This window comes from Haematobia irritans, chromosome 2 (genome assembly GCF_050003625.1).
Source record: "Haematobia irritans isolate KBUSLIRL chromosome 2, ASM5000362v1, whole genome shotgun sequence".
In the NCBI taxonomy this organism is placed as follows: domain Eukaryota; kingdom Metazoa; phylum Arthropoda; class Insecta; order Diptera; family Muscidae; genus Haematobia; species Haematobia irritans.
Genome location: NC_134398.1, coordinates 81,791,012 through 81,914,990, shown reverse-complemented (window position 1 = coordinate 81,914,990; position 123,979 = coordinate 81,791,012). Strand labels below are relative to the sequence as shown.

Below are 123,979 nucleotides of genomic sequence, written 5' to 3'. Positions count from 1 at the left end.
TATTGTAATTCTATTGTACTTATTGTTAATTATATTTTATTATACATAGTTGTTAGTTATATTTCAAATTATAATAATTATTTAATTTTTTGGTCTTGATGGAAAATCTGTCCAGTCAGGTAATTGTTTGAAAATTGGTCATATTAATGTTCAGAGCTTAAGTCCGAGTTACAGAATATCGAAATTTGATGAGATTAAGTTGTTATTAAGTGAATCCTTTTTTGATGTAGTGGCGATTTCGGAGACTTGGCTAAAGCCACACATTTCGGACGGCTCTATTGGTATTCACAATTATTTTGTCATACGGAATGACCGGTTGAGCATGAGAGGTGGAGGTGTGGCATTTTATATTCGGAATGGAATTGTAGCTAAGGATATATTTAGGCACTCTGATCCTTCAAGTTATGAGGCATTATTTATAGAGATCGGCGGGAATAACAGTAAAGTGGTGTTAGGAGTGATATATGCTCCGCATGGTAATCTGGATGGGCTGGATGTTCTACTTGGTGATCTTAGGTGTATGCACGAGAACATGGTAGTGTTGGGTGAAGATGTGCCCTGGAAGTTAATTTGAATGAAGAAATTTAAAAAGCGAAAAAAACTTTTTTTCAACCAATTTCACTTTTTTTCATCCATATGTTTTATTACACAATTATTTTCCTATTATACAATTTTTACAATTTGAAAAAACTTTTTCGCTCCGACCAGGGGTTGAACCTGGGTTTGCTGGCACCATAGCACACTCAGCCACAAACGGCATTGAACATAAAGCGTCGAAAGGTCAATTCAAATGTTTGTGATATGATCGTAATACGACACCAAGGAATAAAATTCTAATTGCTTCTCGATATGTTTTTTATTAGTATGAACGTAAAAATAAGAAACGCAGGTTCAAATCTCACCAGCGGAATTTTTTTATCAAATATTTTTCTAAAAAAATATTTTTTTTTTATGTCATGCATCGTTTTTATTTTATATTTTCGGCATATATTTTCGTATAAATATATTTTTTCCATTAAAAATCAACAAAAGAATTAAAAATTCTCGTAATTTGCAAAATCTTCTCAAAAGAACTTCCATGGAAGCGAAAAAGTCAAATGGCACAGGTTCAAATCCCAGCGGGGATGAAATAAATTTTTTTTTATTATTATATTTTTACTTTTTTATTTATTTTCTACTTTTTTATTTTTTTTATTAGTTTTCTATTTTTTTGTAAAATTTAATTGTCAAAAATTTGCACTTAAACTAGCTTGATTGCGTTGTTTCTAATACTTGTCCACAAGGACTGTATCGGAAGTAGAAAAAAATCATTGGGGGATCCCACGATGCGCTTTAGAAGAAATGTTTGTGGACTTGTACAAAAGGACTGCATCGGAAGTTGAAAAAACTCAATGGTGGATTCTCGGATAGGCTTTAAAAGAAATGTTTGTGGAACAACTTGCATTTTTTTTTGCTGGGATAATATGTTGCCTACGCATTATGAGCAAGTTCATAATACTACTCCATTGATTGATTTCGCGCTAGTTAGTAATAATGATTTCATAAAATGTTCTGGTCAGTGTAGTGTGCCCTATATTTCTCATCACGCGTTCATTTTCCTTAATTTTGATATATCTGTACGAGGCCGCAATGGGATGATCGAATATAAAGACTACAGATCTATTGATTCCGATGCAGTTAACAGTGTGTTATTGTCTTATGTGGCCCAGTGGGCATCCGTCAATCGCCTTCACTTTAACCCGGATAAGACCAGAGCTCTCAATTTCGGATCCATTCCTTATCAACTTGATACTCGCTTTACTGGTGTTCTTGTACAATTTGTTGAGAGTATAAGGTGCTTAGGAGTCTACCTTGACTGTGATTTAAAGTTTGAGGAACACATATCAAAGATTTCTTCCAAAATTTGCGGCACCTTACGCGGTTTATAGAACCTTGATTGTTACTTACCTACACCCATCAAAGTACGAATTTCGCATGCTTTATTAATGTCTCACATTTTGTATTGCTTGGAGGTATACTGTGGCACAGGTCTAGGCATTCTGAGGAAGCTGCATGTTGTTTTTAATAGGATTATTAGATATGTTTACGGCCTCAGGATGAGGGATCATGTTTCGCCATTTGCTCAGGAATTCCTACAATGTTCCTTTGAGGACTTTGTTAAGCTCAGGAATCTACTATGTTTCAATCGTATTATCGTCACCCAGTCACCACTCGATATTGCTCAATCATTTGGTTTTTCCAGGTTAACCCGAAATCAATTAATTATTTTGCCGAGAATATCATCGTTAATATATGAGCGGTCATTTATTCTAAGGATTTGTAGGTTATGGAACTCTCTTCCGGTTTCCTTAAAGTCATTTGATTTCTCGAACCCTCTTTTTAAGAGAAAACTAATGGACCACTTCAATCAATAAAGTCACATACCATATAGTACCATATTTTTTTAATAGACTAACAAAAAATTTTTTTATGATTATTGAATAATTATTGTTACATGTATATTTTTTGTAATATGAAATTTATGAATGAACTAAATATCATTACACTTTTAATATAATAATCGTATATGGCCAATATTGACTCGATTATAATGGATTAAATAAAAAAAATTTAAACTTTTTGCCATGTTTCTTCCATTATATTAGCATTTTATTTATTATACATATTTATTTATATCCATATTTGTACTTAATAAATACATACATACATATGTTCTCGCATTGTTATAATTATACCACCATTTTCATGGAGCTCCGTTAGCTAAAGAACTTTAAAATCGTACAATGACATATGTTACCTGTCATGTTGCCTATATAGAACATACGCCAGTTAACAACTTAACTGCCGAAAATTTTTTCAGTTTAAATTTTTCTTTCTGTTAACTGAAAGTTAAATCCTAACGAAGCTACATGAAAATGGCCGCAAATTGTAATTTATTCATTTTTAGGGCTCAATGAAAAAAAAAAAAAATAAATAGAATAAAATAAAATAAATATTGTAAATAATTTGTTATTTAGTATAAAGGTGGGTATTAATTTCGAAACAGTATAATATTATACCTCTGATGCAAATTTTATTAAAACTTTATGGGGAATATCACAAAGGAAATTTTCAAAAGGTTTATTTTCTTTATAATTAGAGAAAAATAATAGTGGAAAATGGCGGCTAACTCGAAAAGGCTAACTTACAGATTATCTACACAATTATTGAAATTCAAGATTCGCGAATTTTAATAGAAGACGGAATGTTCCTAAATCAAGAAAATTAATTATTATTTGCAATTGTTAAAGGATATTTCGTAGTTTGAAAGAAAAAAATGGAGCTCAAAAAAGCACGAAAGCCTTTGCGGCGAAATTAAAAATTGTTAAGAAATTATGAACTGTTTTGCGAGAAACACGGATTTATTAAATATTTACGTTTTATTTGTGTTAATTTTTTTCTGTTTTTACACCCTCACAAAAAATCGCCTCTGTAACATATACTCCCAAACATATTTTGCTTCAAGCATATACATTTTTGGGTATTGCCCAAACATTTATATGTTTGATCTCTTCCAATATATAATATGTTTGAAAGCATATTGGTCTAAACAATATATGTTTGGGTAGGCTAAGTTCCAAACATTTTGTATTTTTGCATCCAAATTCAATAATGTTGTCTTCCAAAAAACAATATGTTATTATGTGAACATATAATATGTTTGGAAGCATTTTGCACCCAAAAATATTATATGCTTAAAAAAATCTCCCAAACAATATTGTGCTCAAAACTTTATTTATTTATTTATATATTTACAATCATAATGAATTATGAAAATAAACAGGTAATATAGGTGCTAACAACATAGGTTTTCGACCTGAATGCTCAAAATTTTGTTTCTGCCTAATTGTATATTCCCCCACATCTCTCTCACTTCCACGAGATTTTTTAGTTCTTAGCACCTTTTTCTGCAATACAAACATTGTAGAAGAAATTATTCAATTTTATGATTTTTTTTATTTTAAATTTACCTTTTGCCGGACGGGGATTCGAACAGCGGACCACACAGTTTGTAAGGATCAAAGAAGTAGCTGATCAATTGCCCAAGGAAAAATAAAATGTTAATTTTGTAATAACAAGCAACAACCACCAACTTAATTCAATATCGCTCCCTGTTAAATAGCGCTCCAAGCTACTAAACACATATATGTTTATAGGCTATTTCTAAATTAATATATGTTTGCAACCAAGCATATTATATTTACAAACATTTTATGTCCCAAACATAATATGTTCTAACATATTAACATATATGTCCCAAACATGTTATGCTAGTTTATGAACATTATATGCTTGCACTCAAAAATATTGTGTTTAAAAATTTGTGTTCCAAACATATAATGTTTATAGCCAAACATATGAAAAACAGTCTTTTTTATCCGTGTAGTTAAACAAACATACACAAAAAATTATTAGAGTTGAAACTTTGTCAAAACACAACATTTCCATTAAGTAAAATATATTTAAATTGGCTTTAGTATCCCAGAGGGTTCACTGATTTTGAGAGTGTTTGGCGAAAATAGTATTTTTAATGGTTACTTTTCATTAATATGTGGCTTAGCACCTTCTATACATCAACATCGGTATAAACAACAATCGATCGTTTTTGAACAATTTCTTGTCCACATCTGGATATTTTTGCAATTGAATACCATGTGTGTCATCATTCTCCAAAGCAACAAATATGCGACCAGATCAGATAATTCGGATTGTTGAAGACCACCATTATGCCCAATGAGTGCCACACAAAAGACAAATGAGTATTACAAGTTTGCATTCCATTTTCAAATGAATACTTCCATTGGAACATTCGAAATTATTTTAGCTTTGAGAGCGGCAGTCACTGCATTACCAGTGGAAGCTGGATTCATTTTTGTAATCTGTTTTTCAACTTCCTTGAGTTGTTCAACGAGTCTGTCAACATCTTTTTGTTTTTATCCGTGTTTATCCATTTCAATTGATGGTCCTTCACTAATGTCTCTCTATCTCTCTCCCATGCTTGTTGTATTAGCTCTAAATTCATTTGCACTAACTACACTAAATGAGCGATTTCCCATACCTCCACCCATGGAACCAAGGCCGTATTCAGGGGGGGGATGGGGGGATCAAACCCCCCCCGAAATGAATGAATATTTTTATATAAATAAATATATATTTTTAGCTGCATAGAAAAATCTTATCGAAGATGTTGAAGAAAAGCTGGAGGTTTTATTTTGAAAAACGCTTACCTATAAAACTTGCACAAATCATAGAATACTAGTTGAAAAGCCCGTCAAACGACGGTCGAAAAAAACAAATTGTTTTTGTTCTCGCACCACAAATTTCATTTTTGGAAAATGTCTTTCTGCTTTTTATTTGTGTTTGTTGTTCTTTTTGTGAACATGACTCGCTTTGTTTGGCCATAGCAACAACAACGATACAGCCAAACACACATGTGTAAATGAAATGGCGCAAAACCTGCGAAAAGAACCTGCATAATTCGGCGATGGAAGCACTTGGAGAGTGCAATAAAGAGATATTTCCAAAAGCGCATATTCTTTTAAAAATTTTGGTCACTTTGCCAGTTACTCAGGGATGGAAAATACAATTTTTAAGAAAGTACAAAAAAGGTATTTTTTGAGCGGAAAGGTACTTTTTACTAAATTTCAACAAAAATGCAAAAATTTCCTATAGAAATAAAATTTTGCAAAAAAAATCTGTAGAAAAAAAATGTTGCAAAATTTTTTCTATAGAAATAAAATTTTGCAAAAATTTCCTAAAGAAATAAAATTTGTACAAAATTTTCAATTGAAATAAATTTTTGACAAAATTTTCTATACAAATAAAATTTTGCAAAAATTCTATATAGAAATAAAATTTTGACAACATTTTCTACCGAAATAAAAAATCGATAATATAAAATCACATTCTTTTTTCGACTAAAACATTCTTGAAGTTCAATAAAATCCGGTTTTTGACTATGTCTTTTACAAAATCGAGATTTTCTTCCCACATGAACATGTTTGTTTTGCCATATTTGTAAAAGACTATTAGCAAATAAGGTTGATAAAGACTTTCTCAAAATATTAAAATATTTTGTCAAAGCTATTGTACCATAAATCTGATATCGACTCAAAAATGTCTACACAAAGGGTACTACGCGGGGGTACTACGGTACTGACCGGGGTGAAAAAGTATTGAAAAAAGTACTATAGTACTGCATTTTCCATCCCTGCAGTTACTACGTACTCATCCGAACTTTCATTTTCAACAATGAAGAGATTAAAGACGTATCTTAGAAATTCGACTAGCGAGAGTAGACTCAATGGATTGGCATTAATGTCGGTTCATCGCCGAATAAATGTGCCGACTGAAGAAATAATTGATTTATTTGCTGCCCAAAAAGCCCGTCGGCTCAATTTAATATTATAAAAATATTGTATACATACCTATGCATACATAAAATTTTCTACACATGAGATTATATGAATATTTTTTTTTTTTTAAGTTGAACCCCCCCCGAATTAAAATCCTGGCTACGGCCTTGCATGGAACAACCTCGTTTGACCGTCTCCATATGTCATCGTTGTACCTATTTGGCTTTGTTTTGTCACACCACTAATTTCTTCTCGTGAGCTCACATCAACAAAGATTTTAATTTGAGCTAAAATTACACTCCTATAACTCAAGGCCACAATTTATTCTCTTCCATCATTAATTTCATTGCAGAAATGCTTGTTTTAATTATGAAAATAAATTTGCTTTTTCTAATGTTTGGTGAACATGCCCTTACACGTGAAGATTTGTGCCTCCTAACCAGAAAAATCAAAGTTGTTTTGATTTTATGGCAACACGTCCCCGCAACACGCGAACAAGGCCTTATATTAGCGGATTTGTCGCCGCAACGTGTTGTGTCACAGAGTTTATCCGATCGTATAAGGTGCCCTTAAGATTCTTTGCAAACACCGACATCAGGGTTGATAAAGACACTTTTGTGCTTTTTTTGATACATTTCGACTGCCAGCACCGGGCACGACCGCGAGCCATTTGGTACTTTTTCATCACAATTACTCTATATAGAGTAATTCTGCCCTAAATATGAACGTTTCTCAGATATCAACTCAACTCTAAAAGTTATAAATTGATAAAATGAACATATTCCAAAATGAGGATATTTCAGTTGTTATAACAGGATTTAAACATTTTTGAGAGAAATGTTGTCCATTATATTATTATAAGATAGTGTATACATTTGAAACGCCCAGAAGAAGAAATTGCTTAAAGCTGGACAATGAACCGATTAGTAGAATTCTACGTATAATGGTATTTTTTTGTAGAATTCTTGATTTTGGGATTTTGCAAAGATGTACTTCTTAAATTTTTCATACGTTTACTTTTATAATAATCTTTAAATTTGATATTATATAATTTTAGCACCTTTTGGTTTCGAAAAGTACACTATAATACATTTTTAGTACTTTTTCGTCAACTTCATTTATCATCCCTGACCGACATTCCGTCCGGAATAACAGGTAGTCTGTAAAGCGCATTACATGTTGCAGCATCTATCAGCCGTTTGTTTATTCTCGATGGAGGCAGCGTGTCTGGAAAAATATCTGAAAAAAAACAATCACTTTATTCCATTTGGAAAGTTGAAAATTGTTCAATACCTTTCACAATTTTATGCGTAATAACTATGTTTTTTGCACTTTATTTTCGTTTTTATTTAAAAAAATTATAATAAGCTAGTTGCGCTTGGCGTTCCACAAAATATAAAATGGTTCTTCTTATAATAGTGTTACGAATGTGATATATCTAGATTTAAGTTTATTTATATTAGTTTACGTTAATTTAAATTTCAAATTGTAACTATAAAATTACGTCATAACTTGTTAGAGTCATTTCTTTATTTTCTAGTACTTTCTTAAACATCTTTTGTGTTTTCCAATCGTTCATTGTAAAAGTAACGCCTTTTGTTTTACTTGTTGTTATAATTGTAGTAATATGACCATAATCACTGAACGACATCTACCTAATCTAGTAGAATGCACTAGATTATTAGCATAAGCCTAAAAGTATGTGTGCCATAACGCCGATAGAACATTCCAGATGGCTGTAGGCAATGAAGATAACCAGTTGAATATGTGTTAGATAAATTGTATCAAGATAGTTCTAGATGGTTGTAGGCCAGTCAAGTCAGTCGTAAGCTAAAGTTTATACAGTACACATCGTAGAGCAAATAAGTGAAACCAATCAGTTAAACAAATAAATTGTAGATTGTCGTTATTTGAAAAGAACTGTGTTTTAATTATCGGGTAATTAAATACGCCTCAATATAAAAACGTAATAATTGGTGTCGGAAGTGAAATAACGAAAAAAAAAATCTACAATGAAGTTTAATCAGCTCCGAGTGGAAGACTTGAAGAAGGAATTGAGCAAAATGGGGCAGCCGACTACAGGAAACAAGGCTCAATTACAAAAGCGACTACTGGAAGAGTTCGAGCGGCGCAATATTGATATCGAAACACATGAGTTCGATTATAAGGAAGATCTTGACGAATCAGTAGTAGCCAGCGCCTTGGAAACTCCATCTGTAGCTTCTAATGTTGGTGATTACACATCGATGGTCAATATTTTGAGCAAAATGATGGAAGCTAATTCTAGAAAATTGGAAGAAAAATTCGACGAAAATTCAAAAAAGATGGACGAAAATTCTAGAATTCTAAATGAGAATATTCAACAAATTGCTGAAGGCATGGAAAAACGTGTGGACCATATCGAAAGCCAAATTGGGGAGCTGGATAAGAAGATTATTTCTGTGGATGAGAAAATTATGGTTCATGATGAGAAGTTTCTACACATTGAAAGAAAAATGTCAGAGCTGGAAATTAAAGGTGGACCAGTGCGCGTTATCGAAGGCTCGAAAACCAAACCTCCTGTTTTCGATGGCTCAACTTCATTTGATGTCTTCAAATTCCAATTCGAAATGGTTGCTTGTAGAAATTTGTGGAACGATAATGACAAAGCAATTGAACTTCTATTGGCATTAAAGGGCAATGCCGCTGATGTGATACAAAGCATTCCCGTTGGCTCTAGAAATAATTATTATGAAGTAATAGCTGTACTTCAACGTAAGTACGGCGGAGAACATAAGCAAGACATCTTCAGAATGGAATTAAGAGGAAGAGTCCAGAAGTCAAATGAGACTCTACAAGACTTTGCAACAGAGGTTGAGCGGTTGGTGCTTTTGACATATCCAGGAGAAAGTAATCCACTTGTGGACCGCATCAAGATCGAGACCTTTGTGAATGGAATTAGAGACCCTGATATAAAATGCGCAACATATGCCGCACAAAAAGCTACATTCACAGAAACAGTAACATTTGCACTTGTACAAGAGACTGCGAGATTGCTGGCACGGCCTCAAATTCACAAAGTACGCAGAGTAGAGACCGAGTGTGAAGAATCGAAATCAGTCATTGAATTAGTAAAAGATGCTCTAAGGCAGATAATACAAGAAATGAAGCAGCAGGAGAATAAATCTAGAATAAAATGCTATAACTGTGATAAGGCTGGACATCTTTCCCGGGAATGTAAAGTGTGGCGTAAAACGTCGGGGTCAATCTCGCCATCTCCATTAAACAATAATCATAAGAAGGCGACCACAAAGCCAAGCGACTCAACTTCAAACTTTGCGTATAATAGACAAGGTGGCAAACAAGTTATTGATCAAGCCTTGACACGATGGCATTGCAATGAAGAAAGCATACGCTACTCGAAGGCTGAACCAAAGGAGACAGTTGTAAATGTCAGGCAGTTACACATCGAATCTGGCACAGACTGGTCAACAGAGCAACGTAAAGATCCAATTCTGAGAAAAATTATTTCGGCAAAAGAAGAAAATAAGAAACCCAGCAAGAATGACATCGCAGCCGAAAGCCCACTAATGAAATCATACTGGGCTCAATGGGACAGTCTATGCCTGATCAACGGAAGCCTACAACGTAAGTGGGAAAGTGAAGATGGCAAGAATAGCCGCAACTTGATAATCGTGCCAGATTCCAAGGTAAAGGATGTTTTGACGGAATTCCACAATGGACCTAGTGGAGGTCACTTAGGAATAACCAAAACAGCCGAGAAAGTGAAACAACGATTCTACTGGGTTGGATGCCAGAAATCAATTGCTGAATGGGTGGCACATTGTGAGAAGTGCATAAAGGCGAAAGGGCCAAGACGAAAAAGTAGAGGTCTTATGCAAGAGTATAGGCCAGGAGCGCCTTTTGAAAGAATAGCAATGGACGTTGCAGGGCCTTTCCCAGTAAGTGATTCTGGAAATCGATATGTCCTTGTGGTCATGGACTACTTCAGCAAGTGGCCAGAAGTTTATGCCATTCCTAACCAAGAGGCGAAGACTTTAGAAGATTTTAGATGTAGTCGACAAGAACTGGATATGTCGCTACGGTGTGCCGACCGAGATACACTCAGACCAAGGAAGAAATTTTGAATCGGCCATATTCAAAGAGATGTGTGACTCCCTTGGTATCAAGAAAACAAGGACTACGCCATTGCATCCGCAGTCTGATGGCATGGTAGAAAGGTTTAATCGCACTCTGGAAGAACATCTTCGAAAGGTGGTGGATAACGGCCAACGAGACTGGGACGATCATATACCAAAGTTTTTGCTGTCGTATAGATCAGCCATACATGATTCTACGTCACGAACACCGGCCAAGGTCCTATTCGGAACGGAATTGAAGTTGCCCGGAGATTTGATATTTGGCGCTACACCCAATGAGCTCGCCATGGAAGAAACCAGTAACGACATACCAAACACATTTGGAAAAGTTCACGAATCAGCGCGAAACAAAATAAAAATGATTAGCAACAAAATGAAGGCGAGATATGATCGTGCAGCAAACACTGAGGGCTTTAGTGAAGGACAACTGGTTCTGCTATTCAACCCGCAACGAAAGAAAGGATTATGTCCTAAACTACAAACACAGTGGGAAGGCCCATATAAAGTCATCAAGAAGATCAATGATGTTGTATACCGCATTCAAAAAGACGACAGCCCAAGGTCAAAGATGAAAGTCGTTCACCTGGAACGTTTGGCTCCATACGAAACGGGTTCTGTGCCTATTCGGGACGAACAGGCTTAAGCGGGAGGCAGTGTTACGAATGTGATATTTCTAGATTTAAGTTTATTTATATTAGTTTACGTTAATTTAAATTTCAAATTGTAACGATAAAATTACGTCACAACTTGTTAGAGTCATTTCTTTATTTTCTAGTACTTTCTTAAACATCTTTTGTGTTTTCCAATCGTTCATTGTAAAAGTAACGCCTTTTGTTTTACTTACTGTTATAATTGTAGTAATATGACCATAATCACTGAACGACATCTACCTAATCTAGTAGAATGCACTAGATTATTAGCATAAGCCTAAAAGTATGTGTGCCATAACGCCGATAGAACATTCCAGATGGCTGTAGGCAATGAAGATAACCAGTTGAATATGTGGTGTTAGATAAATTGTATCAAGATAGTTCTAGATGGTTGTAGGCCAGACTATCCAGAATTTTCGAAATCGTCAAATCACGGTATATAAGCCCCTGGCGGAGGGAGCAGTCAAGTCAGTCGTAAGCTAAAGTTTATACAGTACACATCGTAGAGCAAATAAGTGAAACCAATCAGTTAAACAAATAAATTGTAGATTGTCGTTATTTGAAAAGAACTGTGTTTTAGTTATCGGGTAATTAAATACGCCTCAATATAAAAACGTAACAATAGTGATGGCAAAATACTTTCATGCACATTTTATACTTTTTGATATGCTTCCCTCATTACAGTTGGAGATTGTTGCAGTGACATTTACGAGTCTGTGGTAGCGCTGAGGATGAAATGGCACTTTGAAATGCTGGCAGGGGTACTGCAAACATCGCAAAACTCCCATGGTTAGACCCATTTCCTTAGGGGGTATTGAAATCCCCTTTGCTGAGTGTGCAAAATACCTGGGCGTTATTTTGGACAGGAAAATGAACTTTAAGCTTAATATTGAAGAAAGTAGCATTGTACTCGTGCAAAAACCCTGTCTGAGAATCCCTACTACGTATACGATATCCAAAACTCCTCGGAAAAGCGCCGTCATTATTGAGAAGTTGTACCACGCCAAGCTACTGCGAAAAAGTATCGCATGAGTGCAATTATTAGGTGCCCTTCTGGATACATTTAGAAGGACGCCAATAAGAGCCCCTTCAAACAATCAGACAAAGTGCATTTTACTATAGTTGTAAAAGAATAATTGTGGTCAAGTAAAACACGATTGTTTAGATGTTTATTAATTTTATTAAACATTTATAAATTCTCATAAATATAACATTTATACGACTATCACATCACATTTAACATATTTTTAAGCATTAATAAAAGATTGACGTTAGGTTACAAGTTGCAAGTTACATGTTGTAGCGTCTATCAGCCAGTGTTTTTATTCCCAATGGAGGCAGCGTGTCTGGAAAAATATTTTAAAAACTATCACTTTATTCCATTTGGAAAGTCAAAAATTGTTCATCAATATACCTTTCACAATTTTAAGTGAAATAACTATGTTTTCAGCACTTCATTATCGTTTTTATTTAAATAAATTATAAGAAGTTAGTTGTGCTTGGTGTTTAACAAAATATAAAATGGCTCTTGTAACAATAGTGCTGGCAAAATACTTTCATGCTAATAGTGATGGCAAAATACTATCACAATTGGCGATTGTTGCAGTGTCACTTACGAGTCTGTGGTAGCGATGAGGATGAAATGGAACTTTGAAATGCTGGCAGGGTTCGTTTAAAATTGTGAAAGGTATAGGATAACACTTGAGAAATTATTGCTAATGTGTTGAATTTTACTGTTGAGGGTAATGCCGGTTTTTTGTTGAGAACGCAATTTTCTCAACAATTTCTCAACTTGAATATTACCCTAATCCTTTGAATAAATGTTTGAAAAATTGTTGAAATTTTGCATTTTACAAACGTTTGTATTTATTGGGGAGTTTTGGATATCTTAAATCCCAATAAACACAGGATGAGCGTTTTTCAAATGCAACAACTTTTCAGTTTGAGGGTAAATATAACTTTCAACATAAATTCAACTTGACTTGAAACAGCACATCTTCAATACATCTTCAAATTGTTTGCGAATTACTTCCAATTTGCCAAAATGTTGATGAAATCTTTGAAAAGGTGTTGAAGATAATATCCTGCCAGCATTTCAAAGCATTTCAAAGTTCCATTTCATCCTCATCGCTACCACAGACTCGTAAGTGACACTGCAACAATCGCCAACTGTGATGGGGTAAACGTATCAAAAAGTACAAAATGAGCATGAAAGTATTTTGCCTCAGTATTGTCACATGAGCCATTTTATATTTTGCGAAACACCAAGCGCAACTAGCTTCTTATAATTTATTTAAATAAAATCGATAATGAAGTGCTGAAAACATACCCTGCCAACATTTTTGGAATTTGACGACACTTCTGAGAATCTCCACCACGTCGAAAACAATCGTATACGATATCAAAAACTCGTCGGAAAAGCGCCGTCACTATTGAGAAGTTGTACCACGCAAAAGTTACTACAAAAAGGTTTCGCATGAGTGCAATTATTAGGTGCCTTTATAGATCAATTTAGAACGACGCCAATAAGGGACCCTCCAAACAATCAGAAAAAGTGCATTTTAAGATAGTTGTAAAAGAATCATTGTGGTCGAGTAAAACACGTTTGTTTAGATATTTATTAATTTGATTAAACATTTACAAATTCTTAAAAATATAACATTTATACCACTATCACATTACATTTAACATAATTTTTGGCATTAATGATGATGTTGAGTTACAAGTAGCGAGTTACATGTTGCTGCGTCTATCAACCAGTGTTTTTATTCCATGGAGGCAGCGTGTCTGTAAAATATCTGAAAAACAATCACTTTATTCCGTTTGGAAAATCACCAAATTGTTCACCAATATACCTTTCACAATTTTAAGCGTATAATCTATGTTTTCAGAACTTTATTTTCGTTTTTATTTAATTAAAATATAACAAGCTGGTTGCGCTTGGCGTTTAACAAAAAAATGGCTTTTTTTAACAGTAGGGATGGCAAATTACTTGCATGTACTTTTTGATGTACCTTTTCATGATGGTTGAAGTGACATTTACGAGTCTGTGGTAACGATGAGGTTGACATGGAACTTTGAAATGCTGGCAGGGTAGTTATTTTGCTTAAAATTGTAAAAGGTATATTGGTGAACAATTTTTGACTTTCCAAATGGAATAAAGTGATTGTTTTTCAGATATTTTACAGACACGCTGCCTCCATCGAGAATAAAAACACTGGCTGATAGACGCTGCAACATGTAACTCAACATCATTCTATTATTAATGCAAACAGTTATGTTAAATGTGTTGTGATAATGCACCCAGGCGATACTTTTTTGTAGTAACTTGGCATGGTACAACTTCTCAATAGCGACGGCGCTTTTCCGACGAGTTTTTGATGTCGTATACGATTATTTTCGACGTGTTGGGAATTCTTACTAGTGCCGTCAAATTCAAAAAATGTTGGCAGGGTATGAGAAAACTTTGACAAAACACTACCCTAAAATGCAACGAAAACACCATGTGGTTTTCAATACTTATTTGTGCCACGAAGTTCGTGGTCAATTGGAAGAAATAAAAAAATTTGAAAATTTTAGACAAATAACTGAATTTACTCCAAATAGTTTATAATAATAGGTAAGTGAAAATATAAAATGAAATAAAACTTTAAGGAAGTCACTAAATGTATATATCTTTGCAGAAAACTAAAATTACGGATTCTACGTTCTTGAAAACATTAAAAAGCTGACCGATGAGAAAATGTTGGGCAATTGACTGGAACTGCTTCAAATAGTTTATAATAATTGGTAAGTCTATATGAAAAATTAAATCAACACTTTAGAGAAGTAACTGAATTTAAATCTCTTTGCAGAAAACTAAAATCTTTGGATGCTACATTCTTGCAAACATTAAGAAGCCGACCAATGAAAAATGTGGCTTATCGACAAGAAAAACTTGCCACTAACATTTCAAAGTGCAACCAATTAAAATTGTTAAAAACAAAAAATTGTTAAAATCAACAACTGTTCTTTATCTTTGTTCTTATTTGTTGATATGTTTAATAAGATTATTTTTTTTGGTATTGTAGTGTATTATTATATATTAGGGCTGTTTTCTTTTAGCACTGGATACCCTAAGCCGTGAAGGACTAAAAGAAAACGGAGTACTCGTTTATCCAGGACATCTCCAAAAATATGCAACACTGTCATCAGCAGTTTAAAAACAATCACAGAAAAGAGGTGAAATCTTGCATTTTTAATGTATGAAGTGCTCAAATAGTAATAAATATTTACTGCTGCGATTATTTATGACACTGTACCACTTTGAATTTCATGTTTTTCGATAATTTAGTCACAATAAATTGCTATTGTGAATCGAAGAAGCGTCACTTAATCAAAATATAATCTGTCAACATCGGCGCAACTTATGCGCTTTACAGACTATCAGTTATTCCGGACGGAATGTCGGTGTTTGTAAGGAATCTTGCAGTGTGTCGGATCGATGCGATTTGTCGGCGATGACTAAATAATCGGTAAATGTGTTATCGATCCCATAAACATGCAGCAGTATCGATTATGCCTTCGGACTTAACTTATATTGTGCACATCATATGGGATATGTTCGACACGAGCACTGTCGTCCGGAATAACTGATAGTCTGTAAAGCGCATAACACTGATGGGATGTTCTGGATAGAACACCAGTGCAACGATGTTCTGGATAGCCCATACAAAAGTTGCATCCAGTGCTAAAAGAAAACAGCCCTATTTTTAATTTTGACGAAAATTAAAAAATTATACAAAATTCATAGAATTTTGGCTTTGACTTTGAAGTGGGGATATCATTCATACAAATTTTGGTTAAAAAGTATTTGCAGCGATGTTAATTTTTAATTTGACTCGCATCGAACATTGTTGGAGATATTATTGAGTAGCGATGCATTTCAATTTGAGGATAACACTTGAGAAATTATTGCTAATGTTTTCAATTTTACTGTTGAGGGTAATGCGCTTTACAGACTATCAGTTATTCCGGACGGAATGTCGGTGTTTGTAAAGAATCTTACAGTGTGTCGGGTCGATACGACTTGTCGGCGATGACTAAATAATCGGTAAATGTGTTATCGATCCCATAAACATGCAGCAGTATCGATTATGCCTTCGGACTTAACTTATAATGCGCACAATATATGGGATATGTTCGACACGAGCACTGTCGTCCGGAATAACTGATAGTCTGTAAAGCGCATTATGCGCTTTACAGAGATTCTTTACAAACACCGACATTCCGTCCGGAATAACTGATAGTCTGTAAAGCGCATAATGTCTGTTTTTTGTTGAGAACGCGTTCTTCTCAACAATTTCTCAACATGTATATTACACTAATCATTTCAAAAAATGTTTGAAAAATTGTTGAAATGTAGCATTTTTCAAACGTTTGTGTTTATTGGGATGGCTGTTTTCCACGTTGTGAGGATTCTCTGAAGTACCGCCAAATTCAAAAATGTTGGCAGAGATGAAATTCGTTGCGCAAAGAAGTATTGAATTGGATAGTGCTTTGTCAACGTGTTCTCCAATTATTTTCAAGACAGTTTCAAAGGCTTTATCCACATTTTGGCGAGTTGGAAGTAATTCGGAAGCAATTTAAAAATACTTATACCTACTGATTTGGATGTCTCAACATGAAAATATCAAAGTTCGTTTGATTTTATTCCAACGCGTTCGTGAAATTCGCGAATATATCATTATACTAGCGGATTTGTCGCAGGATCGTGTCGTGTCGCAGGTTTATCCGACCGTGTAAGGTCCCCTTTAGACATATTGTACGAATAAAAGTATATTGCGAACGTTACTATAAACTCGTCTGGAATAATAGAGCTTTCCAATGTGAATACACCTAAAGAAATCGATACAATAAAAATCGTTTTTTGTAATCCCTAGATTCATTTGTGAAAAGACGAGCTACAACAGCAGAGACATGGATTTTCGTAAAAAAAATAATTTATTTACGAGCAGTGGTTAATGTGATAATAAAGAGTCTTCAAAGTCCTAATTACAAATAGAAGAACAAGACCTGCATTTCGGAGAAATCAGACTAAACGTGGTAATAAAATTCTGCGTTGGGACTAGTGTCGTTAGGTGCTACAATACTTATCGTGTTTCTGATGTTAATTTTTTGCCTTTTACTTCACCCCTGTTTCCGATAACTATCGTTTTGTCCTTATATACGCAAATTCGTCTATGTAACAATCGATTATCGACTGCTTTCGATTTTTGTGTCCAGAGAAAAATTCATATTTCAATATTCGACGACGTCCGTGGTTTTTTTTTTGGTTTTCCACGAGCCGTATTTTTTGGGTTTTTAGGCTTTCCAGCCGTGGTCTCCGTTTTTTGGTTTTGCGGTTTGTGGCGGCCCGTGGTTAATTCGGTTTTGACAGCTCGCACCGTTCTAAAACAGAGCGTACAGTTAGAAGGCTTGTCAAAACTTATGTTCGTGGTTCATGTACAAATTTTGTCGTCTGTTTTAATAAGGAAAACGTGAATTGATTAAATTGCCACACACGAAAGTACGCAAAAGCCATGTGAATAATATCTACAGTGTCTTGCATATGTTTACAAAGAATAAAGAAGAAATTGGATGCTCCTTTTACACAAGGAACGCATGTTAAACCACACCGAAGTTTTGTCCGGTTTCATTCACGTATGTCGTACCACCAAAGAGACAAGAAAATGTCTTGTTTGCCCGAAAAATAGCTTTCAGCAATGTTTGCTTCCGATTTTTATCGCACCATCAAGGGCAGATATCCAAATTTGTTTTTTTGTTAAATTGTAAAAAGGATTGGAATCTGACGAACAGGTAATTTTGTTGTTGCTGCCTATGTTTTGGGGTAAGAATTTCTCATAGTTTTTTTTTGTTCTATAGTAGAGAGTTGGTTGATTGGTTGTTGGATTGAATGTGTGCATGCACTTGCACATATAAAACCCGAATATGAATGTACGTAAAGAACTCGGTTGAAATATGAACTGAAACTGAGAGGCAGAGGACGAATAGTCTGTAAAATCCGAAACCAAGAACATCTGCTGCAGGGATAGAAATACATAAAATAATTTTTTAGCAATTGTTTAAACCAGAAAGATTTTTTGATTATCTAAAGTGCAACGAGTTGAAAGATGTGCACACAGCTTTTAAAAATGAGCCGACTCTGAACACTGAGTGGTATGGTGTATTCCTTATTGTGGACAAGTGTAAGGATGTCTTACAAGAGCAACCAATGCTTATTGAATTTTCTTGAATATTCAAGCGGATGTTCAATTTTGATATATTAAATATTAAAATTTTTGTCTTTATTGAAAATATTGTCCGCCCTACAGCTAGCTACAATACCGGCTTGCTCTGGTACAAGTTGAGGTAAGCACCATAAGAAATGGACCAACGTCGCTTATATAGTTATATACCAGCAGAGTTGATGTAAAACCTGTCTTAGTTTTAGACCCCAATTTACTTATGAGAAATGTTGGATTAGGCACTTTACTTTTGTTCTTCTGCAGTCGAGGCTACATGCTGGGCCCATCATTGAAATGTCCAAGATACTTTTATTCTTATGAACTGTGAACTGTTGTATGAAGACCATTACTTTTTTTAATTTTTGTTTAGTAACTTAATTTTTGAGTTCAGAGATTTTCTTTAGCTTAGCTGACAAAAGTTCCGAAACATTCTTGCATGGCATTGATGTGGATGGCATTGCTTATATGACAATCTCTTAATTTGCACATTGGTCAATGGTTGGGACAATAATAAACATGATTAAAAATTATGCGACCAGAGTCTTGAATTCGTTTGCAAGGATCAAAGACTATGCATTTCCTCGTTCTCAGAGGACAATTGAGGATAACTTGCTGGGTGTTGGTACTCTGACAGTACTGCACACAGAGACACAATAGACCTCTTTGGACCTAGCCCTTATACAATAATCGCTAATCGTTATTCATCAATAATATCCCACAAACATTCCACACGTAGAAGAAAAAGTACGACAACAATTAATAAAAAGTATTAATGTTCCTACATTGAACAGGTAAAATCAGATCAATCCTTGAATTTCTACGATAGCAAAATTTTATTGTACTTGATGACAGGTCTCATATAAAGAGTCCAAACTAGCGGCAAGTCTTAATGAACCAATAGAGCAATGGTTGGCATGCCCTTGCATACTAACTGCTATGGGCATGTGTAACAGTCGCAAATAAAAATAATTGTGCTGCTTATTTAGTAAGGATATGATGGGGATATAATTTGTGAAATGAATTAACTTTTTACTACATATTTAAAGGTATTTAAAAGAAAAACTTAGACCTTTACGCCCCATTTGGTAGAATAATCGGCGAAAAACACAAGAAAGTTTAGATAAAAATTTCGTTGGGGCCGAAATTTTGTTCATCTCAGATCGCTGTTCGAAGTAAGACAAGCAATTTAAATCGAAGCTAATCTAATTCTTTTTCTTAATGAATAACAGCGATATGGTGTATATGGGGCCAATATCAAAATGTGCTTCTATGTATATAATATTTAGATTTAAATTCCCAAAAAACTTTGGATTTTTATTTCTCGAGAGGCACTTGCTATGAGTATATGTTTATTTCTATTACTATATGATTCAATAAATAAATATATAATTTGAAGAAATTATATACTTGAAAAGGCTATACAAAATGTGAATGGAAAAAATTAAAAATACTAATTTTTCAAATTCAATGGACAGACGAAACGTCTTTCAAAAAATAGAAAAACCAAAATTTATTCGAATTTCAGTTACTGCTTCTCTTTCGAATGGGTGTCGTACGAATTTTTGGGCTTTTGAGTTCCATTGCACTTCTGTATTGAAAACTTTTTTGAGGCCAGTTTTGAATAATTCCTTAAACGATACAGTATATACAGTAAATATTCTAAACTACATGTTTTCCAAATATGTGAGGCTAATTGTTGATTTTATTCGTTATTGATTACCTTTGCAGGTGGTTAGTGTTTTTTTCTGAGTCGTTTTTATTATATGAAATGTACTTTATAACCGAAACGCTAATTTCCTTGAAATCAGAAAATAATAATTGGAAAATAATATAAACAAGTATATAAACACCGAAATCTCGATCTGACCGGTTCTCATGTGCCCTCCTCCATGGATAGCATACAAGTATTTCTCACCTAAGGTAATAACTCACATTCAGGTTTTGTGGGTCATAGATCGAAACGTTTGGTCAATATGTGATTTGTATGGAGCCTTTGCTAGGCGGTTTTAGACTCTGGATAGACTCAACACGATAAAAATATATACTTTATGGGAATTATGGGTTATGAACGGAAAGCAAACAGTGTATATCACATCTTAAGAATATTTCGAAAATGAATTCCTGATTAGTGAATAAATAAGTAGACCACTTTGTATCAGAAATTCTAAAGAGGAACATATGGCCGTACAGACTTAAGAATAGAATTTTCAAACGAATCTTAGGGCTGTGTATGACCTTTGTCTAAACAATTTACACAATTGTAATTGTCGTGCAACTTTTTCAAGCTGTATTATATATAGGATTATTAATGGAAGTAGCCTTTTATAACATATTGAATTGTCATTGATTTTCAATGGTCCAATTTTAATACATAGCTCGCTCTATCGTTTAATAAATATTAACTTTAGTTTTACTTAGGATGATTGTGTGTTTACTCCTACATGTGTGGTTGCATTCGTTTCCACGGTTATCTAATTAGATCTATAACCCACCGTTGCGGTCGGAATGTGCGAGACAGTCAGCACGTGGACTGTAAAAAACGGAATAAGAGATTTTTTATTGTTCAATACCATAAATTGGTTATTACTCTTATAACAAAATTGCATTACCGAATTTAATAGATCAAGCTATCATAAATCTATGACGAATTAGGATTAACAATTTTCGAATTATATATTTTCAGATTTCGGTAGAAAAGCCATAAGACGGGTCACAAAAACGTCGAAGACCCTCTCTTCTGTAGCGTTCAAGAACGCCCAATTAGCGAGGCCGGTTCTAATACCGGCATCGATCACTATAATTTTAAGCAGAAGATGGCCAATACTCTTTCCGTCATGACAAACGTATTGAGAAATGTGGTCAGCAAACAGCGTATTCGCTACAAGGAGAAAGGTTTCAATTTGGACTTGGCCTGTAAGTTATTTCATTCCCATACTTCTACTTTTTAGTACTCATAATTACTTTATTTTGGTATTTTTGTACAGATGTTTGTGATAATATTATAGCGATGGGATATCCTGCTGAGAAGTACGAAAGCATGTATCGAAATCGCCTGGAAGATGTATATAAATTTCTAGAGGAAAATCATCGGGATCATTATAAAATATATAATCTTTGTCTGGAGCGCAGCTATGATATAAACAAATTTCATGGTGTAAGTATATGAATTATAATAAATTAAAACCAATGATGAAAATGTAAAGTTGAAAAACTTGCAAAAGGCCTTTGATATATTTTATAAAAACGAAGGATTCCGATATGAAGTTATCGTTATAAAGCGTGTATTATAATTTAATTCTGGAATATTAATGACAAACAAAACCTAGTACATAAGTATATTGAATACAAGAAGCCCTAATTTTGTTTAAAACAAGTAAGGAAAGTCTAAAGTCGGGCGGGGCCTAAAATCTAAATGTGAACCGATTTCAATAAAATTTGGCACGCATAGCTACAATTCTAATTCTACTCCCTGTGCAAAATTGCAACTAAATCGGAGTAAAAGATTGGCCACGGTGGTCATATGAGTGTAAATCGGGCGAACGATATATATGGGAGCTATATCTAAATCTCAACCGATTTCAATAAAATTTGGCACACTTGACTACACTTCTAATTGTACTCCTAGTGCAAAATTTCAACCAAAGTGGGGTAAAACTCTGGCTTCTGGGACCATATTAGTCCATATCGGGCGAAAATATATATGGGAGCTATAGCTATATCTAAATCTGAACCGATTTCAATAAAATTTGGCACACTTGACTACACTACTAATTGTACTCCTAGTGCAAAATTTCAACCAAATTGCGGTAAAATTTGGCACACTTAACTATGGTACTAATTGTTCTTCTTGTGCAAAATTTTAAGCAAATTAGGGTAAAACTCGGGCATCTGGGGCCATATAAGTCCATATCGGGCGAAAGATATATATGGGAGCTATAGCTAAATCTGAACCGATTTCTACCAAAATCAATAGGGTTCTATTCTGTGGTGCACAGGGTATAAAAATCCGACTTTCGCAAATTAAGGCATAATATTAAAAATGGGTTTAAGAATGTTTGAGGGCTGGAATGGAATTATTTTTGGTTCTTTAAAATCATCTAAATGCACAAAATTTGATTTTTTTACACATTTATGGGCATAAAAAGGTGGACGATAACAATCATATTTGGTGGTTGGTCCCATACATATTTTTGCTGAATGTAAAATGTTTATCCAATTTGCCTGAAATTCGATATTGGTTGTGTATTCCGACTACCGTTCCATATAATCCGTTCTGCCACTGTAAGTTCGAAGACACAATGTGATATGTATCAAATTTAGAACAATTATCCCAACTTTTACATCCCCGTATTGTTTAACCACAGAAATAAAAGATTCACTCAGATTTACTACACCCAAAGAAATTTGTTAGTAGGGACAACAGAAAACTCTGCTAAAACAGCAGAAAGTCTGCTGAAAAAGGGACAGCAGTCAGTGTTTGCTGAAATAGCAAACATTTCCTGCTATTTTTGAAGCTCGATTACACTAAAACGTGTTTTATTTTGGCTAAAACAAATAAAAATGTCAACTTAGGAGCTATGCTGACATAATTAAAACAATATTTTATGAATATCTATAGTATTTGACCAAAAATCTGATTATTTATCGAATTGAGGCATAACAGCAAACAAAATGTTTGCTGATCGTATTTAGGACCTTGTAAGTATATTACAGTGCAAAAATATACCAAAAACTACTTTTGGTTCTTAAATATGCTTTGGGGAAAAATTTATAATCTAAAAATTTTATAATTTGTTGTTCATTTGGCCCTGAAGTACAAAAATATAACAGCAGACATCGACTGTTGTTTTTAGCAGACTTTTTTCTATGAGTGTATGTTCGACTTCCCCAATGATATTGTGTAAATTAGAGGTGTGCGCGTGAGTGAAATTTCACGAAGTCAAATATTTATTCACGCACGATACGTGTCGTAGCCACTCACGCACATTCACGAAATGAAAAGCAGTAATCACGCACGCTCACGCACGAACTACTTTTACAGACTCACGCTCACGCACGATTCACGGGACTCACGACATTTTCAAAGTGGGAATGAGCAAGGGAAACAAAATTCATAAATAAAATACAGTTCGACAGCTAACATACCAGTAAGAATTAAATCTTGATTTTTTTCCTGAGCGTGATTTTGCAGAAATTTTATTCACGTACATTCACGAACCGACTATTACTCACGACTAAAACAAGTCCCATTCACGCACATTCACGAGAGTTGCTTCATATTTTATTCACGACTCACGTGATTCACGCCAAAATCACGCGTAAATATAACCATAGCGGTAGGTGAACACTCGTTAACGTGTATTTCTTATGGGAAGCCCAAAATTCGCGACGGCTAGCGATGTGTCGCCAAAATTAAAATCTACTCTAATTCATTGGCGGAAAATGGTATAGTGTTGCCATCGCTTATCAGATTTTGAACTCACCACTAGGCATTGTTGTTGCCTGGCCACGTGAACATTCCCTCATCTTCTCAACACCTGTTTTTCTTCAACTCCAATATTAAATATTCAAAAATCATGCTTTATTTACATCGAAAACACTCGGAAACAACAAATAGGAAATTTTTGCCGACAAGCTTATTGTATTTCTCGTGGCGGGAAAAATGTTTCGCCTACCGTATATCGTTATGGTTATATTTACACACACACTCCATAAAAAAGTAAAATAATTTCGGTGAAAATGATTATAAACAAATTCGTAGTAAATACATTTCCAGATCATGAACGCTGGTTGGTGTTTGGTCAACGCATGGTGCCATTTTATCGTTGTCAGATTGACACGGGTTTTTTCTCCGCTCGACACCATATGTGTATTGAATCAATTTAATGAGCGATTCATTTCAAAATGATTTAGTAGCAGACACACTATTGAGAATAGCTACAATTTTTATAGTAGGGTTAGTGCAGCAAATGTGGTATAGTATCTTTTTTCTCTATCTAATAATATGCGAATAACTAAACCAAACTGAATAGATTGTGGCTGTCAGAGAATGAAGCAATCAAAGATCAGTTTGATTTTTGCATCTCTTTCTTTGTGCCAGTTGAAAGAATTCACATTTACCCGTGTTCGAATGTTTTTTTTTGTGTTTCTTAGTCATTTCATTTTGTGTGAAGGTATATTTTCAATTTATTATTTTTCAGATGTAAATAACTTACGAGTAGTAAATAAGCATAAAATGTATGCAATTGCGATACATATATTGCATTTATTTATTTAAAAAAAAATCTAAATTATGGTGTACCACATTACCTGCACAATTTATGAATTCGTGCTTAATGTGTTTTTTTAATAAATTCGCAAATATATCCGAAATTATGGGTTTCTTATTTTTCGCTCATAGTTGCGTGGATGGCTATCACTACTAAAATAAATGTGGTAAAATCTTAGCCTCGTCGGATAAAAACAGAAAATTTGGCTATCGAAAAATAAATGGGTATACCACATTTGCTGCAATCACCCTATAATTGCTTCATTGCATAGGCAATTCATTCTTCAGAAATTATAATATACAGTAGGTAACGGATATAAGCACACCTCATATAAGAAAATTACGCATATAAGAAAGTCATTAAAAACAATATATGATTTTTTCTCGTGAATAGTAATTGCCTATAAAAAACGTACATAAGAAACAAAATTTGTGTATTTTACGTCTTGAAATGGGGAGATTTGGGACATAGGGTGGGTGAACGTAATATTATTCGCATCTACGCGCTCTTAAAAAATAAATATCAAACGTAAATAAGACTTAAAATATAAAAAAATAAATTGAGTGAGAAAAAAAAGTGCTGAGGCTAGAGCTACGGAGTTGTTTCAAACTCTGGGCAAAATTATACAAATAGAGAGCACTTTTGATTTAACCCTTAAAAGCGCAATGTATCTTTTAAGATGCAACCAGAAAGAGTCTTACGTCTTACAATGTTGACCGAATTCTACGAAATCAATTTTGTTGTATTTAAAACATCCTAAAACAGTTTTAAAAAATAAGCTTTTTCGGAAAATCTATAGTACTTTTGGGTAAGCTGAATTGAAAATCAAATTTTGGCCGAAAATTAAAAAAAAACCTACAAATTTGGAAGATAACAATATGATGTCTACCCAAACAATATAATATGTTTGGCAACATTTTCTCCCAAACAAGATTGTGCTATAAATTTTATTTGAATATAAGAGTTTATGCATTTCCCATCGTCTCCTACAGTTCTTTGAGAAGTGTGTTTAGAATAAATGGAAAATATTTTTACACTGTATGACATTTTATCTGATTTTTCGTCAACACTTTCGGTCGTCTTTACTTCATTCGCTCTCTCTTTCTCAGAAACATTTGTACGCCAATCAACAACAACAACAATTAATTGATATCGGCAATCTATTTATGAACATAAATAAGGAAACAATTTAAACTTCAGAAGATTAGACGGAAAATGCCTCTTTAACTCTTTTTTTTTACGGTCCCATCGCCCACTTTCCCGCCCCTTCCGACCGTGAGGGCCTCGTCTTCATTGCGAAATGCTGTCTTAACATCCATTCGACAGATTTTGTAGCATTTATTAATTGCCATTGCTAGTACCGTTCGTATCCTCGACAGTTTTGTAACTGGTGAGGCTAGTTCAGCAGGAAAATTTACTTTGGACAGATTTATTTAATCAATAATAATTATTTTATGTTAGCTTGTCGGGTGGCCTGCTCTCATGATGTCTAAGGACTTGGTTATGGATCCAAAAACGGCTCGTAAGCGTACCGTTGCGTGGAAGCTGTTTATTTTTGATATACGACATCCCATACAACCGATTACCCAACGTTAGCAAACGTAAACGTACACACAACAAAAAAAAATTCTGATTCAATCACGAAATTAATTGATCCAATTAATTTTTTAATTGAAATGTCTTCAATCACAGAAATGATAGTGTCAATTAAAAATTAATTGACAGTCAATTAAAAAATTAATTGATCCAATTAAAAAATTAATTGATACTATTAATTTGTGTGATTGATTTTTATTTCAATTAAAACATTTGTTGATTCAATTAAATTTTTAATTGAATATTTTTTAAAACTCAATTAAGACTTTAATTGGAAAAATTTTCGTGAAATGTTTTTCTGTGTATAATAAGATTCAGAAAAAACAACAATTTACGTCTGAAAGATGAAGAAAAAGGAGCTTGGCGCGAAAAAAATATGTTAATAGAAAAATATGTGTTGTTTTTGGTTATAATGGACGATGAGAAATTGACATTTAAAAATAATATTTAAATATAAAAACTCCAGTCCTTTTCCCAGCTCTGTTTGATAGTTTGATTACAAGTTTAGCGATCTATGGCAAATTTTAGGCTTTAAGGCCTGGTTATGCGTCTACAAATGTAACGTAGCCGTAACATAACGACAACGTATGAGTTTTTGGTGATTAGCCTAATTGAATAAACGTACCAACAAACTATCAAGAACAGACAGAAAAAAGTTGATTTTTTTACACTTAAGATGAATTTCACGAATAATATTAATTTCTCATTTTTTTCTAATCATACTTTTCTTCTTTCAATCGATGACGTTTGTTTTTTGGTCAGCTGATACGAAAACGAGACGTAAATTTTTGTTTTTTTCTGAACCTTACGAAACGTTTACGTTTTGCTAACGTTGGGTAATCGTTTGTATGGGTCGTTTATGGATGCATAACCATACCTTAAAAAGTTCTAAATCAAAATATGAGACCGCTTCTTCGTGTTCCCTTTCATATTCCTTTTGATGCTAATCATGAAGATTCATCGCATTTACCTTTCTCCGCTTGGTCATCTTCAATGTTAAAACTTCCAGCATCTATTTTGGACTTTGCTGGAAAGCTCATTTCGTTGAATTTCACGTTCCTTGATACAAACACCATAAATACACAGCAGTCGGCACTGCCTCTCTCCATATATTCTTTTGTATGGCTGATGGAACAAGTATTGTTCTTGCTTTTACGAGCAAACTCCTGGAGCCTATGGTTGCCTCAATTTGGATTTCTTTTAAGTTGTAATACTTTTTCTGGTCAGCAGATTAGTACTCCGTACTTTGGTCATATCTTAAATATGCATGCCTGCATAAAAATCTTGCTTCTGCATGACATTAAAGTACAGTATAAACTATCTCTATTCACTAGTCCGGACAGTTCAATTTTTCAGAGACTTTTTAAAATTGTTCCTCTACAATCGGACAGTAATTTTTGTTTGTTGATATCGCAGCAGTTGTTCTTTATTTTATAATTTGTTTAGAAACTAAAAAAATGAGGGACGTTCTTCAATTTGCGCTTCACAGCTGGTTCGATATTATCAAAAGCAAAGAATGATACCTTCACGGAAAAATTGGGTGACTTGATAAGTTTTCTGCAGGAATTTGAAGTGGCATAAAATGCTTAAATATATGCGGTGAGACATTATCGACTTATCTTTCAACTGTCGAGAATTTTAAGCAAAACTTTCGAGCAAATATGTCTTAGTGGAGATCAAATATATAACGCAGAGGAATATGCTCTATTTTGGAGACTGCTCCCAGCAATGAAATGGATTCATCGACCCTGAAACAAAACTATCATATAAAAAGAAATTAAAACGTTTCTAGACATTTATTCTGTCTCCTTAAATTTCGAATAATGAAATAATAAATATTTTCGCAACGGAAAACTTCATTAGGACCCGTGGAGCCCCACGAAATATCGGGCTTCCACTATACTTAACCTAACCTAGGACTCCCAAAAGAAAAAGGAGATGGGGAGGGACTACATTTGGCAGCAGTCGGATAGAGAAATTTCAAGTTTTTACTAGATTTATTCTCAGTAAAATCTTGTAAAAAGTAGCATATATTGCCTGCTGGTTTTTATAACAAAAAACGATTCTATTGCAATCAGTAACTAAAGTCGGGTTGGCCCGACTATACCATACCCTATACCGCCCCTAAAGTGGAGGAAAGTGGAGGGAAACAGTGGAAAGTGGAGGGAAACAAAAGTCGTTTTCATACCTAAAGCGGGAAAAGCCTCTCACTCGAGGGCGAAGGATTTCCGACCAATCAGCTTATCCTCATTCCTACTTAAGACTCTGGAGAGGATGATAGATATTTATCTTAGAACTAGCATCGATTCAAGTTTGTTCTCGAAACGACAGCATGCATACTCGAAGGGCAGGTCTACTGAGACCGCACTACATGAACTAGTCAGCTTTATTGAAAGCTCACTATCTGTCAAAGAATACACAATCGTGGCGTTTCTAGACATCGAAGGGGCGTTCAATAATGTCCATCCGAGCTCGATATTAAATGGACTGACAACTCTGAATGTTGATCCATGTATACTCAGGCTGTTAGACGAACTGCTAATGAAGAGACGTATTTCAGCCACACTAGGACAAGCAAACATACAAAGGTATGTGAACAGAGGCACTCCCCAAGGAGGAGTTATATCACCTCTTCTTTGGAATGTTGCTATAAATAGCCTTCTGGTTACTCTAGAAAAAGAAAGGATAAAAGTGGTGGCATACGCAGATGATGTGGCTCTGGCAGTCAGGGGAAAATTCCCATCCACAATCAGAGATATTATTCAGAGGGCCCTCCGGATGACTGAGAAATGGGCGAAAGACAATGGTCTTGGGGTAAATCCTGCAAAGACGGAACTAGTCATGTACTGCAAAGATCGCAAAACTCCCACGGTTAGGCCTATTTCCTTAGGGGGTATTGAAATTCCCTTTGGTGATTGTGCAAAATACCTTGGCGTTATTTTGGACAGGAAGCTGAACTTTAAGCTTAATATTGAAGAAAGGGTGAGAAAGGCAACTGTAGCTTTGTACTCGTGCAAAAAGGCAATAGGAAAAAAGAGGGGACTAAAACCAAAAATTGTGCATTGGCTATACACGACAGTGGTTAGACCTATAATGCTATATGGTGTTGTAGTCCGGTGGCCTGCACTTCAGAAACCGACTTGTTTAGATAAAGTTCAGCGTATGGCGTGTTTGTGTATTTCAGGCGCATTCAGCAAGACAGGAACAAATTCCCTTAATGTCATGCTGCATCTATTGCCTTTAGACATTTTGGCCAAACAGTCAGCAGCAACAACGGCTGTGCGGTTGTGCGAACTATCGCTGTGGTCGGAAAAAGGTTACGGTCACAGTACTGTCCTCAAAATAATGCCAGATGTGCCTAACGTAGTGGATTACACTTTGGCGAGTCCACTTTTCGACAAAAAGTTTGAGACTCTAATCCCCAACAGTGAGGCGTGGTGCACACAGACCCCGGGGAATAAAGAATATATAGATTTCTACACTGATGGCTCCAAATTGGATGGACAAGTGGGGTTCGGAGTATATTCTAATGATCTGGAACTTCGAATAGCGAAAAGATTACCTAATCACTGTAGTGTTTTTCAGGCTGAAATATTAGCAATAAGAGAGGTGGCGAATTGGCTGAGAAGTAATGTTCCAAAAAATGTGGGCATTAATATATACTCAGACAGTCAACCTGCAATAAAATCCTTGGACTCTGTGTTCCTCAACTCGAAAACGGCCATCGACTGCCGCAAATCTCTCAATGAGATGGCTGAGCAGTACAATATTCACCTAATATGGGTGCCTGGCCATAGGAACATACCGGGGAACTGCGAAGCGGATGAGTTGGCAAGGCTAGGGACTACCTTACATATTCCAGGGGAACTGGAATTTGTTGGTATGCCCCTAGCTACCTGCAAGCTCATGCTGCGTGAGAAGGCTGTTATGATGGCAAATGTTCGATGGGAGAATTGCAAGGGTTGTAACGACACCAAGCAAATATGGCCCCATTTCAACTTAAACCGCACACTAGATATGCTAATGTTCTCGAGACGTCAGATATCACTCCTGATATTTGCTATAACGGGTCGCTGCCTGATAGGAGATTTTGCAAAAACTATTGGCGCGAAGTATAATGACTATTGTATCAGCTGTCATGATGCGGAGGAAAAAGAATCAATTAAACACCTCTTGTGTGAGTGTCCTGCATTTTGTGTAAAGCGCAAGCAACTTTTAGGAGCATATAGCTTCAGATTACTGGCGGATCTGGAAAACGTTAACTTAAGCAGTCTGCTAATATTTTTGAAACAATCTGGTTGGTTCAACAAAGAAAAATAATCAAGAAGGTTCAGCGGTTAAAACTAGAAGTGCCCATATGTAATAGGTACTTTTAGTTAATGTGGTATCACAATGGACTGAATAGTCTAAGTGAGCCTGAATCTTAATCGGGCTGCCACTTTAACCTAACCTAACCTATACCGCCCCTACAGAATTAGTAAACCTTAGCATTTGAGATGTATTACTAAATATGTTTGGGAGATAAATCTAAATTCCGTACAATATGGTTGATGCTTGTATTCAAATTCAAATATTCAATTGTCAACAACCCCACGATTCATATAAAGGGTGATTTGTTAAGAGCTTGATAACTTTTTTTAAAAAAAAAACGCATAAAATTTGCAAAATCTCATCGGTTCTTTATTTGAAACGTTAGATTGGTCCATGACATTTACTTTTTGAAGATAATTTCATTTAAATGTTGACCGCGGCTGCGTCTTAGGTGGTCCATTCGGAAAGTCCAATTTTGGGCAACTTTTTCGAGCATTTCGGCCGGAATAGCCCGAATTTCTTCGGAAATGTTGTCTTCCAAAGCTGGAATAGTTGCTGGCTTATTTCTGTAGACTTTAGACTTGACGTAGCCCCACAAAAAATAGTCTAAAGGCGTCAAATCGCATGATCTTGGTGGCCAACTTACCGGTCCATTTCTTGAGATGAATTGTTCTCCGAAGTTTTCCCTCAAAATGGCCATAGAATCGCGAGCTGTGTGGCATGTAGCGCCATCTTGTTGAAACCACATGTCAACCAAGTTCAGTTCTTCCATTTTTGGCAACAAAAAGTTTGTTAACATCGAACGATAGCGATCGCCATTCACCGTAACGTTGCGTCCAACAGCATCTTTGAAAAAATACGGTCCAATGATTCCACCAGCGTACAAACCACACCAAACAGTGCATTTTTCGGGATGCATGGGCAGTTCTTGAACGGCTTCTGGTTGCTCTTCACTCCAAATGCGGCAATTTTGCTTATTTACGTAGCCATTCAACCAGAAATGAGCCTCATCGCTGAACAAAATTTGTCGATAAAAAAGCGGATTTTCTGCCAACTTTTCTAGGGCCCATTCACTGAAAATTCGACGTTGTGGCTCGTTAGTAAGTCTATTCATGATGAAATGTCAAAGCATACTGAGCATCTTTCTCTTTGACACCATGTCTGAAATCCCACGTGATCTGTCAAATACTAATGCATGAAAATCCTAACCTCAAAAGAATCACCCTTTAGATGGGAGCTATATCTAAATCTGCACCAATTGGAATAACAATTTGCATGTTTCGTTGCTATTAGAGAATATGACATTGTGCCAACTTTTAATAAAAAGGTGTTATACATAAATTTTCGATGAAATTTTACGTACTTTAAGGGTGCTTAAAAAATTATTTGGGTTAAAATTGAAGACGATCTGTTAGTTTATGTAAGGTATATTGGCAGTCCGCTATTTCAGATTCACTTACCATTGTGATACCACAATACTTGTGGTTACGATCGATTAGTAAACAAGCGTCCTATTTGTCGAAATCGGGCGATACCTATTATATGGGCCTATATCTACATTTGATCCGATTATAATAGCGTTCGACCCTATGCCAAAACACGTCTTGGACGAAATTTCATCAAAACCTGTTAATAATTGCGACCGGAATCCTGCGAACAACAAATTCATGGGTAGACGAACTGACGGACACCAAGAGCTAGATCGACTCAGAAGGTGCTGCTGAATCGATCGGTTGAAAATAAAACTTTTGTTTTGTAAACAAACGTTTTTAATTTTAAATATTATTTACATTGCCGATTTGTTGACTATTTTCAACAACGATTTTTCGGAAAAAGTGACGATTTTTCTTGAAATTTTATTGGCCGACACACATTCTGTGTGAAATCTCTCCAAAATACTTGAAGTTGCTTGTCTATGGTAGAGGTGTGCACATGGCACAAAATTGTCGTGATTCACGAAAATTTTCGTGATTTTTTTCACGGTGTGAGTGTGTGCGTGATTAGCCAACTGAATTTCGTGCGTGAGCGTGAGTCATGAAAATAATATCTTCGTGAGTGTTCGTGAGTAACGCATTTCGGAAAAATATATTCACGAAAATAATCCCGTTTACAAACATAAAACGCTTACGAGTTGAATTCATTTACAATTTTAGTGCTTTGTTACCTAGTTTAGTAACGCTCTCGATTTTCGTCATCCTCATGTTTTCAGCCAGGGAGCTAATCACGGCATTCGATATCGAATTCATAATCGTATCGAAAAAATTGTCGATACGATTAAAAGTTTGGATTACGCCATTCGATCGAAATTTGATGCAATTTCTCTAGCATTGCCAACAGCAAAAAACGAAGCAGAACAAAATGAAATGACAAAATTAAGTTAGCGGCACAAAATAGAATGTAGAAAAACACAAGTTTTTGAAGATTTCAAAGTAAAAAGTAAATTTTATTGCATTTTATATTATGGACACATATCTCTATTTACATTCCTCCGAATTCCTTCCTAATTGGAGGATGAGATGAATATAAAATAATTCGTCGACAGATAAGGAATAAAAGTGCACATTGTTATTGGTGTAAGTATATGGGTTTGAAATGGTGTGCACTGTTAGAAAGTCACCTTTTTGCAGGCTCAATGGACGATTTCGGCTGACGAAGGAGGCATTCAAATGGAAAATAATTTTTGGTGGCATGTCAAGGTCAATTCTATCGCTTTACAATTGTCTGCCGTCTTAGAACTTTTTGCCAGTGGAAGCCTTCATCATTCACTATTCTTACAAGGTGGTCCAGAAGCGTTATGTTTGTCACGGAATGGTACGGTAATTGGTTGATCACAACCACTCAGATAAATTACTCATAAAATTATTCATTTTTCTTGAATCACGATATTTTTCGTAAGTCACTACATTTCTAATAGTGACTGAGTGTGCGTGAATAAGATTTTTCCGTCATGAGTGCGCGTAAGCAATTCAGACTGCTTTCTCTAGACCAGCGATGGGCAAAGAGACTACGCGGCGTTTTGCTCTTGCTCACCCAAATATTCTCTCGCTCAGTTAAGTCTCAAAACAGGTTTTTTACACACGACGAAATGAATTTGTATTTTGAAAACACATTTCAGTCTCGCTTGAGCAACCGATCGAGCTGGGTGTGTTGTCGCATGTTGTTCAGCGATTACATGAAATTCGAAATAAATGAGTACTTGCAATATAATTTTTTGTTTCCAGAATTCATAACTTTCAATTAAATAATAACCAGATGTAATAAAAAAATATTTTTTTTTAATAATTATTGAATTTTTTCTATTGTGCGTATTTGAAAACCTAAAAATATAATTTATTTTACTATTTCGAATCAAAGGGAAATACACAATAAACAAAAAAACACTTAATAGTTCCGGATGGAACTAGTTCATTGGAACTAACCACTTTAAGGAACTATAGGAACTAGTTCCAACTCTTTCGATCTTTTAATTCTACAGTTCCTTTTTTTTGAGACGTAATTCTATGCTCTCATAACCTATAACCTATTGGGAATTTCAGTGAAATGATTGCCAGATATGTTTGTATTTTCTTTCTTTATAAAAACGTATTGTACCAAACTCTGAGAAGAAAATGATCGGCACTGACATGGGGAACGAGATTTAAAAAGGAACTAGCAAAAGGAACTAGTTCCTATTGCGGAACGGAACTAAAACGAGCGATTACTTAAAGGAACTATAATTCCCAACTCTAAATGATATCCACACGATCGCCACCAACAAAAGTTAAGTCAGAATCTAAATTCCAATTAACCGTCTTGTCCACATTACCCATCACCAATGCCACTGCTGAAGATTTATCGCATTTACCTTTTCCACCACTATTTTGAATGTTCTTTTCTCTTTTGTTCTGGGAATTGTCGAAGCCCTTGTCCCCCTTTTTTCTGCACTTGATCCAACATGAAAGGCTTCTTCTGCTGTTACTTTCGCATACTGAAGATTTTTATATGGGACATTTCTTCGTTAAGCAGTCTTGATTTTGCATAAATTTACAATGACAATTATTAATGGCTCAAAATCATCGGGGAATGATTTAACAAATAATAGATTATTTCATTGTTGCCCAACTTTCCTCCAGCCGCCACCAGCTCACGCACACACTCATCAAACTTTGTAAACTGACGCTTCATGTAGCCATTTCATAACGAAGTCTATACAATCTCAACATATATTGCTTTGCCATGTTTGTGCCAGGCATTCCACATTTGCTTTGCTACAGTTTTATTCTTGCTGTATTCCAAGTGATTATCGTCCACCAAGTCAGTGATGGAATTCTTCGTAGTTTTACGGCATCAGCGTTTGAAGCAGTTTGTTCTGGTTTCTCAAATGATAAAAATAAATCCAAACTTGAGCCTCCTAAAAGTTTTCCACTCTGTACCTGTAAGTCAAAACTTCGGTCATCCACTGGTTTTTAGCGAATACTAACTCCATCACTGACATATTTTGTATTTATTTGACCTTTAATTGCATTCTGTATTTTATTCACAATAATCGCATTGTTAACGTTGTCTACGAAAAAAAGATTGTAGTTTAAACTGCCTTGTCAGCAAAAAACAACTATTTGATAGTTTTAGAATTTCTGTAATTCAAATATACATACAAAAATGGGTAGACTACGTCATACCCAAAACCATCCCTACTGAATTAGTAAACATAATCATTTGTGGGGTATTATTAAAAAAAAAGCTTGAGAAAAGCCATATTTCCGTAATTAAGACAATTAGGGGTACTTGGTTACGGGAACTTTATCTAAATATGGAGAGAATCAATTGGTAAAATGACTTTGAACCACCAATATTAAACGCAACCGATCACTGTCAGTTCTTGTTAGTACGAGTGTTGTTTTCCCGAAAACAACGTTGTAATACAACCCAGAGATGATAAATAGCTTTCTTGAAACTGTACTGAATTAGTTTCGAAAAGGTACTTTTTTTAAGACAATATGTGCTTTTTTGAGTTTGGTGAAGGCATTTTGCTTTTAGCTTATGAAAGAGATCCCCCATGATAAAATGGTTGTCATACAGATTGTCGTGATTTTATCGTAGTATTTTCTGTAATAATGTTGTAATTGATAAATTGCTCAAGACAGACAATGTACTCTCGGGTATAGTGTTTGAAAAATGAATTACTGTTTAATTCTTTTTTCCCAAAACCTTTGTAATACCGAATTTCATGAAGCTTGGTACCACAGTCGTATCGATATCTTGAAATTGAGAATTGAAAGGAACTATGGACATTCAAGACAAGACTGATTCAGCAGCTGGTGCTCATGTCTAGCAATGCATGAAGTAGGATCTGTCTCATTCGTATTAAGACGTATTTATCACTGTTACATTTTCTGCATATACAATCATCCTCCACAGGCTCTAAGCATTCAAAAATACAATTATCTATTTGATTTGAGAGAAGAGTTCCAATTGGACTAGCATTCACATTTTAACTTATGAATTTAAAAAAGGTTGAAAAAGGTACCAAATGTGTCGCGGGGGTAACACGGATCTTTTATATAGTATCAAAAAAAAATTGCAAAAGTAAGCTTAGCACTCAAAACAAACAAAACAATAGCCTCTCTATTCACACAAACAAAAACCAAAATAGAAAAAACTGAGCAAAGCAATGTGGTGTATGAAATAACATGTACTGGAAACTCTACAGAGAAATGCAGTAAATGTTATATTCGCACAACAAAGCGCAGCTTAGCCACACTAATTGCAGATCACGAAATAGATATAATGAAAGAAGAGATAACAACTGAATTGGCTCAGAACTACATAAACATAATGCAGATCTACAAACCGTAAACATTTTGGGCAAAGAGCGAAGAGAGAATAAGAGATATACTTTAGATAGCTTAGGTTAGGTTAGGTATAGTGACAGCCCGATATGTCAGGCTCATTTAGACTATTCAGTCCATTGTGATACCACAGTGGTGAGCGCAATGACAAGGGACCTCCTTTTTATAGCCGAGTCCGAACGGCTTTCCACATAGCAGTGAAACCACTTAGAGAAGCTTTGAAACCCTCAGAAATGTCACCAGCATTACTGAGTTGGGATAATCCACCGCTGAAAAACTTTTTGGTGTTTGGTCGAAACTGGGTTTGAGCCCACGACCCTGTGTATGCAAGGCGGGCATGCTAACCATTGCACCACGGTGGCTTTACGTATACAACAAAAAACGCGACTCCTTGGCGGATGGGGTGTCTCGTATTAATGAAGACTTGGAAAGAGTTTGCATCTGGGCTGCCTGTAAATCATTGACTCTCAACCCGGATAAATCGAAATGTATGATAATTACAAACAAACGTCGCAACATTACAAATTATAACCCAGTATTACTAAGGGGACTAGCAATTGAAGTAGTCAACCGTTCCAAAAACCTGGGTATAATCTTCAACAATAACCTCTCTTGGAGTGATCATATATCATCTGCTGCTGGAAAAGTATTTGGAATGTTGCGTACACTATACCATTCTCAATCATTTACGCCTATACACATTCGGATTTTGCTTCGGATACTTGTTACCTATCCTTCTGTACGGCTGTGAGTTGTTCGGCAAATGTGATGCTAAAAGTAAACAGCGCTTGGAATCCGTATACAAAGCTATAATTCGCTACGTATTTGGCTTAAAAAGATACGACAGTTGTTCTTCTTTCATTAACTCCTTATATGGCTTCCCGTTATTGGACTTGTTAAAGGTACGAACCCTTCTTTTCCTTCACAAGATAATATACTTGAAACAACCTGAATACTTATATGACAAGATACGTTTCGGGCGGTCTAACAGAGGTGTACTGCTTATACCAGATCGACATCGACTTCAAGTGAGCGAGCGACAATTTATGCTACATTCTGTCTTTCTTTGGAACTCGTTACCAACAAACCTTCAATCCTTTGGCAACGCAAACAAATTTAAGAAATCACTTTTCAATCATTTTAAGAATTTGCAATAATTTTCTTAACTTTGTTCTATTTCAATACTTTTAACTTTTTTATATTCTATATTTTATTTTAGTAAAGTAATTTTTGTTCTTATTTTTATATGTTCATTAACCTACTTAAAATATTTCAATGCTAATACCAATTTTAATTGTATTTAGTTTAATTGCTTTCGTTTTCTTACATTTTTCTATAATATTTTAATATGTAATTATGATAAGAATTAACTTCATACCTTGCAATGATAGACACATACTTTAATTGAAAAAATTTTTAAAATTTTGTTGTATGTGTAACTCCCTAAATAAAATAAAATAAATAAAATAAAAATAATAAAAAAAAAAAACAAGTGCAATAAACAGAAAATAAGATAATGACAATGCCAACAACGCCAACTACAGCATTGTATTATTATAGTTTAGTCGGTCACCATCTGTGATAGCAACATAAGTTTTACTGTGATATTAGTTTAAGTTAATTATTTTTGCAATTATTAAATATGTGTTTTATGTCGTGCTGTATTTGTATCGTTTTAATGGACGTATTTTTTGCAAATGTAATTGACAATAAATTGAATGTAGGTGAAACTTTTACGGAAAACAATAGAATGTATGCTAAGAACTAATGTATTTCCATATTATGTTGATGCAAGTTTAGGTGGCAGCCTAACGTATCAGGCTCACGTAGACTATTCAGTCCTTTGTGATGCCACATTGTTGATCCAATAAAAAATCATCCTTAATGCATATTCACTCACATCTCTCTCACTTCCACGAGATTTTTTAGTTTTTAGCACCTTCTTCTGTAATACAATGTTGCAGAAATTATTAAACTTTTCAGGCGAACTTAGACTATTCAGTCCATTGTGATACCACATTAACTAAAATTACCTATTACATATGGCACTTCTAGTTTTAACCGCTGAACCTTCTCGATTATTTCCTTCTGTTGAATCAACCACATTGTTCCAAAAACAATATATGCCCCTAAAATTTGCTTACGCCTTACACAAAATGCAGGACACTCACACAAGAGGTGTTTAATTGATTCCTTTTCCTCCGCATCATGACAGCTCATACAGTAGTCATTATACTTCGCGCCAAAAGTTTTTGCAAAATCGCCTATCAAGCAGCGACCCGTTATAGCATATGTCAGGAGTGAAATCTGACGTCTTGAGAACACTAGCATATCTAGTGTGAGGTTTAAGTTTAAATGGGGCCGTATTTGCGTGGTGTCGTTACAACCCTTGCAATTCTCCTATTGAACATTTGCCATCATAATAGCCTACCAACAGATTCTGGTTCCCCTGGAATATGTAAGGTAGTTCCTAGCCTTGCTAACTCATCCGTTTCGCAGTTCCCCGGTATGTTACTATGGCCAGGCACCCATATTAGGTGAATATTGTACTGCTCAGTTGAGAGATTTGTGGCAGTCGATGGCCGTTTTCGAGTTAAGGAACACAGAATCCAAGGATTTTATTGCAGGTTGACTGTCTGAGTTTTTTAAGACAAAATGTGTTTTTTTTTTTTTGAGTTTGGTGAAGGCATTTTGCTTTTAGCTTATGAAAGAGATCCCCCATGATAAAATGCTTGTCATACAGATTGTCGTGATTTTATCGTGGTATTTTCTGTATATATTAACCCTTATATATTAACCCTTTGACTATATATTAGCCCTTTCACTACCGAAATAAACCTAATATTAAAACCTTTAATTTTTCTTCTGTTTTTACTTGTACTAACAGCATGTAGAACAAAAATCGTCATTTTGATAACCTACCTCAATTACTTCAAGAGCTATATGAGATTGTTCTGAAATCTTGATTCTTGAATTGTGACCAAATGGCCTTACGAAAATAACCGCTATTTGGCCTATAATATCTTTCAAACTGTGAGAAAAAATACAAAAAAGAACCCGTAAAAGTATCAGCTATAGTTTTTATACAAATGTCCATTTACAAGAAACATACAGTAGAAAAATAGTCTCAAATTTTCGTATTTTTCGTTTATTGTTAAAGAAGTTTATAAAATTGTATTTTAGTGCTCACCAATATGGAAAATATTTATAGCTTATTTAGATTAAAGCCTCTACTTTAAAATAACATCGAGAAATAAATCAATACTAAGTGGGAAAATAGAATTTGGCGCCTTTTTCGAATGTCCTTCTAAGTGGACATCGGTAGTGAAAGGGTTAATGCCAACATTTGTTGGAACATTACTTCTCAGCCAATTCGCCACCTCTCTTATTGCCAGTATTTCTGCCTAAAAGCACTACAGTGATTCGGTAATCGTTTCGCTATTCAAAGTTCCAGGTCTTTAGAATATACTCCGAAACCCACTTGCCCATAAAATTTGGAGCTATCAGTGTAGAAATCTATATAACATTTATTCCCTGGGGTCTGTGTACACCATGCCTCACTGTTGGGAATTAGAATTTCAAACTTTTTGTAGAAAAGTGGTTTCGCCAAAGTTTAATCCACTACGTTTGGCACATCTGGAATTATTTTGAGGACCAAACTGTGGCCGTACCTTTTTTTCCGACCACAGCGATAGCTCGCGCAACCGCACAGCCGTTGTTGCAGCTGACTGTTTGGCCAAAATGTCTAAAGGCAATAGATGCAGCATGACATTAAGGGAATCTGTTCCTGTCCTACTGAATGCGCCTGATATACACAAGCAAGCCATACGATGAACTTTATCTAAACTTGTCGGCTGCTGAAGTGCCGGCCACCAGACAACACCATATAGCATTATAGGTCTAACCACCGCCGTGTATAGCCAATGCACAACTTTCGGTTTTAGTCCCCTCTTTTTTTCCTATTGCCTTTTTACACGAGTATAAAGCTACCGTTGCTTTCCTCGCCCTTCCTTCAATATTAAGCTTAAAGTTTGGCTTCCTGTCCAAAAAACGCCAAGATATTTTGCACACTCGCCAAAGGGAATTTCAATACCCCCTAAGGATATTGGCTTAACCGTGGGAGTTTTGCGATCTTTGCAGTACATGACTTGTTGTGTCTTTGCAGGATTTACCCCAAGACCATTCCCTTTCGCCCATTTGTCAGTCATCCGGAGGGCTCTCTGTATAATATCTCTGATTGTGGATGGGAATTTTCCCCTGACTGCTAGCTCCACATCATCTGCGTATGCCACCACTTTGGTGACACGCAGATGATGTCCTTTCTTTTTCTAGGGAAACCAGAAGGTTGTTTATAGCAACATTCCAAAGAAGAGGTGATATAACTCCTCCTTGGGGAGTGCCTCTGTTCACATACCTTTGTATGTTTGCTTGTCCTAGTGTGGCCGAAATACGTCTCCCATTAGCAGTTCGTCTAACAGCGTAAGTATACCTGGATCAACATTCAGAGTTGGATCCAGGTATACTTACGGTATACTTAAGTCGGATGGACGTTATTGAATGCCGCATCGATGTCTAGAAACGCCACGATTGTGTATTCATTGGCAGATAAAGGGTGATACGGTCAAAATTTGGTCAAGGGAAAACGCGTGTAAATCGGTGAAATCGTTTATTTAAAAAATCAAATTAAGTTTCTTTTTCAAGTTCAATTAGTATAAAATTCAGGAAAAATATTCAGTTAGGCTTTCGCTTTTCCAAATCCGAATTGCCGGGCCTCACGCTTGACACCTGCCATCAGATTTTGTACAGCCACCTTGTCCACCTTCTTCGCCGCAGAAAGTCAGTTTGCCTTGAACTGCTGCTCGTCCTTAGCAGTTTTTTGGTCTTCTTTAGGTTCCGCTTGACAATAGCCCAGTATTTCTCAATTGGGCGGAGCTCTGGCGTGTTGGGAGGGTTCTTGTCCTTGGGAACCACCTGCCTTTTTACCGTAATGGCAAGATGCCAAATCCGGCCAAAACAGTACGGAACAACCGTGTTTCTAATCTAGAGCGCGAGATCCAGCGCTATAAAAGAGAGCCTCTAGATCAAGCAGCGTACCAGGCAGGTTTGAACAGGATTCATGAGGATACTGTAGCTGAAGCGGTGAGAAGCTACAAGGTTAATCCTGTTCTTGGAGTCCGACCACCGCCCATAGCACCGGAGGAAAGAGACCTCCCACGGCAGACTAGGGTAGTTTTGGCCCAATTAAGATCAGGCAAGTGCAGCCGCCTCAATTCCTACTTATCGGTGATTGATAGCAGCGTTGCTGACGTTTGTCCAATTTGCAACCAAGGGCCACACGACACGCGTCATCTTTTCTCTTGCCCAGCCAAACCAACCCGACTTACCACCAGATCACTCTGAACACACCCCACCTTAGTCGCAGAGTTCCTTGATCTGCCAACAAGCTGATGTACCAAGCGTATAACATGAAATGGATGAGATCACAATAAACTGTTACAACAACAACAACAACCGTGTTTCTTCGGGAAAGGCAGCAGACGTTTATTCAAACACTCTTTCACGTAAATTTCTTGGTTGAAATGCTGCTTTTCAAGCCACAGGTACAGATGGCTTGCCAAACCAGATATTTCTTTGCGAACTTTGGCAGTTTTATGTGCTTGAAAATATCTGCTACCTTTCCCCTTCCTTTTGCCGTATAAAACTCCTGTCCCGGAAGCTGCTTGTAGTCGGCTTTGACGTAGGTTTCGTCGTCCATTACCACGCAGTGAAACTTCGTCAGCATCGTCGTGTACAGCCTCCGGGATCGCGCTTTGGCCGTCGTATTTTGTTTATCATCGCGGTTTGGAGTCACTACCTTCTTGTAAGTCGATATTCCGGCTCGTTTTTTGGCTCGATGCACGGTTGTAGACGATACACCCAGCTTATTTGCGGCATCTCGGAGAGAGAGGTTAGGGTTTCGCTTGAAACTACCGGCAACTCTCTTTGTCGTCTCAGCGGCTTCCGGTTTTCGATTTCCCCCCGATCCAGACTTCCTGGCTGTCGACAAACGTTCCCCAAACAGCTTTGCTTGCGAGTAGCTCGGATTTTCGCGATGCGCGAGCAAAATTTTGATACGCTGCTCTTCTTGCTTGGACGGCATTTTGACAACTGAAGAGTGAATTCAAAAATCAAAATAGGAGCAACATTCTACACACACACACCTTCAAAATGAGGGGTGTTCAGATGCAAAATTGAAAGAAATACGTCAAGTTTATATTGACCAAATTTTGACCGTATCACCCTTTAGTGAGCTTTCAATAAAGCTGACTAGTTCATGCAAAGCGGTCTCAGTAGACCTGCGCCTCTCTAGTATGCATGCTGTCGTTTCGAGAACAAACTTGAATCGACGCTAGTTCTAAGATAAATATCTATCATCCTCTCCAGAATCTTAAGTAGGAATGAGGATAAGCTGATTGGTCGGAAAATCTTCCAAAACTATTTAACGCCCATTTTATTCTAGATTCCGATACAATTTCCTCAATAGGAAATGACCGCTGAGCCTCTGTTGCACCGCCAGAACAAGGTTCAACTGTCTGATTTCCGGGAAAATGTATGTCCAAAAGTACTTCCAACGTCTCCTTACTTGACGAGTTTTACTCCGATTTACAAAATATTGATATTTTGCACAGGGTGTAGACTTGGCATTCTTACTATGCATGCCAAATTTGTTTTAAATCGGTTCAGATTTAGATATAGCTCCCATGTATATCTTTACTCCGATTTATACACATATGACCACAGAGGCCAAATTTTAAGCCGATTTACATGAGAATGAATTGGGGGAATATCATATGGAAAACGACGGTAAACAATCTGAATTACAGAGGTTGCAATTTTTGGTTGGTAAAGACGGACTTAAATTGGATAAAAATCCTCAATGAATACGAAAACATGAAATTTTTCGTGAATCTCATTTTAACGGCTCTAAACCAATTACAAAAACCAACGGCGTAAGGGTGCGTGAGCGTGATTAACAAACCAAAAGTCGTGCGTGAATCACGAAAATAATTTCTTCGTGAGTGTGCGTGAGTAACGAATTTCGGAAAATACGCTTACGAAAAAATCCCGCCCACGGACATAAAACGCTTACGAGATGAATTCATTTACAATTTTAATGACACCTGGGATTTTAAGAGTTTAATAACGCTCTCGATTTTAATCATGCTCATGTTTTCAAACACGTCCCTAAGGTAAATTAGTCATAAAATTATTCGTGAGTCACGATATTTTTCGTGAGTCACGGTATTTTTCATGAGTCGCGACATTTCGTGCGTGAGTACAAATTTTCTTTTCGTTAGTGTGCGTGAGCGTGTGTCCTACCAAACAATATCGTGCGTGAGTAAGATTTTTTCGTCGTGAGTGTGTGTGAGTAAAATATTACTCACGTGCACACCTCTATTGTAGACAACCCATACCAGGGCTGTGGAGTCGAGCCAATTTTGCTCGACTCCGACTCCGACTCCGACTCCAGCATTTTTCATCAGAGTCGACTCCGGGTAATATAACTAAATCTCATTTTAATACCACTAATTTGTAGTTCTATTTTTGGGGTACCGTAAGTGGATCGATATAAAGTATCGTATTTATTTATGTGTGCAAAAAAAGGTCTTAATTTCACATTAGATGCCAATTGAACTCTATATTTCAAATTTAGAACAATGTTGAATAAATAAAATAATGATATAAATACCCATCATAATATGAGAAGATACCAACAGTATATGTATTTGTGGACCAAAATTATTGATACTATCTCAAATCCTTTAAATTTGTTGCAAGTTATATAAAGCTTTATATTTCCATATGCATGAATTTGAATCTGAATCGATTTAGACAAAATTGTATATACTTCTACAAAATCTATGTACTTAAAATTTAAATCTAACGTTAAAATTGTGTTACCTCCCATAACACAAATTTAACGAAAAATAAAAATGCAAGGAAAGTCTAAAGTCGGGCGGGCCGATTATAATATACTCTGCACAACCTTGTATTTAGATCTGTTTAGACAATTTCGCAAAAATGCATTTATGATTCATTCATTGAAAAAATTGAAAATTTGAGTCATTTCTACAAGTTTTCGACTTAGCAGCAATTTTTCCAAAATTGTATGCTCACTGAATACAATTTTCGAAAAAAATTTGTCTAGTAAATAAAATTTTGCAAAATTTTATATAGAAATAAAATTTTGGAAAATTTTCTACAGCAACAAAATTTTGACTAAATTTTCTATAGAAATAAAATTTTGGCAAAATTTTCTATAGAAATCAAATTTTGACCAAATATATAGAAATAAAATTTGAATAAAATTTTTATAAAAATAAAATTTGGAAAATTTTTTTATAGAAATAAAAGTTTGAAAAATTATCAATAGAAATACAATTAAAAAAAAAAATTGAGTAGCAAACAACAATTTGCAAAATTTTTTATATATATTTCTATATATAATAAAATTTTGCAAAATATTCTATAGAAACAAAATTTTGATTAAATTTTATATAGAAAAAAATATTTCTATAGTAATAAAATTTTGAATACATTTTTTATAGGAGTGAGTATCAGTAAGAAAAAAATTGAGAAAATTTGCTATAGACATAAAATTTGACAATTTTTTCTTATAGAAATAAATTTTTTTTAAAAAATTATCAATAAAAATACAATTTTAGAAAAATTTTTGTGTAGTAAATAAAATTCTGCAAAATATTCTACAGAAACAAAATTTTGACTAAATTTTCTATAGAAATAAAATTTTGACAAAATTTTCTATAGAAATAAAATTTTGACCAAATTTTCTAATAAAAAAATCTATTACCATAAAATTTTGGAAAATTTTTCTATAGAAATAACATTTTGACCTAAATTTTTATAGAAATAAAATTTTGAAAAAATTTTTGTGTAACAAACAAAATTTTGCGAAATTTTCTATAGAAATAAAATTTTGACTAAATTTTCTATAGAAAAGAAATATTTCTATAGTAATAAAATTTTGAATAAATTTTTTATAGAAATAAAATTTTGATAAAATTTGCTATAGAAATAAAATTTTGACCAAACTTTTTTATAGAAACAACATTTTGACAAAATTTTCTATAAAAAACAACTTTGAAAAAATTTTCTGTCAATATTCCACATCAATGGCCTTAAAATAAAAATAATATCGATTGTTCGAAATATTTCAAATAAAAAGATAGCCGTAATTGGAAGTTAATTTTCATTTACAATCATGCTGTACATTGATCGAATGAATAACGCAATGGAAACTAATATGCGCAAAAACTTGCTTAGTTACAAAAATGTGAAGTGTTTTAAAAAATTTGGTTTAGCCGGAGTCGGAGTCGAGCAAAATTTTTACGACTCCGACTCCGACTCCAGCAAAATCTTCAGACTCCGACTCCAAGACTCCGACTCCGACTCCGGCTCCACAGCCCTGACCAATACAATCGTAGGCTATTTCTTTTATGGCTCATGAAGGTGACAGAGGATATTCATAACTAAAAATCGCTTGCTATATGTGCTACCATGATGAGAAAAAAAGAAAGCGACCTACAAGGAAAATATGTGGGCAATGTAAAAAACCAGTCTGCGTGGAGCACAACTGGGAGCAAACCAAACGCTACAGTTGTCCAAAATATATACATTTGGAGTTTTTATTTCCTCTTCTTTTATTTGTATTATACAAAAATGTATTGAAAACTTTAATATTGTAAAAAATATTGTTAAATATGTACATAATTAGCCACTGAGTCCAAATTGCATAAAAATCGGATAAATATCCCTACGGAAAATGGATCATCCACAGGACCGGCACAGGACTAGTCCCTGGTATGTATGGACCAGTCCAAGTTCTGGTCAAAACGTGTGGAAGGGACCAGTCACTTTAACATGGGTTTGTCATTGACTGGGTAAATTTACATTTTAGGACATGTCTTGGATTCATTCCAAAGGACACGTCCTGGGACAATTTAGTAGGAGCACCCCATAGACATGAACCAGTCTCGGACAAACATTTGGGAATCTGTTTCCTTTTTGGCAGGAATCGCATCAGAAGTGAAAAACTTTCGAAATATGTTGAACAAAAGGTTATTCTAGTAATAGTATTTCACTAAATGTGTACATCCAATAAGATTCTAATTTCAAGCGAGTATGGAAATCAACAAATTATGACTATTGAAGAATTGCGACAAATTGGAGCACCGGTACCAGTACTGTGATATGTCCGTCAGTGGCAAGAGTTTAAAAAATGAAATATTTACATTTGAATATAGTGCCAAAGCTTGGGTTAAAACACATGTAGGCAAAACTTTGTTTCTTTAATGCATTTAATACATATCATACATACGAACAACTCATCATTTTTCCATACAAAGCTTTTCTCCAAAAATTCGCCAAAATTCCGTTTTTTGTTTGTTTTTACATTCCAGGAAAAAGAAACCCAGAATCCGCCCAAAAACGGTGCTTCTAGGTTCAAAATTTGACTACTTAAGCTTAACAAACTCTTGATATTTATTGGTTTGGAAAAAAGATTGTAGGCCTATACCTCGCGAACATTTAGAGATATCTGCACACGCACGTGTCCTTCGTTAGGGGTTCACAAGTTCTAGCAAAAAAAGCGTCGTCAAAAAAGTAGTGAAAATGTTCTTTTTGGATCCGGATGTGGTGCAAAATTGGCCTTCGATGAATTCATATTGAAGTTGTTATCTACACATTGGATTTTATTGTATTAAACACTTTGTGTGCTTTCACTTATTACAAAAATATTGTATTTCAACATAGTAGGGTTAGGTTAGGTTAGGTGGCAGCCCGATGTATCAGGCTCACTTAGACTATTCAGTCCATTGTGATACCACATTGGTGAACTTCTCTCTTATCAGGGCACTGGGTAAGAGATTGTAAGAAGTGGATAGCAGATGGACGACCACCGAGTACATACATAATTTCAAGTGTAGCGCTCAATGTTTTAAGTTGTGAAGCTAACTCTACCACACAAAGTAAAGAATGGTGGATAGATAATGGTGCTACAAATTCACGAGAATGGTTTTCAGATTTTGAAGAATTCAACACTCCATGTACTATAAAAGCTGCAGGTTCTGAACTACTAAAGGCGGTAGGGAAAGGAACAATTCCAATTGTTTCAAAAGTTAACAACAAGCTTATAAAGATGAATCTTTGTGATGTCTGGTATGTCCCCGAAATATCTAGATTTTTTTTCAGTGTTGGCGAGTCATGATAGAAATAAAAATAGCATCTTCAAATCAATACGAACTTCTGTTTCTTAGAAGTAAATGCCAGGTCGTTTTATGTGGTTACAGGGTGAAAGAAGGCTCATTATTTAAAGCAGATTTCGAAACATTTCTAACAGACAAAGTCAATATAGCATCAGAAAACTCCTCAACACTTCAACTTGATCACAAAAGATATATATGAGGTGGAAAAAGATATATATGGTGAAAAAAGAATTTGGCGTGAAAATTGAAGAGAATTATGTGAGCCATGCATATATGGAAAGGCGCATAAGCTACCAATAGGAAAATACCAACAAAACCAGGTAAATTAATATCTTCAGATGTGTGTGGACCTTTTCCACCATCCTTTCAAGGAAAAAGGTATTTAGTGATTTTGAAAGAAAATTTTACTAAGTTGCGACACGGATACTTTATAGAACATAAATCAGAAGTTAAGGATTCATTGAAGAAAATGATAATTCATGCGAAGAATGTAGGTCACACTGTAAAGGAGTTTTTGAGTGACAATAGTACAGAATTTTGCAATAAGGAAATCAAAAGCATTTTGGATCATTATGGAATTACACAAAGGAAGACAGAACCATATGTTATCCACCGGAACAGAATGGGAACACAGAGCAGGAAAATCGAACAATAATAGTAATGGCTAGAAAGAACATTTAAATATAGCAACCAAAAGAGATCTCAGAGTTATCATACACAAAACGTCTACGTGATAGAAGTATGATAAAAAGCAAGTTGTATGATGACTATGTTATGACTGACTACCCGTGTAAAAATTGGAGGATCCAATCCTATCTAATAATATCAAATTGGGTCTAATTGGATCTGTTCAGATATTGGTTCAGACATAATTAGATATGCACAGATATGCTATATATGGTGTTAGATCTGGTTAGATATAATTGCAGATCTCATCATATATAGTATAATATCTAATTATATCTGGCATATCTAATAATATATGCTTGGATAGGACCATATATAGCACTATATCTAATAAGATATGGTAGATATAACATCATATCGGACTATATATGGGGTTAAATACGGTCCAAAATATAAAAAAAAAATCATGAACAAGTTAAAAAGATTTTTGAAATACACGTCTAAACCTCAATGCCATTATGTCAAATGTCAACGCCGTCAGGGGCATCACTTCTAAACAAATTTAACGCCAGACTAGCTGATAAAATTAAGCAATTTAATATAATTGTTTTAAATGTGTTCCTTTGATAAAGTGTATATCGTTTCCTTTATTGCGGAGATTATGTAGGTAAGTAGATTGTATTTGTTATTTCCTTAGTAGTCATTTTCATATTGTTTTACATTTTCTAGATTTGGAAAAAAAGGAAACCTCAGTGGTGTACTGGTTAACATGCCCGCCTCGCATTCAAAAGGTCACGGGTTCAATCCCAGTTCCGACCAACACCAAAAATTATTTCGGCGGTGGATTATCTCCTCGCAGTAATGTTGGTGACATTTCTGCTTCAAAGATTCTCTAAGTTGTTTCAGCGCAACGTGAAATGCCAATAGGACTCGATTATAGCAAGGAGGTCCCATGTTATTGAGCTAATTATTGAATCGAGCAGCAGTCAGTGATAAGTGAGATGTTGATCACTGTGATGTCATGATGGTCTGAATAGTATGTATGAGCCTAAAATAACAGCCTATCGCTATACCTAACCTAATCCCGAATACACTTTAAATGTGAGTATTAAAAGCAACATAAAATTATATGGCAATTTTTATTGCAACTTAAAGAAGAATGATTCAAAACAATACTAATACATGCTTACATAGTTCAATATATTCCCATATTTGTTTATTCCTATATTTGTTTAATAATTGTTTTTATACTTAATTTCATTGCAGATTGCCTTAACGCTGTAATACTTTAGTCGCGTGTCTAAGTCCAAAGCAGAAGAAACAAACGAAAAAACCCTTGGACAACACTCTAACTCAACTGTCAATATTCTTAAATAGCTTTGATGGATCAATTTAAATTAAACATATTTATTATGCACATACTTTTTGTCTGTATTATTAAATAAAACAATTGATCTCATTTTATATACAAATTATGGGCTTTTATGTGTTGAAAGATCTCGAAAGATACAATTGTATCAAATAATATACAATTATATCAAATTAGATCTGATTAGATGTGTCTCATTTTTGAGATCTGATCAGATCCAATTTCATAGTATTTAGATCTGACCAGATATAACCATTTTTCGGATCTGCTCAGATCTGACCATATCTTGGCTCAGATCTAACCATATCAAATCAGATCCCCCAAGTTTTACACGGGTATTTCAAATTTAAATTGTGATATTGAGACACCTTCAACATTTAAAGAAGCGGTGCGAAGGAGTCGATTACGGAGAAACTTTTAGTCCCGGGACTGTGCGCGCTCTTTTAAGTACATTTGCCAAAGACGACGTCTCCACAGCATTTTTATACGGAAAGCTGGAAGAAAATATTTATATGAAACAACCTCCGGGATTTGAAAACGGTTCAAGACAGGTATATAAACTTGAGAGGAGCTTTTACATCAGGGAAAGAAATGGAAGAAAACTGTTTCTAGTTCTCTACGTGGATGATGGATTGATTGCAGCAAATGACACCAATGACTTAGAACAGTTTCTATATGATCTAAAGAAAGAATTTGAAATTGGCCAGAAGAAGCAAAGTTTTTTCCTTGGGATCGAAACAAGTACTTATAAAGATAAAATAACAATTTCTCAGAAATCATACGCCAAGAACATTTTGAAGAGGTTTGGTTTCAGTTCCAGTAGGAAAGTAGATACTCCCATACTTAAATCAAGCGATCAAGTAAATAATATAGAAAAGGACTCAGTGGGTTTTCCTTACACTTGTCCTTGACAAGCCGTTGGGACAATTATGTATTTAATATTAGGCACTCGTCCGGACTTAGCATATAGTATTGGAGTCTTGTTAAGAAAATGGGATAATCCATCTCAAGAAGACATTGTGAAAGTTAAAAGTGTTTTTCGTTATATATCTGGAACCTTATCGGGACAAGTCAACGTCAAACTACAGTTGCAACATCTACTACGGAGGCCGAAATTGTAGCAGCTTCAGAAGCAGCAAAACAAATAATTTGGATACACCGACTTTATAAAGAACTAGTCAACATCAGCAGTGTACCCATATTACAAGTAGACCATTCTGCCGCTGTACGTTTAGCACAAAATCCGTAACTACACCGATGAACTAAGTATATTGCAATTAAACACTTTTTTGTAAGAGAAAAGTTAATAGCCCAAGAAATGCAAGTTCAACAAATAAGTACATCTGAACAGATATAATGACAAAACCTTTGCAACCAATTCGATTCAAGTTACTATGTTCACATATTGGTCTTCAAATGCGATTATGTAAATAACAAGGGAAAGTATTGAGGTTGTTATCTACACATTAGATTTTATTGTATTAAACACTTTGTGTGTTTTCACTTGTTACAAAAATATTGTATTTCAACATAGTAACTTTTCAAGTAGATTTTCTGTATCGACATTTTTTTTAATTTTTTCATTCGAATAAAATATAGACTTGCTATCGTATACTTTATAGGACGGATGTCAACCATTTCAAGAGCCGTTGTACTGAAATTTTGTGATATACTGATAAATAAACAATTTTTATAATTTTTTTTTATTATATTTAATGCATTCTAACGCTTGTCTGAAACCTTTGACCTCTAATATTTACAAAAATTCGCAATTTTATTAGAATAGATTAAATTTTTTTCGACAAAATTTGAATAGTTTGTACCATTTTATTATTTCTTACTCTTTTTTAACCTATTTGAAAAAATACTTTTAAAATTACCCACTAAAAATATGTAAAAACCAAGTTATAAAAAACTGAATTAAAATAACTTCATTTGTAGTTAAAATAAAGAACATCTTTGGGATGACACTTTTGGAAGTGATTTTAAAGTTGTGCATTTAGAAGAACTTCCAATTTTTTTGCTGTGTACCTTTATTCATTCAAAAGTTGCAGAATTATTTCCACTGTCCAGCGTCGAAAATTGGTACATAATTTATAATGTCGACAGACCTGTATTGCAAGCAGAATTTAATATTCCCTATGAATACCTTGCTATTAATCCATATCTTAGCTCATGCGACCACATTGTCTGTCATTGTGTCACCTTTTGTTCGGGTATGTACATGTGACCATATGTGTATGAATTAGGATTTCCTTCTTCCCAATAATGAATTTATCAAAGTTTTTGGCTTTTGCTATTTCTAAACTCTAAATATTCTATACATTATTAAAAAAAAATTCAATACAAGCACATCCTTTTTCACAGAACATGATTTAAATCATTTATTCAGAATGGTATCCTGGATTGAAAGTTATCTGACAAATCGCACTCAATGTGTAGTATTTGATAACATTATTTCGGAATCGATACATGTGCCTTCTGGTGTTCCTCAAGGCAGTCATCTTGGACCTTTATTGTTGTGTTTATTTATAAATGACCTTCCATCAGCAATTCGATTTGGTAATACACTTATGTATGCTGACGATGTTAAAATTATGAAAATTATCCGGAATAGTGATGACCAAGCATTACTTCAATCTGATCTAAATAGCATGTACAACTGGTATTCTCTAAATATGATGGAACTGAACATAAAAAAATGCAAGCACATCTCTTTTTATAGATTGAACCACGTTGATACAAATTACTATATTAATAACGACATGCTTGAAACTGTTGAATCCTTTAAGGATCTCGGAATACCGTTGGATCGGAGACTGGATTTTAGATCTCGCATATCTATGACCGTCAATAAATCATATGGATCACTTGGATTTGTCAAACCCTGGAGTAAGGAGTTTGCTGACCCATTTGTAACAAGGAATTTGTACACTTCACTTGTGCGTCCAATCCTTGAATATGCAATCGTGTTGAATCTGTACAAAAGCGATTTCTACTGTTTTGTTTACGTCGGAACAACTGGATTCCTCAAACCATGCCATCTTACAAGGAAAGACTTTCACTTGTGAAATTGCCTACACTGAAAAGTAGACGTACTATGCTGAATATCTGTTTTATGTTTGATGTTATTAATGGTAGATTTAAATCTGAGTTCCTTCTTAACAGTATCTGATTCAATATACCGTCAAGAACTCGTAATTTTGAACTGCTTGGCATTCAGTACTTTCGCACAAACTTTGAAAATCACGATCCTGTTCGCCGATTATGTGAAGAGTTTAATAAATATTATAAATATTTTGATCTTTCAGAAGATAAATATAATATAAAAAGAAGTATAATACTATTATTAAATGCTTAGGCATAGATATCATTTGTAAATATTGTAGTATAGCATTGTTAGTCTGTAAGGATTACTCCATAGATGAATAATAAAAAAAATTGTAATACAGAAGCCAATTAATATATATTACAAAGAATTCTTATACCTGTGTATGTAAAATCTTAACAATGTATATATACATACATTGGAATTTTATATATATATTGTATTTTGTTTTTAGTTCTTGTTACTTAAACCGGAGATAATATATATTTTTCATTATTTTTCCAGCGTGTTTCGCTTTATCCATTTGAGGACCATAACCCACCAACAATAGAACTGATACAAAAATTTTGCGAAGATGTTGACTCGTGGCTGAAAGCTGATGTTCATAATGTGGCTGCTGTGCATTGCAAAGCTGGTAAAGGCCGGACCGGTAAGTTTCATATAAAACCCAACAATTTTTCTTAACCATGTTCTTCTAATTTTAATGAAATATGTTTGTAACCCGCAGGAACTATGATATGCTGTTACCTACTCTATAGTGGTCAACAACAGACTGCGGAAGATGCTTTGTCGTGTTACGACGAAAAACGGACGAAAGATCGAAAAGGTGTAACAATTCCATCGCAGCGGCGATATGTTCAGTATTTCGCCAAACTAACACGTTTGGGTTTACCTTACAACCGTCGAACGCTACAGGTTAATTTCTATCATTCCATATAAGATAACAAACTTTTCAATGGTTTCTTTGTTTTTGTCTAGTTTTGTGAAATTCGATTTTTGGAGGTGAATGCATTGCATGGCCTTGGAACTGTAAATTGCTCAATTTCTGTGTTAGAGGACAAAGTTAAGGTAAGAAAATATTAAGCAACTAAGATAGTCGTCAAGCATATGTTTAACTTTTTATTTATGATATTACAGCCCTTGCAAAACTTTACAATAGATTTTCGTAAAAATTGTGTTTTGGATGTTAAACTAAATGTTACAGGCGACATAAAAGTCGAATTAACCAAGAACACCAAAAAACTTTTTCACTTTTGGTTTAACACATTTTTTGTGTCCGATTCTGCGGGTAAGCATGGCGATTGCGTAAATATCCCTTTTATGTTTCCATAATCTTTACAATCTTTTATTCAAAGAAGTCGAAGGCGAAGGCAGCGAAGAAAAATTTATTTATACTCTTCACAAAAGGGAAATTGATGATGCACACAAAGACAAGGAACATAAATCTTTTTCCGAGGATTTTAAGGTATGTGTCTAAATGTAAACTCAGCATCGATGTTATGATAGCTATTTATTCATTTATACATAAGAATTTTAAAATCGTGAATAGTGGAGAAATCTTTATATTAACTGTGTAGAGAAATGTTATCAAAGATTCGAGTTATGTTTTGGTAAAATTTGTAAAAAAACATGGTCAAATCGAGAAGTCTGTAGATTTTAATTTTATCTTATTCATGCTAACCTGAGTATTAATGTGAATAAATGTAGAATAATAACCTACTTGAATATTTATTCCCTACGTTAAGGGGATGTTTTCTACACACAAAAGAATATTTTTGTCCTCAATCACGAAATTACTTCATCCCATTAATTTTTAATTAAAATGTCTTAAATCGCAGAAATGATAGTATTAATCACCAATGTCAATTAAAAAATTAAATGATACAACAAATTCTTGTGATTGATTTTTGTTTCAATTAAAAAATTAATGATGGTATGGCAACGGTGTTGGGCTCTACGATGGTGTAGATAGATTTCCTTCCCCATCTACTAGGAATTACAGTTTCCTCTTCATGGACATTTAATTGTGCATTGTAAGAATCTATTCTTGGACCTACTAGCCCTAATATGCTGGGTGAAACTGATCGCGGATCCTTACGTTCCCAAGCTGATTTTCACCTCACTTGTCAGATCAATTCTTGAGTATGGCTCTACGATATGGGATGTATATTGATAGGATTGTTTGCCCTGAGGCATATTTATTGCGATGATGGTTTTGTTCTGCCTCCTTATACATCAAGATTGATGTTGATTATGTGGCCGATGCTTAGGAGCCGTAGTGGGGAAGTTCCCTGCGCTGAAAGTATCCAGGATTGGGATTAACGTCCTCTGTATATCTTCTTTGAATCGTCCGTTCTTCTTCATTCAGTTGGACCTATCCGAAGAATGCGTGTTGATTTTATTTCACTCTAGGTTAGGTTAGGTTAGGTGGCAGTCCGATGTATCAGGCTCACTTAGACTATTCAGTCCATTGTGATACCACATTAGTGAACTTCTCTCTTATCACTGAGTGCTGCCCGATTCCATGTTAAGCTCAATGATAAGGGACCTCCTTTTTATAGCCGAGTCCGAATGGCGTTCCACATTGCAGTGAAACCACTTAGAGAAGCTTTGAAACCCTCAGAAATGTCAACAGCATTACTGAGGTGGGATAATCCACCGCTGAAAAACTTTTTGGTGTTCGGTCGAAGCAGGAATCGAACCCACGACCTTGTGTATGCAAGTCGGGCATGCTAACCATTGCACCACGGTGGCTCCCTTATTTCACTCTATCACCTTACGGATACTAAAATTAGAATAATAACATATTTAAATACCTGTATTAAAATTATAGCCCGCTTTTCTCTGTAGCTGGTTACAACCCTCTGCTTCCCACAATGTTCCGGAAATGGTGTGTACGATATCCGTACGTAATGGGGACGTGACCCCCACGTTCGGAAGGGGCAAGAAAGTGGGCGTTGGGTCCGCTCGAATAAAAAAAACAGAATTACCGATATCTTTTCATGGATTTTTATGTATGCATTGCAAGATGCCATCCTTACAATGTGCGTTACTTTTATTCACTATATCACATTATTGACACCAAATTTAATGTGGAATAAGAGCATATTGGAATATATAGATGTTTTTTGTTGGAAAATAGAAAGTATGAAAAAAAAAGTTATACACCCTATATTCAAAAAAATTACCTCTCGACCATTTGAAGGGAACATAAATTAGTGCCAACATTGCGGTACTGAGTAATACAGCATTTTGTCCTTATCTGACGTTTGTTTTTTTTACTTTTTTCCTCCAGTGTGATGTGGTTTGATAAATTATAGATTATTTTCTATTGCAGGTTGAACTTGTCTTTTACACCGATGGAATTGAGTTTGGCAGAGACAATATGAAAGTTTCAAGTGGTAACATGCTATCAAATCACCGTCCCACTCTACAGTGTGCAGCTACAAATCCGCGTTTACCGGCAACACAATCAAATAATTACTCATTACCACAGAATAATAGTAGCGGCAGTGAAATGAACTATATATGTGATCAAAAATCATCCTCCTCCACATCGGTTAGTAGCAGTTTGGGCGGCACTACGACCGACAATAGTAACGGCTATGAATCTAATTCGAAACGCAGTACAATTCAGCACAGGAGCGGGGTTCAAAATTTTAGTAATACGCATCATTCTCATTCTTATGTTGCTATGCATGACGATAATATCGCATTGTTTACCTCAACACCGCCACCACCGCTGCCATTAGCAGGGGCAGCAGCAACAACACCACCGGGCTTTGTAATGACGGAAAAGGATAATTTGCAAAGTAATCATAAGCACCATAACAAAAGTAAATCTCATTACCTGCAGCAAACGAATGTAGCGTTAGTGGCAGCAACGTCAACACCAAATCAGAGGCATGTTCAGAGACAAAGTGCTTGTAGCAGTGGTGGTCGTAGTGGGGGTGGAACCAACTCTGGAGGTGGTATATGCGGGACATTGGGCGGCAGTTCACATGGGCCTGGAATGGATACTACATCCCAGGCCACCATCAATTTAAACTCCACGAATAGTAATACCAGTTGTAACCACAGTACCAATAGCAGTAAAACAAATAGTGTTAGCAGTCAATCATCATCTGCCATTGGAGATAACGAAGAGGACTGGGAATCCGGTGAGTCCAGTGCTAAACAGATTGATCACATTACTTTCTTAGTTTCTACTTCCTCTATAACGACTTCTCCTGCTCCAATACAATTACTTCCACATAACAATACCAATTTAGCCCTCAAAGATTCTCTGAGGAGTAAGCAAAACACTAACATGGGCAACCAACCTCTATCCCCCTGTTCCTTCCCCTCCTCTTCCTCAGCCACATGCACTTCTAACTGTACCTCGATATTGTCGGAACTATCCCCTTCCCAGATAGCTTCTCAATGTCCTAATAACCATAAATGTAATAAGAACAGTAGTATATGTACAAATAGAGTCGCTGGTGGTGATGATGATGATTATGTCGAGAAAGTCTCGGAAAACAAAAATAAATTTAAGTTGCCCAACTCAAATATCGTGGCTATGGGAGATATCACACCTAGAATGGTAGAGTCAAACAAAGGGAACAACATAGATTCGAATAAGAAAGCCTTGGCACATACGTCAACAGCTGCCACGAACACACGACCAAAGCTAATGCATCTCTTAATGGCTCCCAAACAGAACACGACGCCACAACAGTCACACAAGCCAATGTTCAAACGCAAACCTTCAAATAAAATTGCAAAAAGTAGTACCGAAGCAGAATCAACTACAAAGCAATTCGAATCCGTTGCACTAGATACGGTAGCGGGAAGTTTCGGTGGTGGGGTAGCAACCACCTCTAAGCAAAAACTGAAAATAAAACTTAAAAAGAATAAACTCAAATTTTCGCAAAAGTTTCAGTGGTTTCAAAGCTATTTTCGCAGTGATCCTGTGGATTTCTGCGAAAACTTTGTTCAACAAACCACCTCGATGAGACGCAATAGTATATGTAGCATGGCCAGTCGAACTCATAAGCTATCGACAACAACTCCACCGTCTGCAACTCCACCACCCCCACCGATTCTGGCTGGGTGCATCAAAGACGGATCATCGTCGTGTGAACATCTTGATGATCGTGCAGGGGCTGTTAGTGTCTCAGAGTCCACTTCTAATGCTAGCATAGCAACCGGTGATTTATGTGAAGATTATTACTCCTATATATGCGATAATCAGTTGAGCTTTAATAACTCCCCATGTAAAAGTCCTCGTTCCATGGCAGACATTCTTAGCTGTAGTATTAGCGGTAGTGGTGGTATTGGAGGTAGTTATGGTAGTAGTTTTGCGAGGAGTGCAGGTAGTTTCCAGCATCAATATTTGAGGGAAAGGCGGGACACCTTACCGGGCGCCATGAGTTCTCTTGGTGCCCGCCGCAACAATGTGATCGTAGCCAAACCTGCAAGAATCAATGCCATTGGCTTCAATATCAATACCAACAACACTAACATTGATTCTCAAAATCAATTGTCCAGGCATAGTAGTTCCGCTGGGATCATCGAGGTAGACGTATCACCCCCCAGTGCCTACAATACTGCTAGCTGTTCGATCAGTAGCGATGATAATGGTGATGCCCCAAAGAAAAGGACACCATTTGAATTCCCACAAAAACAACTCCCTGATCCTGGCTACGATGAAACCAACATACCAACTCCAAAACCACAGGCAAAATATTCTCTGAATTTAGTTATAGTGCAAGAAGGTTCTCTGGAATCGTGTATCGTTAACACCAATTCAGCTGCCGATGACAATATTATTTCTATAACGAAATCACATAAACAAGCATGCGACGATTGCGAATCGGATATTTGTTGTGACCATGATAAGAATCAAACATCCTGCCACCTAGTGCGTCATTCTTCTGGCGAAGAAGAAGTGACCACAACAATGGACGATATGTTAGAAACAAAGACAGCAACATGTGCTTCCATATGCAGCAACAGCAGTAGTAGTGGTTTTTGCACCAGTGAATGTTGTACTACAAACAGTAGTAGCAGTAGTTGTAATTGTAATCCCTTTGCTGCAATAATGGAACGTCATACGGTTCTAGCCGTTAATAATATAAATCAACATCAGCGCCAACAAGAATCGAAACAGAATACTTTACATGAAGTTGTAGAGGAAAATAACGTCGAATCACCCACAATTCCAGCCATAAATCTTAGGGACGAAGATCCTTTAAGCATTACAATTCGATCAGAGCAAAATGGCACAAACCAATAGAATGAAGTGTAGCTTCTATCAAATGCATTACTTCAAAATTGTCCACTTTCGTGGAAAGAGGCGTCGCAGTGTTCTAAATTGTGGCATGCTCTTCACATGCTAATGGCTACAGTGAGTGTTATCGATCCTATTGACCTATTGTCAAATTGAATGAATCTTGACATCGGTAGAGCCTCTTCAGTTACAGAAGAGCGGGCATTCGTTATACCCCATATACGTACGTTCAAATATTGAAGCACACCCTCAAGTTTCCACAAGAATGATTCAGGTGTATATATCTTCAATAGAAGAATTCATATTGACCATTATGGCACCATTACCCACCCACATGTTTTACCCATATGTTACTGCAAATGATCTTGCATATTTGTTGTAAGTAGCAACTCTCGTTCATCGTAGTACATCAATGGAGAATGTATAGGCCTTCATTTTTGCATCAAAAGATGACTTCGAATTTAAATTATGTATTTACGTTGATCCTGTTATGTTCGCCATTTTTATGAACAGGAAAATTGTATGGGGTTTCCTCTTAATTGATATCTAATATTGAAATAAGAGAGGCAGTGCATAGCATAACACTACTTTCTCGAAATTTAAAAGCGAGATGTAAATACAAACAGAACTTTAATTTGCGAACACCGTTCAACACCGTATCCACGGTAATAGAATCAAGGAATACAGTGTTGATTACCTTTGGTTTGACTGTACCGTCTATTTTAGTATATGCTCTAGTTTTTTTTTGTTTTTCCTTATTTGTTTTTGTAAAAAATAGGTTTTACCCAATGTACAGCGGGAGTAAGTGTGTAAATCACATAAATTGTTGATCTTAGTTTTGAATCAACGTAAGATGTTTGACTTTAGAACACATTCGTGAAACTTCCCCCACTTTTAAATGTTCTTCCATCTCATCGGTGTTACAAATGAAGTAAAAACAAACATAATAACAACAATAGTAAACGTTAAAATAATATTTTAACACACATATATATTTTTAGAATACAACAACAAAACACACACACCATATACAATCAAATCCCATAAGAAACAAGCATATAACATACAAAAAAATATATATTATATAATTTCTCGTCTTGTTCTTTATTTATTTTAATATTTTCGTTTAGTTAACTTTTTTACATACTTATATGATAAATAAAATCTTAGATTACGTTCGAGCACACATCCCTACATACATCAATTTAACCCTTGCTACTCCCACCCCGACCCCTTTTTAGTTTAGGTTAATCTAAAAAAAATGCAACATAAAAAAATAAATTTTCTGTAATGTTCTCAATAGAAAGTAATTAAATTACTTATGTATACTACGACGATTGTAAGGATTTATCAAGTAAAATATTAATTACAAATTATTATTTTATACTTTAATATACATATATATATATATTTTTTTTTTTTCATTTATATACCATATATACTACAAATATTATTACTCTTCTTGTTTTTTATGATTTATTACTTAAAATGTTAACTTTATTTAAAAGAAAAGCAAGAGAAAAAAGAAAGAAAACAGAAACTATACACACAAACGCAAATCCATTGTTTTTTCTTTCTCTTTTTAACGTGTTGATAGTTCCATGTGGAAATATTTTCTTTATTGTTTTGAAGTTTGCAATGCATTCGACGCTATATTAAGGATTAGATTTAGATTTTCCAAAGCGGACATTTTCAGGAGTTTGTTTTTTGAAATAATATCGCTCGCCGACATCATTATGGAATAAACCAAATTAAAGCCAAGCCAATTTCGAAATATAAGTTTAGGTGAGAAAAAAAATACCAAATCTGTCAATATTTAAATTTGTAAAAGAAAATCTGGCATTGTTCTGCATCACATTGTAGGTAAGCCTGTTTAAAAATCAATAACCACTTATTAATTGGCATCGCTCTGGATTACATTTACATACGCATGTCATAGGAGGAAAGTACTTCTCCCCAGGCATACATTTGGCCATGAAATAAGTAGTGCTTTTAAAGCATATAATCACATAATATATAATCACTTATTCGTAGATATACCAAAGTTTGCAAAATAGCCACTTATTGTCTCAGGTAACCAAATCTCGAAAATATTGACTTCTCTAGCCGATTACTATGGACAAAAAAAAAAATGTGGCTAGTAATGCTGTAATATGAACATTACTTGAATAGCAATGAATATTGTAGAAATAAATAAAAATGCAACAAATCATCTAAATAAGATTACACGCAAATTAATTTCACACTTAAAATATAAATAAATGTTTCTGTTTAAGGGAGTTAGATTCGTGAACTGCGTTATAATATACTTAATAGCACATTCACATTATGTTCGAAATCTACTAAAAGTGGATTTTATATATCCCTTTTTATAAAGCAAATGACAGTTGAAATCTAGTGAAGTCGATTTTGAAAGTTTAATGTGAATGAGGCATAATAAATCATTTATTTAAAACATAATATGGTAATGTCATTAATTTAAAACACAATTATTATGAAATATTCGTGAAGAACATTCCTTAACGGAAAAATCGTCAGAATTACCGTTACATAACATATTCTTTTTTAAGTAAATGCTCAATTATGTGAATAATTATACCTAATTGTACCATCATTTATTCTATTTTATTAAGTCATTAACAATCAAATGCGTTACATTTTGAGAATATCGAAATTCGAAAATTACCTAAAAGTATTTATTATTGTGATTACAAGTTAATCATTATAACTCACCGCAATGTGTAATGACAGCTTTACTCCTGGTAATGTAAATTGTAATGAGATGTGGTTAACTAGTTTTTGCTTGGTACGTTCAATATTAAGCTCGTCTGCTTACGCATTCCCAACCGGTTGCACTTGTATGTAAAAAAAACGATAATCGGCTACTGTGAATACGGAGCGATGTCGACTTCAACATCGAAGGGAGATGGGTTCCTCGTCGTATGAATCTTGACGAGACCATAGCTTCATAATATAGAAAGTCCATTTTTCAGAAAATACATATTTTTTCCACTTCTCATTTTATATCAATTTCGGTTACACTTTTCGAATTCCCTTTCGAAGCTAGTTGCGTTTATTGCGCGCAAAAACGCAACGTCTACATTTATTAGAATCACTTTTTTCTTTTTATACCCTGCACCACTGAGTGGAACCGGGTATTGTATGTTAGTGTATACACAGAAAAAAGTGTAGTCATGAACACCCCTAGATGTGACACCTCACGACAACGATAAATGTGTATCAGAGCAGGCACGATAATCGAAAATGTTGTTCGGAAATAATTAGTTTCTATGTACAAACTAGAATAACACAATAAATAATTGATCACCTCATTTCAATAATGGATTGAGTTTTGCGGCGAAAATAAAATAAATTTGTAATTGAACCAATTAAAAAATTATTGAAATTGCCGAAGAAATCAATTAATTAATTTTTTAACCAAGAATATTTTTAATTACCAATTAATTTGGTGGTTGATACCAGCATTTTCATGACTGAAGTAATTTCAAATAAAAATTAATCAATTAATTTCGTGAATGAATTATAAAAAACTTTCTGTGTATTTTATAAACTGAAGAAGCAAAAAAAGTTTTGTATCACACTTGAAAAGAAAATAAACTATTCCTATTCAAAGAGTGGAATTAAGAATCAGCCTATGCGTGGCAAATTTGGTCCAAATCGGCTCAGATTTGTATATAAGTACTGTATATATCTCTATCATTTTTAACAAAAATTTGTTTTAGGGCGTTCTGTTTGTTGTTTAGAGAGTAAAATTAACATTCTATACACAAAAAAGTAAACTATGGGAGAAATGAACTATCTCGTGCGAAATTTGTATTCTAAATTTTGATATTCATCAAATTCACGCAAATTTTCTGATATTTTTGGATTTTTAAATGGTAGTTAAATCCGAAATGCATCCTTCTCAAATAGCAAAAATGAATTAAAAATAAAGAAAAAATCTTAGGCGCCAGATCATTCCCATTTTAACCAAGCTGTAGGTCTATCTTACTATTTTTGAGAAGTGTACGATAAACTTCTTCTGTTTTAGTTAGAATTGAACTTATTTATATGTCATTGAAACTTTTGTGTCTTTTAGTTCCTAAAATTTTTTAGATATACTTGGAAGAAAAAATCGTTGGGCTGGGTAAAATTTCTTACAAAAATTTTAAAAATAAACTAAAACAAAATAATTTTTTTGTGATAAATATAAGTTTTTTTACAACTGACTTTTTTCTGTGCACCAAATTTTGGTTAAGGTTTAAATATATTTTGGCCTATATTCCGTTAACATTTTTGTTTACAGAATGGTGCCTGAGTACCAATGACAACACGTGTTAAAACTGAATAGGATTTTATATGGGAAATGCGTGATCTTTTGAGTTACCTGTGACTTAGTTTTGATTAACCATTTGTTAGCTTAAAGTCAGCTCAATTTCCTACAGAGTAACAGCTTCGTAGCTCAGTGGATAGTATGGTACGGTATGGTCCGCGGTTCGAATCTCCGTCCAGGCGAAAGGTAAAATTCAAAAAATTGTTAAAATAGAATAATTTCTTCTACATTGTTTGTATTACAAAAAAGGTAGTAAGAACAAAAAACTCGTGGTAGTGAGAAAGACTTGAGGGAAGATTAGGCAATTAGCAAGGAAAGAATTTTTTTTTGAGTTAGTCTTTTGAAATTATTTTTACATCGTGTAAAAAATCAAAGTTTATCACAACAAGTAATTAAGTTTAAAGTCGGGCAGAGCCGACTATATTATACCCTTCACCACTATGTAGACAAACAATTGTGTACCATCTCATTTACTTCAAATTTGCTGGGAGCTATAAAAAGGTTTGCAGATACAAATACTCCAGATACAAATACTTTTAATTTTGTCTTAAAACTTTGTTTACTTTTGAAATTGATAAAGTGGTAAGAAGATTTCCTGCTACGTCTAAAAGACTCAAAATAAGTGAGCCTTTTAGAGGTAGCATAACATGAACAAGCTTTTTCTGACACTAACTACTCCGTAACGCTGAAAAACATGAAATTTGACGTTAAAGGCAGATTCACGATGCCATATACAATTTCAAAGCTCGCTAACGTGAACATTTTCGCTAACGTAAACTCTCTTGGTTTTAATTAGTACACGTTACCGCGAGTGCACTGTATGTCACTAAAGTCAATTTAACTAACAGGTTGGCTGATAAGTCCCCGGTCTAACAAAGAAAAACACATTTTGTCAAAATTCGTTTTTATTATTCAACATAATTCCCTTCAAGAGCGATACAACGATTATAACGATCTTCCAATTTTTTGATACCATGTTGGTGGTACTCCTTCGGTTTTGCCTCAAAATAGGCCTCAGTTTCGGCGATCGCATCTTCATTGCAGCCAAATTTTTTCCCTGCGAGCATCCTTTTGAGATCTGAGAACAAGAAAAAGTCGCTGGGGGCCAGATCTGGAGAATACGGTGGGTGGGGAAGCAATTGGAAGCCCAATTTATGAATTTTGCCATCGTTCTCAATGACTTGTGGCACGGTGCGTTGTCTTGGTGGAACAATACTTTTTTCTTCTTCATATGGGGCCGTTTTGCCGCGATTTCGACTTTCAAACACTCCAATAACACCATATAATAGTCACTGTTTATGGTTTTTCCCTTCTCAAGATAATCGATAAAAATTATTCCATGCGCATCCCAAAAAACAGAGGCCATTACTTTGCCAGCGGACTTTTGAGTCTTTCCACGCCTCGGAGACGGTTCACCGGTTGCTGTCCACTCGGCCGACTATCGATTGGACTCAGGAGTGTAGTGATGGAGCCATGTTTCATCCATTGTCACATATCGACGGAAAAACTCGGGTGTATTACGAGTTAACAGCTCAGAATCATCAACTCGTTGTCGAAATGGCATGTAAGGCCGTCGTCGTACTGTGTACCTTACAGAATCCATGTTGATGGTGGGCAGCTGGAAAATTCTCCACAAGGCTGGGGAGGAGTAGTGTCTCAAGTGTCTTGGCTACTGGCGAGAGAAGGGACATCGAGGACATCGAGAACACGTCCCTACCGGCAGGGGCGAAGCGTTGGGTTCTGAATTATATGTGTGGACGCCAGTCGTACGTGGAATTCAGGGACAAGAAGTCAAAACCCCGTAGAGTTAAACAGGGAGTTCCCCAGGGCGGGGTGATATCTCCGGCACTGTTTAACCTCTACCTGTCCTCGATTCCACCCCCTCCTAACGGCGTCGAGATTGTGTCTTATGCGGACGATTGCACAATCATGGCATCCGGGCCCATTGTTGATGACATTTGCGATCGATTAAATGTCTACCTCGCTGATCTTACCAGTTATTTCACTGCAAGAAATTTGAGGATATCTCCCACCAAATTTGTGATAAGCTCCGCGGTAGAAACAAGGTCCTCAAGTCGCTTGCCGGCAGCACTTGGGGTGCGGACAAAGAAACCTTGTTAACTACATATAAGGCAATTGGCCGGTCAGTGGTAAACTATGCAGCGCCAGTGTGGACACCTCAAACGAGCGATACGCAGTGGAATAACATACAGACCTGTCAGAACGCTCCCCGCAACAGGATGTCTCCGCAGTACACCCCTGGATCACCTTTATGCGGAGACCAAGATCATCCCAGTGCGTCGACACAACTACATGTTGTCAAAGCAGTACCTCTTGGGTTGCCATCGAAGTTGTCATCCGAATCACCATCTTGTGGATAGACAACCTCCACCCAGGAATGTAAGGGTTCACCTTCTAGAGCCAGAGATCCAGCGTTACAAAAGAGAGCCTCTAGATCAGGCAGCATACCAGACAGGTCTGAACAGGATTAATGAGGATACTGTAGCTGAAGCGGTGAGAAGCTACAAGGTTAATCCTGTTCTCGGAGTCCGACCGCCGCCCATTGCACCGGAGGAGAGAGACCTCCCACGGCAGATAAGGGTAGTTTTGGCCCAACTAAGATCAGGCAAGTGCAGCCGCCTCAATTCATACTTATCAGTGATTGATAGCAGCGTAGCTGACGTGTGTCCCATATGTAATCAAGGGCCACATGACACTCGTCACCTTTTTGCTTGCCCAGCTAAACCTACCCGTCTCACTACCAGATCACTCTGGACACATCCCATCCTTGTCGCAGAGTTTCTTGATCTGGCTACCAGCTGAACTACACAAGCATAGAACAAAATGGATGAAACTACATTAAAAACTGTTACAACAACACGTTGTTGTTTTTGTTCAAATGTGAGCTCGCGCGGCACCCATTTTGCACAGAGCTTCTGCATATCCAAATATTCATGCCTGTTCTGGGTCACACCGCATTGTGCACCACACTATACACTTTCTACACACCACACACAAAGTTAGTTGTTCTGAGTCACACGTGTGAACACTTTTTTCGGACTTTTAATCGAAAAATGTGACAGCTGATTTTTTCTGCAAGCCATATTATTTGCAGACAGAAATTATAAACAAAACATATTTTGCCGGTATAAACATAAAAAATTAAAAGAAGGTGCGTAATTCAAAACCATAAAATGCCTGCCGGATTTTTGTTAGCAGTGAATAATGTAAGGACAAGAACAATTTATCAAGAACAAATAAGAAGGCGACAATTGCGTGATGCTTCAAATCTGTTTTGATTTGTTTTTTTTTCTATCCCTCAATGTTACTCATGAACAAACGATCGCCGTGTCGTTCTCGTTTTTGTTTTTGACGGTGGAGAAGTTTTTATATTGGTTTTGGTCAAACAGCTTTTAACATCCATACATTAAAGGAAATTTAATTATAGTGGGCATAATTAACTATTCTGTTAAGGTTTTTTTCATTTGTATTGCTTAAATATTTACAATAATATTGCAAACAAATTTTCTATCGTGGCGGCCTCCATGTGCAGAAAGATGATGGCGGCGTTAGTTTTTTTTTTTTTTAATTTGCTCAGTGATTTGTGCACCAAGAACACTTTGCAGAATTGAAGATGCCATATTTTTCATGCAATAAATTCGGTAAAATTCACTTTTCTTAGCCCATTGATTTTGTAAAAGTTATAATTTAATTACCTTATATTTTCAAAAAAACCTTTGATTTGTTTAGGAAAGCGGATAGTATTCACAAAAATCAAAGATAATTTTGCTTAAAACTTTTTTGTGTTAACTTTTAAAAATTGTGGCAACATTATACTTTCGAACACACTGAAAATCAGCTGATTAAAACAACCCCAAAATGTATACACCAATCAGAGGAAATTTCGGTTCAAATTTTAGATGGATTTTTAAAATTGTGGTTTCTGACATATATAAGTGACTTTCCCAATAAAATTTGCAAATATTTATAAAAAACATATTAAAGTTTCAGAATCTGTTATTTATTTGTTATAAAAACTTCTAACTTTGCATACGATGGCTGTACACTAAGCCTACACAAAAGAAATGTTCGTGTCCATTTTTCAGGTCTATCACGGTGTATAGTGTTAGCCAGAACACCTTTTAAGTGTGACACCATACGTAACTTGTACATGTGTGTAGCAGAACAGACACGTTTGATGAATGATATGACCAACATGTTCCTTTGATATCTTTAAGGCCTCTGCTATCTCGATCAACTTCATTTTACGGTCATTCAAAATCATTTTGTGGATTTTTATTTATGTTTTCGTCGGTAAACACCTCTTTCGGGCGTCCACTGCGTTCACCGTCCTCCGTGCTCATTTCACCACGCTTGAATTTTGCATACCAATCAATTATTGTTGATTTCCCTGGGGCAGAGTCCGGAAACTCATTTCCATTTTCCATTTTTTTCACAATAACAAAAGTTGCTTCACAAAAGACGCTCTATCTCACAAACGAATTGACTTACAGACGTCAAATTTTGACACGAATCATTTGAAGGTTGGTACTATATAAAAATAATATGCATTTAATACTTGCGACGCCATCTATGTGTCAGGCCGGGGACTTATCAGCCAACCTGTTATATTTTAGTTCATGGAATTATTATGATTTTAGAAAGTTTTCTTGATTTTAAAAATTTTAAATTAACTAAAAAAGGTGAAAAATTATACACATACACACAATTTTTTTTTCTGAATCAATCTCGATTTTAATTTTTTAATTGAATCACGAAAATGATAGTATCAATTACAGTTTTAATTGGGCATAGAAAAAATTCTTGATTAAAAAATTAATTTTTTAATTGATTCAATTGAAAATTTAATTGATGTTGATCGCAAAACTCAATTAATTTTTTAATTAAAAAGAGGGACTATTTTCAGTTACTTCCTGAATTGGCTTAGAGTTTTTATTTGGATTAACAATTAATTTTTTGAAATACATTTTTAATTAAAAATTAAAATCCGAATTTGATTAAAAGGTTAATTGTATCAATTAATTTTTTAATAGAAAATTTTAAAATTTTCAATCATTGACTTAATTAACTTAATGTTTCTATCTTGATTAAAAAGTTAATTGTATCAATTTATTAATTGAAACAATTTTCAACTTCAATTAACTTTTTAATTGCAAATATTTTGGTGATATTTATATGATACTAAATTCGTATCTCCCACAAAATAGTTCAGAATTTCTTAAAATGTTTACATTTTACCAATAATGCGCCCATCTTGAACTTCGTACGACACTAAAGACGTTTTTGCAATTTTGATCTCAAATTTTTTCCAAACAAGTGAAAAAAAAAACAATAATATGTCTAGTAAATATTCTTAAATGTGTCCAGAAATATTTTATTTCTATAATATCTCTCTGATGGATTCACTGTTTTTTGAATGAATGTTTTCTCATAATTTGAAACTTTTTTCAGAAAAGTTTGTAGACTGAGGGTGGAGATAAAAAAGATATGCAAAAAATGGTTTGTCAAAATTCTGTAAATTTATTACATATCGATATTTCTAACGATTTTTTGGAAATTTTCCATTTTATGAGTAACGGAAAAGTGGTAACAAACTAGTTCCGATTGTTTTTAACATTATACATAGTTATTTTGATTTCACATATAAAATACCAGTGGTAAAAAATCATTACCAAAATGAATACATTCTGTCAAGTCAACCACTCCACATTTCCGATCATTTTTCCTTTTACGTTGGCGCGTCATAGTCTGTAAATCAAAGACAATAGACTTTAGGAAGATGGGAAATTGGCTACTGAGCACATCAAACCATTTACAGTGTTAGGTTAGGTGGTAAAGGATGACATAAATTTTTGTGTTGAAATTGATGTCCACTTAGACCAGTATGGGTCCATTGTGATTCCTCGATGTGATCTTTCCATCTTCTTCCTTCCGATACGGTCCGCTTTGTGCCAGAGCTTCCTCCTGCTCGTTCTCTTTGAAAGAAATATCAGAACAACAAACAAGAGGCCCTGATGAATGCAAGTATGTTCTTTAAGCTGCACTTCTGCAGATCAGTGAGAGCCTGAAAGAAAAAGGAGCCCAGTATCTTGTTTCTTCTAAAGGATAAAGCTGGAAACTGGCACAGGAAGTGGTACGAGTCCTCCGTAACTTCCGGGTCCAGGCACTATCTACAGATATCATCGACTTTAAGTCCTAATCTTACCATGTGTTTCCCAAGTGTGTTATGTCCTGTTATGATACCAATCAGTGGCCGCAATTCTTCTCTGTTCATCGACATCAAAATTTCGCAGTTCCTACGTTTCTTTTCGTCCCATATCAACTTGGTTTGCTCGCAACCATCCGAAGAAACCCAGCGTCTTCGCCATAGTTCGTCATATTTGACCTCTATCCTGTAATGATAAGAAGATAGTGGAGCAAAAACGTCCGCTAGGACATTATTCGTTCCACGAGCGCCAGCACATCCGCTTCCTCATTTCCTATTATCCCATAGGGGCCAGGTACCCAGCACAGAGTTATATTAGGCTGTTCAGTGAGAACCTTGAGTTCTCTACGACAGCGGCTGACTACCTTAGACCTTATATCAGCACTGCACAATGCCTTTATAGCTGCCTGACTGTCGATGAATAAGCTGATATCGCTTCTGAATAACGGCCTCATTAACAGCGACTCAGCAGCCTTTGTGATCGCAGAAATCTCAGCCTAAAAAATACTGTAATCACTATCCAGCGTGTAAGACTCCCTTATTTCTAGTTCACTACAATAGATTTACGGTGTTAGTTTCCTACTTTTCGTTTATCGAACCAAACGCGTATACGACAAGTATTGACATAGCATTAAAATGCAAATAAAAAGAAATTAAGTGCAGGAAATAAATTTCCATAAAGGGGAAAATGTAATTTTTTTGTTGTTGCCTAAAATTTAACTTTGTTTCATTAAGAAACTTAAATTTTTCATTTAAAAATAAAAACGAAAAACAAATAAGAAAATTACAAACATGTATGGAACTATGTTAACATGGTAAAGGCAACATTGGTATGACGCACGCCAATTTCCCATCTTGTCTTTGCGGTAAATTACTTCACAATCTACATGGCAATATAAGTGGAAACATAATGATAAACCATTACAACATCATTATCGATGCTTAAGGATTTCGTATGCAGATTATTAAATATTGTGCTTTAAGGTGGGTACTAAGTACGAGTTTAGTTGCTAAAATAAAAAATCTATGAAAGCAGAATAACTTTTTGGTATATTTTATTACAACTTGGTGGGGAATGATTCAAAACAACAATTGAAAAAGTTTATTTTCTTTAATTTAAATTATTAAAGAAAAGTGACCGTGAAAAATGGCTGTTTTAGCGCTATAATGCCAACTTAATACCGGCCTTTACTCAGTAATGTAGATGGTGGAACAAACTAGATTCACATTCCATAATATTAATCTTGAGCAAAGCATCCCCATTAACCACTCGATACGTTACTGAATTAAGTATGAATTATCATCCATTTCATAGTGTAAGGACTTGTTATCACCCATGCCTGGATAGTCAGTCGGGTGTCCCGGGTCCTCGGACCTTCCGAGAGAGAATGAAACCAGAGATTTACCTATTTAACCAATATAAGTGTTTTTATTTAATAATAACGATAACTCAATATATCATAGTACGAATTAACCCTAGCTTTGGCGCTATATGCAAATGTAAACATTTAACTCTTGCCATTTCAACAATATTTATCCGATTTTTAAACAATTTCGACTCAGTGGCTAATTTTTCGTTCTCTTTCATAATATGTAGATATTTAACAATCTATTTTATAATATTAAAGTTTTTTCAATACATTTTTGTATTTTTCTTCAAAATCTGCCACTATTTACTAATGTAAATATTTTTGGTTTAATTAATTTGTTTTGAATTATTTCATATGAAAATAATACAAATAAAAGAAGAGGAAATAAAAACTCCAAATATATATATTTTGGGCAACTGTAGCATTTGGTTTGCACCCAGTTGTGCTCCACACCGACTGGTTTTTTACATTGCCCACATATTTTCCTTGTAGGACGCTTCCTTTTTCTCATCATGGTAGCACATATAGCAAGCCTTTCTTACTTTTGAATATCCTCTGTCACCTTCATCAGGCATAAAAGAAATAGCCAACGTTTGTATAGGTTCACCGATAATGTGTCTACAATGCTCAATTTGTTTTTTATACCCTCCACCATAGGATGGGGGTATATTAACTTTGTCATTCCGTTTGTAACACATCGAAATATTGCTCTAAGACCCCATAAAGTATATATATTCTGGGTCGTGGTGAAATTCTGAGTCGATCTAAGCATGTCCGTCCGTCCGTCCGTCTGTCCGGCTGTCCGTCCGTCTGTGGAAATCACGCTAACTTCCGAACGAAACAAGCTATCGACTTGAAACTTGGCACAAGTAGTTGTTATTGATGTAGGTCGGATGGTATTGAAAATCGGCCATATCGGACCACGTTTACGTATAGCCCCCATATAAACCGATCCCCAAATTTGGCTTGGGGAGCCTCCCGGAGCAGCAAAATTCATCCGATCCGGTTGAAATTTGGTACCTGATGTTAGTATACGGCCTCTAACACCCATGCAAAAATTGGTCCATGTCGGTCCATAATTATATATAGCCCCCATATAAACCGATCCCCAGATTTGACCTCCGGAGCCTCTTGGAGGGGAAAAATTCATCCGATCCGGTTGAAATGTGGTACCTGATGTTAGTATACGGTCTCTAACAACCAAGCAAAAATTGGTCCATATCGGTCCATAATTATATATAGCCCCCATATAAACCGATCCCCAGATTTGACCTCCGGAGCCTCTTGGAGGAGCAAAATTCATCCGATCCAATTGAAATTTAGTACGTGGTGTTAGTATATAGTATCTAACAACCATGCAAAAATTGGTCCATATCGGTTCATAATTATATATAGCTCCCATATAAACCGATCCCCAGATTTGACCTCAGGAGCCTCTTGGAGGAGCGAAATTCATCCGATCCAGTTGAAATTTGGTACATGGTGTTAGTATATGGTATCTAACAACCATGCAAAAATTGGTCCATATCGGTCCATAATTATATATAGCAAAAGTCATTCGATGCGGTTGAAATTTGGTACATTTTGTCAATATATGGCCTCTAACAGCCATGTAAAAATTGGTCAATATCGCTCTTTAGTTATATATAGCCGATGACTTATTACACAAAAATTGGTCCATATCGCCAAAAATAATCTACCAAAACTTTATTTCCATAGAAAATTTTGTCAAATTTTATTACTATAGAAAGTTGTGTTAAAATTTCATTTCTATAGAAAGTTTTGTCAAACGTTTATTTCTATAGAAATGTTTGTCAAAATTTTATTTCCATAGAAAGTTTTGTCAAAATTTTATTTTTATAGAAAATTTTGTAAAAAATTTATTTCTGTAGAAAATTTTGTCAACATTTTATTTCTATACAAAATTTTGTCAACATTTTACTTCCATAGAAAATTTTGTCAACATTTTATTTCTATAGAAAATTTTGTCAAGTTTTTATTTCTATAGAAAATTTTGTCAAAATTTTATTTCTATAGAAAATTTTGTCAAGTTTTCATTTCTATAGAAAATTTTGTCAAACTATATTATATACGTATTTAATCGGCCTTTTTTTGTTTAATATATACCCCGTATGGGCTAACTTACAATTTAGAAGACAGTGTTAAAAAGTTTTACGATACCTTGCCATCGGCAAGTGTTATCGCAACCCAAGTAATTCGATTGTGGATGACAGCCTTTAGTAGAAGTTCCTACGCAATCCATGGTGGAGGGTACATAAGATTCGGCCTGGCCGAACTTACGGGTTTATTTTTGTTTAATATATACCCCGTATGGACTAACTTACAATTGAGAAGACGGTGTTAAGAAGTTTTAAGGTACCTTGCCATCGGCAAGTGGTACCGCAACCCAAGTAATTCGATTTTGGATGACAGTCTTTAGTAGAAGTTTCTATCTACGCAATCCATGGAGGAGGGTGCATAAGCTTCGGCCTGGCCGAATTTACGGCCGTGTATACTTGTTGTAATTGGTTTAGAGCCGTTAACACAAGATACACGAACAATTTCATATTTTCGCATCCATTGAGGATTTTTATCCAACTTAAGTCCGTCTTTACCAACCAAAAATTGCTACCTCTCTAAGCTATATCTAAATCTGAACGGATTTAAACCAAATTTGGCATGTATAGTAAGAATGCTAAGTCTAGACCCTTTGAAAAATTTCGAAATTTCGTAAATCGGAGTAAAATTTAGGACTCTGTGGCCATATCTGTATAAATCAGGCGAAAAAATATATAGATGGGAAAGATATCTAAATCTGAACCGATTTGAAACAAATTTGGCATGCATGGTAAAAATGTTAATTATACTCCCTGTGCAAAATTGCACGTAGATCAGAGTAAAACTTTGGCGTCTGTGGTAAAATGGGTGCATGTCGGGCGAACGATATATATGGGAGCTACATCTAACACCCAGAAAAAAGTGACCCCTTCTTTAAGTTAAAATGAACTCATTGTGAAGAAAGTTGAACTTCGTATAGCGCCAAAGACATTTTTATTTGTTTGAACGATGTGATTTTCGTAGAAATTAGGAATAATGCATTCTATATATTAGTTAACATTTTCCTATATTTATATACCACTATACTACAGAATGAAAAAATTTAACTAATTTGAATTCATATATGGAATGATTTTATTGAAATTTTTTCATTCATTTCGACAAATCTTACACATTTGTGGTAAAACTTTTACTTCATAATTAGAACTGCTTACCTTCGTTTTTAAATACAATTTTATCTATTTCTATAAGCAATTTTATCTTCAATAAAAGACATGTTTTATTAATATATTGAATATATTTATTAAGAATCAACAGCATCGAATCTCTTTGAAATATTAGTTTATTATTCCACTATTTCCAATTTCCGTGTGATATTATCAACTGTAAAACGCACTTTTTCTTCTTCTTGTATTTTTCACTTTTAATAAGTTGCTGCCTAACGATTTTGTCATCCTCTTACAATTTCAATACCTACAAATATAAAAAATCATAAAACATTTTTGTTGCAAAAGGTTAGCGTCACTGAATATTACCTGATAATTGAAGATTCCAAAATGAAGACAAATGAAAGGGTTGTTATTCTGCTGGTGTTTTCTTTCTTTATACACTATCACGAACATTGATAGATTTATTTAAAAAAAACGAAAATTTTTCTCACTAATTTAAAATAACAAATATTTTATATTATTTTATTATTATTTATTTTACCATATTATTTTTTAACAATCTCCAAAACAACGCGATTCCAACTAAAAAAACAACCGACGCGCAAATATATCGATTACACCCACGCGCAAACACATCGATTACGATGACAGGTATCGATTACAGGTAGACAATAGAAATTTAGGAAAATTTCCTATATTCTAACAAGTGTGTTTCCTTAAGTTTTGAAAGGATTGCATATTTCTTAGTACGAATGAACTAAAATATTTTTCTATGCCAAGTGTTGTTCGTATGTATGAAAAACTTTGTATTATAAAGGAAGTCGCAATTATCATTTTATAAGAAATTTTACTAATTTTGAGGAAACTTGGTTTTAGTTCGGTTTTTGTTTATTTTTACGAATGCTTTGTTATCGGTGAATAAAATTTTCTTGTTCAGTAGTAAATTCTTATACCCAGCGAAGAAAATAGTATGAGTAAAATTCCATGCCTTATTCTAGCTAATGAACTATTCCTAACTGCTTACAGTTTAGGATTTTTTTACTGAAACGAGTAAATTTTATTATTTTTCACAAAAATTTACCTTAATGGAAATAAAATGGATAAACTATATTGATGAAAATTTTTTGCTTTAGTTTCGAAGGCACTTTTTTCTGGGTGAACTCTGAACCGATTTCAATAATGTCGAACAGATAATGTTCAAGAAACAACAAAATTTTTTTCTGTAGCGAATATCAGAATGCAAAACAAACATAAAAAAGGTGGTCACGAAGTTAAAAATAACAAAGGAAACAACATATTTACATATGTACCCAGCAAAAAAAGCGTCGCCAAAAAAGTAGTGAAAATGTTCGTTTTGGATCCGGAAGTGGTGCAAAATTGACGCAGAAGCGATGAATTTAACATGGGCTTGTCATAGGACGGAAGTTCTCCATTTCAACAGCCGTTGCACTGAATTTGCATCACTTTTTTAGGTGTGATCCGAATGCAATGTTTTGGATGTAAATCAAAAAATTCTGCGATATTTTGTAAAATAAATAATTTTTATAATTTTTAATAGATTCTAACGATTGTCGGAAAGGTTTGACCTCAAATATTTTCAAAAAATCACAATTTTTTCGGATTAGATTTAGCATTTTTTTCGACAAAATTTAAAAGATTTGTACCAGTTTATAAAATTTTACTCTGTTTTTAACCTATTTAAAACAAAAAAAGTTAAAATTACCCATTAAAAGTAAGAAAAAACCAAGTTATAAAAAATTGAATTAAAAGAACTTCATGGGTAGTTAAAATAAAGAACATCATTGGGAGTGCATTTTCTAGAAGTGCTTTTAAGCCTTTGGAAGAACTTCCAAATTTTTTTGCTGGGTAAATAGCGAACAGGATGTAATGTTGGATACGAAAAGGATCTCCTCTAGACGACTGCACATCCACGGCACCGCGGGAGTGGTACTTTCCAAACTCGGCTGTAGGAGCTTATCTCCGCTTACTACACCAATGAGAGCTTATCTCCTCGCAATAGCTTGCTGGGAGCTCAACTCCTCTTAATACACTACTGGGAGCTCAACTCCTCTTTACCTTCCACTGGGAGTTTAACTCCTCTCAATAGTCTCCTGGGAGCGTAACTCCACGAAATGTATGTTACTAATGGGAGCTTAACTCCTCTAATTGAATCACTGGGAGCTCAACTCCTCTAAATGAATCACTGGGATCTTAACTCCTCTATACGCACTCCTAGTTACCTTGGTTGAGTGTAGCTCAAATCCACATCCGCATCAACTGCCTCCACTCGCCAGTTTCAGTTTAGTTTTATTTCCCATGTTCATTTACATACATATAAGGTTTATCTTATTTCAATTCAAATTCTTATTCCTAACAATCTTTTTTTTCTAGGATTATAACTTTAAATTAAATTTTTTAAATAATTTGGTTGTTCGAGTGAGTAGGGTATCGATCTAAATGTCGGAACCCAATATCCACTAGATAGCAATCAATTTGGGGGATACCACTTTCCCCATAAATTATCGAGAAAGAGGGACTTATAAAGGCCCTGTCCGTCGTCCCACCGCGTCGTCAATCCCAAACAATGTCTGAGCATTCTCCTCTCATATACACAGATCCTCTCCATCTGGCGAGAGGAAATGCGTCAAGGTCGGGCGGACTATTTGTCGGTATATAGCCATCTTCACCTTTTTGCACAGTCTTCTTCTCGAAGTCAATATTCGTGAAAAGGCATGGAAAACCGCTCTAGCCCTCTTCAGTGTATCCTCCACATGTTTGACGAAGCTCATGTCTTCTTCAAATGTGACCCGGGTACCAGGAACCATTCGCCATGGTTCCGCCTGGTACCGAAATAGATGGCATAAAACCTCTGGCATTCCTGTACAACTGGCGTCTCCTCCCTCTGAATATTACGGACTGACATTTACCTATTTCCCTATCACACAACCAAGTAATTCCCTATCACGCTTTGGGCCGTCCTCGCCCTCGTATGTGATGACGTAATCAAAATGTAATACGCATAGATCAAAACCTGCACCCCCTTAGGCGAGTGGGTGCGTACCTATATTCCCCAATAGATGGCGCTCCCCGGTGTCCGTTAAATTCAAATTTAGACGGATCATATAAGAATTTTACTTCAAGTAAACGTTTTTTCTTCTTCAATAGAATCTTAAGGAAAAATAATATCGGTTATATTGTAATTTAGGTATAGAAAACTATTAAAAGGAATATCTGTGGATGTAAAAACTAGACCCTACCGACTTTTACTTTCACAATAGTTTTTCCTGAAAATATTCCACAAAAATATTCCAAATAACTAATTTTCATTGGTTTTATTTCTTTTTTCTCTCTGTAATTATATTTATTTAATATAGTTTTAACAGTTCTTTTTTCCCTTAAAAATTTTAAAGTACTTTCTTATATACGATATGTAGTGCTTCTCAGTGTAGTCTTCGCACTTGACAGTAAACAACAACAAAAAAATTGTCACACTTATTCAAAAGCATTGAGCCTCTAAACATTTGTTTCAAATTGTTTCGCTTGGATTCGAGATCCTCCAAAATCGTCCCTTCAATTACTGATTCATTTCTAATACTTACACCATTTTGTTTTAATTGCGGGACATTAGTCACTTTAACTAACCTAACCTATATATATATTCTTGGTCAGGGAGAAATTCTAAGACGATATAACCATGTCCGTCTTTCCGTCTGTCTGTCTGTCTGTTGTAATCACACTACAGTCCACAATAATGAAGCAAGCGTGCTGAAATTTTGCACAAGCTCGTCTTTTGTCTGCAGGCACGTCAAGTTCGAAGATAGGCTTTATCGGTCTAGGTTTTGATATAGTCTCCGATTTCCGGATTTTGGGTCTTGGGCATATAGAAATCTAGGGGTATTTTAGGACCATAAAAAGGTGTACCAAAAATGGTGAGTATCGGTCCATGTTTTGGTATATCCCCCATATAGACCGATCTACCGATTTTACTTCTTCGGCTTCTACAATTCGTAGTTTTTATCTAATTTGTCTGAAATTTGAAATCTAGAGGTATTTTAGGACCATAAAGAGGGTCTTGGGCATATAAAAACCGTAGTTTTTATCCAATTTGACTGAAATTGGAATTCTAGAGGATATACCATATTTGGTATATCCCCCATACAGACCGGTCCCTTTATTTTACTTCTTGGGCTTGTAGAAACCGTAATTTTTATCCAAGGTATTTTAGGACCACAAAGAGTTGCGCCGATAATGGTGAGTATCGGTCCAAGTTTTAGATAGCCCCCATATAGACCGATCTCCCGATTTCACTTTTTGGGCTTCTAGAAACCGTAGTTTTTGTCCAATTTGCCTGAAATTTATAATCAGGAGGTTTTTGAGGACTATAAATAAATTTACAAGAAATGATTTTCTTTTTTGGGATTCTATGCCCGTAGTTTTTATCCAATTTACTGAAATTGGAAATTTAGAGTTTTTTTAGGACCAAAAATATGTGTGCCGAATATATTATGTATTGGTACAGTTTTTGATATAGCCCCCTTATAAACCGGCCCTTCGATTTGGGTTCTAGAACTACAATTAGATGTGCTGAATATTGTGCGTACTTTCCAGATTTTACTTCTCGTAATCATTTAAATCTACAGATTTTAGATTTTAAATCAAGGCGTTATTTCATCATTACCTTGCACCCTTACAAGATGTTTATGATTCCTCTAAAACTCAAACCAAAATGGTTCTTATAAATAAAGAATCTGATCTAGTTTTCATAGGTGAAATCTTTACATTTATCTTCGGGAAGCATACTGGTTTAACTGATCAGCTTGGGAAAATATCTGTTATCAAACCCTGAAATTTTCAAAAGAAACTATAATATTTGATTCATGGTGGTGGGTATTTAAGATTAGGCACGGCCGAACTTTCTGCTGTATATACTTGATAATTTTTCTAAATAACTTTTTTAAAAAATTGATCACTAAACTCGTTGCTGCCAAATTCAACGGCGACAGATAGGAATAATACTGACAACGAGAAGCGCCACCTGGAATATCGATTTTTGTCGATAGCAAACGAAAGCAGAAAATATCGGCAAACAGTGGCTACAGACGTGAACCCTTAGCCTTTCTTTCGCAATCGGTTATCCAGACCAATATACCAGTTTTTTTTTTTAATGGAACTTAAAAAAGTGGCAAATATGAACTGCAAAAAAAAAAAACAGTCAGTTGTAAAATTGATGCTAAAATTAACTTATATTTATTGCAAAAAAAATTGTTTTAGTTTATTTTTAAAATTTTGTAAGAAATTTTCCCAGCCCAACGAGTTTTTCTTTATTCCAAGTATATCTCAAAAATTTTATGTACTAAATTTTTGGTTCACATTGCACATACACATAAAATATTAATTGTGATTTTTTTAATCTAATGCGACATATGATTTCATAGTAGAAAAATTTGTAGTTAGTTTCATGAAATAATTTTCAATCAGTACAATTAACTTCGAAACTCATTTGAATAAATTGTCTTTTGCGCGTTGAACTTATTTACACAGAAAAAATATCCGTAGGTAAAATAACACTAAATATAACTTATTTTTATTGGAAAAAATTATTTGGTAGTAGTTAAATAGTATTATTTTTTTTTCGAAATATTCCACAGCTTAGTGAAATCTTACTTTTTTAAGTATGTCTTAAACATTTTTGAACTAAACGTGGGTATAACGTTCAATGACCGTACACATAAGTTCAATATGAACTAAAGCACAAGAAGATTTCCATATTCATGGTCATGATTTGGCGCCAATGATTTTCTTCTTTACTTTTTGTTCATTTTTTCTTCTATGTGGAAATCTCAAAATGTGGAGTACAATTTAGTTAAATTTTCGTGCGAGAAAGTTCATTCTTCAGTTTTTCGATGTAGCTACACAAAAAAACCATCATTCATATTAAAGATGCGGTGCAGTAAGTCATAAAATATCATTGTCCTTTTTTGCAGACTTGTGTGGAATTCAATTCAAAGGCCCCGAAAAACAATGAAAGAAAGCATATGAGACCTTTAGCTTCTTTTTTTTCTTTTTTTTTTCTTCTTTTTTTAAAGCGGCTTTCGTTTTTCCGCACACCCAGAGAAGAAATATGATCACATCAAACACAAAGTATAATGTTATTTTTGGACGGGGAACACGTAACATGTTTTTGGTTAAATGTTCCATGTTCCGTCCAAACATTTTTGCATTGTTGACTTCAACTCTTTTTGCCTACAATATAGATTTTTGCAAACTCCTGAAATGAATGCTGCAATTTCTCTGTGTGTATAATTAAAATGCTGGTATACGCTCACCGGTACCAGGAAACATTTTTAAAACGGCGTTCGTAATGTATTGCATTAAATTTTAATCCTATCCAGCAAAAACTTTTTTTTAATTTTAAAAATTAAATTCATAAATAACTGTATATAAAATTGTTTTAATTTGTAAAAAGAACCCTACAACAACATGATGATCTTGAGACGATATGATTTTTATATCGTCATTAATGTTATTACAACTAAATTTACTTATTAATTCTTTTTCTGAAAAAAATTAGTAAGTGTATCGTTGGATTATCAATATATACTCGTATTGATTAAAAATTCTGTACGATGGTTTTTTTTTTAAGCATACATATTGTTTTCTCAACTATTACTATTATTATTAAAGATTTTTTGTTAATAACATTGTAATTATGTTAATATAGACAATATTTGATAAATAAAAACAAAACGTATATAGCTCTTCTTATTTTCTAATATGGAGTGCGTGATGTTTTGTATATAATATTGATTAATTATTGTGTAAAAAGTCGATGATAAACATTTTGTGAGACAACAATTTATCAGTTTAGTTTTGTTTTGAATAAAATCTTCATGTTTATCATAAAAAATTAAATATTTTCTGTTTTTATTTAATTAGATCCTTTCATTAGTTCACAAATCATTATTTTCATCATTTGATTTTTTTTTAAATAGTTGTTGTATACGTTTCATAGCTTAATGAAGCAACCATACAAATGCATCGCTTATTTTTAATAACTATCTTTCATGCATACATATACGTTTATATAAAGAAAATTTTAATTTGGATTATTATTTAGAAACAAATTTATATTTTTGCTTTTGAAAACACATATTCCATTACTTGCTGTTGTAGAAGCGCTACTGGTTAAGGAATATAATCACTCTTATTCCTATTGTCTCCTTCGCCCTCGCTTTTTGACGTCTTTCGATTTTTCGTCGCCTCACCACTAATTTGGTATTCCTGTGGAGAGGCGACGACGACGATTACTTTTTGTACCAATTACAATACTGGGTAATAAAATACTGATATCACTGATTTGGTATTCCTGTGGAGAGGCGACGGCGACGATTACTTTTTGTACCAATTACAATACTGGGTAATAAAATACTGATATCACTAGAAAACAATCAGCTGATGTGCAAAGAATTAATTTTAATTTTTACGGTTTAAAATATTTTTATTTTTGACGCAATTCTAAGTCTGAAAATCCAGAAAAAATATTAAATTTGGCGCGAGACAAAATGTGGATATATATTCAAGGACAGTAAAAGCTTGCAAAACTATAAAAATGGAGACGACGCTGAGGCACAAGGATCATCGTGAAAGAAAACAATGAGTTGATGTGCCAAACTGAATTTTGATTGTTAGCGTTAAAAATGCTGTTTGTTTGTAATCCAATTTTGAATTGGAAAATCAAAATAAATAATAAATTTGACTCGGGAAAATGATTTATGTACATACCTACATAAGGGCAACAACAACATCCTTCTTATACAATTAGAACGAAATTGACATTATGTGTCCTAGGATCATTCAAAGTTCGTGAAGGGAACAATTGTTATCTAAATTTGGTGTTAAATAAAATAAAACATTGTCCTTGAAGGGTTTCTATTAAAAATAAATGGAATTGATTTTTTTCTTTTCTATGATGTAAATCTGATGACCATAACTATTATATACGGATCTTTGTAAATTTAGTATAAATAGCGCACTTTTATATCCATAGATTTGTGATCGTGGTCAACTCAGGACTCCTTGATATACAACATGAGTTCCGTATAGACTGGAAACTGGAATAAATACTTGAACAATATAGATTTTTTAATAATAGTTACATTTTGTTACAATTTGTCTCTAAAGTCCAAAGGCATTGAACCACAAACATTTGTTCGTTGAAGTCAGTCTAGCTCATCTAATGGCTGATCTCTAGTTCCTTTTTTCCATTTTTTTGTAATTGTTGAATATTATTCATTTTACCTCTTACCAATTTCCATTTTTTAAATTTATTTTTCAATTGTTCGATCAATAAAGTCTGAAAAACTTCTTCAAAAATTAATCACTAAACTCGTCGATGGTAAATTTAACGGCGAAAAAATCTACGATATTGGCGACATAAAACGACACCAGGAATACCGATTTTCCTCGATAGCAGAATATATCGACGAACGGATTACCAATTAGTGGCGACAGAGGAAAAGCAACTTCAGGAATAAGGGTTAATCACCCTTATGGTCATGGGTAACTGATAGGAATAGGATAGTGAAAATTCTAAACCACAGGGGTATGTTCCGATATTCGCAATCGCAAATCGCAACATTTTCTTTTGCCAATATATTCTTAACTCTAAAACATGCACATTTATTTCTTTTTGAGAAGAAGTTCAAATACAAATTGACTTTAAGTCCGATAGTAACTCATTTTTTCTCTTTTCGGAACATGCACACAGAGAAGGAATATGATCACCTCAAACATGTTTCAAGAGCAAAATGTTATTTTTGGGCGGGGACCAGTAACCGTACATAAATTAAAATATGAAAGTGCGATTGTCTATGCAGGGAATTTATAATTTAAAGGCGATAAATACGTCTGAATTCGAATGAAACAGATCTTAAGTCACACATTTATATGAACATCACCAACTGAGTCGCCCTTGTCTTGAATAGCCAAAGTTGTCTTGAATGACTTTCAAGATATTGACAAGATTTTGGTTTTAACCTTCATGAAATTTGGTATTGCCAATGTTTTTGGTAGAATGGAATGAATCGAAGAATAATTTTATGTAATTTTTGGATTACAGCATTATTTCAGAAAGTGCCCCAAAAAATTATGACAATCTGTATGACAAGCGGGCATGCTAACCATTTTATCCTGGCGGATCTCTTTTATAAGAAAAAAAGAAAAGCCCTTCAACAAAATGCAAAAATTACCTCTTGGCTTTAAATAGTACTTTTTCGGAGCTGATTCAGTACAATTTCTACCGAAACTACCCTTCAAATATATTACACACTTCGCTTTGATTTATGTTCGCACTAAAATAGATTGCAAATGTAGTTTATGAGTTTTCATCGACTTACAAATACAAAATTGCCGATTAATTTCTATTTTATGCTTTTTTTAATAAAGAAAAAACAAATTATTTTGCGAAGCATACATTTTTTCTTCCAACGGTGAGACCTTTTAAGGTAGTTTATTATCGGCAGCCCGATTTATTGTCAGGCTCACTTAGACTATTCAGACCATTGTGATAATCTCGGGTATATTCTGGATTTCCCTTCAAAAAGATTTCGCTTTGATTTCCCTCGTAAAAATTTATGTTGTTCTTGTCCCGTGAAACAAGATCGCTTGCCGAAAAATTAGAGTCTTTTATATCTAAGTTTGTGGCAAATTGTTAAGGAAATAAAAGAAGAAACTCTTGTTTCGCAATCTAAAGAAAAACTAAAATACTTATAAAACTCATGAAATGGTTCTTACATTTTTGACCAATAATATTTTGTTTACTATTGTCCAAGTCCAAATTTGAGGAACTAGGACTGCACGCAAAACATTTAACGCCTTTAAAAAATATTTCATCGTTTTTAAAATCAAAAATTGCGGATTATTTTGTATTTTATTCTTCTATCAATAAATACATACAAATAATTTTGTGAAGCATACATTTTTCCTCCCGACGCACAGTGGGGCAAAATCGCAAAAAATGGAGATTAATTAAACTACATATCCGATTTTAAAAATTCTTTCACTATTATAATGCTACGTTATCACTGAGTGACATAGGCTACACATCTTTTGGAAAAGTGGGCGGTGCCACTCCCACTATTAAAAATAGCTCTAGCGGCCATAGTAACGGACCGACTGTCATGAAACTTTCCCAATGTTGTACTGTTAATCTGGTAATAATCCTTGGCTATACATGTCCTGCTAATAGACCGTGGCTATACTTGGTTATGATTGGGCGTGGCACCGCCCATTCAAACTTGGAACGGATATATCTCATGAATTATCAGGGGTATGAATATGAGATTTGGTATATATGTTGATCGTACAGTATGAGTTACATCCAAGGTGAAATAGGGCGGTGCCACGCCCCCTTTTTAAAAATGTTCTGGCTCAGTCGAATTTTTTGTTTTTTGGAAAAATTAATACAATTTTCACATAGTAATTAATTTATTTGTATTATAATAACGTTGACGAAAGGGGTATTGTTGTATCATATGTGTAACTAAATTCGGGACCCAAAGCAGATATTAAATTTGTTATAAAAATAGCTTGTTCCTTCATATCTACAAAGTAGGAAAAAAGTTTATACATATGTTTTTATATTTATATCGTTTTATATTATACGACATGTGTTTCTGATCTGCTATTTTAAAATATTTGCCCAAAGTCATCAAACTCGAATGCATTGTCCTCCATATAATCATCGTCGCCATCAGTTTCATGGTTTGTGCCTTCTGGTGCCACGTTCGTCAAAACTGAAGGCGAAACAAGTAGATCTATCACTGATTTTGGAAGTTGGTGGATTTTTTCTTTTTTGGCAATTTTGATTTACCAGATAGGATTGGATCTTAACTAAGTAGGAACCTATTTAATATGTCTCGATGGCAATCCTCTCGACTATATTTGCGAGAAAAATGTTCTCTGTAGTTCTTAAAATCTTTGTTTTGGACAACCCAGGAACCCAATTACAAGTTTTACATCATGCGAAAACGTCAAATGTGTTGACGTTTTCGCATTTCAATACACAACACATAACGCACAACAACAAATACTCTTATCATTGTAACACACAGTTGCTAACGATATTTACGCTAACCATTGCACCACGGAGCCACCGTGGTGCAATGGTTAGCATGCCCGCCTTGCATACACAAGGTCGTGGGTTCGATTCCTGCTATGACCGAACACCAAAAAGTTTTTCGGCGGTGGATTATCCCACCTCAGTAATGCTGGTGACATTCCTGAGGGTTTCAAAACTTCTCTAAGTGGTTTCACTGGAATGTGGAACGCCGTTCGGACTCGGCTATAAAAAGGAGGTCCCTTGTCATTGAGCTTAACATGGAATCGGGCAGCACTCAGTGATAAGAGAGAAGTTCACCACTGTGGTATCACAATGGACTGAATAGTCTAAGTGAGCCTGATACATCGGGCTGCCACATAACCTAACCTAACCTAACGATATTTAAAAACTACAGTTATAACAAAGAAAACGAAGAAAAAGCTAAGAAATCAAAAACTCGTGTTTTTTGCTTGAGTGACTATTTTCACAGTTAATTTAATAAAAAAATTTCGCGCAAAAACGCGCAACATTTTATTACTTAATATGAAAGCCTAGGAATTGTAGTTTATTAAAACATTAATATTCTAACGCCAAGTGACCCCATTCATGTTTAAATATCCAATAATATTTTGAAAATAGCCAAAATTTAGTTAGACACATTTTAAAATATTTTTTCAAAATATTTATACACATTTTTTGTTTACACAATTTTTGTGGAACATCGCTAAAATACCAGAGGTTGAAGATTCCATAGTGAAAATATTACTTTTGGTTTGCGAAATACTATATATTAGGCTCCGATATATACCGAATTTCAAAAAAACACTTCTTTGCGCGAATAGCTCAAAAATTGTTTAACTTTAACATAATGCAGTTTGACAAGTAAACAACATATGACATTGAAATTTTCAGTAGTGATGTAGAATTTTATATACTTTAATCGGATCCTAACTATTAAAAAAAAAAATTTATTTGTTCAATTAATCTCCATTTTTTGCGATATTGCCCCTCTGTGCGACGGCGACAACTCTTAACGCAGTTTATTATAATTGACCGATTCTTGGTTGCTCAATCGTTTATAGCAACTCTGTGATCGAAAATATTATTTTGTCTTATCTGGTTCAAAAATGAGTGTGTTTATTTAAATTTTAAGCACAATCATATTCATACATACTTCGTTGTAATTTAAAAAGCATTAACACATATTTTCAATTACAAAAGTTTCAATGCTTTTTCTCAAAATCTTGCAACACTGTCATTTCGAACATACATAAAATCGGTTGCTTTTAAGCAACTGCCATTTTTTGCAACAAGTGAAAGCGGAATCCTGGACAGTTTGTAGTATTTTTTTAAATCTTGTATTAAGAGCTTTCATACTACTTTATTACCCAATACTTATCAATCATATAGAAAGATATGAAAAATTGCAAATAAAAGATTTACTTCGGTTTCAAATCCTTTTTTTTGGAAATAAGAAAGATTCCACTAAAAGTTTCCCGTCTGTGAGGGGAAAAGTAGCTTGCAGAACAACCCCTACGGGAACTATTCCCCACAAGTCTTTTATGTGAAACCCAGAACATAGACGTATACTTGTTTTGCAAAAGTTAAGTTGCCCAATCGTTTGTAGCAATTCTGTGATGAAAAATATTATTTTAATTTGTCTTATTTGGTTCAAAAACGTTTATGTTTTTATTATTTAATTTGATCATAATCATATCCCTACATAATTTGATAACAACTAGCAACCAATAACATACATTTCGTTTCGAACTTACATAAAATCAGTTGCTTTTAAACAACGCCCAATTTTTAGCAACAAATGAAAAGTGAATCTTCGTCAATTTGTGTTTTTAGAGGGCTTTCATGCTATTTTATCAAACGATACTTATGAAGCATATAGAAAACATATGAAAGATTGAAAATAAAGATTTACTTCTGTTTCGAATCCTTCTTTTTGCAAATAACAAAGATTTCACTAAAATAAATCTGTGAAAGGTTTTCCGCATCAGTGAGGGAAAAATTATTTTACAGAAACCCCCGAGGGGAATAATTCCCACACCAGTCTTTTATGTGAAACCAAGAACATATCCGATTGTTTCGCGAACTCTCTAAGAAAGACATATCATGCATATTTCAAAAACTCATACGGCAACCTATCGATTCCAGGACTTAGTTTCTTTAGCTTTACACAAGACTTCTTGAATGGAAGCCCCAATTTCTCTGCCCTCTGCGTGTTTTTATACCCTCCACCATAGGATGGGGGTATATTAACTTTGTCATTCCGTTTGTAACACATTGAAATATTGTCCTAAGGCCCCATAAAGTATATATATTCTGGGTCGTGGTGAGATTCTGAGTCGATCTAAGCATGTCCGCCCGTCTGTTGAAATCACGCTAACTTCCGAACGAAACATGCTATCCACTTGAAATTCGTTAAAAGCCAAACATCAAATTTGGTTAAACACAAATGTGTTCATTCCTGCACAAACAACACCTCACCGCAAATAAATAATCATGACAGAAATGTTTGCTTTGACGCTTTCATGAATTTCGCCATTGAAGATTGTCGCCCTTTTAGTGTTGTTGAAGGTTCGGGATTTTCAAAAATGATTTCACAATGCGTTAAAATCGGGGCAAAGTACGGCCAAAACGTTGACGTGGATAATTTTATTCCATCTGCAGGAACCATGTCTAGAAGATCGAAACTGATGGCGGATGAAAAGAAACAGGAACTGAAAGCCAACATACAAGAACTGATTTCGAATGGACATGCATCGTGCACCATTGATATGTGGACAGACGACTTCGTAAAACGTAGCTTTCTATGTGCCACACTCCACTACGAAAAAGACTTTCATTTAATAGATATTACGCTAGGGATGAAATCTATAGATTTTGCATCTAGCACCGCGTCCAATGCCACAAAAAAATTGAGCGACCTGTTTGAAGACTTTGGAGTAATGGACCTTTCGAGAGTGGTGTTTGTTACAGACAGAGGTAGTAAAAATGAAATGAAATAAATAAAATGAAATATTATACAGTCGTGAAAAAACTGTCAAATATTTTAAAAAATCAAATAAACAGCATATGTTGGACACAACTTTAAAAAATATTGTTCGACCAGATGGAACTCTAACTTTGATATGTTCAAATCTATATTTGACAATTTTACCAAAATCAATGAAATTCTCGCAGATAATCAAGATGGACGAAATATTCTAAACTTCAACGTTGTTGTACTACAGGCATTGGTGGAAATGTGCAACGATTTCGAAAGAATTTTCAAAACGCTCCAATCCGCTAAGTCCCCCACAATGTGTTACGTCATTCCATCTATTGATCGAGTCAAAACAATGTGTGAAATTAATAATAATGACAGGCCTGACATTCTATCATTTAAGGAAAATGTTGCCTCGCAATTGGAAAAGTGGACTTCTAATAATTTACACAAAGTTGCCCTATTCCTATATCCTCCAGCCATACAAATGCAACCGAATGATATGAATGACGTCAAGAAATACTGCATTTAAAAATTGCAGGCCGCTCAATTATCTTCTAGTAATATTTTTGGCCAATCCAATACTTCAGCTTCTCTGGCAGATCCCCATTCACTACCTGCAAATTTGCCACACCCTGAACCACCAGTTAAAAAAGTATCCTTTCTATTCTCTAAATTGATGAGTGCACAAGGATCGCCAATTCAAACTGAAAGAGACGAAATAGAAAGATACTGTACTGAGTTAGAGCGTTTTACTGAAGATATTGATGTTATGGAATGGTGGCGGAATAACACAGAAAAATTTCCTAAACTATCAAAACTAGCAGCTAGTATATTATCTATTCCCGCAAGTAGTGCAGCATCTGAGCGAGTTTTTTCTTTAGCTGGAAATATAATAACCGAAAAGAGAAATCGTTTGGAACCGAAGACGGTAGACAGTATTTTGTTTTTGAATTCCATTACCAAAAAAATATGATGTAAATGGTTTAACCATTTCCAACTTTGCCTTATACTCGTATATATTATATATGAAATTTATATGATTTTTTCTGTGCTTTTCTACTGATTTTGTATGTATGTGATAATATTTTTAATGTAATGTATTTTTGAATTGCGTTATGTTTTTTTATGTTTTTTTCTTTGTACTTAAAAAAAAAATGAATTTTGAAAACATAAAGCCAAAAGATTTTAAATTTAGCCACCAAAAAATTCGATATTTAAACAGTTTTGGATTATTTTAATGGTTTTGTACATCATTTTTTTCTGAGTGTATAAATAGCGGCATACCAATGCATACACCAAAGAATTTGGAGGGAACCAATATGCTCTTTATATTAAATTTAGAGCAAAGCATTACAATCAGGGCTTTCAATTTTGCCGTTTTATCGGCATTCTGACGATGTTTTACGATTAGATAAAATAACTCAAGTTGGTTTAATACCCAAATTGACTAATAAATTACAGTACAGTACACACAAAAAAAAAATTTTTTGATTTCAATCACGAAAATCGCGGATTCAATCATTTATTTAATTGAAATGTCTTCAATCACGAAAATGATAGTATCAATCACCCATTTTGATTGAAAACCAACACGATTTTCAATTAAAAATGTAATTGACTTTTGTCACGGAATCAATTAATTGTGTGATTGAATCAATTAAAAACGTGATTGATTTTTAACATAAAATTCAATCACAGTTTTAATTGAACCAATTAAAATTTTAATTAATTTCGCGACAAAAATCAATCAACTATTTGATTCATTCAATTAAATAATTAATTGAAATTGGCTATAAATTTCAATCAAAAAATTTATATATTGCGACCCCAAAATCGTATTTAATTTTATTTGAAATAAAAGAAAATATGTGTTTCTTATAAAACATATTTAATATTTTATTATTTTTTGAATTATGCAATAGACAAATAAATTTGGTTCTTGTCATTTGTGGTTTGTTCTAACATAACTTACAAATACAATTACATAAATTATATAAATCATTATCTTCCTTATAATAATAACCATGTATATGCGCCTAGATTTCCAATAAATCAGCAGCCTGTAAGCTAAATTAGTTTTTCTGAAAGTAAACAGAATAATTCGAATTTAATTTTGTTAAATTAAAAGTAAATTTTGTTAAACATTACCTGTATAGAATATCAAGTTCAATTCTTAGTTCCAGGTTGCAGATTTATAATCTTCTTTTGCAGTTGTAGTCTTTTAGTATAAAAAGGTGTATTAAGGAGCTCGGTAATTTAATTTTAGTAACAATTCCTTTCCAAAGTTTCCGCACATTGAAATCGTCTATTAAAATTTGAACCAATCATAGACAAAAATAATGGGAAAGCAATGTAATATTTGGTATTATATTGATGATACTTTGCAAATTCTAAAAATAGAAAAAATATATAAATGGGAAATACATATTTTTATTATTTTCGGATGTTTTTCATATTTTTAAATCCAAAAGAAAGAACTTTTTTACCATTACATAATTCAGCTCATTAGTTTATATATCAGATATACTGCTCTCTACTTGGGTTCAAACTGAAAAAGGCAGGTAAAGCAAAAATGCAATTTAATGCCAACGCCACTTCCCAACTTCAAGGTGAATCTTCCAACAAACCCATACCACTCTTGGTTTTAAGAAAACTAGGAGTGAAAAAAATTTATAATTTTAAAAGACCAATACGGCACCCACCTTTTGATTGCAAACATATTCTTATATATTTGACAAAATTATGGAGTTGATGGTCAAGTGATTGGTCAATTTCACAAAATAAAATTGGTCACTAAAAGAAATGAATAAAAAAAAATATATTATTTTAGTCCGTTTAATGTAAACAGGCTTCAATGGAAACCCGTATTCACATTTCACAATTTCTTACCTTCAATAAACGTAGATTGTTTTCCATTTTTACAATACCACAAAACACAAACACAGGTAATTTCAAATGCGTTCCCTCATATATTTTTTTCAAACCTTTACCACGTGGTCGTTTGTTGTTGCACACTTTATTTATTTCAACCCTTTGCTATGATTTGTTGTTGCGTTCAAAATATTTATGCACACATATTGAATGCAGCAGACAGAATGTCGCCAATCATGTTTTTCAATTTACGCGAAAAACAAAAAACCAACCGTTCGTTACGAGTTACTTCCACAGACTGATCTCTCCATCATACATTGTTGAATAAATACCCATTCTCTTGTTCTCTTTTCGCTCTTTCCATTGCTCAAAATTATTCAATTTCAATCACAAAGGTGATTGGATCAATCACATGTGTAATTGGAAACGGAAAAATTTCAATCACGTTTGTAATTGAAAATTATTTCCGAATTGATTAACAAATTGATTGAATCAATTAATATTTTAATTGGAAACGTAACAAATATCAATCATTTTTTTAATTGGTTTTTATTCGGATTTGATTAAATAATTAATTGAATCAATTAACATATTAATTGAATCCGTTTCCAAATTCAATTAAGTGCTTAATTGAAAAAATGTTGGTGATAATTTTTTGTGTGTAGAAATAAAAAATGAACATGACAGATTTTTTTTAGAAATATCGATTTTTTTTAATGAAAAATAATTTTTATGTTATTTATTAGAATATATAGCTATGCTTATTTATTTTTATCCAAAAGTGATGTTGTTGTGTTATTTTATTGAAATGAATATTACTTTTGGTTTTTTTTATTATGAAATAAATACTTTTGTTTTTTTTTTTTTTTTTTTTTTTTTTTATCAAAAAAATAGGTTTTATGTTAATTGTTAAATCATCATGATTTATTGTTATTTTATGTTTCTTTGCTATTAGTATAATATTTGTATTTGAAACTTCAAATATTTATTTTATTTTAATTTAACTTGAAAATTGTTTGAAATTATATTGAATCCAAGTCTTAATATGCAATCTCTATTTTTTGTATCTCATACTGACATCCCTACTACTATTATATTTGTTGCAACACTTTGGGGCAATGATCAACATGTAAATAATGTAAACAATAGCTGATATATACATACGTATGTACATATATTTACATTGCCGATTTTTGAAATGTAAATGCTGATTATTTTCTCTGAAAAAAGTGACGATTTTTCTTGAAATGGCAGCCCTGATTACAACCCATAAGAAAAAAACAACCCTCATTGCTTTACTCACGTAGCTGTTCTGCTATTGTATGTATATGTGTTCCAGTGCTGCCGCTACGACTTCAATCGAAGTATTTTGCTTCATTTTCACAAAATTTACTTCGTCACTCCTTCTTCCAAAAGTTTGCTTCACTTTTTGTTCTGCTTCAAATTTTAAAAAGTTCCCCCATATTACCTAATTGTTTTTCCTATTCCTTTAATTACGATGAACATAGCGGTTTTAATCATTGAATTATTAACCGATGTGGATCAATTTTTGCATAGTTGTTAGAGACCATATACTTACACCATGTACCAAATTTCAGCCAGATCGGATGAAATTTGGTTCTCTTAGAGGCTCCGCAAACTAAATCGGGGGATCAGTTTATATGGGGGCTATATATAATTATGGACCGATGTGGACCAATTTTTGCATGGTTGTTAGAGATCATATGCTGAAACCATGTACCAAATTTCGGCTGGATCGGATGAAATTTGCTTCTCTTAGAGTCCCGCAAGCCAAATTTGAGGGGTCCGTTTATATGGAGGCTATACGTAAAAGGGGACCGATATGGCCCATTTGCAAAACCATCCGACCTACATCAATAACAACTACTTGTGCCAAGTTTCAAGTCGATAGCTTCTTTCGTTCGGAAGTTAGCGTGATTTCAACAGACGGACGGATAGACGGACGTGCTCAGATCGACTCAGAATTTCACCACGACCCAGATTATATATACTTTATGGGGTCTTAGAGCAATATTTCGATGTGTTACAAACGGAATGACAAAGTTAATATACCCTCATCCTATGGTGGAGGGTATAATAAAATGAATTCTATTGTTTTGTTTTCAAAAATGTACGCTACTTCAATTTTATTCAATCTACTCCACTTCTTTCCAAAATCTACTTTACTCAATTTTTCACTAGCGGCAGCACTGATGTGTTCCCATATCAGTGCATTATCTTCACTCTCTCTATTGTTAGCTATTCATGGTGAGAACAAGTGTCAGCTTAACTGTTGCTCATCGTACGAGTTAATTAATGCATTGTAAGTGTGTTTTATCTAATTTGAGAGGTGTTGAATATGGCTTTATATGAGTAGGATGAGTATCAGTATGCATTTTTATCATACTCCCTTCGACACAGGTATTTTGGGTAGATATAAATCCATACCGGTTTGAGTTCTCTGATATCTATGGTTCGATATACATTTACATGCCCTCCGGAAATAAATTTGCACTGCGAGACCACAGTTATACTCCGATTTACTTGAAATTTTACACAGGTAGCATAATTAACATTATAACTACGCATGCCGAGTATAATTGAAATCGGTTCAGATTTAGATATAGCCCCCACCGTGGTGCAATGGTTAGCATGCCCGCCATGCATACACAAGGTCGTGGGTTCGATCCTGCTTCGACCGAACACCAAAAAGTTTTTCAGCGTTGGATTATCCCACCTCATTAATGCTGGTGACATTTCTGAGGTTTTTAAAGCTTCTCTAAGTGGTTTCACTGCAATGTGGAACGCCCTTCGGACTCGGCTTTAAAAAGGAGGTCCCTTGTCATTGAGCTTAACATGGAATCGGGCAGCACTCAGTGGTATCACAATGGACTGAATAGTCTAAGTGTATCAGGCTCACATCGGGCTGCCACCTAACCTAACCTAACCTCTTAATCTTACGCCCAATATGCACTTTTATGGCTCCAGAAGCCAGATTTTTTCTCTGATTTGCTTCAAATTTTGCACAAGAAGTATATTTGATAGTATCGTCAAGTGTGTCGAGTTTGATTTAATCGGTTCAGATTTAGGTATAGCCCCCATATAAACGTACATTTGCAGAAATCCATTATTTACCCGAGTTAGTGACGTTTATTCCAAGTTTTTGGCGCATTTGGCTAAGCAAGGGTCTAAATATCATACATAGTTGAAAAGATATTTGAGAGAGCTTTGTTTCTATGCAATTGAAAAGAACAAAAAATTCGAAACTTTGAAGTTTTTGGGGAACGGAACATTTTTTTTCAAAAATTCCGATTTTTAATTAAAAATTAAAAATATGAATTGAAACCTTAATAACATTTGAACTAATTGTGATATCATTACAATTTTTATAGATTTTTGCAGGGAAAATTGTTTTAAGAAATATTGATGAATATACCATTCCCAAAATTGGTATCAAAAATCCCCAAAGTGGGGACATAGGTTGGAAAACGTTATTTTTTGTAATTTGCATATTTCTCAGCTGTTTACTGGTAGGATGATGAAACCTTTTACAGTTAGTTAGTGGACACATATGGCTTTTTGGAAAATAGATCGGATTACCAATCGGCGCTTTGCCAAAGGAGAATTTTTGAAAACATTTTTTTCTTTTTGAAATATTGCCGATTTTGGGAGGAGAAGAACTCATATACACGGATGAAAAAGACTGTTTTTCATATGTTTGGCTATAAACATTATATGTTTGGAACACAAATTTTTAAACACAATATTTTTGAGTGCAAGCATATAATGTTCATAAACTAGCATAACATGTTTGGGACATATATGTTAATATGTTAGAACATATTATCTTTGGGACAAAAATGTTTGTAAATATAATATGCTTGGATGCAAACATATATTAATTTAGAAATAGTCTATAAACATATATGTGTTTAGTAGCTTGGAGCGCTATTTAACAGGGAGCGATATTGAATAAAGTTGGTGGTTGTTGCTTGATATTACAAAATTTACATTTTATTTTTCCTTGGGCAATTTATCTGCTACTTCTTTGATCCTTACAAACTGTGTGGTCCGCTGTTCGAATCCCCGTCCGGCAAAAGGTAAAATTAAAATAAAAAAAATTGAATAATTTCTTCTACAATGTTTGTAAAGGGTGATTTGTTAAGAGCTTGATAACTTTTTTTTTAAAAAAAAACGCATAAAATTTGCAAAATCTCATCGGTTCTTTATTTGAAACGTTAGATTGGTCCATGACATTTACTTTTTGAAGATAATTTCATTTAAATGTTGACCGCGGCTGCGTCTTAGGTGGTCCATTCGGAAAGTCCAATTTTGGGCAACTTTTTCGAGCATTTCGGCCGGAATAGCCCGAATTTCTTCGGAAATGTTGTCTTCCAAAGCTGGAATAGTTGCTGGCTTATTTCTGTAGACTTTAGACTTGACGTAGCCCCACAAAAAATAGTCTAAAGGCGTCAAATCGCATGATCTTGGTGGCCAACTTACCGGTCCATTTCTTGAGATGAATTGTTCTCCGAAGTTTTCCCTCAAAATGGCCATAGAATCGCGAGCTGTGTGGCATGTAGCGCCATCTTGTTGAAACCACATGTCAACCAAGTTCAGTTCTTCCATTTTTGGCAACAAAAAGTTTGTTAGCATCGAACGATAGCGATCGCCATTCACCGTAACGTTGCGTCCAACAGCATCTTTGAAAAAATACGGTCCAATGATTCCACCAGCGTACAAACCACACCAAACAGTGCATTTTTCGGGATGCATGGGCAGTTCTTGAACGGCTTCTGGTTGCTCTTCACTCCAAATGCGGCAATTTTGCTTATTTACGTAGTCATTCAACCAGAAATGAGCCTCATCGCTGAACAAAATTTGTCGATAAAAAAGCGGATTTTCTGCCAACTTTTCTAGGGCCCATTCACTGAAAATTCGACGTTGTGGCAGATCGTTCGGCTTCAGTTCTTGCACGAGCTGTATTTTATACGGTTTTACACCAAGATCTTTGCGTAAAATCTTCCATGTGGTCGAATAACACAAACCCAATTGCTGCGAACGGCGACGAATCGACATTTCACGGTCTTCAGCAACACTCTCAGAAACAGACGCAATATTCTCTTCTGTACGCACTGTACGCATTCGTGTGGTTGGTTTAATGTCCAATAAAGTAAACTGAGTGCGAAACTTGGTCACAATCGCATTAATTGTTTGCTCACTTGGTCGATTATGTAGACCATAAATCGGACGTAAAGCGCGAAACACATTTCGAACCGAACACTGATTTTCGTAATAAAATTCAATGATTTGCAAGCGTTGCTCGTTAGTAAGTCTATTCATGATGAAATGTCAAAGCATACTGAGCATCTTTCTCTTTGACACCATGTCTGAAATCCCACGTGATCTGTCAAATACTAATGCATGAAAATCCTAACCTCAAAAGAATCACCCTTTATTACAGAAAAAGGTGCTAAGAACTAAAAAAATGTCGTGGAAGTGAGAAAGATGTGGGGGAATATACAATTAGGCAGAAACAAAATTTTGAGCATTCAGGTCGATAACCTATGTTGTTAGCACCTATATTACCTGTTTATTTTCATAATTCATTATGATTGTAAATATATAAATAAATAAATAAAATTTTGAGCACAATATTGTTTGGGAGAATTTTTTTAAGCATATAATATTTTTGGGTGCAAAATGCTTCCAAACATATTATATGTTCACAAAATAACATATTGTTTTTTGGAAGACAACATTATTGAATTTGGATGCAAAAATACAAAATGTTTGGAACTTAGACTACCCAAACATATATTGTTTAGACCAATATGCTTTCAAACATATTATATATTGGAAGAGATCAAAGATATAAATGTTTAGGCAATACCCAAAAATGTATATGCTTGAAGCAAAATATGTTTGGGAGTATATGTTACAGAAGCGATTTTTTATGAGGGTGTACTACTTGACTAAAATGGCTGATAAAAGCTTAAAGCGATTCCTTATTTGATATTCTATAAGAAACAAGTAAAAAAAGATTGGGAGAAATCTATAAAAAAATGTTATGTGCCTTTTTCAAAAAAAAAAAATGGTCAAAATTTGATATTTTTTGAAATTCTAATTTGTGGACTTTATTACTTTTAATCTAAAGCACATGGGCACACATTTTTTCTTCTAGAATTCGTAGAATTTTGTATGGAATGCAGTTAAGAAGAAAAATTACGAATCCAAAATACTGACCCCCCTTTGTCAAAATTTTCCACAAACAAATTAATTGTGGGGCCAATATCTTGCGAGCGGTAAAAGTGGTCAATTATCTTTTACCGCTCGCAAGATATTGGCCCCACAATTAATTTTTTTGTGGAAAATTTTGACAAAGGGGGGTCAGTATTTTGGATTCGTAATTTTTCTTCTCACCAGCGATCCACGAATTGGCAAACTTAGAGGAAAACACCTCAGCTTTCACACACAGAAAAAAATTATGTTGATATCTTTATCCGTTCATACTTTATCAAAAAAAAAAAAGCAATTTGGAACCACTGTGCGACGTCGAAAAGCGTTTTATGGTTAAAAAAAAATTAACCAATCTGTTGAAAATATTATTCAAGTAATCTAAATTCAACAGTGTAATAAATTCAAAATTGTTATCATATATATGCGCATCTACCAAATCTTTTATTGGAAAAAAACGGAATTTCGTCACTATATTCCAATATAGTGAACATAGTGAAGCCCTTCCTACTAAGCATTCGTAATTTGTATTTTTTAAGTTTCAACATTGTTTTATTTTGGTTTTGCGTTGCATTTTTATTCCGATTGACATGTACATAATTTCAAAAGAACAACAAAAACATAAAACAATTGTATGTAACATCTGGTACGCATTGATGTTTGTCTTTTAGCCACCAATGCAAGAACAGTAACAGAATCTATGAATTCTGTGATTAACCCTTCAATAGATGTGATACAAAAACGCCAACCTCCTTCACCGCCACCACGTCAACCAAAAACTTGCAATCCTGGTAATAAATTCAAAATAGGGCGAACAGCCAATAAATCCAAATACAATCATCAACGCCATAGCACTGCACATCTAAAGTGCAATGGCTTAAAGGACACAGCAGCAGCAGTAGCGGGTGTGGAGGAAGTTAACATTGTTCTTTCCAAAGCACAAAACAACTCCTTGAAGTGTAATAAAAATGAGCCCACCAGCAGCAGCAACACCAGCACCATCCCCACCACAACCGGTAACAACACAACGGCATCCCAGCTATGTCACCTAAGTCTGCAAACGGGAGATTTGTCCTCAGAGCTGACTGTAAAATGAACGAAGAATATCTACTACACATAATGGAACGTTACTATAAGGAGCCAATTTCCAAATGCATAAGTACTGTGTGTATATTTTTTTAGAAATTCTCGAACAGGAACAATTCAGAAACTGTATAACAAACAAATAAAACAAGTGTGACATTATTTATAAAAAAAAAGAAACAAAAATGAACATTTTCTCTGTCTGTGACTGTACTGTACGCCTATATTATATATACTAATAATAATTATTATTAAATGTATTTGTATGTGTTGTTAGTTTTTACCAAGAAACAAAAAACCCCAAAAGGAATAAACAAATAAACTAAATTATTAAGAATATTTTGGACGTTAGTACCCGCATTCAATCTAAAAAGTTAAGAAGAATAATATTATAAAACTAAACACAAATGGTAATGATATTATATATAAATAATCCTAGAAATACAAAATTAATACATTTACATCAATATATATATACACACACACACCCATACACACATACATCCATTCTGACACAAAGAGAACTAGAAATAGTTAACGAGAATCGAATAATCTGATAACGAAAGATTGCAGATTGAATGAAACAAATGAAAATTGTTAAATGTTGTAACGCAACCGTCTTTTTCTACTATATTGGAAAATAAATCTATGAAATTTAATTATATAAAAAAAGAAACAAAACTTAATAATAAATACAAAAAAACAAAATAGAGAAGAATACACAAAAAAGGATACTGAATAATTTTTGTAGTTGATATTAGTGTTAACAAAAAGAAAATAAACAAATACAAAACAAAATGTAATATGCCTCCCAAGGACAAACAAAACAAAACAAAAAATCTCTCAACTCAATGAACAAATCAAGACATTTATATATAAAAACAAAAAAACAGAAAACTCCTCTCTCAAAAGGAAATCTACAAGAATTGAAAATTATAAAAACAGAAATATGGACATGTTTACTATTGTATTTGTAAAGATGTGTATGTAGATGTTATAGATATTTATTATTATATTATACATATATATGATTATTATAAGTAGATATTATTATAATTGAAAAAGAAAAACAAAGAGAAACAAGAACAACAAACGGCAAAAAAAACTGTACTGTACTGTTTCTTAAAAGTATGGAATGAAATATATCGATTAAATAGTTACAGACTTTGTATTCTATATAGTAGCTTCAGGGGAGCAAAAAAGGGCCTTTTCGGAATTGCAGCATTGCACCGCATGTACAGCGGATCACAGCGTTATGTGCTTCAAAACAAAATGAAAACAATCAAACATACAGTCAGAAAAAAAAAGTTGTACACCTATTAATTTGAAATAAATTGTGAAACGACAAGAATAATACGAACTGAATATATATGTATTATACCTTAAATTAAAGCAAGAGATCCGGGCTACAATGTAGAAAGAAAATTAATTCAGATTAGGGAAATAAAAACAAAACAAAAACAAAAAAGGGTTAATTTCACTTGGCCACTTGTACACTAAAAATAAATAAAAATTATTGGTTTAAACGCTAAATATTACAAATTTTTAATATTTTGTATGATAGCCCTTAGTGTTTTCTACTGCCTAGAGTCTATTTGGCATTGAGTGGGTTAGGGTTTTCGTCAAACCTACACTCAAAAAAAAAAAGTTGACTTGGATTCAAAGATGTTGACCTTCCCTTAAGGATTTTAGTATTGATTCCGAACTAAAGATGCGGGTTCTTTAAAATAATGCAATTTTTTAGCGACCTGGCTTTAAATCTAAGACCAATAAAATTAAAATTAGGATACAGATCTCATTTATCAAATTGTCATTCTCTTTTCGCGGTTTATTAAAAAAGTTACTCACGTACAAACAAATGCCAATTTAAAAATCCAAATTATAATGGATACTTCAAAGTAAAAAATGTTTTATTAATTCAAAAAAAAAAAAAAAAAAACTTTAAACCAAAGACTCTAAATCCTCAATATAAATCTTAGCCTATATTTGAAGCTTTTTTATCTTAAATCTAAAGTTTCAATATTTCAGTTATATTAAGGAAAATTTCTTTGAATCAAAAATGTGTTTCTTTACTTTAAGGAAAATTAGCCTTAGTTCAAAGACATGCGACTTTATCGGAGGGACGCAAATTTACAAAATTTGTGTCCTAAATTTAATGAAAAAAAAGTTTGAACCAAAGATTATAAACTTTATTTTAATTAAAATTTCATTTTTTAAAGAAATTTGTCCTTAATATTTTGTAAATTTCGCATCCTAAAATTTTAGTTGCGTAATCTTTAATATTACGTAAATATTTTTTTCAGTGTACGGGAATTGAACTCCATATATCCATAAGGACGTTTTTGAGAGTTTCTTTGCTAAAAATGTTAAAGTTATTCAGCTTTTGTCTTCATATATGCCCACATGTGTTCAATTAGATTCATGTCCGGGTTCTGCGGAATATTACGCATACACTCAAAAAAAAAAAGTTTACTTGGATCCAAAGATTTTGACCTTCCCTTAAGGATTCTAGTATTGATTCCGAGCCAAAGATGCGGCTTCTTTCAAATAAAGACATCCTTGACGGACCTCCCTGGCTTTAAATCTAGGATAAATAAAATTAAAATTAAATACAGATCTCATTCATCGAATTTTTATCCTCCGTTTGCGATATATTAATAAAGGTATTTATGTACAAACAAATTCCAATTTAAAATTCAAATTATGACAGGTACTTCAAAGTAAAAACAGTTTTCTTAATGTTAAAAAAAACTTTAACCCAACGATACAAATCCTTAAAATAAGCCCTAGCCTATATTTGAAGCGATTTTATCTTAAATGTAAAAATGCAATATGTCGGTTGAGTTAAAGGCGATTTCTTTAAATTAAAAATGTTTTACTTTATTTTAAGGAAAAATTGCCTTACTTCAAAGATCTATAACTTCAGCAGAGAGACGGAAAATTTCAAGAAAAAAAATTCTGAAGCAAGGAATATAAACTTTCATTTAATTAAAATGTCATTATTTTAAAGAATTTTGCCCTTAACTTTGGGTAAATTTCGATTCCTAAAATTTAAGTTGCATAATCTTCCCTATTAGGTCAATATTTTTTTCAGTGTACTGTTAACCACGTAGGTGAGAATGCGACGGCATGCAAATTGTTTTTGTTTTTTATTTCCCTAAATAGATTTAAATCTGAAGTAATTTTCTTTTCATATTGTAGCCCGGATCTCAAGCTTTAATTTAAGGTATAATAAATATATATTTAGTATGTCGTTTCACAATTTATTTCAAATTAATAGGTGTACAACTTTTTTTTGCCGACTGTATGTTGCGCACGCATATTAAAAATTAAGCAATTGTATTATTATTATTAAATTTGTTAATTATTTATATTTCTACAGCTTTCAAAAAATTTTTAGGTTGGAGATGAGTACCAATTGCACTTAATTAATAAATCAAAACTTTTGGAATTATTCGTATATTTAGATAAATTTCTTGCGGTAATAAATTACTTTTTTAAACTTTATCAATCACCTAATTCACAAATTAAATTTAGTATATACATATTTTTTCATCTCCGATGTTGTCGGGCTCTATATTGCAAATAAAATAATCAACATACAACATCTGATCAGCAAAAGCTGCTCAGCAGTTGCAGTACAACACCATATTTCCGAAAACACCCACAGTTTTATTTTAATTAATTCATTTTGGTAAATTAAATAGCAAAATGAATTAATTAAATTCATATGAAGACCCCATTTCGTGTACCACACATGTCAAATACACAAAATCGGGTCACCCCATATTAGCAAGCAATGCTAATGACTTTGTGTGAGCAATTCTAACTAAAACAAGTTTTGACTGTACGATGTACTGGGACACTAGACTATCAAGTCAATTGTGATAGTAAATAAAAAATGTGATTTGATTAATTTAACTCTTGTCCGTCTTGTCTTACTATAAGTTTATCCGGAAGACAATGTCCGTTACCAACTTTTCGAGACATATCCCAGATATTGGCCACACTATAAGTTATGTTCGAAGGCATAATCGATACTGCAGTTTGTTAATGTGATCGATAACACATCCATCGATATTTTTGCTATCGCCTACAATTCGTAGCGTTTGGCCACACTGTAAGATTCCTTACAATCACAGACATTCCTTCCGGATAAACTTATGGTCAGAATGTTGCATAAGAGAAACACTGAGAAGATTTACACACAATATTATGTAAAAATGTCAGATTAATCAATTGAAAGAAAAGGCTTTTCATTAAATTTTTTGGAAACAATACACATATTCTTAAATAACATCTTCAAATTGTCAAACCTAACTTGATACAAAAATCAAAACTTATCTCCATTTTCATGAAGTTCCGTTAGTACTACGCTAGCTAACGAAATTTGAAACCAGTTAGCAACATAACTGCTGACAGATTTGCGCGTAAAGTAAACCGGAAATAAGATATTTGCAATTTATTTCCGTTAACTGACAGTTAAAGCCTAACGGAGCAACTTGTAAAATACCGTTAGTTTGATTTGTTATAAAATATTATATAATTTTTAACAAAGGACAAATCACACTAATTTATAGTTCGCAGTTAGGAATTCTATAGTTGACACTTGTATTTTTCAGAAAAATATGGAATATTGGTGATAATTACGATGTAATTATTTGTAATTCGGAATTTCCAATTATTAATAATGATAAAATATTATGACATTTACATTTTAGCATGATTCCATACTTTGAATTTAGATCAACAAATTGATGTAAATTCGGTCGATACACTGTGATCATTTCCTTACTCAGAAGAGACAGTACAGATAACCTTTTTGCATTTGTCTTTCATTATCTGTGAATGCAGGCACATCAGTGACATTTAATAATCTCTCCAAAATATATTTACGACAAGTATACCAGAGATATACCACAGTTTTTGTTTACCTAACTAGAATGTTTTTTTTTCATATGTTCATTCGTTTTTCATTATAAAATCAACAATAACCGGTCAAGAAAAACCTTATACAATAAATCCATACTCATAACCAAGGGCAATGAAGTAAAGGACGAAAAAGTAATCATAGTAAAGACAATGATGGTTATTTAGTACATGCTAGCTCCTCTACGATCCATACCACATACTATTTCATATGAACGAAAGAGAAAAAAACCGCATATAAGATAGAAAATTAAATACTCAAAACAACAAGAAAATAAGCAACAGTGATTATTTATATTGGAGAAAATAATAAAAACGAAAAACAAGAGGAAATAAAACAAAAATAAAATATTTTAGTAGTTTATTTGTATCAAAAAAAAAAAAAAGAAACAAAAAAAAGAAAACTGATCTTCATAGGGAAGACGCAAAGAAAAATTCTATGCATTCTCCAAAATTTGTTTTGTTTTCTTATTACTCTTAAACAAAAAAAAAAACGATATTGAATAACCAATAAACTCAACTAATACGGCAATATTTCTCAAGGCAGATAAGGCAGGTCCTGAATTGGGTCCATCGATGCAAAGGAGTTCCAGAATTTTACACTTTTCCTCCGATTGTCTGCCTGGGGATCCAAATGCATTTGGTTCCTTTTCTTGTTCGTTATGTTACGCTCTTCAACATGTTCTTCATAAATTCATACACCATATATATTACAGTACATACACCATATTATAAATACAATTCATTCCCACAACAAATCATCATCACATCGCAGGCTTTTGTTCGTAATTCTGGTATTGTTTTAAAAAATATTTGCCACTACATGCTCTTTCACCCCCTCTTAATACTCACTACACATTTTACCTAACCTACTCATGCTATATACATTTATTCTAAGTACTTTAAAATAACAATTATTTAATGGGTTTGGTTTTATTTTGTTTTTTAATAACACACACACAGATTGAGTATTGAATCAGGATAACTAATCGTATATTATTTGTATAAATTGTACAATATTTATTATATTTTATTAATTTGTATTTAGAACTCTCTGAAAAAAAAAACGAATGAATGAAGTGAAAATAAAATGCTAAAAACATATTTTAAATTAACAAATAATAAATATGATCATGAACGAAAATAAGATTTTGGAAAATATATATTCTAGGATCTATCTTTTGGCAATATCTGGTGTTTGATTTCATTTTAGTCTTTGTGACAAACAATTGGATTATCATGCAAGCACACAGAGTATGAAATACAAGGGAAAGAAAATGGCTCTTCTGCAAAGAAAACAAATGTCAACTATATGATATAGAAACGCCAAAACCTGCATGACATTAGAGAATCTTTCCTGATGACTGCTACCTCCTGACGCAGTTTCACTTCACAGTTTCGTTCTCTTGTATTTCCTACTCTCTATTGCAAGTATGAGCATGACTGCCATTTAAAACTAACTTACCAAAATTTTAAGAAAATACTACCAAAAAGCCACCATAATTAAAAAAATTCCCATATTGAACTTTTTGATAAAATCGATCACTTCTAATAGGGACGACTTAAAGGAAACATCAGCTGTTTGAGATGTTCCAGTGAATCATAGACCAAGGAAGATGTAGACGTCTCAAGTCAATTCACAATGATTTTGTTTATTTGCAGTGAGCAGTCATCGCGCACAATTGCGCAAGTGACTCAATTTCTTTTTGGTGAACGAGAAATACCGTAAAAATCAGTCAATTTGTATTTAAAAATGGTGTGGATGTACAGAATTTTATATTATTTTAAAATATTTGGTTTTTTTTTTATCAAAAGAACAAAGAAAAGAAACAAAACAAAAGACAAATTAAAAAATTACTCACTTGCAGACGAAAAAGTGCCATCTACGGTGTTCAGACAATCTACAGCTCTGTGGATGAACTTTATGCGTCTATATCTTTCTTGATCTATGGTTGAACGAAAACTTTCGTATCCGATATGAAAAATTGGCTGTGAAATTGGACGATTTTAGTTTGATAGCATGTGTCTGTATCAATGAACGGCTCTTTCAACACTCCAACCATCTAAACTATAGACGACCTATTAAAATATTAAAATTTTCGATAGTCAGCATTTTGACAAGTAGTAATAATCTGCTATTTTTTAAGCTCTATTACACAAAAACATCTTTTGGTTTGGCTGAAACAAATAAAGATGTCAATTTATCAATGAATATCTATAGTATTTTCCCAAAAATCTGAATAACAGCAAACAAATTGTTTGATGATCGCATTTAGGAGCTTGTAAGTATATTACAGTGCAAAAACTACGTTTGGTTCTTAAATAGGCTTTGGGGAAAAATTTATAAACTAAAAATTTTATAATTTGTTGTTCGTTAGACCCTGAAATACAAAAATATAAGAGAAGACATAGACTGCTGTTATTAGCTGACTTTTTACTATGAAAGTAGAATTGATGATTTGCATATTTCCCTTTCGCGTAAAAATGAATCTCATTCTTTTATTGGACTTTATTTTCACAAAATATATTGCTGTGACCAATTTATTCTAATTTATTAAAAAAATCTGCTCAATAGAGGTTATTGAAAGACAACCCAAACAATTTGTCGTACAGCAAATACTTCAATTCAAATGAATAATGGTCAATTTCTGCATGTCGAACGAGCTCTATCGATCGACTGAAATGGAAACAAACATCTGAATTTATAACCAAAAATCGGCTGTTTCTATATATTTCAGCCGATCGTTAGAACTCGTTCGATATACAGAAATAGGCTCTAAGTCATTAATAACATAAACAGAGAATGAAACCGCCGAATCGGGCCTCCGCCTAATATGTCGACTCATCTCGACTCAAATTTATCTGCCAAGTAATCAAAAATATTGATTTAAATCAGAAAAATGTATTAATAATTGTTGAAGTTTTTGGCTAAATTCCACCCACAATCAATCAAGCTTCTATAGAAAGGGTGTGAAGATAAATTCGCTAGTGGTTTGTGTCTCGGCTAAGCAAAATTCAAATTTGTGGAACGAATTTAACTTGTGGGACACATTCCAAAAAATTAGATTTTCTTAACAAGAGGCAACTTTGTAGTGGAAAAACTGTCAAACACAGTCACTTATTTTATGTGTGGTCATACTATGCATTAGTGATTTTATATCATCGAAAAATTGATCCATAAGAGATAACCGCTAATAAATCTAAAGTCGTATAAAATTAGTCAAAATATATTCTGAAGGACATGAGATAGTAAAATACAAAAATAAAAACATCTAAGGGGTACCGAAATAAGATTCTTAAATAACTTCAAAAATCTCTCGCACAGTATTTGAGATAACATATAGTGTCATCAGATATCGGTAACATATGGCTCTGAAATTGGATCGCCCATATCTGGGAAACCATTCTAGAGGAATTAACCAGACAAAATGCCAGTGGTAGATATTGGTCTAGACCAAAAATCAAAATTAAAAATCAAATTTCATGTCTCATGTACAGTTTTTGAGCTATAATATCGTCAGATATCGGCCATATATAGTCCCGATATTGGATCTCCTACATCTCAGGAACCATTTTAGAGGAATTGACCAGACAAAATGCCAGTGGGACATACTGACGAGGATAAAAAAAAAACAAAATTGAAAAGTGGGAAGTATTGTAGTAACAAATAAATAGCTCAAAAACTTTACATGAGACTTTTGACTTGAAAGAATGGGATTTGGTTTTAGCATCGGGTGACTTCAAAAACCTTTTGCCAAATCTGGATGCTTCGACATAAAATCCACCATTACCTCAAACTGTGTAGGTATTTGCTAGTTGATGACCTGAAAAATATTTACACAATTTTGGATGAGAAACAACAAAAATAACTTACATTTTTCGCCGTTTGCTAACTCAAATGGAATCGAATGATATTTTTTCGAAACGAACACTTTTGACATAAAATTGTCCTCATCTAAAATGTTATTATATTGATTAAAAAATTTGTTTGAATCATTAGACAATGGTCACGACCTAAAATGTTATGGTATTCGTCAAAAATGGGTTTCTTCCAGCTAAAAGAACATGGTCACAGCCTAAAATGTTTTGATCTTCATGAAAATAACTTTTTCGTCGTCGAAAAAGGACACCACTTGAGAAAAGAAAACACAAAAACAACTTTATTTGTTGGTTTTTATTTATTTATAAATTAGATCATTGTTTATTTGTATTTATAATGCCGTGCAAGCAAACATCATATATTTTAACACACACTATTTTGGTTCAATTTCAACAATAAGTGATAATTCCATATTTACTTCGTGCCCATCAAATGTACCAACGCAGACATCATGTAACGCAAATAAAAATAAATTATACAATATATCTAAATGCAAAACAAAAGCATTTTTTTCAATTACACTTTCCTTTTTTTTGTGTTCACATAAAACTATGTGTCACTTTTGAAAAAATAAATTGAAACAAAACACAGTAATTTCGTATTACACTAGCCAACAGTCGTTTTGTGATTTGTTTCTAGCATATTTTTATACCCTTCACCACTACTGTGGTACAGGGTATAATAAGTTTGTGCATTTGTATGTAACGCCAAGAAGGAAAAGTCTGAGACCCATCGTTTAGTATACCGATCGTCTTAGAATTAAATTCTGAGTCGATTTAGCGATGTCCGTCTGTCTGTCTGTCTGTCTGTCCGTCTGTCTGTCTGTCTGTTGATGTATTTTTGTGTGCAAAGTACAGCTCGCAGTTTTAGTCCGATTGTCCTAAAATTTGGTATGGGGTCCTGTTTCGGCTCAAAGACGATCCCTATTGAAAAATCGGTTCAGATTTAGATATAGCTGCCATATATATTTTTCACCGATCTGGTCATAATTGGCGTGTATATCAACCGATCTTCCTCAAATTCCGTACATCCCAATATTTTATGAGTCTCGAAAATCTTGCAAAATATCATCCAAATCTGTTCAGATTTAGATATAGCTCCCATATATAGCTTTCGCCCGATTTACACTCCTTTGTCCACAGAGGCCAATTTTTTGCTCCGATTTAGTTGAAATTTTGCACAGGGAGTAGAATTAGCATTATAGCTATGCGTGTCAAATTTGGTGGAAATCGGTTCAGATTTAGATATAGCTCCCATATATAGCTTTCGCCCGATTTACACTCATATGACCACAGAGGCCAATCTTTTACTCCGATTTAATTGAAATTTTGCACAGGGAGTAGAATGAGCATTATAGCTATGCGTGCCAAATTTGGTTGAAATCGGCTCAGATTTAGATATAGCTCCCATATATAGCTTTCGCCCGATTTACACTCATATGACCACAGAGGCTAATTTTTTGCTCCGATTTAGTTGAAATTTTGCATAGGGAGTAGAATTAGCATTGTTGCTATGCGTGCCAAATTTGGTTGAAATCGGTTCAGATTTAGATATAGCTCCCATATATATGTTTTTCTGATATCGACAAAAATGGTCAAAATACCAACATTTTCCTTGTAAAATCGCCACTGCTTAGTCGAATAGTTGAAAAAATTACTCTAATTTTCTTAAACTTCTAATACATATATATCGAGCGATAAATCATAAATAAACTTTTGCGAAGTTTCCTTAAGATTGCTTCAGATTTAAATGTTTCCCATATTTTTTTACTAACATTGTGTTCCACCCTAGTCCATTAGCCGACTTAAATTTTGAGTCTATAGATTTTGTAAAAGTCTATCAAATTCTGTCCAAATCGAGTGATATTTAAATGTATGTATTTGGGACAAACCTTTATATATAGCACCCAACACATTTGACAGATGTGATATGGTATCGAAAATTTAGATCTATAAAGTGGTGCAGGGTATAATATAGTCGGCCCCGCCCGACTTTAGACTTTCCTTACTTGTTTCTTATTGATTTTGACCTACGAAACACGAAAATGAGTTTTAAAAAAGTTATATCTTTGTTTCTACTCATTTTGTTTTGGGCGTTGATTTGGTCTTTTCGGTCTTTTACCAAAAAAATTATAAGATATTTGTTGTAAGATATTGTTAAGTAAGGGCTTATTTTCTTTGTAAAAATTTCAGCTATACGTAAAAAAACCAAAATTGCTGTTAGCATCGTGTTTTATATTTTATATGAATTTTTATATGGGTTTTTCTGCCACATTTTTACTAAAAAAACGCCGTTTTTTAACTTTTTTAAGCCGCCAACATCCAAACTACTTACCCGATTTGAGAATGAGTTGTAGACGGCTCAAATTTCTTTAATTTGAGTAGTAGTAGGATCAAATAGGCCAAAGAAGACGAAAGATATGTTCAAAATTGTAAGTGTACCTCCAAAAATTAAAAAAAAAAATTAAAAAAATTGTATCTCTAAAACCAATCGACTAAAACTCATTTTCGTGTTTCGTAGGTCAAAATCAATAAGAAAAAATATGCTAGAAACAAATCACCGAGAAAATTTTTTTATTTGTTACCTAGTGTTATCCAAGAAACAATCCCCACACGACTGACGCGCAAAATGAAAATCGTGTGTATCTGTCAATGTTTTTATAAAATTCTTTTCGCTGCAAAAAATAAAAAAAAATTAAATGGTTACGAAAACAATGTACATGGTCTTTATGGCCATGTAATGGTTCTAGACATGTCTATACGTAACCCATAAAAATACTTTTTCCCTGCAAAAAAAGTAAAAAAAAATTTAATGGTCAGGTACGTGATTTTTCGGACCATGTAATGGTCTCAAATTCTATCATTTAAATAATGGAACATGTTTGCGGCATTTGAGAACCATTTAAATGCTTATTGCCAACATATCTTTTTCTCCGCTCGAAAAATCTTTTTACAAAGACAAAATACGTGGTGTTCGTGACAATTATATACATAGATAAGCATTAAATGGATGCGGCAACCATGTCCAAACATGTTTTTTCTGTGCGTGTACATTTTCGAAAATCGAACAGAATTTCAGATTGTAGAAAACTTACATCTCGAATTCGAAATACATAGTGGCACCAATTCGTTTTCGATTGATGTTGTTATCGAAACGAATTACATAGTAAGCCCCCTGGTAAAGTACTTTAAAACAATGATCCTAGTTTGAAAATTGTATAGGTATGTTATTGTAGTATTTCCAAAAATAAATAATATTGCAAGCTGGACTATGAATTTTATTTTATTCCCAAAGGTGGCTACTACGTTCGGTTTATTTTTTCACCAAAATGAAGACGATTATATTTTTATCAAGTCTTGTCAAATTATGGACGGAAAAGATCCAAGTCATTGATTGCGAACATTTAATATTTCTATATTAATTGATTCAAAAATAATCGTGAAAACATGCTGGTTTTCAGAATGAAAACTGAACATAATACTGACCGAGCAAAAATTTGGAAGTTCTTCCAAAGGCACAACTTTAAAAGCACTTCCAGAAGATGCACTCCTAATGATGTTCTTTATTTTAACGACGCAGGAAGTTCTTTTAATTCAATTTTTTATAACTTGGTTTTTTCATACTTAGTAGGATAAAACAGAGTAAGAATTCATAAAATGCTACAAATCATTTAAATTTTGTCGACAAAACTGCAAAATCCAATCTGAAAAAATTGTGCATTTTTGAAAATATTTGAGGTCAAACCTTTCCGACGAGCGTTAGAATCTATTAAAATAATAAAAAATTATAAAAATTATTTATTTGACAAATATCACAGAATTTTTTAATTTACATCCAAAACATTGAATTCGGATCACACCTTAAGAAGTGATGCAAATTCAGTGCAACGGCTGTTGAAATGGAGAACTTCCGTCCTATGACAATCCCATGTTAAATTCATCGCTTCTGCGTCAATTTTGCACCACTTCCGGATCCAAAAAGAACATTTTCATTACTTTTTTGGCGACGCTTTGTTTTGCTGGGGACCTTAATGTTGGACTAAGTTAGACTTTACACACAAAAATTTTTTTTTCTGATTCAATCACGAAATTAATTGATCCAATTAATTTTTTAATTGAAATGTCTTCAATCACAGAAATGATAGTATCAATTAAAAAATTAATTGAAGGTCAATTAAAAAATTAATTGATCCAATTAAAAAATTAATTGATACTATTAATTTCTGTGATTGATTTTTGTTTCAATTAAAAAATTTGTTGATTCAATTAAATTTTTAATTGAATATTTTTTAAAACTCAATTAAAATTTTAATTGGAAAATTTTTCGTGAAATTTTTTTCTGTGTAGTTGCTAAAACCAAAAATAAATCATAAATTAATGTTTCTTCATTTCGCAATTACGATATTGAATCGCTTCCTCAGGGGTCTACAATAGATTTATAGAAATTACATTTCCTAAATATCAAAGTATTAAACATTTTATAATTTAAATAAGTGTTAATATTAATTACTTTTAGTTAATAATTTTAAATGGTATTATAAAATAATATACATAATTGTACAAAAAAACGGACAGACATATCTTAATCTCATTTTACAAGTACCAGGCGAACAGAAAAATTAAAACAGCAATACAACCAATGACTTACATGTATAGCATCGACAACACAAAAATACTTAAAGCTACTGTAGATTCATTACACTCGTCAGCTGTCTGTATTGCACGGAGTTGTTTTTTCTATTGCACGATGATCACTACCATGTATTTGTTGTTTCCTTTTCCGAAGCAAATGCCTGTAACAGTGAGCGATGTTTTCTGTATCAACTTTGAAATTCATTCGTTTGCTTGCAGGCACATTGTTTACAACAAAAGGTTTACATTGGAAACCCTTCATATAAACAAAGTTGATACAACAACAAGGATTAAAGAACAAAACCAACAATAACAAAACAAAACGAATGAAAGAAGAGGAAGCACGCTCAAAATAAACCTAGCCAACGGCACTCAAATCGATGATTTGACGGTGGCAAAGGAAAAGAGATATGTTTGTACGAATTTATTTCGGCATAAGCCGGCTATCATGTAAAACCTTTTTTCGGAAGGTTCAAGTGTGGTTCATTGTTGGGTTGAATGAACTGCCTGAATTTATTCTGATAATTGGTTGATAGTTTTGCTGCAAGTAGAGGATGTTGATGACGAATGTGGTAATTCCGAAACGTGCGTCCATCCAACCATCTTGCAGTCTATAGGGCTTTGCCCAAATAAATTTGACAAACATTTTTTTCCTCTGTTGGTTAAGCTACACTTGCAGTTAAGTCAATGCATGGTTTTAAGCTGAAATCAAAAAAAAAAAAAAAAAAAACAACAACAAGGATTAAAGAACAAAACCAACAATAACAAAACAAAACAAATGTAATTTCTATAAATCTATTGTAGACCCCTGAGGAAGCGATTCAATATCGTAATCGCGAAATATTGGGAACAATAAATAAAATATTTAAAAAGACCTTGAGCTTGAAGAAACATTAGTTTATAATTCTAACAAAAGGTCGACCAAAAATCAAATAAAAAACGAACCAAAAATAAATCTTTAAAAACAGAATTTTCTCCGATTAAAAGATTTTTAACTGAAAAAGAATAAAAATGCTGAAAGCTTTTAAATCCTAAAAACAAGACTAATTTATGTCTTCAAAGATGCTGCAAATTGTCCACACCTTGTTTCGTTTTTTTCAAAAAAAAAAAAAACACTGATTTCAAGGTAAGTACCTTAAGGATTTATTCCAAAACAAAGAAAAAGTTTGCTTCATAGGTTAGGTTAAAGTGGCAGCCCGATTATGTTTCAGGCTCACATAGACTATTCAGTCCATTGTGATAAGTTTGCTTCATAAACGTCGTGTCACAGTTGAAGAACAACATAGCATCATTAGGCATATTTTCGCGGTGATCGATAATCCACTATAATGTTCGGACCAATAACATAATGCTCAACAAAAAATAATAATAGTTGTGTTCCTTTACCAGCTACTTTTACTAGTTTTTACTAGAAACCGTTCCTCAACCCCAAAAAAAGCCCCAAAAGTAGTAAACAATTTTAAGAGATTGTCAAAATGCATCTCTTTTTCAATTTTTTGCTCGAAGTGCAGTTGAGTTCTTCCTAGTAAAGGTAGATAATTGTTTACTTTATAAACTATTTAAAACTTCTCCAAATAACTTTTTTGGAACTAGCTTCGCCAGCCACAGTTTTGTTGGAGCTTCGAACCACATATGCTTTCCGTGAAATATTGAGGAAACCCAATCTCCCTTTCCAACGCAATAGTTTTTCAAAGTTTCCTGCAAAAACGTTGCCATTTGTCCAAATAATTGCGAAATAAAAGTATTTAATTTACCTGCTTCCATTTTTGAAAAAAGTATTAATTAAAATCACTATACTTCTTTTGCTTTTTATTTGACATCATTACTATTATTTAGTTAAATGTACTTAAACCAATTTTGAACTCCGAGAGGATTTTTAACTTTTACTACTTTTTACTACGAGTAAAGGAACACAATTAATGTTTATGAAGAGGCTGTTCAAAAGAACAAAAACAAGTAAGGAAAGTCTAAAGACGGGTGGGGCCCTGCAGCACTTTCTAGATCCACATTTTCGATACCCTATCAAATCCATCAAATGTGTTGGGTGCTATATAAAAAGTTTATGGACAAAGTTTGTTAGACTTCTGTAGACTTATATTTTAAGTCGCCTAACGCCCTGGGGTGGAAGCAATGTTGAAGCAATTTTTAGGCAACTTTGCAAAAGTGTATTTATGATTTATCGGTCGATAGTATGTACTATTAAAAGTATAGAAAAATTGGAGTTATTTTTACAAGTTTTCGACTTACCAGTGACATTTTTACAAGGAAAATTTGGGTATTTTGGCCAATTTTGGCGAAATCAGAAACACATATATATGGGAGCTATATCTAAATCTGATATACAGCATGCATAGCTGTAATATTAATTCTACTCCCTGCGCAAAATTTCAATTAAATCGGATTACAAATTTGACCTCTGGGGTCATATGAGTGCAAATCGGACGAAAGATATATATGGGAGCTATATCTAAATCTGAACCGATTTCTACAAAAAATTGGCATGTATATCGAGAACGTTAATCAGGGCAAACTTCTGGCTTCTGGGGCCATATACGAGGGCAGTTCGGAAACTTCTTAGCCTAGCACATAAAGCGCGGTATAAACAGAAAAAAGTTAAGTGTTTTGGAAACTTCCATCTCTGTTATGAACACATGTTAAACTTTGTTTCGATCTGGCAACTCCTTCATATAGAAACAGGTGTTCAAAAAAGACGCGTCCGCAATTTTTTACAATGGAAAAATTAGAAATGCGTGCTGTCATTAAATATTTGCATAAAAAGGTTTATCGGAAAAAGAAATTCATAATGATATGGTGAACGTGTTAGGTGAGAGTGCTTCTTCATATGCAACAGTAAAAAATTGGGTTGCTGAATTTAAACGTGGTCGTACAAGCATTGAAGATGAACCACGTAGTGGACGTCCAAAAATAGCAACAACAACAGAAATTGTAGCCAAAGTGCATATGGTATTAAATGATCGACGAATAAAAGTGCGTGAAATTGCTAATGTCATGTCAAATGATCGAGTCCATTTAATTTTGCATGAAGAACTATATATGAAAAAGCTTTCTACAAGATGGGTGCCGCATTTGTTAACAGTCGATCAAAAACGCATAAGAATGAACATTTCTCAAGCTTGTTTGGATTGTTTTAAGCGAAATAAAATGGATTTTAAGCGTCGTTTCATAACTGTTGATGAGACATGGATCCACCACTATACTCCAGAGACAAAATAACAATCCAGACAATGGACTGAAGCTGGAGGAAGTGTCCCAAAGAAGGCAAAAACAACTCAATCGGCTGGTAAGGTTATGGCAACGGTTTTTTGGGACTTCAAAGCTATTTTATTGATTGACTATCTGCAAAAGGGTAAAACAATAAATTCAGAGTACTATTGCAACCTTTTGGATCAATTAAATGTACAATTTCGAGAAAAACGTCCTGGCTTACAACACAAAAAATAATTTTTCATCAAGACAACGCACCAGCGCACAAGAGTATTTTAACAATGGCTAAAATCAACGAATTAAAGTACGAGTTGCTTGACCACCACCCTTATTCTCCTGATTTAGCTCCCATTGACTTTTACTTGTTCCCAAATCTAAAAAAATTCCTTGCTGGCAAGTGTTTTACCTCAAATGAAGATGCAATTACAGTTATAAACCGCTATTTTGAAGACCTTGAGGAAATCTATTTTAATCAAGGGATAGAATTGCTAGAAAAGCGTTGGACTAAGTGCATTGAAGTTTCAGGAGATTATATTGAAAAATAAAACTATTTTTGAAAAACTAACTATTCTCTTTCATTGATAGGCTAAGAAGTTTCCGAACCGCCCTCGTAAGTTCATATAGGGAGGAAGATAGATACTATATGTCTATCTCGTATCCTTCTGGGTGTTGCAAACATATGCACTAACTTATAATACCCTGTTCCACAGTGTGGCGTAGGGTGTAATGATGTTCTGATATGAATCAAAGAAAATAGTATTCAAGGATTTTTTTTTTTTGAAATCGGATGATCGGATATTTGCTTAATTATAAAGGGAAATGTTTTTCGATAATTCTTAATGACTATCAGCACCATATCCTTCTTATAAAATTGTGCATTACCAAATTGTCAACGAGGTGCAAATTGCGCTCACCAGTGATGATGATGAGGAAGTTTTTTGAAAATTCCCTACGCGGCTCCTAAAAATTCCCTATTTTTCCCAACGGCCAAAAATTTTTTCCCTAAATTTTTCGCTACGGTAAAAAAATTGACTAAATTCAAACAAACAAGGCAAGAAAACACACAAAAAAAATTTTTTCTGATTCAATCACGAAATTAATTGATCCAATTAATTTTTAATTGAAATGTCTTCAATCACAGAAATGATAGTATCAATTAAAAAATTAATTGAAGGTCAATTAAAAAGTTAATTGATCCAATTAAAAAATTAATTGATACTATTATTTTTGTGATTGATTTTTGTTTCAATTAAAAAATTTGTTGAATCAATTAAATTTTTAATTGAATATTTTTTAAAACTCAATTAAAATTTTAATTGGAAAAATTTTCGTGAAGTTTTTTGTGTGAATAACAAATATTTCTTTAAAATTAATAGTAAGGGACTATATCTCTCAATAAAGGGACCAAATGTACAATAATATTAATACTGACATTCTTAGTCGGATTTCAAACTTTGCAACATCATTGCTCATTTTTAACACTACGAACATATTTCTTGTGAACTTTAAAGGCCGCGTGTTTCTTCAGGTCAGATTTTCCACAATTTACGAATTTTCCACAAGCAATACGCTGACATTTAAAATCGTCATTTTCTAGCCAATCCTTTAATTCAACAGTGAGCCAATTCGCACAAAAAGGTTGTCTTCTACATTTTGCTGGAATGGTTTTTGTAGATGACATGCTTTTTTTTTTAATTAAAAACTCTTATGAATGTAATTTGCCCATGGGTATGTTAAACAGCGTAAAACAGTTATTTAAAGATATTCCGGAATAAATATTCTACATTTATATAAGCGAACCGCAAATGCACTGCTGAAGTGATCTTTGTATTAGAAATTATTGGGAAGCACCAAATTGGGGAAGCCATCACCTGTTTATGTACCTAAATGGAACCGTTCATTCCTGCAAAAGTAAATCTATTTCATGTTATTAAAAACCAGTGCAAAAAAATTTTTAACGATACCGCTGACCTTTTCTAAATAATATCATTAGAATAACATCGTTGACGGTGAATTACGTACCATCTATTTTGGATCTTATAATATTTTAAACAGTAAGCAAAAGTACTCTTCTTGTTGCAAAAAATTGTAAAATCTGAAAATTAGAAAAATTCCCTACATTTGTAGAAAAAATGAAAAACCTGTCCTTTTTCCTCTACAGATTTTTCCCTACGCATGCACCCAGAGAAGGAATATGATCACCTCAAACATGTTTTAAGAACAAAATGTTATTTTTGGGTGGTGACCATGTAACATGGTTTTCGCAACCATGTTATTTTCTCGGAAATCATGTATCTGATTTCGGCAAGCAGGTTATATTCGACGATAAAATAACATTTTAGTGACAAACATGTTACATGGTCACCATACAAAAATAACACTTTGCTCTTGAAACATGTTTGAGGTGATCATATTCCTTCTCTGCGTGTGGTTATCTTTACATGTTTTACATTGTGCTCTTATAAAGAGAAAACAAATGTCAAGGTGTAGAGGGCTATGAGAAAAAAATTGTTTTATTTGTCAATTTTTTCCAAAGCAGCTCTGCCCAGGAATAAATTCAAAACGGCAATATTCACATAAAACCATAATGAATATTCGCTTTAAAATACACATACGTTTTATTTTAATTTTCTACAATCGTTTTGGTATTGCTTTTTGGGTTTTTATTCAGAAATTTATGAAAAACACAAATGTTACGATATTTTCCGACGCAAACGGCAGTACATTTGAGAGACACGTCGACGCAAACTTTATGATATTTTGTTGGCAGAGTTCTCTGGTGCTTCAGTTTTGCTATGACAAGACTGCATCTTCTTCTCAATTATCTTTGTTTTTAGTGAGCGCCAGTGATGCCACACGCAGAGAAGGAATATGATCACCTGAAACATGTTTCAAGAGCAAAGTGTTATTTTTGTATGGTGACCATGTAACATGTTTGTCACTAAAATGTTATTTTATCGTCAAATATAACCTGCTTGCCGAAATCAGATACATGATTTCCGAGAAAATAACATGGTAGCGAAAACCATATTACATGGTCACCATACAAAAACAACATTTTGCTCTTGAAACATGTTTCAGGTGATCATATTCCTTCTCTGCGTGTGGCATCACTGGCGCTCACTAAAAACAAAGATAATTGAGAAGAAGATGCAGTCTTGTCATAGCAAAACTGAAGCACCAGAGGACTCTGCCAACAAAATATCATAAAGTTTGCGTCGACGTGTCTCTCAAATGTACTGCCGTTTGCGTCGGAAAATATCGTAACATTTGTGTTTTTCATAAATTTCTGAATAAAAACCCAAAAAGCAATACCAAAACGATTGTAGAAAATTAAAATAAAACGTATGTGTATTTTAAAGCGAATATTCATTATGGTTTTATGTGAATATTGCCGTTTTGAATTTATTCCTGGACAGAGCTGCTTTGGAAAAAAATGACAAATAAAACAATTTTTTTCTCATAGCCCTCTACACCTTGACATTTGTTTTCTCTTTATAAGAGCACAATGCTTAATCTTGTTATACTCAATTATCTTTGCTAAAAATGCGTTGGCTTGGCAAACTGTGAATGCAAGCTTTTCACCATTTTTTGTTTCTAGTTTTTTCACGTTATGCGTTGTTCACGTTAGGCGGTGTTCACGTTACCGCGAGTGCACTGTATACTCTTTTTCCACCCAATGTCACTCTTCTGTGGAACAAAACTGGTTGTTGCAAAGTCACAAATGAAAACTCTGCCGGATATAAATCTAGTTATCTACTTCAAATAACATAAATGTCACCTTCCGCTTTGATTGGGTGGATTGATCTTAATTTATTTGTGAAAATCAAAGCATTTAGGAGTTCTTTAAAAAAAGTATTTCTTGAAGCATTGGCGTAAAAGAGTGATAGATCTACGTCGCTCTGTCTGCGTGTTGACAATTATGGCCTAAATCTGAAGTTCCACAGTACTCGGATTATAAGTTTATAATGATTAATGTCATACATAGATATGATGTGATACGTCAATTTTCTTCCTAATACTACATAAGATAAAATTTCAAAATATTCTAGGTAATGCTCTGTTATAAATTTATGTGTTCTCTTTGATATAATAGTAATAATAAACTATTTAGCGTTATTAAAATATGACCGGTACTAAGTTAATGTTTCATAAGTGGAAATCAAAACTGGACGTGCAAAATACAATACCAACTTTCTATGCAGAACCTCACATTGGTTGGGAGAATGGTACAAAGCATCAATTAAAGAAGTTCTTTTCTTTTATAACGACATGGTAAAATGCCGGATTATCACCTGTGAAGTACGAACTTAGTACCGGCCTATACTAACATTAATTTTAAATTGCATATACAGTCATGTAATAGTGCATCTCTGGTAAATGGTGATGGAGGTATTTTAACGGGGTGTAACTAACTTGTCCATGTTCATTTGATTCATCTTCTCAACTCTCGTATACTAACCTCATTATAACAATATGTGATTGAAGGAGGGCATTAAGTTTGCCTTGTGTTATTTTATTGAAATTTATTTTCTTAATTGCTCGTTCTTTTTGTACGTGTCCTTGCAGGTGAATCGACTTATTTATAAATACGTAAAGGACCTATAAGTAAGGCAAATTATGTACTTCGTAAGTTAAGGAGAAACTAGAGTAGGCAGACAAAACAAAAAAACTAAACGAAAAGAAAAATCCATGTGACCTTTGTAAATATTAGTTGTAATTGTATGTAAATGTAAAATTTCCATAACGATCTGACGTTGATACGTTCCGGACGTTCTAAATGTACAACCGCAGCGTTTGAAGTAGCAACTATTTCTGCTGTGACTCCAAATGAATTGAATTCGATTGAGTTCTTGAGATCAATTTTAGCATTTCAGTTTATTTGGTTCATGTCTTCTATCATTTTATATTACCATTTCGATTTTTATTTTTAGATTAGTAAATGTTAAGAATTTATTCGTTAATTGTATATATTATTTATTTTTAAGTTCGGATTTTTAATAAAAACAAAACATAATTTTAATAACAATAAAAATATAAAGTTTTACTGATATGCTAATAAAAATTTGAAAGACGGGTAAGTTTGATTGCACAAATGACAGTGGAAAGTACAAGTGCGCGTATTTATAAATACCAAATTTTTGGTTTCAATCACAAAATTATTGGGTCTAGCCAGATAATACGGAAATTACGCGCAAACAAAAATGTGTATCGAGATTCTTTTATTAGAGATTTTTGAGTTTCTTCGAAAATTTCAAACTTTATCAGCAAAAAAAAAATTTTTTTGATACAAATTTCTTTCGAAACAGGGATTGAACCCATGACCCTTTGTATGCAAGGCGGACATGCTAACCATTGCTCCACGGTGGCCAGCTAAACGTATGCTTCTGGCAAATACAGTTTCTTTACTTCAGCTCGTGGACGCCGAAAACTATGCTTTGATGACTATAGCGATAGTTGCCTATTGATAACAATAACAGCTGTCCAGGCGAAAGGTAAAATTAAAAAAAAAAAATTATAAAATTGAATAATTTCTTCTATATTGTTTGTATTACAGAAAAATTTGCTAAGAACTAAAAAACCTCGTAGAAGTGAAAAAGATGTGAAGGAAGATGCAATTAGCCAGAAAATATATTTTTTTGATTTAGTATTTATTTTTCTTCCCAACTAACTTCCTTACAGTGAAAAGCAAATGGGAAACGATATTTGTTTGGCTAAAATTTCGCTTGGGAGGAAATAATTATTATTGTTGTTTATATATTCATTTAATTTCCAGTGTGTGTCATTTTCCCGGTGTGTAAGCAACATAGTTTTGTTTGGCTCCCACTATGCCCGGTTTCGTGCCCACAAAACCAAATTTGCTGGAAGCTTGCGAACATCTGCTCCAAAGGTAACAAAAGAAATCTTATGCTGTGTATTTGGTGGTACCAGCAGGGTGTGGTGTATGTGCATGAGATTTTGCTGCGGTAAGCGTTCGCTTACCTGGTTACATGTATTTCCCATAGACCAAGGAAAGTATGGGCATCTCTAGTGAATTCACAGCGCTGTAGTTTGTCTACACATTTTATAAGCTTTTACAATATTTGGTGTTCCATAAAGAAAACAAATTAAAGCCAAATTAAACAAGTATATACGGCCGTAAGTTCGGCCAGGCCGAATCTTATGTACCCTCCACCATGGATTGCGTAGGAACTTCTACTAAAGGCTGTCATCCACAATCGAATTACTTGGGTTGCGATAACACTTGCCGATGGCAAGGTATCGTAAAACTTTTTAACACTGTCTTCTAAATTGTAAGTTAGCCCATACGGGGTATATATTAAACAAAAAAAGGCCGATTAAATACGTATATAATCTAGTTTGACAAAATTTTCTATAGAAATGAAACCTTGACAAAATTTTCTATAGAAATAAAATTTTGACAAAATTTTCTATAGAAATAAAAATTTGACAAAATTTTCTATAGAAATAAAAACTTGACAAAATTTTCTATAGAAATAAAATGTTGACAAAATTTTCTATGGAAGTAAAATGTTGACAAAATTTTCTACAGCAATACAATTTTGACAAAAATTTCTATAGAAATAAAATGTTGACAACATTTTGTATAGAAATGAAATTTTGACAAAATTTTGTATAGAAATAAAATGTGTACAAAATTTTCTACAGAAATAAATTTTTTACAAAATTTTCTATAGAAATAAAATTTTGACAAACATTTCTATAGAAATAAACTTTTGACAAAACTTTCTATAGAAATGAAATTTTAACAAAACTTTCAATAGTAATAAAATTTGACAAAATTTTCTATGGAAATAAAGTTTTGGTAGATTACAAAATTTTCTATAGAAATAAAATTTTGACAAACATTTCTATAGAAATAAACTTTTGACAAAACTTTCTATAGAAATGAAATTTTAACAAAACTTTCAATAGTAATAAAATTTGACAAAATTTTCTATGGAAATAAAGTTTTGGTAGATTACAAAATTTTCTATAGAAATAAAATTTTGACAAAATTTTCTATGGAAATAAAATTTTGACAAACATTTGTATAGAAATAAACTTTTGACAAAACTTTCTATAGAAATGAAATTTTGATAAAACTTTCTATAGTAATAAAATTTGACAAAATTTTCTATGGAAATAAAGTTTTTGTAGATTATTTTTGGCGATATGGACCAATTTTTGTGTAATAAGTCATCGGTTATATATAACTAAAGACCGATATGGATCAATTTTTACATGGCTGTTAGAGGCCATATATTGACAAAATGTACCAAATTTCAACCGTATCGGATGACTTTTGCTCCTCCAAGAGGTTCCGGACGTCAAATCTGGGGACGGTTTATATGGGAACTATATATAATTATGGACCGATATGGACCAATTTTTGCATGGTTGTTAGAGACCATATACTAACACCATGTACCAAATTTCAACTGGATCGGATGAATTTTGCTCTTCCAAGAGGCTCCGGAGGTCAAATCTGGGGATCGGCTTATATGGGGGCTATATATAATTATGGACCGATATGGACCAATTTTTGCATGGTTATTAGAGGCCGTAAACTAACATCAGGTACCAAATTTCAACCGGATCGGATGAATTTTGCCCCTCCAAGAGGCTCCGGAGGTCAAATCTGGGGATCGGTTTATATGGGGGCTATATATAATTATGGACCGATATGGACCAATTTTTGCATGGTTGTTAAAAACCGTATACTAAGACCACGTACTAAATTTCAACCGGATCGGATGAATTTTGCTCCTCCAAGAGGCTCCGGTGGTCAAATCTGGGGATCGGTTTATATGGGAGCTATATATAATTTTGGACCGATATGGACCAATTTTTGCATGGTTGTTAGAGGCCGTATACTAACATCAGGTACCAAATTTCAACCGGATCGGATGAATTTTGCCCCTCCAAAAGTCTCCGGAGGTCAACTCTGGGGATCGGTTTATATGGGGGCTATATATAATTATGGACCGATATGGACCAATTTTTGCATGGTTGTTAGAGACCATATACTAACATCAGGTACCAAATTTCAATCGGATCGGATGAATTTTGCCCCTCCAAGAGGCTCCGGAGGTCAAATCTGGGGATCGGTTTATATGGGGGCTATATATAATTATGGACCGATATGGACCAATTTTTCCATGGTTGTTAGAGACCGTATACTAAGACCACGTACCAAATTTCAACCGGATCGGATGAATTTTGCTGCTCCGGGAGGCTCCCCAAGCCAAATTTGGGGATCGGTTTATATGGGGGCTATACGTAAACGTGGGCCGATATGGCCCATTTTCAATACCATCTACACATCAATACCTACATCAATAACAACTACTTGTGCCAAGTTTCAAGTCGATAGCTTGTTTCGTTCGGAAGTTAGCGTGATTTCCACAGACGGACGGACAGCCGGACAAACGGACAGACGGACGGACGGACGGACATGCTTAGATCGACTCAGAATTTCACCACGACCCAGAATATATATACTTTATGGGGTCTTAGAGCAATATTTCGATGTGTTACAAACGGAATGACAAAGTTAATATACCCCCATCCTATGGTGGAGGGTGTAAAAAGTAAGTACAAGGTTTTTATTGATACTCGCATTAAGCGAATAGATAAATGTATTTTTGCCACAAAAGTGACGATTTCAATTATATTAGAATACAAGAACTTTCAGTTTATTAAAGGGTGATACGGTCAAAATTTGGTCAAGGGAAAACGCGTGTAAATCGGTGAAATCGTTTATTTAAA

General features: G+C 33.9%; 2 protein-coding genes and 2 long non-coding RNA genes across 5 annotated transcripts; 3 read left to right on the top strand and 1 right to left on the bottom strand.

Annotated features, from left to right (window-relative positions):
* Positions 1-13,768: 13,768 nt before the first annotated feature.
* On the bottom strand, positions 13,769-14,151 carry LOC142223081 (uncharacterized). The gene is made up of 2 exons (XR_012718549.1): positions 14,040-14,151; positions 13,769-13,982 (listed from the first exon to the last, which is right to left on the bottom strand). It is a non-coding gene; the product is annotated as an uncharacterized LOC142223081 (long non-coding RNA).
* A 3,135-nt stretch (positions 14,152-17,286) lies between these two features.
* Positions 17,287-60,655, top strand: Pten (phosphatase and tensin-like protein). 2 transcript variants are annotated; one of them, XM_075295425.1, is made up of 9 exons: positions 17,287-18,021; positions 21,133-21,362; positions 21,434-21,603; positions 53,327-53,471; positions 53,550-53,737; positions 53,801-53,890; positions 53,960-54,110; positions 54,181-54,287; positions 56,160-60,655. In XM_075295425.1, exons 2-9 carry the CDS (start codon positions 21,263-21,265, stop codon positions 59,100-59,102), a joined length of 3,894 nt encoding a protein of 1,297 aa, XP_075151540.1. In that variant the 5' UTR covers positions 17,287-18,021; positions 21,133-21,262; the 3' UTR covers positions 59,103-60,655. The 2 variants fall into 2 exon arrangements, with proteins under 2 accessions (XP_075151540.1, XP_075151539.1); XM_075295424.1 differs by having other exon boundaries at positions 17,288-18,021; positions 54,178-54,287.
* Positions 48,972-49,816, top strand: LOC142223079 (uncharacterized). The gene is made up of 2 exons (XR_012718547.1): positions 48,972-49,445; positions 49,611-49,816. It is a non-coding gene; the product is annotated as an uncharacterized LOC142223079 (long non-coding RNA).
* On the top strand, positions 56,866-116,332 carry LOC142225618 (histone-lysine N-methyltransferase SETMAR-like). The gene is made up of 2 exons (XM_075295426.1): positions 56,866-56,982; positions 112,202-116,332. The coding sequence occupies exon 2, from the start codon at positions 114,791-114,793 to the stop codon at positions 115,214-115,216; it is 426 nt and encodes a 141-aa protein (XP_075151541.1). The 5' UTR covers positions 56,866-56,982; positions 112,202-114,790; the 3' UTR covers positions 115,217-116,332.
* Positions 116,333-123,979: the final 7,647 nt, after the last annotated feature.

Excerpts from the sequence above, each read along its gene's own strand:
- Pten (XM_075295424.1), top strand. The coding sequence starts at position 21,263 with ATGGCCAATACTCTTTCCGTCATGACAAACGTATTGAGAAATGTGGTC. Across the intron at positions 21,363-21,433 it reads TTTCAATTTGGACTTGGCCT|ATGTTTGTGATAATATTATA; the intron begins GTAAGTTATTTC and ends ATTTTTGTACAG. Across the intron at positions 53,738-53,800 it reads ACAACCGTCGAACGCTACAG|TTTTGTGAAATTCGATTTTT; the intron begins GTTAATTTCTAT and ends GTTTTTGTCTAG.
- LOC142225618 (XM_075295426.1), top strand. The coding sequence starts at position 114,791 with ATGGTGAACGTGTTAGGTGAGAGTGCTTCTTCATATGCAACAGTAAAA.